The sequence below is a fragment of the Mesocricetus auratus genome, unplaced genomic scaffold (assembly GCF_017639785.1).
Source record: "Mesocricetus auratus isolate SY011 unplaced genomic scaffold, BCM_Maur_2.0 Super-Scaffold_100006, whole genome shotgun sequence".
NCBI classification, from domain to species: Eukaryota; Metazoa; Chordata; class Mammalia; order Rodentia; family Cricetidae; genus Mesocricetus; species Mesocricetus auratus.
In genome coordinates, this window is record NW_024429190.1 from 70,489,856 (window position 1) to 70,624,583 (window position 134,728).

Genomic DNA, 134,728 nt, shown 5'->3' on the forward strand with positions numbered 1-134,728 from the left:
CCTGGAACTCTCTTTGAAGACCAGGCTGGCCTCGAACTCACAGAGGTCTGCTTGCCTCTGCTCCTGAGTGCTGGGACTAAAGTAGTGCGCCACCACCACCTGGCCTCTCTCCATTTTTTAGTTAATTTGGCTAAGGATTTATCAATTGGATTGATTTTCTCCAGGAATCAAGTCTTTGTTACATTGATTCTTTGTGTTGGTTTAATTTTTTAATATTTATACTTCTATTTTGTTTGTTTTTTATCTATTTTATTGATCTTGGCCTTGAGTTTTATTATTTCCTGCCATCTACTTCTTTGGGGTATTATTTCTTTTTGTTCCAGGGCTTTCTGGCGTGCCATTATATTACTAATATGAGAGTGCTCCAACTTTTTTTATGTAGGCACTTAGTGATGTGGACTTGCCTTTAGAGCTGCCTTCATCATGTTTAGGTGTATTGTGTTTTCATTCTCATTCAATTCTAAGGGGGTTTTAATCTCTGTCTTGATCATTGTTCATCCAGTTGTGAGTGGTTCAGGTTCCACAAGTTTGTAAGCCTTCTGTTGTTTCTTTTGTTGACATTCAACTTTAACCCAGAGTGGTCAGATAGGGTACAGGGTGTTACTTCAATTTTTTTTTTATATCTCTTGAGACTTGCTTGTCAAAGTATGTGGTCAATTTTAGAGAAAGTTCCATGAGGTGCTGAGAAGAAGGTATATTCTGTTGTGTTTGGGTGTAATGTTCTTTAAATATCAGTTAGGTCCATTTGTTTATGACATTACTTTGGGTTTGTCTGTTTAGCTTTTGTCTTGATGACCTCTATTGGCAAGAATAGGGTATTGAAGTCATGTGAGGGCAATACATGATTTTGGCTATAGTAAAGTTTCTTTTATGAACTTGAATTTCCTTGAGTTTGGTGCATAAATGTTTAGAATTGCAATATTATCTTGGTGTATTTTTCATTTGACATGTATGTAGTATCTGAATGGAAAAATGAAATAGGAGGAGGACATTACCATTTCTAAAGCATGGAGATTATTTTTGTTGTAGACATAGCAGAAAAATCAGGCAGAGGGAAGAGTCCAGGATGAATATAGCTGGCAGACTAAACTGGACCATCAGAGGAGAGAAGAGGAGGGAGAGCAAGAGATGAACCACTGACCAAGAGAGGTACCTGGGCCAAGAGGCCAAGGGACTGGCATAGACAAAAGAGGCACGTTATATAGGGATCAGGCTGGGGGAAGGGGAGCAGAATCCCACCTCCTGGGAGAGAGAGGTTTAGGGTAGGAGTCAGGATGAGGAGTCCTGGGAGAGTCACAGATACTAGTATGAGAACTGTCCTTGGTTTGAGACCTATCAGTGTCCTTCCCTATCTCTTCTGATTAGTTTTGGTTTGAAGTCTATTTTATCATATATTAAAATGGCTATTGTCTGGAAAAATCAACAAACAAACAAACTAAATATGGCTATACCAACTTGATTCTCGGATCCATTGGTTTGGAATATCCATCCTTTTACCCTATCATGGTATATATCCTTGATGTTAAAGTGCATTTTTTAGATGCAGCAGAAGGATGTTTTTGTATCCAATCTGTTAAGTCCATGTCCTTTTATTGAGAAATTGGTGGTGAGAATTATCAATGACCAGTGTTGAAATTATTTTTTCCTTCCTATTCTGATTTGCTGGTCTGCTATTATTTATTCCTTGTGTTTTCTTGGTTGTGGCTAATTTCTTCAGATTGAAGTCTTCCCCTAATGCTTTCTGTAGACCTACCTAAATTTGTGGTCTACAGAAAGCACTTGAAATTCTACAGTTTACATTTTTTTTTACTGTGGAATGTTTTTCTTTCTCCATTTATTGTGATAAGTTTTGCTGGGTGTAGCAGTTTGGGTAGGCATCTGTGGTCTCATTGAGTTTACAGAACATCTGTCTAGGCCCTCCTGGCTTTTAGAATCTCTAGTGAAAAGTCATGTTATTCTAATGGGTTTGCTTTTATATACTACTTGATCCTTATCCTTTGCAGCCTTTTAATATTCTTTCTTTGTTTGGTATAACTAGTGTTGTAATTATTATGTGTCATGGAGAAATTCTTTCCGGGTCTAGTCTATTTGGTGTTCTATATGCAGTTCCTTCTTTAGGTTAAGGATATCTTCTATGATTTTGTTAGGATTATTTTCTGTGCTTTTTTTTATTCTTTATTTTAATTTTAAATAGCTTGTTTTACATGTCAATCCCAGTTCCCTCTCCCTCCCCTCCTCCCGCACTCCCCTTCCCCCCTCCCTCCCACCCTATTGCCAAATCCTTCCACATAGGGGATATCTAGAGTCTGTCATTTTACTCTTGGTAGGGTCCAGGCACTCCCCCTAAGAGTCCAGGCTGAGAGAGCATCTCTCTTTGTGCTATTGGCACACGAAGACAGTTTGTATACCAGGGATAGACACTGATCCACAGCTCAGGGCTCCATAGGTTGCCCAGGCCTTCTCACTGACACTCACATTTGGGGGGTCCAGATCCATGCTGGCCTCCCCACTGTCGGTCTGGGGTCCAAGAGCTCTCCCCTGTTCAGATCAGCTGTTTCTGCTGGTTTTGCCAGCCCATTCTTTGCCAATTTGCTCATCACTCCTCTCTCTCTGTCACTGGGTTCCTTGGGTTCAATTCAGTGATTAATTGTGTGTTTGCCTCTGCTTCCATCAGTCACAGGATGAAGGCTCCCGGATGGTTATAGACATCAAGTTCATTATCAGGAATGGGCATTCGAGGTGGTCCCTCCACTATTGCTTAGCTTGCCAATTGGTAGGGCGATCTGGCTGCGAGATCTGTCACCCCATTGATCACCAGGGTTGATTCGGCTGATCTGGCTGGCTAGGCGGGTGTCCCCTTCCTCCCTCACCGCTCCATGTGTGTCCCTCCCAAAGCTGTGCGCTCGGTCGAAGAGGACGACCTTCCCCGAATAGAGGAGGACCGGTCTTCGGTCAAGGGTATACGAGTAGCTGCGCTCCCCTGCTAGAACCTCCAAACAAGCTCTCAAGGTCCATTTTCTGTGCTTTTAATCTGGGTTTCTTCTCTTTCCTCTATTCCTACTATTTATACATCTGTTTTTTTTTCAAGCTGTTCTAGATTTCTTGAATGTTTTGTGTCTGGATTTTTTTAGATTTATGATTTTCTTTGACTGAGATATCCATTTCTTCTATCTTGTCTCTTGTATTCTGTTAGTAAGGTTTACCTCTGAGGTTGTTTTTCAACTTGTAAGTTTTCATTTCCAGTTTTACTTCAGTTTTGGTTTTCTTTAGTGATTTCATTTTCACTTTCATATCTTGAACAGTTTTTCTCACTTCATTCTACTGTTCGCGTTTTCATAATATTCATTAATGGATTTATTCTATTCGTATCTTGTAGAAGGTCCTTGAACATATCCATAATAGATACTTTGAAGTCCTTATCTTGGGCTTCATCCAGCTATATTGTACTTCTTAGGGCCTACTGCAGTAGGGTTGCTGAGTTCTGGTGGAGACATAGAGTCCTGGCTGTGGTTTTGTTTTAGTGCTGCTGTCTAAACATCTGGGTTTGGAATGATTGTAATTCGAGATGTTGTCTTTGTTTCTGGTGTTCTCCCTGAATCTTAGGAGAGTGTAGTGGCTATGGGTTGCCTGATAGGGAGGAAACCTGGGTCAGGAAGGAGGAAATCTGGGTCTGCCCAGGGGGTCTACAGATTCGGGGTGGGGGGTAGCTGCAGTTTGTGGGTTACAGGGCTGGCTATGAGACTGGGGAATTTTCAAATTTGCAATGGACGAGAGGAAGAAGAGTATTTGCCTACCAGTATGTTAAGTGGGTTTCCAGGTAGAGTGCCTCAGGGTATCCAAGACTGATGCAAAGGCCTAATAGTCAGTTCTTAGCCACCTAATTGGCTCCTAAAACAAAGTGAATCAATTTGGAAAGAAGCTCTCAGCATGTAAAATAAAATGTTTACTGCACTAAGCACATTATCTGGGCTCTTCTCGCCTTACATAAGTCATCAATGAGCTAACACCAGTCTCTAAGAAGGAAGTGGAGCCACTATAGCGTGTGCTTCAGTTACTTCTTCAACTTTAGCATGGAAAACCAGATTTTTGTTCAAAGTATGTTACAAATGGGATAAGATAATAATATGCTTCTGCGAATGATTGCCTTCAGAGAGTTTATTAGGACTGTGCAGTGTTTTCCAGTGGAGGTACAAACTGTAATAACCAGTCATTCGTGCTGTAAGCTGACAACTCTCTGCCAGCATGTATGTGCTATGTCTCAGGCCCTGTGCTGAGCACAGCAGATGCTGGCTCTGTCTTCCTGGTGCAGAGCAGCATCAGTCAGGGAAGCCTGTGTCCGATTATATAACCAACTTGACTGAGCAGTCTAAATGACTTCAGAGTAAACACAACTTTTTTTTCCAGTAAGTGCTTTCGAGTCTGCTCTGAGGATCTTTCTTGTTACTGGGTTGTGGGACATTTCATGTGATCTTAATCCTAGGCCATCATTTTTGTGTTCCTTTAAGCTATTAAAACAGAATGTGTTTGCTTAATATTCAGTTCCATTTATTTCAAGACTTCAATCATTTACTTGAACAAGGTTCCCCTCCCCTCCCATCCCCTTCCCTCCCCTCCCATCCCATCGCATCCCATGCCATCCCATGAAACTAGATTTGCAGTTTAGGGAAGGATATAGATGGAGTGTGCTTGGATCTTTCATACCACACCCACTCTTCTGTAGATTCACTCCTCCTAGCTCTGACCCAGAACAAAGAAGTCTGGTTGTGAGGTACCCCAGACGATGCTGGCATTTCTTTTCTCTTGCAGTCACAGCAGACACCATACTGGACATGCTATAGGGAGCCAGAATCCCAACATACCTGCTTCCCCAGCTTTGGTGGTCCCTGAAGAACTCAGATACACCTTCTCGTCAGTGCCCCTTCGCCATACTTTCTTGACATTCATGCTACTGAGCCCCATACTAGACCAGCAAGCTTGCCATCCTCAAATCCTGACTATGCTCCATGGTCCCAACCAACCACAGGATTTCCAAGTATGAGCCAGATCTATCTATACTTGGAAACATGATCCACAGTGTCTCTTCTGACACATCTTGACTGGTCTTTCCCCTTCTCCATCAGAAGCAGGTCAGCAAGCCCAGTGGTAGAGAGCATGCCACACCGGGAAAGTCTACAGGCACATTAATCACCAACCGTTCTTCTTGGGTTTCAGGGAGAATGCAACAAGCGTACCCCAACTCTACAAAGAGAAGAGAGGGTATTTGGGGCTGTTCCCCTCAGATGGCCACCTACTGTATCAGCTAATTAAGCAAGGCCCCAGAGCCTGAAAGATGCCTGAGAGCTGAAGAGATGACTCAGCAGTGAAGAGTCTGTACTGTTCTTTCAGGGATTCTAAATTCAGTTCCCAGGGCTGGCATCAGGCAACTGCAGCTCCAGAGCATCTGATGACTGATGACTGCTGTGGGCACCTGTATTCATATGCACATATGCACTGATACACATGGAAACGTAATTTAAAAAGATAAAGTATTAAAAAAAGATATGTAAAGCTGGCAGGCCTCTAAAAATAAGCGTACGACAGGTAAAGTACACATGTATATGGAAGCAGAGAAACGGAGTGTGCATTTTGTTGTATCTATTAAAGCTGAACTCATGACTACCCTATGAGCCAGCAACTATGAGCCTAGGCATATAATACACATACACACACACAAGCATACACACAAATGCACACACAAACACACACACACATGCACACACACACAAGCACACACATTCATATACACACATACACACATGTTCATAATGGCCCAATGCTGAAAAGAAACAGTACAAACGCAGTAGAGGGAATAAACCAATTATGGCACCACAAAGGAATACTTTGCAGCCAAGAGAGAAGCCCTACTTCATGCAGCACAACTGAGTTTCAAAAGAGTATTGACAGTGGAAAGGAGCCAAAATCGGGAAAAATCCGTAATACAGGATGCTACATATAGGAAGCTGAAAGTGGGTAATGCAGACAGATGGCGCCTAGCACCAGCAACTCAGCAGTGACTGCCTTGGGGAGGCGCGTAGCAAGTAGAGAATGGAATGGAAACGTTGCTCTGCTTCGGGCCCGTGCGATTCGCTGAAATTTCATATATAGCCTACACATCCTTGTTTTCTACAAGGATGTCGATTTATACTCCAATAAAGTGTTTACTAAAAACAAAAAGATAAGGTGTTCTTAACATCAAAGGGGAGTAGCTGCTATAGACTCTGTGCCCAAGGAAAACAGTTCCACATGAGCAACAGGCATAATAATGCTGACACATTAGCCAGAGAAGTATAGCTTACAGAGCAAACTGCCAAGTTGTTTTGTTGTTTTCCTGCCACATGTTCAGGAAGTTTATTTTATTAACTGTATAGTTTTCAATTTTAATGTACAAAACTTTAGTTTTTGAGCATATATTTTAAGTTAATTTTTAAAAGTTAGCATAGAAAGTGACAGGCTTCATTATGACATTTTCATACATGTGTCACTATAGTGTGATTTTTTCCCTAATTCTTTCCCAGGCAGTTTTTGTTTGTTTTTAAGATTTCAGTGTGGGGGCTACACACCAGAAGAGGGCATCAGACCCCTAGATCTGTAGTTACAAGGATTTGAAGTGTTGGGAATCAAATGGCGGTTTCTCAAAGAGCAGTCAGTGCTCTTACCCACAAGCCATCTCTTCATCCCAAGCAGACCTTTCTTTGTAAAATGTGTTATCAGAGTGTGTGTGTGTGTGTGTGTGTGCGCGCCCGTGCGTGTGCAACATGTGATGTGCATGTGTGTGCTTTCTCAGCAAGTTTATTATTGGTACACAGAACAACTTCTACGTTTTGTATATTGATTTTGTACTTTACCACTTTTCTGAAACGGTGTGTCAGGTGTAAGGGTTTTCTGGTAGACTCTTTAGTGTTTTCTGTGCAGGACCACATTGCCTGCAAGTGTAGATCCTTTGACTTCTTTTCCTACTTACGCCATGTTTCCCCCTTGTCTTATGTCCCAGTTTAAATTTTAAGCAATACATTCAGCAATAGCAGTAAGGGCAAGGAGTCTTGTATCATTCTCCATTTTAGAGATTTCTTTCATTACCATCCCCCAATGGTTTAATATAAGATAGGTTTGCCATGTATAAATTGTGTTATCTGAGATACGGTCTTATTTTCTTCAGGGGCTTTTGTCTGGGAACAAAAAAGCTGAACTTTGTCAAGGGCCTCTGTTGAGATGACCATCTGATTTCTGTCCTTAAGTCTACTTATGTATCATATTACATTTATTCCTTGAAGCATGAACTTTTGATATGCTAGCTCTATTAGCAAAAGAGTGTCTCAATGTGTTAAACGATAACAATTGTGTATGAAGGTTTTCAGATGCTTCAGAGACAAAGGCGGGGGAGCCCAGTAATAGCTCATTGTGATCATCTGCAGGGAACCAAGGTTGGAAGTTCATGCTGACAGAAGCCGACAGCTCTCATTATTTCAAATCCTATTGAAATTCAGTTTGGTTCCCACGCTGGGGACAAATTTACTTGGCTTTTGTGGTTATACCATCTTTTGTTTAATGCATATCAGTCTATAATATTTGGTTTAAAATACATTTTGTTAACTTTGCAGTTAGGACGCTGAGGAACGGGTTTCATTGTGGTGTTTTTACTTTCATACAGATATCATTATAGTTTGTTCTATCTTGCCTTCTCCACCACCTTCCCCACACCCCTGCAAATAGTTTATAAATGGAGCTACTTTGTAGAACTGACAATAAAACAAATGTTGTTAATAAACACACACACACTTTTGGTGAGGTTAGCTACAGCAATTACTTAAACACTTTCAAACCTTGATTAGGTCACTTAGGTTTGAAACAGTGTAACAGTCATTAATAAGCACAACTGGAGTGCACAGGATATCTTAACTATATTTATGGCATTTAATTTCTCTGGAAAGTATGAAAGACTGTTAGAATTTGGTAAAGGTGCATATACTGATGCTTGTCACAGATGTACTCTGCTAAATCAGAAACATTTTGCAGTAAGAAAATATTGTCTAACCTCATATCTCAATTCAGTAAAGGCTTTTATGCAGTGGCTGAATTGTATCTTTAACCCCAGTGATCTCAGATGCAGGAGCTGCCTTGGAGTACTGGGCAGAGAGTTCTGCATAGTGAATGCTTTTTTTGGTCTTGAACCTATTTTTTAAATATTTAAAAAAATATAATTTTATATATGCGAGTGCTTTGCCTGCATGTATGTCTGTGCACCACGTGTGTACAGTGCCCATGAAGGCCAAAGAAGGCATCTAATCTCTCTGGAACTGGAGTGAGCCACCACGTGGGTGCCAGCAACTGAACCCAGGTCCTCTGGAAGAGCAGCCAGCGCTCTTAAGCATGGAGCCATCTTTCTGGCCCCCTTGAAGTTGACCATGTAAGCTATGGTCAACATAGCTTAGATGACATCCTGGGTCCTAGAGAGTATCTTAAAAATGGTAACAGAGTTCAGCAATGTGGATGGCTATGCATCATGGGACATGGGACACAGGGATGCTTTTGTTACTATTTCTAACCTACAGATCCAGAATCTGAGGATGAGAGAGGGAGGGTAAGTAGATCCAGAATTTGAACTCCGTTTCCGTTTTTTTGTTTTGTTTTGTTTTGTTTTTCAAAATAGGGTTTCTCTGTGGCTTTGGCTCCCTTTCTGATGAACAAGTCCACATATGGCTCTAACAAGATCCAAAGACTTCTGCTAGGTCAGGTTTTTTGTTTTATTGTCCCCCCCCCAATCTTTTGTTTAATGCTTTCTTTCCTTTACCAGACACATATAGTCAGAAAACCAGTGTAGATGAGGGGGTCTCTTCTTCACCATGACCAGTCCTAAGGAACTTCATGTATCTCTCTTCCCTCCCGACCCCTTGAGAGTGGTCATTCTCAAGTAGCTGCAAGGTCTGGCTGCCAATCCTCACTAGCATCACCCTGCTCACAGAAAAGAGGACACGGGATGCCTTAGCCCCTCTTACCAGCCTGCTAGTCCCCACATTCCCTTGAAGAGAGACATCCTCGGAGCCCAGCAGGGACCAGATCTTAGAAAGCAGAGAGAAGACCACGACCAGTGGCTGGTGTGGGCTCCAGGTTCATGCGGGAGAGCCACAGTGTGGTCCCTAAGAGGGTGTCATCCATCCATGCACCAGAACATGCTGAGTAAAACATACCCTGTGAATCAAGGCATTCTGAGAGTGAGAGGATGCTATTAATAGTCACTGTACAGTCACTGGCTGAGCCCGGACAGCTTCAGGCAAGGTGAGACTCCACATAGCAAACCAAGTCCAGCAGACTTCTCAGAGCTGGCCTGCCAGGACAGGGACTTTTATTAAGATTCTCAGGGTGGCCCTATGCTCTATTAGCACCTCCCTGCCCCCCCAGCCCCACCCAGCTGCCAAAGGAGGTTGCTAAGATAGGACATCAGCACACACAGCTGTTGCCCTCAGCAGGCCACTTCGGCAGCTGTGCCCAGCTTCTCCCAGGGTTTGTCCCTCACTGCCCTCTTTATCTTCTGGAACCCAGAGTTCCTTTCCCCCTCTCTTAATCAAATATTTCTAAAAACTCCTGCCTGCAAGGAACATGACTGATTCCAGGAAACCTCGGGTAGAAGATGGGATGATGTTGCCCTCTGCTGTTACCTATGAAGCAATGAGCACCCACATAGCAAGGAAGAGCAGAACACTTAACATTTAGGTGTGTTTAGTGTCTTCCTGTTTAATCTTAACAGTTTTGCAGAGCTCACACTTAAATCCCCCTGATTTATAGGTAAGTACTCAGAGGGGCTGGAAAGTTACTTTACATCACATAGCAAGGAAGTAGCTCCAATTTTAACCTAAATCACTTTTTGTTGTCATTTAGTGTGTGTGTGTGTGTGTGTGTGTGTGTGTGTGTGTGTGTGTATGTGCACGCATGCGCGCATTTGAGCATCAGTTCTCTCCTTCCTGTTTGGTTCCTGGGGATTAGCCCGGGGCCTTCAGGCTTGGCAATAGGCACTTTTACTTGTCTGCTCCAAACTAAAATCTACCTAGGGGCAAAAACTCATGGCCTTTCTTTGAATTGTTCTGAAGGTTTTCTGTAAGTCTTCAAATATTCAAGACGTATTTATTGGACACAGGTTTACACCAGAAACTGAACATGAAGGTAGATTCTTTACTCCAGAGACCTCAGCATATTGTATGTGGTGTGTATGCATCCAGATGAGAGAGGCTGACCATGGTGCGTGTGTTAATGTGATTTCTTTCACTGGTAATGACCTCACACACTCTTGACATCCTTTCCTGCATCCTTTATGAAAACCATCTCCTTCACAGATCCTTGTCTTGCTTTTATCTTGCTAACAGTTTCTTTAGAGCAATCTTCTTGGCTACCTTGTATTACAATCATGGGTTCATCTGTGGATCCCGCTGTCACTCTCACCTGTAAGCTGGGGCTGTCTTGCTTTTTGTCATTTCAATCTTCCATAGCACTCTCCACTAAGAACAGATCACTGAGGCACATGTAGAAACTGGATAGCGACAGTCACCAACTAGTTTCCTTCATGAAATCTGAAGGGTAGAGACAGAGCTCAGCCACAAAGGTCTTGCCTAGAATGAAGTTCTGGGTCTGACTGCCAGCACTGAGGAAACAGTAGGCAACAGGGAACTAGCGACTCTACTAATCATAGATGAGTCAGGGTTTGCTTAAGGATGGCTACTAGAAGTTGGAGTTTCAGGCAGTTATTCTTTTCCAACTGTATCCTTATACTCTGTAAATGATCCATGTTAGACGTCTAATACCCTGGTAGGGGAGGAGGTCTCCAACTCATATCCATACACTGCTCAAAGTGTGAGACACCAAATCATGTGTCTGGGAAGTGGGGAGGTACAGTTTTTCTGGGGACAGCATTCTCCACTTCCAGTAGTGTTTCTGTCCCTTTCACTTCCCCATCCCCCCTTTCCATATTTGCCAGCACTATTGTACCCTAGCACCATCCACCCTCATGCAATTGTCCCTTCAACAGATCCTTCCTGAGGTTTTCTTTTCCAAAATGGCTTCTACTGATCTGGATTCTGCCATGTAATCAGTCTGTTTTTAGGAAAATGTGACTAACCTCCTCACCTCTAATTCTGTTCCAACTCAGCTGTTTTCCCACAGGCCATGTATTAACCCTGTTTAAGCAACTCTTTAAATTCCTGGCATGCTCAGTTAGCAACAGCATTCAAAGCCACACCATCTGTCGGGGAGTTTAAGCCCTGGCTCACAGGGAAGTCATGGAGGAAGCCGTCTAGAAACTCAAGTTTTCACGTGCAGCCAGGCATAAGCTGCACTGCATCTGAATACTCCCTGTAACATACATGAAGGTAAAATTTAACATTGGAATGCAAATGTTCTAACACATGCCTGTTTCCACTCACAACAGCAAAACACTAGCATCAATTTAAATATTAATAAATATAAAATTGAGTAATATTATAGCAAAGCTTCAAAATAGCCTGCTGTTTTGAAATGTATTTAATAACCTGGAGATGTACTCGTATTCATCAGAAAAGACAGCCAATTTTCTACATACATACTTAAAACCATGGTTCTGGTTGGGTCTGGTTTATTTGGGAGTGTGACATTTTATTTCCAATTTTTTCACAATAAAAATAATTTTTAAATGTCTTTAAAATATGGAAAAAGCAGCCAGGCATTTGTGGCATATACCTACCTTTAATCCCAGCACTCAGGAGGCAGAGGCAGGCAGATCTCTGTGAGTTCCAGGCCAGCCTGGACTACAGAGAGAGTCCCAGGACAGCCTCCAAAACAATAGAGAAACCCTGTCTCAAAAAACCAAAAAAAAAAGAAAAAGAAAACATGGAAAAAGAACTTTTAGTATAAAAATCATGTTGAAGGCCAACAAGATAGCTTGGTTAGTAAAGCACTTGCCAGGCAAACCTGGCAACCTGAGTTTGAACCCTGGAACTACCCACCATAAAAGTAGAAGAGAGTCAACTCCAGAGTTGTCCTCTAACCCACGTGCGTGCACTATGGCATGTGTACTTCCACATATACACCGTATAGATACTCAATAACAAAATTAAATTAAAAATCAAGTCTATATATGTATAATAGTAATTAATGTCAACATTCTAGCTCTGCTGTGGGTGCAACATGCTAAAAGCACAATCTACAGCCAACAGGAGGAACAAACCGTTTGATTCCAGTCCTTAGACCCTTTTTTAAATTCCATTGTATATGGTTTCCCTTGTTCTACTATACCAATCATACCACTGTACGTGTGTGTGTGTGTGTGTGTGTGTGTGTGTGTGTGTGTGTGCGCGCGCGTGCCTCACTCCTTTGTTATCTCTCCTCCTTCCCCTGTTTTCCTCCCAGAGTCCCTTCTTAGCACCTCTCTGGGTCACAAAGAGGAGAGTGAGAGAGGAGTGGAACAGAGATGGTGATTCTACCTTTGTCTCTGTTCATCAAGGCTCCTCCTCTAAGGAAAAGAAAAGCCATGGAAGACACAGGGCACCAGTGGTCTGTGAGGACATGGTCGCTGGAGAAAAATGGTTGTGCTATGTTGTTCTGAAAACTTTGTGTATCAATTGCATCGCTCTGGAAAAGGGGCAAAGTCTTGGGGTTGCTTTTTTAAAACCACAACTCAAGGCACTCTCAGTGCTTTGAGCCACATACAGAAAGGACTGGTTTTCAGGATGTGTAGAGTCACTGAGAGCCCACAGGACACAGCATCTGTCTCCACAGACAGCTGAGTATTTCCATGCACAGACTATGGTATCTACTCAGAAGGGCTTCTTTAGTGTGTATTTAGACAGCAGGTGTTCCAAACACTCAGTCCTGGCAGACAGAGAGCCATTTCTGGTCATTCTGTTAGGATGTCAACTAAGGAACATCCTTAAGCAATGGAGAAAATGGGAGGGCCATCACAGGTTGTAGCTAAGGCCATCTGCTGTGACTTAGAATTTGAAAAGGAAGTATAAACTTTAGATGCAAGATATGTGTTTTCTTTTGCTTAGTGTTTGATGGCAGGACAGGAGTATTAGAGATGAGATTTTGGTATGTACAGCAAGGGTATTTGAGAGGTCTTGGTAGGTAGACCTGGCTGGCCTGGAACTCACCTCATAAATCAAAATGGCCTCAAATTTATGGGTGACTCCCATATTTCTCTACCTCTTGGGCATTGAGATAACAGGCATGCACCATCATGCCCAGTTTCTTTGACAAGGTTTCTAATTTATAAGTTCTTGCCCTTGATTATATATAACCATCCTTATTCGTATAACAAACACACACACATACTCCCCTATCTCCTAACTATGAATCAAGCTCCATCTGTAAGGTGGAAGAAGTTGCATCTAAGAAACTGGAAAGCCTAAATCCTAAAAGAGGTGATAAACAGGGTGACAGAGCTTGTGTCTAATAATAAACCTATAGAAACTCCTTAAAAACAATTACAGTGTAATTGGTACACTAGTAATTACTAACAGCAGACCTAGAATGGAGGAGAAAGATACAAGTTTTCAAGTCCTACTGCTCATTCCTGGTTTCATATCTGAACCTAATTTCCTGGCCACAAAGTAGCAAATTCACATATTCAGAACATAAAATCCTTTTTTTCTAAACCCAAACTTTCCAAATTTATCTTAGTTTTATATGTAAATCACTTTTTCACAAAATAAGGGCATAAGAAAAAAATTAATAGGACTATTCTCGGCTTAAATATGTGACACTGACAAAGAGGTTCCCTTCATACACCCACAGAATATTTATAGATATGAAAGTACTAAAAATTTTTTTAAAAATCATGATTTTAGCAGAAATAAGTATTTCAAAGCAGGATACACCAGTCTCTTTCCTCCCCATATGCTTAGCAATTCATTTTCACAATGGTCTCTAGTCTACCAAATGTAGACAAATTATCTTGGCTTTATAGTTACACATTACTAATGAGAAGCAAGCTAATTGTGGAGGAAATATGCTGTGCTTTGGTTCTCAGAATAAAAGAGTACTTAAGTATAATTTTATTTAAAAGTTTGCTATTTTAACTTTGGGACTCATAAAAGGTTATCTATTGTGATTTTATATATGTGGGTTACCAAAAATAAGCGAGTAACAGACAAGATGTAATATTCATGCGACGACTAATGGCCTAATACATTTCATAAATGCAGACACTAAGTATACGGAGTGGGTTCCTTTCTTGTGCTATCATTTACCTGCTGATTTTTTAAAATAATTGTTCTATATTTGTTTTTCTCTTCTCGGCCTCCCCTCTACCTGCTGAATTTGAATCTGCCCCATCATTCCCTAGTTTGGACTGTATCAGCATCTACCTTCTCCAAGCTCCCTTGACAAATGACTTATACGTGGGTTTGGCAGATGCGAAGGCTTCCTGGGTTGCGTGGGTGGTAGAAGATAAAAGGGCAAAGTGATGCAGATGTCTTATTTCTGTCTGGTCATCAACACTCCTCAGCATTTTAATCTGTTATGAGTCTCTATGGAAATTTATGACCACTGCAAAGAAGCTTCCTGGAAGTCAACAGTAACACTGATCTACAGGCATAAATATAAACATCAAGAAAGCCAACAGACAGCAATCCTTTTTGTGTTGGAAATCTTGTACTCTTCAAGTCGCTTTGAAATCCATCAGATATCATTTTAGCCAAATAGTTACCCTACTGTAGTATAGGGAGAATAAAGCAGAACAAATTATTCTGTTTTGCTTTTATTCAACTTTTATGTTCCCTTCCCACTGTACTTCCAGTCTCCAGAAATCACTATTCCATTCCATGTTTTAAATGAAACTGATTTACTAGTTTTCATAAATGAGTGTGAGCATACACTTGTGCATTTCTGTCTTATTTCATTTAAAATAATAGCCTGCAGTTCTGTATATACTGCTGCTAATGATAGGATTTCATTCATTTTATTTTATGGCAGAGTAATATTCTATTGTGAATATATACCACAGTTTCATTATTCATTCATCCACTGTTAGGTATCTGGATGAGTCTCTTTTTTTGGTTACTGTGAATAATTCTTTAATAAGTGTGAAAATATATTTCTGAAAGCAAGGATTGATCAATGTATGCAAGTCAATAAATGTTTAAACCACCACTAAAACAGAGAAAACCACATGATCATCTCAATAAATGCAGAAAACCCTTTGACAAAATCCAACATGCCTTCATGAAAAAGTCTTAAGAGTACATATATATATATATATGAATGAAGCCCATAGCCAACATCATCCTAAGTGGAAAAAAGCTTCAAGTAATCCAATTGAAATCAGATATGAAATGGGGATGTATACTATCTCCTCCTTTTCAACACTGTTCTCAAAATATTAGCTAGAGCAATAAGGCAAGAGAAGAAAAAGCGATACAAATAATGAAAGTCAAACTACCAGCAATTACAAATAATATGATGCTATACATTAGAGATCCCAAAAACAAATTCAACAATGTGGCAAGATACATAATCAACTTGCACAAATCAGTATCTTTAGTTTATACCACCAGCAAACAAACAACAACAAAAAAGGAGGATATTATGGACATGATTCCACTCACAATGGCCTCCAAGAAAATAAGACACCAAGGAATAAACCCAAGGAAGTGACCTCTACAATGAAAACTTTAAAACTCTTAACAGATAGAGAAAGAGATGTTCATGAATTGGTAGAATTAGCTTGTAAAAATGGCTACTTCACCAAAAGCTATTTACAGATTTAATGCAATCCAATCAAAACTGTCCTAAAATTCATATGAAACAGTAACAAAAACCACAAAAATCCTAAGGGCAGAGGGGACACAACAATGCTGGAGGAATTACAATGCCAGATCTTAAGATATATTTAAAGTAATAAAAGCAATATGGTATTGGCATAAAAAGACATATAAACCATTGGAACCAAATTGAAGATTCAAACATGAGGACACAGACTTCATCCCCTTAATATTTGACAAACATGCTAAAAACATATGCTGAAGAAAAAAGAAATCATTGCCAACAAATGCTGCTGGGAAACTGGATGTCCACATGAGAAGAACGGAATTAGACCCAGACGTATTGCCTTGCACAAAAACTAACTCCACATGAATCAAAGACCTAAACCTGAAGCCTGAAACACTGAAACTTCTAGAAAACAGAGTAGTACCCCATAGGATATAGGTATAAGAAAGGACTTCCTGAATAGAACTCCCAAAAATGTGTCTAAAAATTAAGAACAAACGACAAGTGGGACTCCATAAAACTAAAAAGCTTCTACACAGCCAAAGAAACAGTCAACCATGTGAAGAGGAAGCTCATAGGATGGGAGAGAATCTGCCAATTACATATTTGACAGAGGTTTAATATCCAGAATACAAAAAGAACTAAAAAAAAGTAAAATAATTAAAAAAAAAACTGGACCTGGTACCAGAATAGAGTTCTCAAAAGATAGAAAAAAATATGACTATCTAAAAACATCAACTACAACAAAAAACAAAAAACCATCAACCCTAGTAATTAGAGAAATGAAAATAAAACAAGTTTTTATTTCATCTTACCCAAGTAAGAGTGGCAAAAATCAACAAAACAGCCAACAACAAGTGCTAAGGGTTTCTGGGGGAAAAGGGACCCCTTGTTCACTGTTGCTGGGATTACAAACTGGTGTGGCCATTATGGCAAACAGTGTGGATGGAGAATTCTCAAAAGGCTAAAATAAATCTACCATATGACCCAGCTGTCTCCACTCCTTGGCATTTCCCTAGCTCTATTTCCTTTTGTAGACAACTACTCCAACTGTGATGAAATATCTCATTGGGTTTTGATTTGCATTTCCTTAGTTATCTATATTTCCTATTAGCTTTGCAATTGGTGAGACTATGCATTTTTTCATGTATTAGTTGAGTCAATTTGCATGTCTTCCTTTGAGAACTATCTAGTTCTTTAGTCCATTTTTAATTGGTTCTTGAGGGACTTTGAGTTCTTACATATTTTGAATATTCATCTTGTCTGATAACTTGAAAATATTGTCTCATTCTGTACATTGTATTTTTTAAAGGTTTATTTATTTATTATGTGTACAGTATTCTGCCTGCATGTCTGCAGGCCAGAAGAGGGCACCAAATCTCATTACAGATGGCCATGAGCCACCATGTGGTTGCTGGGAATTGAACTCATAACCTTTGGAAGAACAGTCAGTGCTCTTAACCTCTGAGCCATCTCTCCAGCCCCTCTGTACATTGTAGCTTAACTTTAAAAATTTTTATTATGTGTGTGTGTGTGTGCCTGTGGAGGTCAGAGGGCAAGCTAATGGATTCAGTTCTCTCTCCAACTATATGAGGGCGAAGGGATTCAGATTACTAGACATGCATACACAGCAAGCGCCTTTATCCACTGAGCCATCTGAACAGCTTGTTGTTTCCTTATTCTCTAATTTCCCTTACTGTGCAAAGCTTCTTAGTTTGAAAGAACTACATTTGTCTCTTTATTTTGTTGTCTGTGCCTTTGATGTACTCTTTAAAATCACCAAGGCCTACTTTAATGTCGTTAAGTATTTCGCCTGTCAAAAACTATCAACTCAAGTACATAATTGTCGCATTAGCCAGTGTAACTGTGTTGGGTAGCACAGCAAAAGGAACTCTGGAGAACCTTAGGTAACAGTTTACTGAGGAGTCATAATCTGCTTAGCTACTACCAACTATATGCTCACCTGGAAGGATTGGAGAACACTCTTCCGTCAAGTAATCATGCACTGCAGAACAAGGCTCCGGCCAACTCCAGGAGTTGATACAAAACAGCCCCATACAACAGTATTCCCTTGTGAGCTATGCTTGTGCAACTACTACATGACAAATTCATTTTCACAGAAGGGCACATTTCTCAGAAAATATCTCCATCATTAAGTAACAGATGGCTCTGTTAAGTACATCAGCAGGGGGAGCATGTTCACACAAAAGATAATTGTATCCTATTACATAGCAGCACTGAATTATGGTTGTATTAAGGTTTCAACGATTGGATTGTGAGGATGGATGGTAAGTAGTAAAACCAGTCATGTGCGTACAATTATTTGCTTGCTTGCTTGCCTTCACATGAATGCCCCACACCCCTTTCTTCTCAAAGGGTTAAGGACACTTTTTTCATGCTTCTTTACTGCTAACTTCTGATTAGGATCAGTCACTGGAAGACATGGAAGAAAACTAGAGGGGAGGGAAGTTAGGGGATTTTTCTTGTTCTTCAGTGCCTTAGCTTTCATTCCCAGTCAGCTCTGAGTCTTCTCATAAGATTTCAACCCCCAAAGACAGTCCTCCATCTGGCCCACAGCCTCTTCTGGGAAGGTTCTGCCATGGTTCTGGCTGCATGGTTCTAAGAAAACTCAGCTTCTTGGATCTGATAACCCTCTTCCTGATTTCTAGTTTATTGCTTTTAAAAAATGGTAATATTAGAAAAACAAAAACAAAATGGTAATATTGGGACCTGGTGAGGTGGCTCAGCAGTTAAGAGCACTGAGTGCTCTTCCAAAGGACCTGAGTTCAAGTCCTCGCACCCCCATGGTGGCTCACAAACATCTGTAACTCTAGTCCTAGAAAATTCAGCAACCTCCTCTGTGGGCACTGCACATACATAGTGCAGTCACACAGGCAGGCAAAACATACAAGCACATAAATATTTAAAAATGATATCTTCTAAATTTACTTTCACTGTTTGAATTTATTGTTTCCTTTTCCTCTTATGACTCCATGCATTACATAATCCTTAGTGATAATTACTAACCCCTTAGTGTAGACTATCTGCCTGGAGACATCACAAATTCCTATAGTTTACATTGGCCTTTCAACAAGGCCAACTTTTGTTTTGTTTTTTGAGACAGGGTTTCTCTGTGGTTTTGGAGGCTGTCCTGGAACTAGCTCTTGTAGACCAGGCTGGTCTTGAACTCACAAATATCCTCCTGCCTCTGCTTCCCAAGTGATGGAATTAAAGGCATGTGCCACTGCCACTTGGCAGGTCAACATGTTTTTACTGATGTATTCATATAGACACAGTATTGTTTTAATGAGAATGACCCCCATAGGCTCACATATTTGAATGCTTGGTTCACAGTTGGTAGAATCATTTGGGAAGGATCAGGAGGTGTGGCCTTGTTGTTTCAAAGGCCTAGACCATTCCTAGTTAGCTCAACCCATCTCATGTCAATATCAGATGCAAGCACTCAGCTACTGCTCTAGTGTTGTGCTTCTTTGCCTGCTACCCTGCTCCCTGCCATGATGGTCATAGACTCCAACCTTCTGGAACCATGAGCCCCATTTAAATTCTCTTAAAACTTGCATTGGTTATTATGCCTTATCACGGCACTTGACAACTAACTAAAACACAGAGAACTTACATGTCAAATTTACTTGCTTTCTACATAACTTCTTAAAATCCAATGACCTAGGATATGGAACCTCTTTTGCCTTGCAATGGGATAGATTCTGTAGGAAACCAATTTTCAAGATGGAGACTGACATTGAGAACACTTCTGTTACAATTCTTAGGACCAAATTTGTTAACGAAACAATACAGCCTTAAATGTTTACACAGGGAGCTTTGGGGACTTCAGAATTGCCTACACATTCATAAAAGTGAGCTAAGCCTTAACTTCATGTTTTACTAGGCACTGGTTTTAAGTAACCACTCTACAGTGGGTCACAATTTTGAGCAAGGCAGCTCTCCCAACTCACTGAAGGAGCTGACAGCCACCACTTCCTACATTCCCTGAGGAGAGAATTAAATGAGTCTTGAAGAAAATCCAGACTACAACACTGCCTCAGTCACTTGATATGTTGGGTATCAAATATATTATGACAGCCTCCATTATATTAAAGAATTGGGCCACTGCAGCTGAACCACGAATGCCAAAGGTTCTGCAGATTCCATGGCCCAATAAGAAGGCCTCTTGACTATATGAAATCTTGATATGCCTCAGAGGTCTTTCTTTCATTCATGTATGTTTAAGATCAAAACTCTGTTCATCTGGAAGATCAACTGGGTTATTTTGAGAACCAAATGAGCTAACATATGTTAAGCATAACATGTATGGCACAGTGTAAGTTCTTTAACAGTAAACTGTATATTTACCATGATTACCAATAGGGGATAGCAGTATATAAAATAATGCTTTAAAATATGTGGGCCTGTGCTTGACTTCATTAAGAACCTTATCATTTGCTGTTGTAACTGAGTGTTCCCTTAATTTGCTTCAACAGAAAATAGATTTAAATTTTCTATTCAATCAAAATTATAAAAGTTAAACTTTCATGTTACAATTCTCAGGACCAATTTTGTTAAGAAACAATACAGCCTTAAATGTTTGCACAGGGAGCTTTGAGGCCTTCAGAATTGCATACACATTCATAAAAGTAAGCTAAGCTTTAACTCCATGTTTTGCCAGGCACTGGTTGTAACCACTCTACAGTGGTTACTTTAAAACAAAGAAGAAAAAAATAAAATAAAAGCCATCTTTGACCAATGCAGTGCAGGAGGCACTGGTTACCTTCCACATGGTTCCTTAGAAGGTTCCAGGTAGGTTCAAACCTCAGTTGTATATAATTAGCTCAGTAATTCATCTGTGACTTTTTTCTTTCTTTGCTGTGAGCAGTTATCCACTCAAGGTTTCTTTTCAGCACCCCAACTCTGTCATCACGGAGGCAAGTGAATGTGACGCATACACAAACATGAATAGAGCAATTGACACTGTGAGGAATGGTATGTATTATGGATATGGAGTCCACAAGTAAATTCTCTTTCCCATTCCTCTTAAAGACAAATGTTAAGGAGCATTTTATCCAGTTCCTCAGAGTTCAGGTGCTAGAATGTTGTCTTAGTTGTAAAAGTGCTTGCTATACAAGAACAAGGACCTGGGTTTGGATCCCTTGCAAATTGAACTAATTCATGAAGACTTTTGCCTTGACTTTACCAATAAGCCTGTTTTGCCCAGGGCAATAAAATGCACAAATATACAATGAACGATTCTAATGTCCTGTCTTAAGAGCGTCTTAAGGCAGTCACTTTGAAATGTTCAAGACCCATTTCATAAAGGACTTCTTAGAGGCTGTCTGAAATAATGGCTTCAGGGAGGAGCCTCAGGGTCAATCACAAGCTTGTAACAAATCTTTAAATGCCAAGTAAGTAGGCACTAAGCTCTGTAGCCTAGCAATTTCTTTAGATGCCAGCAATCTGTTCCAAGATAATCTAAAGTGTCCTTTCAAGTAAGTACTAAGCTGATTACTTCAATTTCCCCTCTGAAACTGACTCATATACCTGAAAATCATTTTTCAGTTGAATATATCCAGAGTTCTTTGAATTTGTAATTATTTTACAGTATGGCCTCTACTTCCTTTCTTTCCCAGACACTAAGACTTAAAATTTTTTTTATACTGACTAAAACATTTGAGTATCTTCTTGTGCCATAAACAGAGTATTTGGGAAACTATTTCTTGGAGGACAAGAAGCTTACCATCTATCTCCTGGGGTAACTTATCCTCAAAAGTATATAAATACTGAGTGAATTTACTCTGGGCCTTGGTAGGTCTAACCTATCAAGCTTGTTTAGTTCTATTTAACCCAGCTTATTTGTCTGATGTTTGTCACATAGGTCAGACCAATGACACTAAGATCTAGCAGTTGCTTCATATTCATAGTACATTCCTTAAGTTCAGCAGACTTCTGTTCACCATGCACTTCAAGGACATAGCATGAGAAGATACATCTCAGCATAAACATCCATGATCACTAAGGTAAGAAACTGTACATCACATACCATTTTACACATACTTAGGAAGAAACAAGTCCCTTTTGATTTCTTCTGGCCACGTAACTTCAAAATCTATTCTATTAGCCGGGCGTTGGTGGCGCACACCTTTAATCCCAGCACTCGGGAGGCAGAGGCAGGTGGATCTCTGTAAGTTCAAGACCAGCCTGGACTACCAAGGGAGTTCCAGGACAGCCTCCAAAGCCACAGAGAAACCCTGTCTTGAAAAAAAAATCTATTCTATTTGAAATCTGTGTAATTTTCAACAAAAAACAAAAAAGCAAAACAAAAAAATACAAGTATGAATTTGTAATTATCTCAATTACCTTGGTTTCCTACTTTGCTCTAAAAAGAAGTATCCACCTCAAAGCAGGAACTTAGCATTTCGCAAATAATCAAAAACCAAGACAAAAGTATGCAGTTGCAAAATGGCCATTTATTGCCTACAGGGGAAGGAAAAGTGGGAGAGAAGGGGAGAGTACACAGGTGCAAGGAAACAAGCATATATTTAGCCCTATACATCATGTGTGAGCAGTACCCAATCTCCGAAATGGAAAAAAATATTTGTCATCTGACATAATAGTTAAGGTTCTTAAGCACCTCCCTTCTGAGCTGCCACAAGATTTAAAAGGCAGGACTGCTTTGTTTAGTCAATGTTCACATTAATGAAAAAGAATACCACCACCCAACTGTGTCCTTTTTCACACACATCTTCTATAGTGTCTACTATGAAAAACATCTCAGCTGAGCAGTTCAGTCAAGATCCAGACCTTATCAACTGTTTAATAAATAGAAAAATAAAGCAGCTGGTGATTTTATCAGAGAGAATGAGAGTAGAACCATCTTCTCCAGCGATGACAAGAAAGAGTTAAACGTCTAGAATATCACAGAACAGTCTATCAAACATTAATTACTAATAACCTACAATTACATGGCACTTCATTAAATTCTCTAATAAAAAAAATAAAGAGAAAAGCTTAGATTGTAAATGATTACCAGAACACGATGAGTTGGTGCTTGGCTTTTTCTTAGGATAAAAATAAATATACAACTTAAAACAGTATAATTTGCTTAGAATGATATTAATAGAAATTACCATGTATTCATGGGGGAAACTATCAAAACAACCTGTTTAGTTTTATGATCATGTGCTTTGCTTTTAGACCATTTAATAGTTACAAAAACACTATATAGGCCACAGAATAACTCAAGTGTATGCAAAGTAATAAATTAGTCAACTTAATGCCAGGAAATAAAAATAAATAATCCCTTCCCTACTCAAATGGTAAACCGAGTAGAAGGGTAGAAAGTCCACAGAAAATTACTTGGCACTTATACAGTTGAAAGTAAGATACAACTTAATCTCTTGTGAATATAATCAAATATCCTGGCCTTTTTAATGTATACATTTTTTTCTCTTTAAAAAGAAAAAGAAAAAAAAGCGCTACTCCAATTCAGAAACAACGTGGTTAAGCATTTGCCGTCCTTGAAATACTCCAAGTATTCCTATTTAACCCGACACCTCAGCTTCTCCTTGATGAAAGAACTGCTTGCATTTGGACAACTGTATGAATGCCCATAGTGCACTTGTCAGTGCTGCTGGTGTTTAAGAGATCTGCCACTCAACACTGAACAATTCCAGATCCAGTGTGCAGTAACAGCCATCCAAACTCTTGCTCTCAAATGTCGGCAGAGCACCGCTCAGGAATTTCACAGGTAAGGGAATATACTTTTAGTAAATTAAGCATAGAAAAAAGGACAGAGCAGTTTCTGAATAAAGAGCAACCCACACACTGAATCACTTACCGCACTAAGGTTGAAACAGTAGCAGGACACTAAGTCTGTCTGATAAGAAGCAAAGCCATTGTTTGGCACACCAATGCTGAGCCAATATTTTGAGTTCAAGTAACTACACACAGATTAAACAAATGTGGTACACTAAACAACTGACAGCTAAGAAAATATGTCAGTGCTCTAAAATAACGAGCAAGAAAGGATCACTTTTTAAAGAGGGCTACCATAACTCCTATGCTTTGAAAAGTGACATATACATAAACATGGAAATTAAACTCAGGGAACTTGCCAATGAAAATAACCAGTAAGAGGTACCAAATGATAGCTTTTGAAATATTCTGAAAGGCAAATACACATGCTACCATGCCAAGAGGCATATGATTTCTGATGGTATACTTACAATTTCAGCTCAATGTTATTTATTTTATAGGCTGTACCATAAAAAAAAATCAACATTTAATAGGCATGTCCTCAATTCACATCCTTTAAAAGTTATCTTACTAAAAAGTACTTTAGTTTCTCCTTTGGATCCAAGAATAAATCAAGTCTAGCATAAACCAAGTTAAACCAAACTTATGCCAAAAGAAATAATTATTAAAACTTTTCAGGAAGTGCTGTTTCTTCCTACAGGCCCTTAACTGAGACATATCCATGAATGCATTTGCTGAAGTAAGAAGCACACATGTTCTTCCTTATCATCACGCTCAGCAGGTTCCCACCTTTCTTGTTCTTCTTCCCTTCCCACTCTCCTCTTTCTGCGGCTCTTGCTCAGAACACCCAAGGGTGTCAAGTATGAAAGATGCTCTTGACATCCTGTTCTTAGACAGGCTATAACTTTGGTAAATGAGCAGGTTAAAGATGTAGTAGCATTTACTTGTGTTTCAATTTAAATTGGGGAATTGCAGTGCAATTACAGAATTAAAATCATCCAGAGCAATCATAAACATAAATGTTGTCTTCTGTCTACAAACTCAAAACTTCAGTTGAAGTTCCTGATTTAGAAAAATAAGTCTAACTTCTCTACTTAATTTATTTACTTCTAATAGACAAAAAGTCACACAAATATGACACAAACCAAATGGAAATCTTCTAACACATTAGAAAGGTGTTACTTTGGGTTTTATGGTGATAAACAAAAAGCTTACACACATTACAGCTCACATTTCAGTCAAAATGTTGGTTACTCTGAACATGTGACAAAGATTTTGCTTGCTATAGGACCAATACCATAATACAATTCATGTTTTCTGTGACTGACGCTACCAACCAGTTAGTATGCTTTACAAAACTATTAAAAATATTTTAGAAACTAAAACTATAAAAGATGAAAATTTAAATCAATGAGAATGAAGTCAATTTTTATCACGAGGAAATCTACTTTGTTAGAAATGAAGCTCTGTGCTCCGGGCTCCTTCAATGCGTGCACTCCCCCTTCTCTTTGCTATCTGCTACTCAGTGTACAGGCGGGAGCTGTGATTTTTATGATGTCTCAGAAATACAATACAGACTTAAAATTTTACCTATTGACAAGACATACTCAGGAGACAGAGTTTTTAAATGGAGCACAATTTTGTCCATGTTCTAGGTTTAATATGCCACACCCTCAATTTTAACATAATCTGCCACAGATTCAAGCGATATTAGTCTTAGTTTTCAACTTTCTCTCGTCTCAGTGATATATGACTTTAAGACGACCCCCAAAAAGATAAGTAAATTTCATATTTCTACAAACTATAACACTAAAACATAGTGGCTTTTAAAATACATTCACACAGGATGCGTATTAGTAAAATTAAATATCTGCCTATGAATATCAGAAACGTAATTTGAAAATAAAGAGATTCCAACAAGGCAAATGGGAGGGTGGGGAAAGCTGGTCTCAGAACCCATTGTGCCATACCTGACTTTAACATGTGATATTCAAATGAATGTTCACACGCCTTACATCAAATAAATCAAACAAAAATATTCAGCTATGTTGTACAAAATTTTTTTACATAAAACATCATAAATCTTGAACAGATCTACTGTATCTGAATTCTAAAAAGTTGCCTACAGAATGGTGCTGGGATTCTGTTCTCTGCTTGCTTTTAGGCGGCAGTGCTGTTGCTTAAGAGTTGACACCAGGCACAATATTGTAAAACAAAGTCAACAAGCAAGGAGCAGTAAGTGGATTTGAGCCTTTTCCAGATGTCAGTCCTGAGGATGCTGCAATATTCCCCATCAAAGTGTATAAAGCTATGAGGAGGATACTGATGCTTGACAGTGGGTGACTTGACATGCACTTGTATGACTGTTATAATGGCAAACAGTGCAGTTTCCCCTGCCTCAAACAACACCGTTTTAATAAACTTAATACTCCAGTTCTTAAGAAAATTACTAGAAATCATATGTAACAGTTAAAAAATACATAGCACAATCTAAAAATGCCCAAATTTTCTTTTATCATCAGATAAAATATGCAGCAGCCCAATGGCATAAAGCTTATTAACTTATTCTGAGAACTAGAAAGTATATGAGCATATAATTCATTTGAATATATACCATGTCATTCACCCTGTCCTTTGGGCTTCTCACTGCCAAAGTTCCAAATGGCATGCATTTAACAAGACAATGCTGAGGACAGCAGCATTTCTGATCATCTGAACTGGCAGCTCAAAACAAGATACCACTCCTTTTACAAAGGGAACAAAGGGGAAACTGTGTGAAATTTGGGCAAGAGGCTAAAGGGAAACCGTGCACATGAAAATTGGGTTACCATGCCCTAGGTGTGTGCCACCCAAAACAAAACACAATCACCTACTTCAACAGAGCTACTACCAACATTTACGAAAACCACATTAAAATACACAGGATAATGAATGGTTTGAAAGAGTGCATTTGGAAGCAGAGAGACCCAATTACACACCTTCTTGCAACAGAGTGCCTCGATCATACAGAAAATAAACTTAAGCTGTTTACAATGTTTCCCAATTTTTTTATTTTCCCCTCTACATTTAACTATTAAAAAAGATTTTTATTAATAAATGGGCTCCTCTGTGGTTCATATACAATCATAAGTGAACTTTAAATTTCATTTTATACAAACATCTCAAAAAATATCGGGAGTGAAGTATGGTAGGAAATATTGCTCACATGGCTAATTAACATGCGTCTATGAAAGAAGAATGTTCTGTTAGTGCATATACCTCCAGAGCAGAAAACCCACCCAAAACAAAAGATCTAAAATTAAACATACAGTAGCAGATTACAAAAAAAAAGGTAATGTCCACAAAATTAAGTTTTTCATGCTATTCTACTTTCCAGTACTATGCTTCAGATAATCAATTTGCATGGCTAGATGTTGGATGCTTGAGGTATATAAGAAGGGATACCTGAACACTGAGGAAAATCTGTCATCAAGGGTTTCTTCTACTTGTTTATTCAGGTACTTTGACATTTTTGAAAGAATATTTTATTTACATCAAACTTTGCTGAACTACAATGACATTCCAATTACAATAGATGACATCGCCTCCGTCACTAGGCACTTTTAAAAGGGAGTTTAGGCTTTACAGAGCTCTTCTGGATGCAATCCTGTGTGATATTACATCATCCCACCACCCCTCATCCCACTAAAATTACCCTTTGGGGAAATATTATTTTATGTAGCCTGATCAGTAAACTATGGAAGAAATTAGTATAAAATAACCACAGGAAATGTATCATTTAAGACTAATAAAACAGCCTAAGATGTCAGGTTTGAAAGAAGAGACAATTTGTATATGTTTAAAACTAATTAAATAATTTAAATTTGACTTGTACTTTATATATTAGTGAGACACAAATATAGGCTATTTTCTTTTAAAATTTCATTCACATAATGGAAAATTTCTTGTTTATTAAAAATATCACATTTTGATACTAGAAACAGTAAAGTGCATGAAAAGTTTAAAATATAAATTTCAGAAAACTCTTATAGCAGCAAAAAAGCAGAATAAAGAAAAACTTAAAAACACAGACACAACCTTTTCCAATGTTACTGTGCCATAATTAACATCAAGCAGCCAACTAATTTTCTCCCCACAAAAATGGCATTTATGCTCTCTGCCTCTCAAGTCAGATTTTCAAGTGGCCCCTCTGGGCCAGCAACAAAGGGGGGTTGGCTTCCAATACATCTAGAGGCATTAAACTGTGGGAATAAACCAGTAGCTTAATTCAAATCTAGACAGATATGGCAACAAAGATTAAAAGCATATGATGGACATTTGGCAGCTAGAGTCAGAAAAAAAAAATCCAAAGTTTTCAACTACTTCCCCAAATCTGTCCTCTCCTCAAAATCCTCTCTAATGTTACCTCAAAACAAAAAGAAAAAACAAAACAACAAACAAACAAAACAGCCATTTAACTTATTTTGGAAAACACGTGTAATATATGGCTTTTCCATTTTGAAATTTTGATCCGGGGCTTTTCATTCAGCAATCTTCTTTAAACATTAAACTGTAGTGGTAAAGATGATATGGATCATATCTTTTTCCAATACAACCAGACAGCAAAGAAGAGTGAACATGAAAAATACCAGACACTAATTTTGTGGGCATCCTAAAAATACCAAATTCTACTTTCAAGATGTATGGCAGTATATATCTGCTATTTCCTTATAAAATGAACTGGAGAGACAGGCTTAGAGTTAATATTTCTAAAAAGATTACAACTAATAGGCAGACCAAAAAAGGGAAGAAAAAAAAAAAGGAAGGGATCCCTCAAACAAAATAACCAGCATTCGGCCAACAAACTGTCACATACTATGCTTGATTTTTGAGAGCATATTGTGCAATTATTTTCATTTCTCAAATTGTCTTGTTATGGCTAATGACTATATCACATTAAATGTACAAATCAAGCAAATTTAAGTGCTTTGTTAATGTGCAAAGGACTTGGGAGCCAAAAATCAGCTTGTTACGAAGGAAAACAGAAACTCCAAAGTTTTTCCTATAAGGCATGCCATCATTCTATTCAAAGTCTTGTATTTGGAGTTTGTAAAAATCACTTTTTAGAAAAATGATTGGCTTATCTGAAATAATTCCAAAGAATGTATTTGTTTTTAGAGAACAACACTGGTGTTGGACCTCAAATTACTGATTTACCAATTGTGAATGCTGTTTTCTAATGTAATAGGAGGAAAAGAAATTCAATTTTAAAGTATATTAAACTTTTGGATAGAGACAGACAGTAATACTTTGGTTCCAGCCCTAGTGCCAAATGGTATCAATATGCACAAAAAACATACAAAGTCTTATAGCAAACACATAATGAAAGGAACCTGAAGCAGCAGCTTAAGGACGGCCATACTTCACTCCTACATACTTTGATTTACAACTGTACAGGTCCATAGCAACAGATCCCCGTCTTGGCGGGGCTATACTCCACTACCTCCGGTTAGGCAAGTGAACACCATTGACAAGAGGCAGGAGTGGAGGGTGGAGTTCAAGTTGTGTTAACAGTGAGAAGTGGTCTGAAGGGATGTGAGGATGTGGACACCCAGTGATGTTGTTCTCAACCAGCCATTGAGGATCTAAAGGCCCCAGGACACCAAGCACGTTCATATGAGTCTTGGAATAGAAAATGTAGTCAATCACACCCTGGAAAGAGATTAGGGATAATGGGGAGGGGGAAGGAAAATGTTTAGAAAAAGAGAAAAATTCCGTAAAAAGAACAAGCCTAAATTTGGAAAAGCTAAATAACTAAGTAACCTGTATTCCTTGTACCTGTTAATCTGACTATAGATAAAACAAGGCTTTAATATTTAATGGATTATTACATTAAGTAAAGGCAGCTCAATAAAGAAACACAGCATAATACTGAATCATAGTTTTACATTTATACATGAATGCTAACACTAAAAAGTTAAACAGATTTTCTTGGTTTAATAAAATCACACATACACTCAAGCTACTATGTAGTTAACTGTCCAAATTTGCTTAGTTTAAAATACTTAATTTCTCCAAATCCTGGCACTAGAGCGAAGTACCAGTTAGCAGGAACACACACATACATAAAGATACACGTCTTTATATATGACATCTATTTCATATGATTTGATTAGCAGATAGCAAAACTAATGTGCCTCTACTGTCCCAAGCTGTGCATAGATTTCACCTAATCTAATGCTTACACATATCAAGAGAGTTCATACTCAAGTAGAAAGAAATATTCCTACATGTGAAATTCAGTTATCCATTCATTTAATGTAGCAGGGACTTGCTACGTAACCCAGCTAGGCTTAATTCAAGATCCTTCTTCCTCACCCTACCAAGTGCTGGGATTACAGGTATGTGCTACAATGCCTGGGATGCACGAAAGATATGCTAAAGAAGCATTTTTAAGTGATTTTAGACCAATTCAGAAGATCAAGGTAGATAGCTTAAGCTAATATGACAAATTTTGTTTGTTTGTTTAACTTTCATGGACAAGTAAAAAGCAATCTTTCAGAAAGTAATAAAATTTTCTCTTAACTTACTTACAGACCAAGAGAACAGTAACAGCTATCTAATTACTGAACACTTATTTTGAGGAACTTTTATTTACAGTTTTTGGGGGTATGCTGGCAAATGTTTTATACATCATTATAATTATAAAGATATGATTTAAACTATAGAAAACTACATATCACTAAGTATATATGTTTATCTTTCAACTGCAAAAACAGTAATATGCTAGAACTGGTGAATGACAATTTTAATAGTACCATTCTCAACAATGTGAATAAAGTTAAATTAGAAAAGTACATAACCCACAGAAAACACTACAAATCAAGGCTTATTTTCCACAGGAAGTTAGTTCTTAAATATTTTACTGCAAGTCACCATGTATGACTACTTAAAACAATACTAGCTACCAATGAATAGTTATCTAACGGTAAAACTACATTAACTTCCAAGCAGTTTTATTTCTCATTTCGTAACTATGGAAGCTGACAAATATCAACACAGGTCTTTCTTCCTTCTACTTTTGTTTGGAAAGGAGCAAACAAACATCAAAACTGAGAAATGAAGCTGGGCACAGAGGTGCCCACCTTTAATCTTTCATCCCAGCACACAGGAGGCAAAGGCAGGTAGATCTTTATGAGTTTAAAGCCAGGCTGGTCTACACAGTGAGCTACAGGTCATCCAGGGCTACAAAGAGAGACCTGTTTCAAAAAACTAAACAGAAAACAGATAAAAAAGTAAAAGAGTTATTGAAGATGTGAACAAGCCTACTTAATAATTTTCCTTTTGTTACAACTTCTCTAGGTTTTATATACTAAACAACTTTTTACATCTATATGTGTATATTTAGGATAGAACAAGACATACAATTCATTCTGAAAATGACAGAGAGTCAAACAGAGGTAAAGAAAAGAGCTACAAGTAGATGAAATGATCAGAAAAAAAAAGAGTAACCAGAGTCACGGCCATCTGTCTTTCAAGGAGTATCTTGTCCTGAACATGAACAACAGGCTCCCTTATTTTATTTTTTTGGTTTTTACGAGACAGGGTTTCTCTGTATTGTTTTGGAGGCTGTCGGTCCATCCCAGCCTCGAACTCACATAGATCCGCCTGCCTCTGCCTCCTGAGTGCTGGGATTAAAGGCGTGCGCCACCACCACCCGGCTGGGCTCCCTTATTTTTAAGACTTCCTTTTCCTTTTAAAAACTTGTTCCATGGATGACGTGGGAATATTCTAATACAACTACATGGATAAGACCAACATTAAGCACGACCTACAACTCCAACCCTACAAGAAACTTGGGAAAATATAAGAAAAATAGATATTCAAAGAAAAATTTCACAGAATACTATAGTAATTCATTCCAGGTGAGTTTAGCTATATTACGAGCTTAAATTCTTGCTAAGCACAGGTGATGGAAACAGGTAAAGATTAACTGTATCAATATACACCCAAGTGACTGGCACACAGCAAAAAATTTTAGAAATATTGCTATTATCACAACTAATATCTAAAATGTAAAATATGAAAGTTCAAAAAGAATTCAAATGATGTCAATAATAACCACAAAACCTAATAAAAATTCCCTTTTTAGTTGTATTTTTAAACCAGACATTTGAGATTGTGTATGTGTGTGTGTGTGTTTGAATCAGTGATAATTCTTCTTTTATTTCATGTGTATGGATATTTTGCATGCATGTCTGTCTGTTTGTGGAACATTTGAGTGTCTGGTGCTGACAGAAGTCAGAAGATGGCTTCAGGCCCCTCAAAAGACACCAGGTAAGTGCTGGGAATCAAACTCAGATTCTCTGAAAGAGCAGTAGTATAATCTCACCAGTTCTGCAAACACTTAATCATAAGGGTTTATACTCTTCTTTTTTTTACACGCTTTTATTTGAAATAGTTCATATGCCAGCCCAAAGACTGCTACTTACTTTGAAATCAAAGGTGTAATTGGTATAAGGCATCAAGTTATTTTCATAGGCGCTCTTAAGTTGGAAGCCATGGGTTATTCTTCCTTCTGAGCTTCCATTCTTTCCACTACAGCTGAAGTTCATAAGACACTCATTGTACCTTAATTCCTTGAAGTCTTTATGGTTGTCAGCTACTCCTCCATTGCTTAAATATTCCACAACACCTAGCAAAAAAAAAAAAAACAAGAAGAAAAGAAAAGAGGAAGCACTACCTTTTAATATTTAGTAAAGCTGTATTACTAAATCTTACTCTATAGACACACCAGGTTTAGAGTTGGTTAAGTCCTATGAAACTCTTAGCAGGACTTAGGTACTAAGCCCGAGTACCTAAGAAGCAGGAAGGCAGATTGATTTCTGAGTTCCAGGCCAGCTTGGTATACATAGAAAGCTCCAGGCAAGCCAGAGCTGCATAATGAAATCCTATATCAGAAACAAAACAAAACAAAACAAAACAAAACAAGTGTTCTTGCTGCTATTTTGTTTTCTGTTTTTGGTTTGTTTGTTTTTATTTTAAATTAAACACTAGCAATTTCATATAATTCAACCACACTGAAAAGTACTTGCCTATTTCAGAACAAAGTTTTAGGACCATACAGGAATACTGTCGATCTTAGTAGTTTTTGGGTTCGGATGACTTCTAGAACTAGACAGCATTCACCAGCAAAGTCTTGACCGTGTTTTTGTTATATTGCTCTAGACCAGTATCTTCTGGCCCCCATAATCTCATAAGCAGTGACACTATTAGGTGTGGCTTTGTTGGAGTATGGCCCTGTTGGAGGAAGCATGTCATTGGGGGGGGGAGGGGCGCTTGAGGTTTCCTATGCTCAGGATAGTGCCCAGTGTTTCAGTGATTTCCTCTGGCCTGCATATCAAGATGTAGCCAGTATCATGTCTGCCTGCATGCTGTCATGCTCCCCAACCAGGATGATAATGGACTGAACCTCTGAAACTATAAGAAAGCCACCCTAATTAAATGTTTTACTTTATAGAGCTGCCATGGTCATGGTATCTCTGCCCAGCCATAAACCAAAACATACCTCTTTAGCAGTAGTCACAGAAATGAATCGACAACATTAGGGATATAAAAAACGTATGCTTAGAATAAAAAAATCATTTGCAACCAGATATTTCATCTTCAACAATTCAATATTCGGGGTTAATTTGGAAGTACCATCATTTATTTATCTTTAATTATTATTTTCTGTGCATGCAAGTCTGTGTATCACATGCATTCCTGGGTGCCCCCACAGGCCAGAAAAGTTTCTGTCAGGTTTCCTGAAATTAAGATTAGTGATGGTTTTAAGTCACGATGTGGGTACTAAGAATCAAATCACTGCCCTCTGGGAGAACAGTCAGTGCTCTTAACCACTGAGCTGTCTCTCCTGTCCTCCTAGCCCCCCCTCATTACTCATTTTTAGCTAGCACTGAGTCTCAGTCTGACATCTATGAAGAATATTTTGTCTAAGTAACATTATATATCAGAGATTAAAATTGTTAGTGTGTCTAAAAGCCGGGCGTTGGTGGTACACGCCTTTAACCCCAGCGAGGCAGAGGCAGGTGGATCTCTGTAAGTTCCAGGCCAGCCTGGTCTACAGAGTGAGTTCCAGTTGAAAAGAGTAGCAGCTTCAAAACATTTCTACCAAATTAGCAAACTTTTAATTATTAGTTAGCATTAATAGTAAATTCATCTACTAGTGATTAGGAATGATAGCAAAACATGAAGTAAAGTGAGTATTAGTGTTGTGAATCACTCAAAAGGAAATGTAACTTATCTAGCATTTACGATATGCTAGGCGAACAATTTAATGAGGTCAATAAAATGCTTATTCCCCATATTGAATAACATGTACAGCACCTAAGAAACAAAGCCAGGATCCAATCCCGACAGTCTAATTTGAATCAGTGAACTATGCTATGGTAACAATGATACTAATAACTATTATAAATGATTTTAAGAAATCATATGAAATAATACAAGAAAAACTTGCACTTTTAGAGAATTTAAAGAATTATTTTTGTAAAAGACTAAGAAAGAGGGATGTGGGCTGGGGAGACAGCTCAGTAAAGTTATTGCCATATAGGGATTAGAGCCTGAGTCCCAGCTTTGGAACCCATGTGTGGTAGAGAGCTTGCGATACCAACACGATATACAGGTAGACAGATCCCAGGGGTTCATTGGTTAGCCAGCATAGTATACTTAGTGATCCCTAGGCTGGTAGGGACCTCATGTGACAAACAAGGTGGATGGCACCCAAGGAACACCCAAAGTTGACTTCTGGTGAGCATGTGAGCACACATGTACACACATACCACCATGTATACATACACCCCATAATCACATGGGAGGATGGGAGAGACAGAGGAAGGAAAGAAGATGCCAGCTGTCATAAGCATCAAAAACAAGATTTTAGCATTTATTATGAACAAGATTATTTTCTAAGGTTGGTGACTATTTACAAATTCCAAGTATAGGCCCTTAAGTTATTTTATATTCGCTATTGATGGACTATCTTTGACTAGTCTAATCATATCTGGGGACATAATTCAGTGGTAGGTTTGCCTAACATGCAACAATCCTGGGCTTGATCCCTACTGGGGATGTGGATTAAATATTAATAATAATGGTATGTAGTATTTAGAATATGTTTTGCTAATAGTATAAGGGTTATACTCGTTGAGTTTGAAATCCAGGACCTAAAATGGAGAATTCGGTATTAGAAAGATGAAATTAAGACAGAAAGTAGTCCAGTAGAGTAATACATAATCTTACTAGAATATTTGTACATACTACTACTTCTAGTAATAAGTACAGAAAGCTCACCAGAAACTTGCCAGAACTATTACGTGAGACAGCTATCAGTAATGAATGTTCTCTAAAGAGTGCCTTTTTCTGATGAACTCTGTGCCTCAGGAGGTTGACCTTGTATGGATGCAAACCCTTGCCTACCCTTACACTTTCATCTGGACTTGGTTAATGGGCAGTTCTGGCAGATCAGAGCAGAGTGAGAGAGGGATTTATCTTCCCACAGCTCCCTTCTTATTATAATCTGGCAGGCACTGATTGAATCATTCAATTCTAAGCCATCACTTCAATTATTGGCCCTCTTGTATACTTCCAATTTCTGATGACAGTTCCCACCATTTTCCCAGTTAGGAGTAGGAGAGTAGGAGTGGTAAAGTACAAAAGCAATCATTGTTTTACTTAAGACTGAATACTCCTTTGGAATCTGTTTCCTTATTAAATTTTTTTCAATTAGTCACTGCCTCAGTCCTCAAATTCCAACTGACATCTTCCTTAATTTAGAAGAGAAAGAAAGCCCTGTTAGGAGACAGGTAGCCTTTCAACCAAGACTAAAAGCAAAACTGAAAGCAAGTAAAAAATGATGTTGTAAATACCTGAATCTGGCAATGAGTTAAGATCTGCACATAGCACCAGCGGGATGGAATTAGGATCTGCGGTAGGGCTGCCAGGCCTACTTGAGGCTTTCTCCAGAATGTTTTTAACCTCTGAGACAAACATCATGGTCTGAATAAGTTTCACATCAGAATACTCTGGGTCCCAATGCATGTGGGCATTTGCCACTATAAGCAGCTGTTTGTCTGCAGCATGAATAGGCTTCATACCTAAATTTAAACATCATAAAAAAGAAAACGTAAAAAGTTATGTTTATGTTTCTTAAAGAGTAGCACCTTACAAGTTCTCTGAAAAAGATACATTGCTACTTCTTTACTCTTTTCTATAGATTCATAATGATTTTTATCTTGAACTTATCTGAGAAGCTAAAGGGTAATTCTGGAAATCGCAATGTGTTAGTTATTCATCATGGTTAGGTTAACAAATGGTAGCCTGGTCTACTATGTATTTCTATTACAACCTTTATGAGCTTAAGGTAGTTTTACACTTTACAAACAGACTCTATGGTTCACAGAACTGAAAATATTTAGTATCAATAATTATAATACATGTTTATACTAGAAATTATTTCATAATATAATGAATATTTGGGTTACTGTACTTCATCTGCTGAGTTCTTAGCTTAAAGCAAACAAGCTACATATTTTCATTTAAAATGATGTGTGTGTATGTGTATCGAAGCATGGGGTCGGTACATGAATATAGTGCCTGTAGAGACCAGGACAAGGGCATTTGATCTCTTATATCTGAAACTAAAGATGGTTGTGAGCCACCCAATGTAGATGTTGGGAACCAAATCCCAGTCCTCTGGAAAAACAATGCATGCTCTTAACTGCTAAGCCACCTCTCCAGTACTAGGCAAGCACTTTTAAGTGCCTTTTATTTAATTAGCATAGCAATCTAGTGAGAGATGTTTCCAGTTAAATTAATCAATACTTAATTTCTTGCCACTGCACAATACACTATCTGTGTTGCATTTCAGTAGCTTAATAGTGAAAGGTCAGTAGGAAAAATCAGTAAAATTTTATGAACCTACAGAAAATGAAATAAGGGAACAAATTTGCTCCTGAACTAAATCCTCAAAGTTTATTTTTTATCTTAGTCAAGTCAGGGTTTCTTTTTGTAGCCCTTGCTGTCCTGGAACTCACTATGTAGACCAGGCTGGCCTCAAACTCAGAGATTGGGCTACCTCTGCCTCCCAAGTGCTGGGGTTAATTAAAGGCATGCAACCACCTCAGCTAATCCCAAACAGAGTTAATTTTAAAATGGAAACTGTGGAACTAGATGGAGGCTCAGAGGTAAAGAGCACTTGCTGCTCTTGAAGAGGACCAGAATTTGGTTTCTATCACGGACATCAGACTGCTCACAACTGCCTCCAACTCTACTTCCATAGATCCAACACCCCTTCTGGCTTCCATGTGTACCAGGCATGTATATTGTGCACAAATTCAGCCACGACCCTCAAAACAAAAATCAGAAAATTATGTGCTCTCAAAATTTCGGATACTTTCATCTTTGACCTGCTTTTACTATGAATTACTTTGTGTGAACTCAGGCTAGTCAGCCACTTAATGTTTTGGATACTCGAGTAATTTGGAAAAAGATAATTCAGCTATACATATTCTTTTTTCCCCTAAAAACATCAACATAGTACTTTTCAAAAGGTGGACATAGTAATTAATAATATTAAATACAAAATTGTGAAAAGAAAACTTAATAGGTGCTGGCAGAAAGATGACCCTAAAACAGTCAAGGCATAAAATTCAGTATTAATGGTATAATGTCACTTAACATAAATCTATATGCATATATTCCAGATGTTTGGATTCATAAAAAGAAGTGAGTAGGAGATATTTCTAGAGTGTGACTGACACAGGAACTTCTTGCTTTTTAAATTTATATACCTGTGGACTATTGAAATATCAGTTAACATGCAAACCTAAGTTTTCTCTGAAATTTCCTTAAGAATATCTCAGATTTTTCTACTGAAATATAAACTCTAAAGAAAAAGGCCCAATTTCTAAGTCTGATAATTAGGTAAAATTATTCTTTCTTCCAATCTTATTATATTTAATTTTCTTCAACATTGAGAAAATAAATTAATAAAGTAACCTGCTACATGAAGAAATAATTTACAATTTTTTTCTAAGCTATCTCCTTTTCCTAGAAGTTTTAGTGTCATTTATGGCCATAAGTGAATGTTTACTATGTTAAATATAGTGTCATTTATGGCCATGAGTGAATGTTTACTATGTTAAATGTTAAAAAATGTGTCCCCAAAAAACTACTCGCCAAATTCCCTTCTAGAAAGATAAGGGATATATTTTAGGAAGTAAAAGTATGCAATATATAACTTAGAATTACTCTTCTATAAATTAAAAAGGGGTAAAACTTCAAAAGAGGATATTTCTATAAAAGCAGAAAAAAAATACACCAGAAGAAGAAAGTGATGGAAAAAGACATAAAAATATTGGAGGCTAAAAAAGAAACGTGAAATCTCACATTAAAGGCTGACTTTGTTTAATGACAGATAAACTGAAGAGCTGTAGAAAAAGAAAGAAATTTAAAAATATGTATAATCTCAATAATTCAAACTATTACTCAAGACAGCCTTTTCTTTCACAGGCAGCACACAGAGAGAAGTGCACTGATGTGGTCTGATCACCTTGTTTTTGCCTGAAACATTAATAAGTAATAAAGTGCTCTGAGGTAGGCAGGAGAGAGGTTAACAAAAGATCTTGATAATGCCAAGCACACAATGGATATCATACTCTCAGGGAAGTTATGAATAATCTTAAAACCCTGGAAAGTACCACATAGATAAAAGATGTTGTTCTCACCCTGAAAAGACTTGAAATTTAGCAAAGAAATTAAAGAAAACAAGCCAACTACTTCATATTAAAAACAAAAGGTTCACATTCACAAGAAAGGACTAAATTATGGTAACTTCTAATTCCGCCTGACTAAAACATCCCCATTTCAAAGATCTTTTTCAATTAATGGTATGTTAAAAAGACAGGTATTACCTTGTAAATAAAAATATAAAAACTATAGAATGTCAGGAAATCACAAGAAATATAACTTAGGAAATTTGCACTGTTTTCTTGTCCATCTCCATTAACAATTCTCAAAAGACAAGAAAACAATCTTGTAATTGTAAGGTTCTCTTCTCTTGTTTTGAGATAAGGAAATCTGGAATGGTGTTCAATACTATTTAAATGGCACTCACCTGTTCCAAAGAGTTCCTTGTGAACCTCTAATACCACAGCAACGCCAATGTTATCTTTTGTCATCACTCTGTTCAGCATTGCTTCGGATCCATCTGAATTCGCCATTGCTACCTGGTTAAATTCCACTGTATGCTTCTGCACCAATGTAAATCTAAAGAGCACACATATTTAGATGACTTATAGTTATACTGTCATGCTGAGACATTAAAAGTGGATTGGACAAAAGTACAGACACTTGATAATCTCTGTTGTTTTCTAGCTATAAATGGTCATGTGATATAATTCTGGAAATAAGAAGTATGATTTTTATAAACACTTTAGGGAGGCTACATCTAGCAAAGATGAAAATATATATCCCCTTTTATGTCTTTTTCCCTTTTAGCTAGTACTTAAAGGACTACTAACCAAATGTTTTGTAAAAGATGGGGAAGCAGCTGACTCTATTTCTAGACTGCTAGATGTATTTTGAATATCCATTTACTTAAGCTATTGTTCAGATTGCCTGACATTTAGAGGTGCACGCAATCTTAACTGAGTCACCAACTTAAAGAGAAAGAATAAAGTCTATCTGCCTCATTTGCAAGATTTTTAATACTGTATAAAGATAATTGTCAAGAAAATTGTCAAGAAAAATGCAGAAATATAACCTTTTTCCCAGTTAAAAATTATGACATTTTTATTAGTTTTCTTTTTACTGAAAGACTTTAATTATGTGTAAGTGTTCAGAAAAATACATTGTGTTATTAGAAGAAATGGCTCTCTGTGATGATGGTTTCATAACAATATCACTTTTGCCAGTTGTTGGTGGCGCACACCTTTAATCCCAGCACTCAAAAATGCAGAGGCAGGTGGATCTCTGTGACTGAGATCATCCTGGTCTACAGAGTGAGTGTCAGGACAGGCTCCAAACCAATACAGAGAAACCATCTCGAAAAAAAACAAAACAAAACAACAATATCGCTTTATATTCTTCCTAGCTTTGAAAATTGAACCACAAACATCCCTTAATAGAATACTGACTAAAAAGCTTACAAATACCACAGGATATCATGCTGGATGAAATAATACTCTTCCCACCAACTTCTTGTTCCAATTCTGAATATCTCAGATGTGCTTAGAATAAGTCAAGTGTTAAGGGTCTGATCATGTCACCTATTTCAAACTCAAAAGTCCTTAAAGAAAGCAGTTTACACCCTGAACTTGTAAAAAAGATAGTCCTTCAGCTGAAAAGTCTACCAATATGAAGAATGAAGTTATGAGCATTTCAAGTAAAAGGGGAAGATCCCAAGACAGCAAATGGCTTTGCAAAAAAAGAAAAAGAATACAAGAGTATGAAATGGTATTGGACACTAAATAAACATGGGCAGCTAAGTAGTTTAATGGTAAAGAGCACTTGCTAATTGAGTTCGGTTCCCAATATGCACATCAGACACAATACAACCAATACTTAACTCTAGTTCCAGGGGATTGGCTTCCATGGGCACTTAACATACGTAACATATACACACATCAATAAAAGTAAGAGGCAGGTGTGGTGCCACACATCTTTAATTCCAGCTCTAGGCAGAGACAGATTAGTATCTCTAAGTTCAAAGCTAGCCTGATCTACACAGTCAGTTCCAGGCCAGCCAATGCTACATAGTGAAACTGAGTCTCTAAATAACTAACATTATCTTTGTATATTTTACACTAACTTAACACAATCACTTATGTTCTTTCCCAGGCACCATATACCAAGTATGTTCCCTGGGGCTTTTACTTCCTGTCGTGCAGAATGAAATGCAGGAAACATTTTGAAATACAGCATTCTTCCTCTATGCTATTGGAAATTTTTTTTTTACTAACATGCATTGTTTTTATAGTTACTTTCCAGTTTTAATTCAAGCTAATATTTTTTTGGTAAAGTATAAAGTCTTAAGCCTGCCATTTTTTTTAGTATTTAAAATTCACTTGGTATCTATATTCTGGTTGGTGTACTCTGCTTTATAAACTTCATTCTTTATGTCATAAGAATTTTTCTGTATGTTCCCTTGTTGAAAATTTTAAGCAAAAGCTCAAATGGGTACAAAAAAAGAAACATAATCAAGAATGATATGACTAAAAAACCAAAACAATATTAAAAAATATATCTGAGAAAGATTACGATGACTGTCTCATATACAGGACATGTTCAAAACAAGTCTTCAAACAAGTAACAATTTCTCAGCAGTATGAAGTCTAAAAGGATTGTGCTAGTTGCTGTGTGGTTACATTAAAGCTAGAGAGACAACATGAACACCAACTGCGAGCAACTAAAACAATAGGACTTAAATCTTCCCCAAATTTATTTGTAAGTAAAAAGAACATAGAACACCATCAAGAAGACAGTATGAACCAGGGAGATGGCTCTGTGTGGTAAAGGCCTGATAATCCACACCATAGAAGAAGGAGAGAATGTACTCCCTCCTGCAAGCTGCCTCCTGCCTTCTACACATAGGTCATTGGTACATGTATTGACATCAACCACCCTCATGCAAAAGATGAGGAGGAGGAGAAAGGGGAGAAGCAAAGTATGGTATCAAAAGTTAATATCTTCCTTTCTGCACTATTTCACTGTAAATATATAAAAGATGACCATGAGTCTCATCAATCATTAGCATGTAAGAAAACTAACTTAATAAATGCAAACTAGACTAGAAATAAATATGGAAGAAAAATAGGCAAATACCATTCTGTGTTTGTATAGCTTTTAATGCTTTTCTTTTTTGTGTGTGTGTTTTTGAGATAGGTTCTCTCTTTGTAGCCTTGCCTGGAACTTACTATGTAGACCAGGCTGGTCTCAAACTAACAGAAATTTACCAGTCTCTGCCTCCTGCATGTTGAGAACTCTTGAAGACCCTTCTACACTCTTTATCAATTTAAGCCACATAATAAACCTTGGATAGTAGATAAACAGCTTTTATTAACTTACATTTGAAAAGTAGAACTTTGGCATGAAGCCATTTTACATCAACTTTACAATAGTCTAAACATGTATTGTTTTTATGTGTACATGTGTGTCCTATGTGAGTTTATATGTGCCAGTGCACAGTGTCTGTAGAGGTCAGAGGGCATCAATCCTCTGGAACTGGTGGTTGTGAGCTGTTTAACATGGGAACTAGGAAACAAACCAGGACCTCTCAGAGAGAGGCACTCATAAGAGCCTCTCCAGCCCCAAATTTAATTGGTGGCAAATTAGCACTGGAGGCCAGAGATCAAGGCCTCGTTTCAAAAAATTAAAATCACAGACTAATAGATACAATCAAAGTAATCAATAACCCAGAGGCCAATGAAAATACTTTAAAAATGTGTAACAGTTTGGAGTGGCACTACAACTTCTAAATGCCTTTTCTTTTTCAAAGAACAAAACTGTATTTAATACAAAAAGAAAATGCAAGTACCTGGCCTTTCCTAGATAAAATCTAGAGGTTAGCTCATTTGGAAAAATTTTGCCTTTGAACTGAATTTGACATATATTACCAGTGCTCACAGAAAAATTTCCTTGAAGCATTGTTCTTTAAAAAATGTGGTAACAGTAAAATGTCTTATAGCACCAAGCTGCTTTCCCACCGATGCTTTCCTTCCTCTCCCTCCTCCACCACTCTAGCCCTCTCCTACACTGTCTCGACAAAAAAAAAAAAAATCTCACAGTACTAATGGACTTTACAGGACATTTCAATACAGTTACTGACCCTCAATATACAGAGAGAGTTGTCTTACACATTGAAACGGATGAATTTGTTCCTGATTACACAGAATTAACATTTTATTGTAACTTAAAGCTAACGAGCAAACCAGCAAACACCGAGACATACATCTTCCAGGATTTTACTGAGAAGTTACTGAATATTTTGCAACCTAAGCTAATAAGTAAATAGAAAATTAACTACTCCATGCCAAGGTCGACTGTGTCTCTGCCTTTCCTCTTTCTAGAATTCTTCTGCCTGGCTACTGGCCAATCAGCATTTTATTAAACCAATATGAGTGACAAATCTTTACAATGAACAAGAGCATTATCCCATATCAAATCTGTACTTAATACAGTTCTACACACCCACACCCACACGCACACACACACACCATTTATAACATGTTTTCCTACTATAGGTCCCATTTGACATAAAAAAGCAAAACTCATTTCTGGCATGTGATCAATCAAAATTTGATTTTATGTTATCTTTATTAAAAACAAATGATGTTTCTTTGATGAGGCCTAAAAGGTATTGTCAAATCTTAAGGTCCCAATAAGCTTTGACAAATTAAAACTAGGTGGGATTACAGTGGCTCAATAGTCAGCAACCACCTTCCATCTTAAAAAGAAATCACTAGACTATTTCATTGTATTCTGATTCTCTACATGTCTATAATCTGTGTCCTACTTTCTAACAAAAATACTTCATACTTTTATTATATGGGTTAAGTATTTTGATAAAAATTACCATCTACATTGAAAATGCATATGGAGTCAAAATACTCTTCTGCAACTATTACTTTTTGTAGCAAGGACAACAAAGTCCAGAGACAGATACTGGGATTCAAGCTGAAGATGAAAAGCCAAAACAGCCAGTCACTATTCCTATCTCTACATCAGACTAAAAGGGTGAGCCTGTCTCTATCAATCCTTAAGACTCCTAGACTGCATTTCTCTCGTCTCCTCCCACCTTATATTCCTCTCTAGTGCTTGGATTTAAGGCGTGAGCTCGGTTTCTCTTTTAGATTGATTCACTCTCAACATAAGCCCAAGGTGGCCTTGAACTCAGAGACCCATCTACCTTTGTTTCCTGAATGTTGGGATTAAAGGTGTGACCACCACTGCCCATTCTCTATAGCTAACTGGCTAACTAGTGGCTTAGGTCTTAACTGCATTCTGATCTTTGGATAAGCTTTATTTATTAGATTACAAACAATATATTACTACAACTTTTACTTTGTTCATTTTGTAAACATAAAAATGTTTCTTACAAGGTAAGAGATCTGAAAGGACGAATAAATTACTCAATATTATATAGCCAAATTAAATAGTAAAGTCACGATTTCCTAGCCTTTGCACTAGTACACCTCTTCCATGAAGGAGGAAGAAAAGCAAGGTCCCTGAATCCTCACCTGCCCCAGACAAACAACTACAGTCAATTAAGAGATAATAAGAGCAGGCGAAACAGTATTCCCCAAGGATGAGCCCCCTAAATGGTTATCTTATAACAAATGGTCAGTCCTGAGGTCATACATATATAATCAACACTGAACAGACTCAGCAGGTTATATTTAAATACTTATGTGCCTACATGTGTACACATATGCACACATATTTAATAGTAAAAAAGAAAAAGAGGCGAGAAGTTTGAGAAGACTAGGGAAGGGGGAAGACATAGGAGGAGTTGGAGGAAATGATGTAAATTTTAATAATAAAAATACTGGGGCATCTCACTGCCAGTGAGTCTGGGAAACAGAACCTTCATCCAGAAACTGACAGAAGCAGAAGCAGACACCCACAGCTAAACACTGAACTGAACTCCTGGAATCCAGTGACAGAGAGGGAAGACTGATGAGCAAAGGAGTTAAGACTGGGCTGGTTTAACCCAGAGAACAGTTGACCTGAACAAGGGGGAGCTCTTGGACCCCAGATTGATGACTGTGAGAAAAGCATGGGACTGACCCAGACCTCCTGAATGTGGTTGTCAGTGAGGAGGCCTAGGTAATCCATGGGGCCTTGGGTAGTATTTATCCCTGGCATACAAATGGACTTTGGCTGCCCATCCCACAATGAGGGATGCTCTCTCAACTTGGACTCTTGGGGGAGGGCCTAGGCCCTGTCCTGGATGAAATGACAGACTCTGAAGATCTACCATGGAGGCCTCACCCTCCTGGGGATGGGAGTGGAGACTGAAACAAAAAGCCTAAATAATGAACTGTTATAGAAGTTGATGGTGTGAACTATAAAGGGCAACACCTCATGTAGCATTATTCATGAAACCTGTCTGCCTGTGTCTTGATTCCATTATCTATTAAAATAAAAATGAGAAAATGGTTACCTACCCACCTGACTCACTTTAAAATTTAAACAAGACAATACATATAAATAATCAGAAAAGGATTTATATCTAGTAAAATACAATTTGCAAAAAATAATAAAGAACTGCCTATATTCTGGCATTAAATATAGTTCTACACTCATCTAAAATGACATCATGTTTATTAAAAATTCATGGAAAAGACAAGAAATTGGGTACATACAAATGATAAGTGGTCCAAATGTCTTTCAAGTTCATTGATTTTGTTCACATAAAACAGCATATATGATGGAAACATATACTTTCTGGAAAAAAACCTGCCTGATTTTGTCATAATGGAGATTAAGCAGGGAAATACTAGGAAACAGGCATAAACATGTATACAGCTATCTTGTATATAGGTAACTGTCAATGAATCAAGTCAAAGTATTAACTATGGAATTCAATCTATCTAACTTCCACACACTTTCCTTTTTACTAACTGGTGTTAGTCCCCATTTCCCTAAGTCCTACACTTCGCTTCTCTTCTCTCCTTATCCATGTAACTATAGCTTTCATATATATAAGAAATCATATTACATTTGATATTCTACATTCCTATCTTTTACTACTGTATCTTAAGTTCTAGTGACGTAAGTAATTATTCTTAGCACAGACTTATCACAAAAAGGTTAAATAAGCATTTAGTAAATATATTATTAAATAGATGTTTGAAGTATTAGTGGAAAATAATAAAGGCCGGGCGTTGGTGGCCTTTAATCCCAGCACTCGGGAGGCAGAGGCAGGCGGATCTCTGTGAGTTCGAGACCAGCCTAGACTACCAAGGGAGTTCCAGGACAGCCTCCAAAGCCACAGAGAAACCCTGTCTCGAAAAACCAAAAAAAAAAAAAAAAAAAAAAAAAAGAAAATAATAAAAAGGTTCATCATACGAATGAAATCTACATCACTTATTGTTTTTAGAAGGTACTAATTCCACTTTACATACAACTAATATTTTAATTTGTGGAAATATTTTAAATTGTATCTTGGAATCTGTCTTAAATTTTTAGAGTAATCTGCTAAAAAAATAAAAAGATACAATAAATGTTTTCATTTTCAGTATAACTCCTAAGAAAGTCTTAATATCTATAACACTTGTAATTTCTCACTTTACCTTTTTAGAGCCATACTAAAAACTACTATAAATGTGGGAAAGTTTAAAGTCATTAAGTTTATGTCACTGTACTTTGTTTTCCTGACTTACTTTTCCGTTTTGAAGAATATTGCACAACCATCCACATGTTTTCTTTCCTGCTCAGACATAATTTTGGCACGTGACTTTGGAGAAAAAAATCCATCATATCCACGATCCTTTAATGCTGGCAGAAATAGAGTAAAGTATTGCTCTGTTTCCACTTCCTAAGATGAAAGAAAATTATTATATACATGACAGAGTTATTAAGACCAAACGTGTTCTGCATGAATAAGGGGTGATTAAGAAAAAGCACTTCATGTAACATATCATGCAGCTATCTTATTGTGTCATTAGCATGTGGTATGACATGTGCAGGATTTTAAACATGAAGGCACAAGAAAGATGACATGACTTTCTCATGTTCACAGTACTAGTTAACAACAGCGGTAGGATTATATTTCAGCTCTTCTGACTTCTAAATTAGACTTCACTCCAATATAGTACACTTCAGGACTAGCAATTAAACAAAGCTTATATGATAGGTTACTTGGTAGTAAATATTAAATAATTCATATAAAGAGAAAAGAGATTAATGTCCTTACTATTTAATAAGGACATTTAATCTTTAAAGATTTTTTTATTTATGTTTCAGGTAATATAAAACACAAAAGAAAGAAAACTACCAAACTTTCATTTTCAAAAATTGTTTCCTTGTTTATCTTTTTTGAGAAAAGGTCTCACTATGTATCCATGACTAGGGCCTACTATGTATGTAAAATAAAACAAAAACAAAAGCAAGTCATCAGTTGTCTTCCCAGGATATAGTGAAAATGTGTAAAGTAGCACAATAATTTTAAAACATCTTTAGGAAATGGCAACTATTTGAGGTGGTGGCAATGAACAAGCTTGACTTAGCCATTCCACACAGTACCATATTTAATAAATGTAGTTATTTGTCAATTTCAAAATTCCAGAACATTTACTATGCTTTGAAATTAATAAAATTACTAAAAATCTACTCAAATATTTTGGGCTAATTATTAACTAAATTGTTGAAAAGGATTTTAAATTTCAAAATAATATATGTTTCTTCTTCAGTTAAAGTCAATTAAGTATAGTGTTATTAAGTAGTAGACTTTAAAGTCTTCCTCTCCAATTCAAGGCTATATAATTTGTACAACTGGGTCCATCTTCAAAATGGTCCACCTACGAAGAGATCTGAGCCCTTAACAAGTCCTTATAGGAATTGAAAGAGATTTTTAAATTATTTTTGAGAAATCAAATAGATATAAAAATGTATTAATATAGATCTGCATAAATGTACTGAACAAAAAAGAAAATTAGGGAAGTCTAAATTTTAAAAGTAGTTTATATATAAAGTAAGAAAAATTTATGATTCATTGTTCAATTTTTTTTAAATGTTTAACTTTAAGGAACATCTTTGGGAAAGCTTTTTTCTGACTTCAACTCTAAATAAAATTTATATTCCTGAAAGACTAGTAATCTTTTTGGATTTTTCTCTATCAGTAATTCCAACAAATTGTTCATGGGGAACTTGTTAGGATGGGTAATACGCAAGATTAATTTCGGAAAATAGTAAATGTGCATGTGTGTCCTCGTCGGCAATATAGTTACACTGTGGAAATCTCTCTTTAATTTTTATTAAAATTATCATTATTTTTTGTTAAAGGAAAGGAATTATTCGTTTTGAGTTTTGCTTTGAACACAGGCTATCTCCCAGAGAATGTAAACACAATTTAATTTCTATAGAGTTACCTGAAGACTAATGATATCTGCGTCCCAGTTAACAATTTCTTCCATAATTCCCTTTTTTCTGTATTCCCAGTTTAATGCCCAGGACGGGCAATAGCCATATAGCTGCCGGGTAGCGTATTTATCACATAACACATTGTAACACATAACCGTGAATGATGCTAAGAAGCAGAAAAAGAAAAAGACAACAGGAGGAAATTAGGCAACTTTCTGTTAATAAGTATCAAGAATATACCTGCATAAGCACACAAATACAGTTCACATATCATTATGGCAAAATGCCCAAAGTAAATTCTGATAAAGTAGTTTTGTTTGTTTCACTTGGAATGTAGTATTTCTCAGAGGTGCCTTAAACATTCATCTTTTAAGTTAAAGACTATTTCACTTAAAGTGTTACCTGATGATTTCACTGAAGTACATTAAACCAAAGTTTATTTAATAGTCTGGATTTAAATGTCCAGATTCAAAATTTGAAGAAAATTTAATAAATTCAAAATTTGAAAATCAGAGTATTGTTTGCATGTGATTTACTGAGAAAAGAATTTAGTTTAATTAAAACAAAAGCAAACTTTCATTTCTTACATTTAAAGGTTTCTAATTTCATTACTTCTTATCAAAATACTGACAGTTAATATTCTGGGGCTCTATTATTACTTCCACTAATCTGAGACAAAAAAAAAAAAGAGAATCATTTTTGCCAATGTAATGTTCATTTCTGAAATAAAATTATCATTTTGTAAGATTCTGACTAACTTATAAAAAAAAACTATAAGCAAAATAATAGTCTAGATGCCCTCACTACTCCAAAGTATGCTCTAAGGTCCAGCAGCATCAATGATCACCTGGATGCTTAGAAACCCACAATTTCTGGCCACTAAATATCTGTGAAACAGAACAGGAACTAAATTTAACAAACTCCTGAATTGACTCAAATTAACATGCATATTAAACTATAAAAGGCCTAATTTTCCTCAATAATTCCCCATCTTGGGTACCCATTAGAATTACTTTGTAGAGGTAAAAAAAAATCATCATCAACAAAAACTGATACTAAGTTTAGAACTCTTTACTAAGTCAGAGCTTGAGATTCTTGGATGCATATTTTCAAAATGGAAAGCACTTGGTAAACCTACATGGTTGAAAACCACCTATTTAATAAATTTGTAAGAAATTCAAGATGAAGTAACATCTGCTGAAGTTGGATACAGTTTCAATAGTAGGAAAGGCAGTAAAGTATCTGGGTCATGGCCACTCTTTATACTGAAGGCCAAGTTTCGGTTGGAGTTATTTATATCCTCTGTATTTACTTTGGAAATGACCCAGAATCATTCCTAAGCCACTACATTATGAAGTGAAGCACTCTGAGTTTACCATATTCTGCCTCTCCAGATTTGGAATACCATTTTGAAGTGTAAAAGAAATAAGGCAGATTGTTACTGACTTTGTTCATATCCAAGACTTTATGAAATAAGATTTTCCTAGATAAGTCTACCAGTTATACTTTATCTAACAAACACTAAATCCTGTATCAATGCCATGTTTACAAGTTTTAAATGGAAGTGAAAATTAATTAAGCTATTACAATTTATATTTCATTTCTTTCTTTTTTTCTTGTTGATTTTTCGAGACAGGGTTTCTCTGTATTGTTTTGGAGCCTATCCTGGATCTCGCTCTGTAGACGAGGCTGGCCTCAAACTCACAGAGATCCATCTGCCTCTGCCTCCCGAAATGCCCGGCTCCTATACTCCATTTCTATCTGTAAGATTTTTTACTAACTGGTCTTGATTACTACAGTTAATGATTATAACTCTGTGATTGTAAATCGCTTTTAACTACCCTGAGTTATTATACACATCTCTCTATTCAGCAGAAGAAAAGGGTATTTTTCAATGTTGATACTTAGAATCTACTCAAGCAATACCAACAACACACACTAAGAACAATCTTTACTAGTTTTTCATCACAGCTAGCCCTATGAATACATTACTGTAAGAATTTACTAACTAGTTAATATTTAGCTCTATGTATTGTCTTTGTTTGTACTAAAAATATAGCTGTGCAATAGAAGCTTTTCTTCTAAATTAAGTTCATTAAAGAGCTCAAAAATTATGCTCATTCTTAATATATAAAACTCATTTTATTTTTTAAATAGTATGTGCTCATCATACAAAATAATGGGTTTCATACATCAGATATTTTGTTCATATTCACCCCACATTTGACTGCCCCCACCCTGCACTGCATCCTCTTCTGTGAGGTTCTCTTCTTCCTCCTACATAGCTCCCTACCCTTCTATATGATGTCCTTTGTGAATGTTTTCTTCTTAAATAAAAGACAAAGAATGAAGTATTTGTATTTCAGCATTTGGTTTAACTTCACTTAACACAAGATGAAAATCTAACCAAGGGAGACTTCCATAAAGAAATGCTGTCTTTAGAGTAGGAAGGACAAAAGTCACACTAGAGAAATTCAATTATAAAATAAATCCACCTAATCCAAGACATTCTAGAAAATGTAAGTGTTTCTTTTACTCAGATCATTTAATATGTATCATGCTAAAACAAAGTGTCATTTGTGGTAATTTTGAAACAATGACTACTAACAGATTGATGTTGTTTTTCTACAGTGTGGTGACTATAACACAAACTGTACTGCACAGAATTATTTTTCAGCATCATTGAAATACAAAGAGAAGCCAGGCAGTGGTGGTGCATGCCTTTAATCCCAGCACTCGGGAGGCAGAGGCAGGCGGATCTGTGAGTTCGAGGCCAGGCTGGACCGATAGCCTCCAAAACAATACAGAGAAACCCTGTCTCGTAAAAAAAAAAAACAAAAAAAATACAAAGAGAGCCATGAAGAAGTTACACATTCCACATAATACTAAAGTATTTTAAACCTTTTAATAAACAATAATTCACAATATTAAAAAATATTTTATGTGTATGCATGAGTTCCTGTACATATGTGATTCACATGCAACCTTGGTACGTGAGGAGACAGAAGGGAGAACGAGATATCCTGGAACTGGAAATATAGACGGTTGTGAGATGCCCTGTAGACTCCAGAAATTGAACCCAGGTATTCTTCAAGACCAGCAATACTCCGAACACTACTGATGTTCTCTCTAGTCCCTTCACAGCTTATTTTAAGTACAATTTCCAAACCTTTAACATACAGTAAAAAGTCCTACAAAAAATATTAAGTCACTACTGGTCTGTACAAAAACATAATGGTTTAAATTTCAATCTTGACATTTCCACTAAGCTAACAAACATTTAAGTATCAACAGTATTCATTTCAAGAAAGATAAAATAAGAAATTCAAATTTTTTCAGAAGTTCATTATTGTTCATTTTTCTTAAATTGTCTAAGGCCTCTCAGAAGCTGCAGCACAAGGAATAATTTTCTAGCCCAGTGCACCAATGTAAAATAAAAGATGTTTAACTTGTACAATAAGACTATCTTAGTGTTGTTTTTTTAAAGTCTATCAATACTTTGAAACCTATCTACACCCTGGTGCATAAAATGAAAGTCTATTAATCACAAATCTCAAATAAATATTTATTTTCAAAACCAAAGATGGGAAAGCCTACCTGATGGCAGAATTTGGTCTCGTTCTTTTAATGTAATCCATGGCCTCGGAGGAAGCTGCTCTGGATGAACTGAAAAAAAATTTTTTTAAACATCAAATAATTCTGTATATCTATAAAATCAGTATCATTTACTTTCTAATACCAAATCAATCTATTTACTATTTGGCTATAATGGCCCATAAAAGGATTTAAAAAATCAAATCCTAGAATTTAATTAAGACTTTAAGATTACAAAATACTTAAGAGAATTGGTGAATAAAAGTTCCTATGGCATGTGCCTGAATAAATTCATCCCCATCCTTGCAACCTATGTAAAAAGCCTTATCCTCTTGCATATGTAATCCCAGCACTGTATAAGACAGAAGGAGGCCAGAGAATTGGCTAGAAGCTCAAAGTCCAGCTACCATGTAGTATGTTGCACAGTGGCAGAAACAAGTGAGGTGAAAGAAATCCTCTGAGAATTGTCCTCTGACCTCTTCAAGTATCAAGACACATCAAACACAAACACAAAAAAAGAAAGTAATTTAGTTAACTTTCTAAAAACAGCTATGCAGAGAACATAAACTAGTATCAGGGGCTGGAGAGATGGCTCAGAGGTTAAGAGCACTTACTACTCTTCCAGGGGACCTGAGTTCAATTCCCAGCAACCACATGGTGGCTCACAACCATCTGCAATGAGATCTGGCACCCTCTTTTGGCATGCAAATATGAATGCAGGCAGAATACTGTATATATAATAAATAAATACATCTTCAAAAAAAACAACTAGCATCAGAAAGGGACATTAAGAAACTCATTAATGGGCTGGGAAGTAGTGGTGCATGTTTTTAATCCCAGTACTCAGGAAGTAGAGGCAGGTAGATCTTCAGGCCAGCCTGGTCTACAGAGCAAGTTTCAGGACAGGCTCTATAACTACTGAGAAACCCTGTCTTGAAAAACCAAAAGAAACTCAAATGGTATTTCTGAATGTGTGATTTTATGAAAAGTGCCTTAAATTTAAAGCCTTAAACAAAAATTTAATTACATAGGTATACCGGCTATAGTGACTTAGCTTTGTTCCAATCTGCAAAATCAAAGCTATGTGGAAAATTTAACATTCTGGTAAATCTTAAAACAGAAAAAGAAAATGGATGTACAAAAAAAAATTAGATTTCCTAATGAGGGTTTCACTACCCATTCTTTCTTCCACTGCTTTATAATGTCAGTACAATTCAAGAGCAGCTAGCGCAACCTCTTCAAAGCCAAGGACACAATGCTAAGAGTAGTTGAGGTACTCCACTGTCACTTTAAGGTAATGTCCTATCCCAAAGTTCTCAAAAGATCTCCATAATTTACCCTAAACTTGCAATCATCTTGGACTCCAAGAAAATATAGCCCTCTAAAATCACACGGCCTCCAAGACAAAGACAATTATTTATGATGCTGTGCTATATACCTGAAATAGGACCATTTTCCGAGAAGCAACCTATACACTCAAGTAGTAAGAACTTTTTAAGCCCACCTTGTTGAACCAGAACTGAGACTACTAAGACGACACAGTGTACAAATTACAAAAGACAAAAATCATTGACTTTTAGAAGGGAGGGAGGGAGGGAGGGAGGGAGGGAGGCTGGGAGGGAGGGAGGGAGAAGGGGGAGGGAGGGAGAAGGGGGGAGGGAGGGAGGGAGGGAGGGAGGGAGGAAGGGAGGGCGGGGGGGAGAAAGAGAGAGACTTTTAAAATGAGAAAATATGCTAGGCACTGGTGACTCATGTCCTTAATCCCAGCATTTGGAAGGCAGAGGCAGGGGGATTTCTGTGAGTTTGAGACCAGCCTGGCCTAGAGAGTGAGTTCCAGCAGAGCCAGGGATAACAGGGAACCCGTCACAAAAAATAAAAGAAAAAGAAAGAAATCTACACCAAGATAGATTCTAACTAAACTTCTGAAGTTTTTCAGAAACATCAAAGTCCTAACAGATTACCTATAGAAAAACACCAATTTAAATTACACTGGAAGCCTAAGGAAGCTACATGAAAAGAACTGCCAAGTGAAAATTACATATGCAGCAAAATTATCCTTTGGAAATCAAGGAGTCAGGCATGAGTGCATGCATGTAGTCCTAAACACCGCAAACTACTGTGAGCCTGAGATTAGTAGAGGAAGATCGTGAGGAAATAAAGGTTGAGTTATGTAATGGAAAACTAGAAAAATTGATCACTTAACACTTAGAGAATGGCCACTGCTAAAGAAGCTCTCAAAACAGAAAGCAAAATATAAGGGAAGGAAAAATAACATCAAAAAGAAGAAATGAATAAAATTAGGAGCATTAACATTACCCATTTCATTTTCACTTCTTAAATTGTATTTGATGGTCAAAGAAAAAATTATAAATATTATGGTATGAAGTATGGCTACCTAGACTTTAGTTAAAGTAAGTTAAAAGTCACAATAAGCCGGGCGGTGGTGGCGCACGCCTTTAATCCTAGCACTCGGGAGACAGAGGCAGGCGGATCTCTGTGAGTTCGAGGCCAGGCTGGACCAAAAGCCTCCAAAACAATACAGAGAAACCCTGTCTTGTAAAAACCAAAAAAAAAAAAAAGTCACAATAAAATTTTAGTGGGGTGGGGGGCTGGAGAGATGGCTCAGAGGTTAAGAGCACTGATTATTCTTCCAGAGGTCCTGAGTTCAATTCCCAGCAACCACATGGTGGCTTACAAGCATCTGTAAAGAGATCTGGTGCCCTCCACTGGCCTGTAGGCAGAAGACTGTATACAGCACAATAAATAAATAAAATATTTAAAAAAAATTTTTAGTGGGGTGAATACAAAGTATGACTCAACTATTCAACATATCCTTCAAATACAATATAGAATATTAAATAACTTTTCAAAAAGCAAGAATGGCTATGTTAATATCTAATAAAGAAGTTACCAGGACAAAAAAAAATAGAACATAGAGGGTTATTACATAATGAAATGATCAAACCATTAAACTATATCTAACAACCCTACACATGTATGTCACAATCAACAGAGCTAAAATTCCATAAACGGGCTGCAAATACAGCGCAGCAGTTACAATTATTTAGTGCACTTGCACAGAAAACTGAGTTCAGTTCCTGAAACCCAAACAATATGTCACAACCATCTGTAAGTCTAGTTTCAGGGTATCAGATGCCCTCTTCTAGCCTCCTCAAGCACCAGGCATGCTCATAGTACACATATATACATGCAGGCAAACTCTGAATCATACACATAAAATAGAAATAAAGCTTGAAAAATATAGCAGAAGCAAAAGCTGACAGATGAACAAGGAGATAAACAAATGCATAATTACAGCTCAGGATTTTAAACTCCTCCATGTTTTCATTTGATAGGATTACCAGATAGGAAATTAGAAAAAATAAGAGGAATTTTGAGTACCAACAACCAACATGTTCTTTTTTTACATTTTTATACTGTTCACCAATTATATAATATGAAGGCTTTTCAACAGTCCATGGAATACACACTATGACCTTTGACAACCAATGCCTTGGATCATAGATAAATTAACATTTTTCTAAAAACTAGGGTAAGCCTTAAGTATGTTATCTGATTGTTCCTATACATAATTAAACAAGAAATCAACAAAACAGGAAAACTACCACACTTGTATATTAAGCAATACACTTCTAAATACTTCACTGATCAAAGATGAAATCACCAAAAATATAAAATACATTGATCTGGTTGAAAATGAAAAGTAACACAGACATACTTATGTTAAAAGAGGAAAGATTTTCATTATAATTTAAGTTACTACCTCTGAAAAAAATAAATCTAAACCAAGCAGAGGAAACAGTAAGTTAGAAAGACACAAAAAAGATTAAGAATGAAACTGCATGCTTAACACACAGAATTAAATATTTGAAATAATAGGAAACAGGCAAATGCAATTTTAGCTGTCTAATGAATAACGAATAAAATCAAAGTGGTTATTAAATATACATTTATCATACAGAAATAAGCCAACAAACATAAACTCTTAGATATAAAATTCTGAATCAAACAACTACACAGGCATATTCAGAGTGCACACTTAACACCTAAAAAATTAAGAATGTGCTAGCTCACGTTTTAAAATTTTTAATAAAAGAGTATGTTCTCTAACCACAGAACCATAGAATTAAGCTAAAAATCTAGTTTGAACTCTCGTGGAAATTAAGAAATAAAATTCTAAGCAATTCACAGGGTAAACAGGGATAATAATAGTAAAAGCTGAGGGGTTGGGGAGATGGCCCAGTGGTTAACAGCACTGGCAGCTCTTCTAGGACTGAGGTTCAATTCCCAGAACCAACATGGCAGATCACAACTGTCATGTAACTCCAGTTCCAGGGGGTCTGATGCCAATGCACATAAAAGATTAAATAAATTTTTAAAAAAGGTTTTAAAAATGTGCCGAATTGGGTAATAATAAAAATAATACAAATGGAAGTCCATGGAACACATTTAAAAGCTATACTGAGAGACATAAATGGGTATTATTGACCCAGATTTCATGTTGTTAGAAAAAGAACAGCAAATAAAACACAAAAAAGCAGAACTGAAGAAATAAAGTTAAGAAATTAATGAAACATGAAACAAACGTGTAATAAAGGGGATCAATAAAGCCAAAAATTAGGTTTTACTCCCCCTAGAAAAAAACTGACAAATATCCAGGAGCAAGACTATCTACAAAGTAAACTAAAACAGCAAATATTAGTATCTCACATAGAAAAATTATCATTATATATCCTATGGACATTAAATACGACATAAAAACATATTCCAAACTCCTTTGTGAAAAAGGATTGAAGAGTTATATAAAATGTGATCATTTTCAGATAACACTACTTTCAAAAGCAAAGAAATAATTAGTTAAGAAAATTAAACCATTAACCAATTGGTGGCCAGTGCCAGCATGTATGTCTCAGATGGTAACTGCCATGTGTAGGAGTGAACCCCACAAAGCTATCCGCCCATGAGGGCGGGGACATGTAAACTGACACAGGTAGATATAAAAGGAAGTGAAAGGAAAAGGAACCTCCCTTTTCTCCTGGAAGCCAGCCACGCTTCTAACTCCTGGTTTGTGCGACTCTCTCTCTCTGGTAAATAAATATATTGTTTTCCATATAGCATCGAATATCTTTGATATCTGGTGTCAGCCATGTTTCTAGATAGAGAGATGGTTCAGCAGCTAAGAACATTTATTTCTCTTGCAGAGAACCAAGTTCTGATTCCCAGTACCCCAGCAGCTCACAAACATCTGTAAATCCAATTCTAGGGGACCCAATGGCTTCTTCTGACCTCTGCAGGCACTGCAAACAGGTAGTACAAATACATACATAAAGGCAAATACACATAAATTAAAGCAGTAGTATTAAACTTCTTGCAAAGAAACTTCAGACCTAGATATATATAACAACAACAAAACTCTCCCAAATACAATTCTCAACAAACTTCATGAAATCACTATATTCTCATAAAATAAAACTTGACAACAATGAAGAAAAGAGTTGCTGGCAATTCTAACTCAAACATAAATGCAAACAACTCTAAGAAAAGTATTAATAAATTAAACCTAGTGATATAAAAATAATTAAAATACTTTGCAATCTACTTGATTTGTATCCAGGGAATACAAATATGGCATAATATATAAAAAGCACCTAAAGTTAAATAAAAAACTACGGCACAATGGATAATATGTGAATTCAGTGGTGATGCACACCTTTAATTACAGCACTCAGGAGACAGAGGCAAGCAGATCTCTGAGTTTAAAGCCAGCCTGATAATATATAGAGAGTTCTAGGACAGTCAGGACTACACAGAGAAACCTTGTCCCGAAAAACAAAAAAATTAGTAAATAAATAAGTGTATCTCAGTCAAGTATCAGGATTAAAAAAAAATAACATCAACTCAATAAAAAAACCAAGTAGAAAAGTCTTAATAAAGCTTATCTATATAAAAGTTAAAATGAGTATCATACTTAATTCTAGATTATTAAAAGTTAAGTCATATTTGACAGTGATAATCAGTATCACCACTTTCAATTAGCTTTTTCCTGGGTAGTCTTTGCAAATACTATAAATGAAGAAAAAGAAATAAAATGTATAAGCATTAGGAAAAAATAATGAAATCGTAACTGTTGGCAGATAAACACTGCACAAAACTGAAATAAAAATTTATTAGTAATAAAAAGCAAGCTCATCAAACTATCAAATAGTCTAACAAGGAATATTTTACCAACTTTCAAGTAATGTGACTGAGTATTAAAAAGTGTGTGTGTGTAAATTCCACAAATCAGCAATGAGTATTAAAACACCAAGCTTTACTGAACTATAAAAACAAAATAAAGTCAAAATTAGAAAATAGAATTCAAAGCTAAAATTCTAGAAGGCCCCAATTAATGAAGTAAAAAAAAAAAAAAAACATGGTATGGTCCACACGTCAATTCTTCCAAAGTATTCTCTAGATTCAATATAATCCTAAACACTACATTCCTTAAAAAGTGATTTTATGATTTTATGTGTGGCGGTGTTTTGCCTGCATGTATGTCTATGCACCACCACATGTGTGCCTGGTGCCACAGAAGAAAGATGTCAGATCCCCTGGAACTGCAGCTGCAGGAAGTTGTGAGCTTTCATGTGGGTGCTGGAAATTGAACCTGAGTCCTCTGGAAGAGCAACCAGTGCTTTCAATAGCTGAGTCACCACTCCAGCACCTATCACTGCATTGTGAAAATGGTTAACAAAAACAAAAACCAAAAAACAAAAAACAAATCCACAGACTCAAATATAATCACATCAAGGGGGAAGTTTTCCTCTATACTACTATCACCACACTGTTAGGTTACCTAAAAACTAGGAGAACAGAAAGGCTGAAAACCATTGCATACACATTGGCATTTCATTGTTTTGGTTTGGTTTTTTTTTTTTAGTTAAAAAAAAAATTGGAATTATCACCACCTCTGGCTCTTAAAACTTTTTCACTAAGGATCCTCTTCTGTAGACATCCGAGAATCTCAGGGGAGGGTTATGATAGAGACACTCCTCTCAGGACTGAGTGTCCAAGTCTCGTGCTCTCTGCACATTATCTATCTACAGGTCTCCAGACACAATGGGACTGATGGTATACATAGGAACTCACAGACACTGTAGAAGCACACACAGGACAATCCACATGGGTTCAAACCATTCTTAATTTCTCACTTAAAAGATTCTGAAAATAATTTTGTCTTCAATCATTCAAATTCAAGTCACTTTGAGCAAAAAGTACTTTAATATTAACTGTTTTTCCTTTTTATTAGAAATCTTATATTCTGTATATTATCTTTGGTGATAAAGCTCATTTTAAGAGTATAGCTGAAATATTAACAATGACCTCTATGAGGAAACTCACAATTTCTTTAGCTCTGTTTACAAATTATATAGGGGTAAGAGAAATGGTTCAGTGGATAAAGGGCAGAAAAGTGACTACAGAAAGCTATCCTCTGACCTCTCACTTCACATGTGTGCTATAGCACAAATGACCTCCTCCAACCTTTCCATGTGTGCTATAGTACACATGGCCCTACACACAACAAATAAAACTTTTTGATAGGTGTAGAAAGTATAGGCCTTCAATTTCAGCATCTGGGAGATTCAAACAAGTGGATATTTGAGTTCTACACCAGCTAAGGCTATAGTGAAACCCGTGAAATATAAATAAATAAATTTTTGTGAAGGAGCCAGGAAGACAGCTCAGTGAGACTCTGTCAAATAGCTAAATATTGTGTGTGCAGACCAGGAAGATGGCTCAATATGTAAGAGTGCATGTTCTATAAGTATGAAGGCCTAAATTCAAACCCCCAGAACGACATAAAAAGTGGGGCATTATCTGTAAACACTAGTAATAGGGGGCAAAGGTAGGCATATCCCAAGAGTCTGTTGGCCAGCCAGCCACACTGAAAAAATCATCTCTGGTACAGTGATTGACCCTGTTTCCAGATAATCAATAAAGGGGAAGTAATAAAGATAACTCACCAAACATGTATACACATAGGCATTCATAACCATACACTCATGTTCCTGAAGCACACATATACATTAAACAACACATATACACACAACCAAAATATGTATTTTTAGAAAGACATTACTTGAAGAAACGGTATGTAAATTAAATATAATCTATCACACTTATACCCACACTTTGAATGCTTAAGCAAGCCAATAAAAGGATATAATATACAGAATAGCCTTCTTATGTAAGAAAAATGTGCATATGGAATACAACCAATTCATTGCCCTGTAATTCTGAAGACTGCCTGCAAATTTTCTACAAATGTACAAGTCCAACTACAGACAAGCCTTTATTTATAATGAAACTATGTTTCAATTAGACCCATAGACTAAATCAAAAGAGTATTTAAACACTCAACCTGCATCATGCCTTAGCCTAGGCTATCTAAACATAGATAGAATACTTCAGTTATCTTATAGTTGGGAAAATTACCTACAGAAAGCCAATTGTATAATAAAGTACTGACTATCTCATTAAATTTACTGAACACTATACTAAAAGTGACAGAATTATTTCATGGGTAAACATTTACAAAAAGTCAAAAACACCTTGTTGAGGCACTATTTTTTCCCTCAATAGATGTTTTTATTTAAATTAGAAACATGAATGCTTCACATGTCAATCCCAGCTCCCTCTCCCATCCCTCCTCCCTTGTCCCTCCACAAGCTCCCCCATCCCCCTACCCAATCCCCACATCATTCCCCAGGGAGGGTGAGGCTCTCCTTGGGGGGGATGTTGAGGCACTATTGATAACAATCTTTTCCATCTTTTCCATTAAAAAGATGTAAACAGGGTTGCAGGTCATCTTACCAAATTTAGGTCAGTAGTAACTACTTATCTTAGTGATTAAGAGTAAGACAATCATCAAGTTCACAGCCTTGTAATTACTAGCCATTTCTACCTCAATGTGTACCTATGAAACAGAAATATCCTGGGGATGGAGAGATGGTTTTGCAGTTAAAAGCACTTGCTGCTCTTCCAAATGACCTAAGTTTTGTGTCTAGCATTTAATAACAGATAGCTCACAACTACAATCAACTCCAGGGAATCTGACATCCTATTCTGGCCTCCTTTGACACCTCCCAATATGTGGCATATATAATGATCTCATTATTTAATTCCAATGCTCAGGAGACACACGCAGAGGCAAATGGATCTCTTGGGAATTTGAGGTCAGCTTGATCTACATTATGACCAGACTAGCCAGGGCTACATAGTAAGCCTCTATAGCGGTCTCAGCTTAGTAGTAGTAGTAGTAGTAGCAGTAACAGTAATAATACTAATAATAATCATTTTAAAGTGTAAAACTTCCTATAAGAAGTGTAACTAAGCCTTATCACATTGTTTGGTAAACTGAAACTACTCATACACTGAAAAAAAAGTCCTACCAGCATAAGGCAAAAATTCTAAATCTACAGCAGAAAGCTATTTGTAATATATCAGCTGATAACATCTCGAGTTCCCTGCTTTGCCATTAACAGTTATCTGCAAGGAGCTGGGCAGTAGTGGCATATGTCTTTAATTCCAGCACTCAGGAGGCATAGACAGGTGGATCTCTTTGTGTTCGAGGCCAGCCTGATCTACAAAATAAGTTCCTGGGCAGGTTCCAAAAGCTACAAAGAAACCCTGTCTCGAAACACCCTCCTCCCCTGCTTGAAGGAAGGAAGGGAGAGAGGGAGGGAGGGAGGGAGGGAGGGAGGGAGGGAGGGAGGAAGGAAGGAAGGAAGGAAGGAAGGAAGGAAGGAAGGAAGGAAGGAAGGAAGGAAGGAAGGAAAAGAGTTACCTGCAAGATTGTCAAGCATGAAGTTCAGTAGCTTTCGGGTTCCATCTGGGTCCTGGTATAAGCTCATAATATCCTGTGATAAAGGATTGCCTTAAACAGAAAACAAAAGTAAAAACATGACAATTACAATTTCAGGCTCTACATTACAGAACAACATACTTATTTCCTAAACTGAATTTTACTGTTTTATTAGTGACACACATCTAAAGAAATTATAATGAATATTAAGAAAATACTTCAGATAGCCATAAATAGTAACTTCAAGGGTTATTTCCACATTTTATTATATGAGCCTAAAATCTGAACTTGTCAAAAAGAAATACAGGTATGTACATAAATATAATATTACCTTTAAAGTCAGACTGCTAGCCAAAACATAAAAATTCTATTTAAGAAAAAAATGAATGTTAACATAAAAGAGAGGTCTCACACCAGTGAGATACCTGGGGTAAAGCTGCTTGCTGCCAAACCTAATAACCTGAGTTTTATCCCCAGGAACCACATGGTAGAAGGAAAAACAATTCTTACAACAGTATTGTCCTGTGACTAAAACATGTGCCTCCCTTGCACACAAATAAATGTAAAATAAAAACAAATTGTTTTAAATAAGAGGTCTCCTCAGAATGTTTGTATTAACATATTACATGAGGAGAATGCAAATATTTCAAGCAAGAAGAAAATCTGCTGCCAAAATAACTTAATGGAAATGTAGAAGGAAAATTCTGATGTTATCTGATGAAAAATGCCTTCAGTATTAAGAAAAGAGATGTATCTAAACACAAGCTACCAGTAAAAGATTGTATATATCCTTAATAAATGAAGGAAGCATTGATACAATTATCTAGCATTCAGACCCAGAAAATCAACCCATCAAAGGTCTAGACATGGAGTTCCAAATTGTTAAACTATCAGTATTCATTTACTCATCAAAATGCAGTATTTAAAAAATAACGACCATGTTAGGAGAATGTATAGCTCCTGGAAATTGCATCTATTACTGAAGTGTAAAATGATGTGACTATGCCGTAAGTCTGGCAGTTTTCAGTTAACTTTGAAGGGTAAAAGGAAAAGGGGTGTTGGAAATGCTCTAGACCTTCATCTGAGCGCTGTTCTTACAGGCTGAGTGCTGTTTCCAAGCATATAGTCAGTCAAGCTGTTCTTAAATATTAGGGTACTTTATGTCATTATAACTTAAGTACCACAGAAGGAAAACTTTGTCAGACATACTGAAAACTCAGTAAAGAGGGAAATAGATTCAAGAAAATTACTTTTAAAAAAAAGCATGAATGGATCTCAAAGTTCTGAATATTAAATAGAGATAAAATTTAAAATGAGAGTTTATACATTAGAGTTCTAAAAAAAGTGATTAGAACTATGGTTTCTGCTCCAAAATGTAAAATGACTGAAAGCTACCATTCCTATCTTAACAACCATCAATTGGTAATTCAAACTATTGCTGAGTATGTCCTCCACAAATCCTGCCTGGTCCTAAAATCTATTTTCTCCACATCATAGTTTTATTAAGGCTTCACAGATCTGGAAGAAAAAATACATTCCTCATTGTGCCCCTCTAGTTTTCAATAATGGTGGGAAAATATTCAATTGAGGACCTTAAACCCTGGTACCAACTGACAAGCTTCTTCTCCCTTCATATTTATAATTATACAACAAGTGTGCCTTCATAGTAACTGCTGCTGAAAAAAAACCTTGGGCCTCAGACCTTCCTTCAATGAGTCTGGGCAAACACAAAGACAGAAGAGACAAGATAAGGACATTTGAAGCAGTTTAGCCTTTGATACAACAAATAAAGAAAGCAATAAACAAACAAACTTAACCCTATACAGAAAGACAGGAGGGTGGCCAATCTATAAATAGGAAAAAGATTATAAAGTAGTGGAAGCCAGTTTTTAAAAATTGACATAAAGGGCAGGGGGGGGGTCCACATTTTATGTAAAAGAGGTAAGAATCAAGCAAAAGAAGTCAGGAAGTACAGGAGAAGGACTATGGAAGATGAAGATTAAAAAGAGCAAAGTAAAATTATGTATAGATGTGAAAGACCTCCTCTGAAGGCAGTCTCGGAGAAAACTGTCAGCTCCTCCCCTACCCCCTTCTTCACCCTTGGTCCCTGTCCCAGCTCCAGATCATCATCTACTCCTAGATGATGCAGTTCTCATAGAAATATTACAAGGGGAAAACTACAAGTAACAAGTTTTGTAAAGTTAATTTAAATTTGCTAATAGGTTTTCATGTTCAGGATAAATAATTTTTCAACCCTGTTGATAAGGTGACTTTCACATTAAGACAGCTGTTGCATGCCAATTTTTTATGTGTGTGTACAATTGGTTGAGTATCTAATATGCACCAGGTTCAGTAACTAAACACTTCTTTTTATAAGTTGGTCCTGTGGCTGAGGACTTTGGCCAAGCCTAGCTAGTCACTGGCCCATTGTGTCCCTCTGTCTCTGTTCTTGCCCGCCTATACACAGGGGTCTTCTCTTGCTGCCCTAAACACATGGCATGCTGGGCAAAAGTCTCCCCGCCATGTGCCATGGTATAGAGCATGCTGCAGCAGGGTCTCCTATCCCTGAGCATGCAGTGAGGCAGCTGCTCTGTTCTCCAACTGCTCCTGCAGCCCTCACAGCTGAGCCTGCTCCGTCCTCACCTGCCTGCCTTTGAGGTGTGCAGGATGTGAGGATGGGGTCTCTCTCTCTTTCTGTCTCTCTGCCCCATGCACATGGCGTGCTGGCAAAGGAGCCATCTGCCAGCTTTTCCCTCCACCAGAGCTCCCTGCTCAAACACACAGGGCTGGAGCAGGTAAGCCATTTGGCCAGATCCGGTCTTTCCACAGAAACTAAATGGCTTTAAAGTTATAACTACAAGAGAAAAAAAATGTAAGCTGTTTACTATGATGTTTCATTTCTACAAATGCTAAATTTTAAAAATTAATCTCTCAAAAATTATGTATGCTTTTTTTTGTTAAAAAGTTCTATCTGTATTTTCTGTCATAATCTAAGTTTTATTCAAGTTTTTATTCAGATTTAAAATGTTAATGCTTTTATACACAGGAATACTAAGTTTTATAATTTAACAGTCACCCAGATAATAATGGTTTTAAAGGCCTAAATAAAAACATTAAGGGATTTCAGAAGTTTTTAAAATGTTTTCAATTTATAAGGTTATAAGATATTTATACTGTTAAAATGTTTAAAGCTAGACCTAACAATATATAGTTCTAGTTTTATAAAGGTTAATAAAGTTTATACTTTCAACAGTTAAGCTTAAGGCAGACAAACCTCTAATACTTCAGAGATCTGCAGAACATGGAATTTAAAATATTAATTTAAAAGTTTATAATATCAGACAGACTTCCAGATCCTAACAGTGACCCAAAGTCTCCAAAGAAGATTACAAGGCACCCTGGTCCCTACACCTGGATTGTGTTGACTCTGACCAGTGAGCAAGATGCTCAAAGGTGACACCTGCTGCTGCCAGGACCTGGCCCAGAATGTGGACAAAGCTGCTGGACACTGGAAAATTGATTGCACCCCTTTTGCCGAGACAAAACAAGGTCAGTCTTTTCCATGTCCCTCTTCCACAGAGAGAAAGAAAACTCACCTTACAGGCCTGGTAGAGATTGATGCTGTTCCTGATACTTGTGCCTCCAGTGCTAATAGAGGAGACTTGGGTATGGCTGTATATGGACTGGTACCTGGCACTTTTTAATAGATTCAAAGACTGTATAAAATTTATCCTTCTCGGATCTCTAAAAGTATTAATTGTTGTCAGCTTGGCATTAGGCAGTCAAATCCACAAGACTATAGTCAGGTTGATAACTCGTTTTATTTATGTAAAAATCAAGCCTTAATATGTCTCAATAAGGATCAAAGGATGTAAATACTTGTTCAGTCATAAGCTCAAGGTTTTCAAGTTTATTTTGGTTGTCATCTAAGTATAAATATAAAGGGCTTTTCATCATGCCATAGATACCTCTGTCCAATTCATACTTGGCTCCCTGGACAGAAGACAAATGTACACTACTAGCCCAAATCTATAGTTTCTGCTAGGACAAAATACAGATACCCAGATATCTGCTTTTTCTACAATGTAGATTTCAGTACCAATTGATAATGCTACTGTACCTATAACCTTTATGTCCTTTTGTATAACAAAATTTATATAGGCTTCAGAGGATCAAAAGTCATACAGCTTGGATCCACTTCTCACAGGTCAAAGAGGACTCCAGATAAGTACAGCCAGTTATCCCACCTGTCTGTTCCCGAGAATGAGATTTTCTCTCCTGGTCATGGGATTCCTGACCTTCCTGATCACTAATACTATGGGTCTAAGGAGTTCCAATTAAATACATAAGTTTTAACTTCTGTTCGCAGTTTTAAACATGTCTTAAACAGGTTTCCACTTCTGGCAAACACATCTGAACATCAGTTGCTGACCATAGCCTGCTCCTAAAGACTGCGAGCCCTAGACTTGCTGTGGATGTGAACCAGTTCAGCTGATGTGGACACCCCCTGTCTCTTCAACACAGTCTGCCAATCAGCTGCTCCTGGATAGATACCTCATTGCCTAAATTCCCTTTTTGCTTTTGACTTGCATTTCAGCCTTCTTGGGTCCCCTAACTTCGTCCCAAAGTCAGCAAGAAGTAGCATGGAAAGGAATACATCGCCCTCTTTCCCCTGGTTGAGATGCAAAGTCAAAAGAAAAAAAAAATTCCCTTACATAGAAAACAGTATAAGAGGGAGAGACATATGTGCCACTCTCAAAGAGGAATGTTGTTTTTATGCAGACAAGACTGGGGTAGTAACCAAAACTCTGGATAAACTCAAGGAGAGGCTCACTGTTCGTCAGAAAAAAATTTAAATCCCAACAATACTGGTATGAGGGTTGGTTTAACAAATCCCCCTGGTTCGCTACACTAGTCTCTACTCTTATGGGCCTCCTAACCTTTGGGCCCTACATTCACCAACAATAATTCAAGCCTTAGTCCTAACTCAACAATACCATGCCCTCAAACAGATGGAACCATAAGTAAACCTTAAGTAGAGAGGGCTGGACAATAGGTAAAAGATTCTACCTATGCACAAGAACAAGGGGGGAATGAAAGACCCCTACCCAGGGCCCCCTTAGGAAAAGAAAAGCAAGGCCAGGCCGTTGCCTAATGAAAGAAACCCAGACCAGGTGTCTCACCCTCAAAACAGGATGTCTGTGATCACTATAGCAGTCATGGGACCCGGATAATAATTGCTGAAGCGTGCTGGGAACTTTCATATGACAATACTAGAAAACCTAGTCCTTGGCAACTACCATGGCCCCCAATTGTGTCTGATCACTATAGCAATCATGGGACCCGGATAATAATTACTGAAGCGTGCTGGGAACTTTCATATGACAATACCAGGACACCTAGTCCTTGGCAACTACCCTTGCCCCCAGTTGTGTCTATGATCACCATAGTAGTCATGGGATCAGGATAATAATTGCTGAAGTATGCCTGGGTCTTTCATAAAGTAATACCAGGAAACTTAGTCCGTGGGAACTACCCCTGCCCCCAAGATGAGCCAATGAAATGCCTGTTACTTATGTAACCATTGAAACTCTATAAATATTGTACTCCCTGAAAGCCCGGTATGCTCTGCACCCGAGTTGCAGTAGCATCCGCAGGCGCCTGTGTACTCAATAAATCACCTCTTGCATTTGCAGCCAGTGGTCTGGCCCCGGTTCTTGGGCAGAGGGTTCGGTTCAGTGCCCGGCGCTTTGATGCTGAGGTTTTTCAGATGAAAACACCGTAATCAAACCCTTAACTTTGCATACTTGAGAAAAAATTAATGAGTGAGTTGATACACGATGCGCAATATATATATATAGAAACTCACTGAAAGATATCACTGAACAAAGTGCACTGCAGTACAAATTACACCGTGACAATGACAAAGACCTTAAAAATAGACTGGATAAAAGGATCAAATACACCAGAATATGATAACAATGGTGGCATCTTTGAAAAGCTAAAAAACAACAATATATTTCCAAAGGGTCATATAAATTATATGGGAGATTTCCAATTTTCTTCACTGTTGTAAAATATTCTTTTACACTGTGTGAAGATATGTCACTAGATTCATTTGATTTTAGCTAAACAGCCAATAGCTGGGAAGGAGGTATATTTGAGACTTGTGAACAGAAAGGAGAAGAGGAGATAAATCTAGGTGTGGGAGAGACACAGAGAAGAAACAGGAGATGCAAGATAGAAGAGAGGTAAAGAGCCATAAGACAAAACATAGATTAATATAAATGGGTTGATTTAAGTTATAACAGGTAGCCTAAGCTACAGGATGAACTTTCATAGTAAGTTTCTGTGTAGTCATTTATGTGTGTAGTGATTTATGGGGGGGGATGTGGAAAAAGGCCTGCTACACTACTTGTAGTGATATGTTACTTGTAATCTAACAAATAAAGCTTGCCTGAAGATCAGAATGCAGAGCTTAGTCACTAGTTAACACCACACCTAAGTAACTAGATAAGCCACACATCTAAACCACTAGGCAATGAAGGTCACACCTTTAATCCCAGCACTCGGGAGATAGAAGCAGATGGATCTCTGAGTTCAAGGCCGGAGCTCAATGAAATCTCAGTGCAATCTGAGGTTTTGGTGGAGAGCATTGCAGTCTGCAGTCAACTCTGAGAACTTAGCCTTGGTAGAGGTGAGAACTCTCCAGTTTTCCAGAAGCCACTTTGCTTCTCGATCTTCAGCTTTAACCCCAATATCTGTCTCTGGGTTTTTATTACTTGTGCTACAACTACTTTTCATTTACCAACAGAAAAAAGTGGACTCTCCCCCCCCCCAAAAGAAGATGTAAAAAGCTTTACAACTTTACCTAAGTATTTATGTAGCATCAGTCAAAACCAAGGGAAAAACAAAGACAAAAAAAACCTGGCTAGAAGCAAAAAGAAGTGAACAACTGCTTTTGAGAAATGGATAATTTCCTTTAATGGCAGTAATTATAAGCACTCATAGAAGAAATATATTAAAAAAGTAATCAAAAGGGGCAGAGCAAGGGTCTTCAAATCTGTGACTTCATAAACACAACAATAAAACTGATAAAAATTAAAGTGGTTCTACTATCAACTAAGATCTGTAAAATGGCTACTACATCTATGCTGAAGATTCAGAAGACTGATTAATATGTGACTGAGATGACAGAATGTTACAAATTGAGAGAGAAAATTATCCTAGGCTATCTTTAATCCCCTTTCAGAGTTATTGTCAACCCCTCTATTAGATTTAACATGGTTGTGAATATTTGTTTGGAGTTTTTTGTTTTGTTTTGCTTTTTTGAGACAGAGTTTCTCTTTGGCTTTGGAGGCTGGCCTGGAACTAGCTCTTGTAGACCAGACTGGTCTTGAACTCACAGAGATCAGCCTGCCTCTGCCTCCTGAGTGCTGGGATTAAAGGCATGAGCCACTACCGCCTGGCTGGTGGTTGTGACTATTAAGTAAAACTTTTGGGATTAACAATTACAAGCAGACAATCAGCCCTAAAGTTAAGAATAAGATAACACCCCACTTAGCTGATGGACCTCTATCAATGTATTTGTTAAATATATTGATGTATGGCTTCCTTTTGCTCTATAACTATGTAAGTTCATATGCTCTCCTGTACCATGGAACATGGTCATGGCAAACTGAACATTCATATTTGGCTCAGAATCAACTGTCTTATTTTATCTAGACACAAGAGTAATAAATTAATTATGTACTCCATAATGACATTCAATAAGCAATGACATATGTGATAGTGGTGTCCTAAGATTACAATGGAGCTGAAAACATTTTATGACCATGCAACATTACTGTCTTCATCTCATCGAAGAATGATGTATTCATTATTTATGTACTTGTAGTGATGTTGGTGTTAAACAAGTCAGTATTGCCAGCTGCATAAGATTATAGGATATGAGTATATAATTTTTAATGACAATAAAAACTATTACTTGTTCATAGATTACATTGTACTAGAATATATTACTCCTACACATTGCAAAATACATGCCTGTTACATCACAGCAACTTCACCATCTCATATTTACCATATTCTTTGACTGTAATAAGAGATGAGATAGGGTTCCTAACCTTACCATCTAACTTTACCATACATTCTATGATAGTTACGCAAAGATGAAGTTGGCTAAAAAGCATATTTTTAAGAATATACTCCTGTCCTTAAGCAATACATTACTCTGAGATCTTGAAAAAAAAATTACCAAATGGCTCCAGGACCCAGAGAGAATTCATTTAAAGGAAAATTTTTTTCACTAAGGAAAATGATGTTTAAAGTTTTTACTTCTGATCCCATACTGCCAGAGCAGTCCAGCTGGAGTTCTTTCAGCTTTACCTCATAAAGACTAGTCATTATCTAGTCTGCATGGTGTTTTTCTGGCTGCTGTCCATAGTTGAAGTATCTCCTCCCCACACTGCCCACATGCTCAAGTAAGAGGGTAATAGAGTGTAGAAAATTATTAATGGCTAATTACTGGCAAAGTTTAACTTTGTAGGAGTGGGAGAGATGTTGGAGGTAGAATAAACAATAGGCTAAACAAATGAAAATCTTGAGATTGAATTTCTTGGGGGGGAGGGGTTGAAAAGCTCCTGCAGTTTAAAAGACCATCCACATGCAAAGGGCTATCCACGGGAAGACTGAAACAGCTTGTTTCACCACTAATGTGGTGATATACTGTTTATAGTCTAATTAAGCCAATGAGGATCAAAATCAAAGTTAATCACACTCGCCAGCCATAGATTTGGGTGGTAGTGGCACACACTTTTAATCCCAGGATTCAGCAGATAAAGGTAGATATCTGTGAGTTCAAGGCCACCCAGGACTATATTAGAGTGAATCAGTCTAAAAGAGAGTGAGAGTTCACACCTTTAATCCCAGCCCTAGAGTAGCATATAAAAGGAGTCCAGTGTCACAGGCCGCATTCTGAGATTTAGTCTCCAGCCACAGTCAGGAGAGGAAGCACTCTGAGGTTTGGTGGAGAGCTTGTGGAGACAGGATCATCCCTTTTGGACTGAGTTAGAAGTAAGAGCTAGTGGCTGGCTGCTTTGCTTTTCTGATCTTCAGCCTGAACCCCAATATCAACCTCTGGGTTTTTATTTTTTGTTACACCTTGACCTTGAAACTATGCCCAGGCAGGAAACAAAGCTATCAGACAGTTATAAAGTTCCAGCTTAGTAATAAAGTGTATTCCAAACAGAATCACAAAGCAAAGCTGGCATTAAGGAAAATCTCAGACCCTGAGTAAAGACTTCAGTGGCCAGAATACAAAATTACTTCTGAAAATTCACTAAAACGAAAAGAATAACTGTAAAATTATAAGTAACACTAACACATAATTAGAGTACAAGGTAAAATTCTGATTTCTGAACTGTCATGTTTATTTAAAGGTCTAGCTCTATCCAAAAAAAATCCTATAAAAGATACTAAGAAATAATATATTATGAGACAAGCTAAGGGAGGAAAAAGTAACAGATAATGGATTTACAAATGAAGTTACTTATAATATCAACACTCTGACCTTAAGGGTTCAACTTAACAACTGTTAAGCTTTAGTACAGTTCAAAAGCAGTATGTGTTTAGAAGAAACCACATTTCAATTGTAAACTACCTTGAAAAGTCAGGCATGTAATCCCTGAATTTAGGAGGATTACAATCTCAAGGCCATCATGAGTTAAACAATGAGAAACTGTCTCAAAATCAAATACTGAAGGACAGTTTCAAATTGATTTCTTTTTACCACCTGAAAAATGTCTGAAAAAACTGCAGAAAGAAAAATACGAGAAAAGAATGAACAACAATAACAACAAAATTCCAGAATAGCTCAACAACAATCTTGACAGCTACAAGCAAAGGACCAAAGGTGAGGACATATGAGATTACACAATATAAAAATTCAAAGTAAGAAAAAGCAATGATGAAGGCCATCTGAGACGGATACCAAGAATAGCAACATGATAGGAGTTCCAAAAAGACAGAATTAAAAAAGAACTAGTGGCCAAAACCATCTCAAATTTAATGGAAACAAATAGCACACATATCAATCAAGCTTACCAAATTCCAAGTGGGATGACAAAATGCAAGAGGTGTAAAAACCATAAGAAATTTCAAAAGAGGCAGGAAAAGTAAGGTATCATAGGCACATACTCAGCTGGCTTACTAGCTGAAATGCCTACAAGAAACTCACCTTACCATACAAATACATTTAAAGTAGGCTTCATGTCTGCACTCGTGTGTGCACACAGTACCATGCGGAAATTGCTCGATCCAGAGCCATTTGAGAGCTTCACCTCTCAACTCATCAGAACTGAGGCAGCAACTTATTCCATAAGCACTCTTTTTCTTACTGTCTACAATCATATAATCTCTGCTCCTGCATATATGACTTGTGACAGTTTTGCTTGTAATTGCTCAGTTAGATATTAGGACTGTTTTTTTATATTCCTCTACTCACTTTACTGTAAGCTTCAGTCACATCTTGCACACTTCTCTTCATATTCCTACATCTTCTCTTCCTTACACCGTTTTTTAATCTTCCACAGCTTTAACAATCTCAAAATCTATGGATCCTAACACCAATGCCCTCACATCCAAGCTACTTTACCCACCTCAATTTTGTTTTCTTTTCCAAGTCTAGTATTTATTTAATCCTTATCCTTAATCATCCTACTTCCTACTTCTCTCCAACTCCTTATTTTATTATCTAAGAATATGAGCATTCTCTACACCATCCTTAGTTGTTCATCCTCCAATAGCTACTAAAGCTATTAAGTGACTAATATAACACCTGTACAGTGGTATTCAAGAAGCTGTGGCTGCTCTAGCAGTTACTGTCCCATACAGAGTTTATACCAGGCACCCCAAGCACCTGGACTGAGGAACTACACACAACTCTACCACATTCAAGTCCTACATGAATACTATGAATACATCAACTGAAAGAATAAAAACAAATAAAATCAAGTAAAGTAATGCCAGATGCATAAATAAAAGGGGTAACATAACTTCTTGAAATTACGATCCTACAGTAATGGCATCTAGTGATAATAAGTGAGATGAAAACCCAGAGACCTTAACAGGATTGTTATGTGTTGAAAAAAGTTAAAGACGAAATAAGTTACTCATTGAGAACACAAGGAAATAAGTCAGCATGAGATACAAAATAATTTAGCAGCTTAAAAAAGAAATAAACTGGCCGGGCGGTGTTAATCCCAGCACTCGGGAGGCAGGCGGATCTCTGTGAGTTCGAGGCCAGGCTGGACCGAAAGCCTCCAAAACAATACAGAGAAACCCTGTCTCGAAAAACCAAAAAAAAAAAAAAAAAAAAAAAAGAAAAAGAAAAAGAAAAAGGAAAAAAGAAAAGAAATAAACTGAAATGCTGGATACTAAAAACATACTAAGTTAAATAAAAAGTTCTTGAATGCTCTCAATCAACAGCACAGATGAAGGAGACAAAAAGAAAAGTAGAAGAACTAGAGCAATCAGGCAGGGACAAAGCTAAAACAGTAACAGAAGTACCAGTGGGACTAACACATACATGAAATTCTGAAATGGCCAAATCTATACATGGTAGGTACAGAAGAAAGAAGAGAACACAGTTCATTCTAAATGCATAGAAAACATTTTTTAAATAATGTTTAGGAAAGAGAAGCAAGGTCAAGGAACTAGAATAATCAAACAAGGATAAAGACAAAGAACATACCAATGGGAATTAATTCCAAGGTGTATGTAGTACTCTGAAAAGACCAAATCTACAGAGAATGAACACAGAAGACTCTTAAAGGCACAGAAAATGCTGTTAAAGAAATCATGATGAAAGATGTCCCAGAATTAGGAAAAGAAGTATCAATTCAAATACAGGAGACATTTTAGATACCAATCAAGGAAGAAAAAAAAAATAACAGAAAAGAAAAATCCCTTGATTGTAAATAAAACACCAAACATAAAATTTGAAAACAGTAAAAGAGAAATCCAAGTCACACACAAGTCCCTCAAAATGAAAGTAGATTACTCAGCTGAAAATTTACAACCCAGATGGCCTAGACAGATGTATCTCAAGTTCTGAAAGAAAACTGCCAACCCAGATTAATACAGGTATACTAATAAAGCTATCTGTCATAATTAAGGAAAAATTAAAACTTTATGCAATAATAGTAATAATAATAAAGGCTAAAAGAAATTTTGACAACTAAGCCAGCTCTACAGAAAACACAAGGAATCCCTAAGATTGAGGAGAAAAATTTATGAGGCCATAGGAAATAAATAACGCTAGAATGATAATTAAGCAAAAGAAGAAGAGGGGTAAAAACCAAACACTACAAAATCAACAAAGTAACAGGAATCAATACATACCTTTTAAGATTAATTGTGATTATTAATGGTCTCTGAAACTGCTAGAAAAAAAAGTAGGGAGTACACGTCAAGATATAGGTATAGGTAAGATCATCCTGAATAGGACTCCAGTCGCTCAGGAATAATCAACAAACCAGAGCTCATAAAATTAAAAAGATTCGTACAGCAAATGAAACTGCCAATCAAGTGAAAAGGTAGCTTCAGAATGAGAAAATCTTTGCCAGCTATCTATTATATATCCAACACGGGATTAGCATTTAGACTATACAAAGAATTCAAGTAGTTAACATTAAAGAAACTGAAAAAAAAAAAAAAAAGACCGTGGACCTAAACAGAGTTCTCAAAGAAAAAAATACAAATGACTGGCAAATATTTTTAAGTGTTCAACACCACCAGAGATCAGGATAATGTAAATTAAAACTACTTTGAGAGTCCATCTCACCCCAGTCATAATGGCTATGGTCAATAAAACAAACACCAACAAATGCAGGCAAGAGTGTGGGGAAAGGGGAATTCTTATTGTTAGTGAGTCTGTAAACTAGTGTAACCACTATGGAAATCAGTGAAGTGGTTTCTCAAAAGCTGAAAAAAGATTTACAATAAGATCAAGATACACCACTCCTGAGCATATACCCAAAGGACTCCATAGGCTCTTACAGAAATATACCCATATTTATGTTCATTGTTGCCCTAGTCCACAACAGCTAGTTAATAAATGCCCATCAACTGATAAATGACTAATGAAAATGTGAAACATGATGGAATTTTATTCAGCTGGAAAGAGAAATGAAATTATAGAATTTGCAGGGAAATGTTTGGAACTGGAATACACAGTTAAGTGGGATAACCCAGCAAGACCAAGGCCACATGTTCCTTCTCACATATGGATCTTAGTTGTGTATTTTTAGAGTTGTATATCTAAACTGGACTGTCTGTAATGGTCAGGAAGCTAGAAAGTGCTCATGAGAGGTAGAAGGGAAGATATTAAGGGGTGAAGAGACAGAATACATGTGATGAGGCTTTAAGTGGGGATAGGGAAGGGGTGCTGAGAGGTAGGTTAAGCAAAACTAAGGTTGTATGGAAAGTCCTTATGGAAATCCACTACTTTGTAAGCTTACTAAAAATTTCAAAAGAAAAGTTTGAATACAGGTATTGCTTGGGTGAACAATGCTTTCCCCCAAAAGATAGGAATTATTAAAATAAACCCCCAGTGCCAGGCATGGGATAAACTGTTGGGAGCGGGTAGCTAAAGGCCCCAAAACAACACACGCTACTGCCATTGCTTTTGGTTCCCACCATAACTACATGCATTAACACAAAGCATTGTGTTTGCAGAACAAAGAAATCAATCTGGAACTAGCCTTGAAAACATTATCCCCGATGGCTTGTATTCAGAATGCTGGAAGATGCTATTCAGGCCACTAAAGGAGAAAAATCATTAGTCAACAGTGTACCCAGAATGCTGTAATACCTACTTGCCAGGCAAAATGTGCCCACTGTTACAATAGGAAAACATGAAGATTATGGGGTTACCAACTGCTTTTTGATTGAATCTGAGGTCTGCTCTACAGGAGGAAATTCATGCCAGGTACTGTAAACCTTGGCCAAATATTACTGCTGCTTTGTTAAGTGGGCATTTTATCAAATTGCCTTCTATGTATTTTTGTTTATGCTCATATATTAGTGCTGCTTGCAGCTTTGACAGAAATGTTCTTCATGATGTGGGCAATGGTTTGTTATGCAGAATCATAACTAGTTAAAGGGCTAACACATTACTGTTGAGTGCTCAGGCTTCAATGGGACATCGACATCAACCCTCTGATCCCCAAGGCTCAGCAAAACAGAATTGAAGACGGAAAGAAACAGCTGGAAGAAAGGGAGGAGTGCAGTGAAATGCTGTTATCTGAACATGACATGGCTGTCACACTTAGGAACTAAGTATAACTATGTTTACCTACATAAGACCTACACAAAATCAAGTCAACAGTCAGCATTCCAGCAAGTAGGCACTAATTGGATACAGTGGATCCCCATCCCACAAGAAAGGGACAGGACATGAATGTAGGAGAAAGATACACTAAGTCTAAAAAGAGAGGGAGAGGGGAGCTGAGAGCAAATATAATCAATTGTATACATGTATGACAACTGTCAAAAGTAAATCTTTTCTTTTTTAATTAAAGTACTACAGGAATTATATGAATACATAAAAATTAAATAACATGATATCCAAACCTTTTTCTACAGGGAAGTTTCTGTAGCTGCTTATATAGGTAACTAAATAGGTCAAAGCAATCACAGTGTGGCTACCATGTAACTGTTCTCCAGGTAAAACATAACTAGCTTTATGCAGCTTGCTACAGTATTTGCTACTTGCTTGAAACATACTGAACCCTAGCCAGGATTACTCAATTGTATAAATAAAGTACTGGGGGTGAGAGCTGATATTCCATGGAAATAGAGCCCAGGAGCTATATTTATAATAGAATTTATGTAAAAAAAAAAAAAAGAATACAAAAGAAAGCAAGATCATTATACAAAAAGGTCAAGAATATGCAATAATTGTAAAATGCACACAAATCCAATACCAAACTTTGCTTCCCATGTTTACCAAAGGACAGAATAGTCAGAGAGACAACAGAAACATGAGGGTCCAAGTACACTGTAGACACACATTTATAGGACATTTCACTATAGTGTAGAATATACACTCTGCTCATCAGCACACAGAACATCCACCAGGACAGACTATAATGTATCAGATGCAAAAACACTTCTCAACAAATTTGAAACATACAAAATTGCATATTTTCTCTGACCATATGAATTTTTTAAGACATTTCACTCCTTCAACTGCTTAAGGAAAAAGGTAAAAGGCAGGAAGAGCTTTAACTTTCTTTTCTAAAAGTTCCTGGTCCTTCTGTATATGATCACTTGAACAGAAAATGTAACTAAATGAAAACTATTGAGGACAGTTTGAACATTCCTACTGAAAATGAGAACTCAGAAATGCAGCTGGGAATGATAGCACATACCTATAATCCTAGCGCCTGAGAGTTTGAGACTATCATTTCTAGCTACACCCAAGGCATCTCAAAAGAAAAAAAAAAAAAAGGAGGGGGGAGTACAATGCTACAAAACTATACTATTACTGTCAGACTATGTATATAGTGTGCAAAAAACATCAATGAATTATACCCTCAAAATACCTTGTTACACCTTTATAAATGCTGAAAACTCAAAAGAGAAGCAAAACAACCACTACTTCACTCTAGTAAGAGGGATGTCTCCATAGGCAAGAACAAAGCTAACTTATACTTACTTGGTGAAGTATAGCTAACAACTGACTAACAGATTAGATACATGAAAAGATTATTTTTAACTTATTAAGTCAAATTATTTCCTATAATTAGCACAAAGTTCAATATTATTTTTCTTTTATCTAGACTGACAATCCTGACCTTTTGATCAGAGAAGAGATCTTAATGAATTTGTGTTAGTAGAAAAAAATGTCACTACGATGAAGACCAGCCAAAGAGTACTTTTGCTTTGGCTTTTTGTTTTGCTTTTTTGGTATTGTTGAAGATCAAACCCAGGACCTTATACAAGGCAGGCAAGCAATTCACTACTAAGTTGTATATTCAGCCCTAGAAACGCTAGTTTTAAGACTTAATACTTTAGTAAAATAAAGGACAGTAAAATTAACAAATAATCAGAATAATTCATTCAGCTGGTAATATAGCATAAATTTTTAGGAATGTGTAAGACAAGATGTGAAAAAAATGAGTCATGTTAAAGCATTCAATGCTAGTATTTGCTATGTCAAGAATGTTGTTTCGCTCAAAGGGTAAGTCTGCTAGGTTCAATTTTAAATTGCTAAATTTATCACTAATGAGCTTTCAATCATTATTACCAGAATGTAGAAAACAGGTGTTCTGAAAGTTCCAAACAAAAGAATTATTCTCATTAAAGATAATTATAAATAGGGGAGAAAGTATTAATTCCTCAATTCATGAACCTAAGCTTATAAAAATGATAAACGGTCCACAAGTTTTCAATCAAGAGGTACAGGCTTGCCCCATCAACCTACTTCTTGCTAGATGATTGTTTTAACTATGTAAGACTTAGCATACAGAAAATAAACTGGTGGCTCACATCTGTAATCCCAGCATGGGGTGGGGGGGTGATTTAATACAGAGTGAATATGGAGAGTTCAAGGCTGGTCTGGGCTAGAGTATAATATCTTACCTCCAAAACAAGAGGAGAGAGAAATGAGGAGGAGTAAAAGGAAGTGGGGAGCAAAGTGGATGGCAGAAGATAAAAAAAATTTTTTTTGGTTTTTCGAGACAGGGTTTTCTCTGTATTGTTTTGGAGGCTGTCGGTCCAGCCTGGCCTCGAACTCACAGAGATCCGCCTGCCTCTGCCTCCCGAGTGCTGGGATTAAAGGCGTGCGCCACCAGCGCCCGGCGAAGATAAAATATTTTGACCACTACATTTCTAATGCCTTTAGCTAATCCCTCTCACATTCTCAAAATCATAACAAAACTGACCTATACTTTTAACAAAACCATCTTTAAAAAGGCATTATAGCAGTTCGATAGTATTAACATTATCTTCTTTTTAAGTCACTCACCTGTTAAACCTAGAGTTTGTAGCTGGAAGAGCCGGCCAAGTTCATAAGGCAAAACCCGTAAATAATTGTCATTTAAAAGCAATTCCCTGTTTAAAAAAAATTTTAAAGGTTTCAGTACAATATAATATGCTTTATTAATACCATATTTGTCATTCTTAGCTTTCTTCTAACACATCATGAGTGATGTTTACATTCAAGGCATTTTTTCATGTTTTAATCCCCAAATGCTGAATACTATTAAAGTGCTACTACAATTATGAAATATCTCTATGATTTACTAATTTGGTAGTACAGATTAAATTCAGAGGTATATGAACTGCACATCAATCTCAGGCTAAATAAAGTTTTTTTTCATCTACAATATCTAGTAGATGCCAATCAGAGTGACAGATGTTATTAGTATCCAAAAGCTGTAAGAACTTGAGCCACGTTTAATTCAAAGAAGTTTTTGGGTTTTTTGTTTTGCTTTGTTTTGTTATAAGACAGGGTTTTCTATATATAGAGTTGGCTGTAGACCAGGCTAGCCTCAAACTCATAGAGATCCACAAGACTCTGCCTTCCAAGTGCTGGGATTAAAGGCATGTGCTTCTACCCAGCATGAAGAGAGTAAATTTTTAACAAATTTAAGGATTAAGCTAAAATTAGTAGCCAATTGCCTATGTCATCTATTATAAATAGTCATGCCAAAATACTGAGAAAAAAATAAAAACAAAAAGAGAAATACATGACAAGGCAGTATATTGCAGAAGCTAATAATTAAGTAGAAACATGAGGAAAGGGCCGGCAAGATTTTGGCTTAGTATGCACAGACATTTGTTGCAAGACATCTGACACAAGACCCACAGACAGGAGAGAATAGACTCCCACAAAGTTTCCCTCTGACCTCCACATGTAAGCTGCTGACAGGTGCAAACTCACACACATAAGCAAACATGTTATTAAAAAAAAAGGAGATGGGCTGCAGAACTAAATAGAGAGTTTTCAATAGAGGAGTCTAAAATGGCTGAGAGGCACTTGAGAAAGTGCTCAACATCCTTAGCCATCCGGGAAATGCAAATCAAAACAACTCTCAGATACCATCTCACCCCTGTCAGAATGGCTAAAATCAAAAACACCAATGACAATTTATGCTGGAGAGGATGTGGTGAAAGGGGGACACTCCTCCATTGCTGGTGGGAGTGCCAACTGGTTCAGCCACTTTGGAAATCAGTGTGGAGATTCCTCAGAAAAATGGGAATAAACCTACCACAAGACCCAGCAACTCCACTCTTAGGCATATATCCAAAAGATGCCCATTCATACAACAAAGAGGTCTGTTCCACTATGTTCATAGCAGCTTTATTTGTAATTGCCAGAACGTGGAAGCAACCTAGATGTCCCTCACCTGAAGAGTGGATAGAGAAAATGTGGTATATCTACACAATGGAGTACTATTCAGCAGAAAAAAATAATGGAATCATGAGATTCGCAGGCAAATGGATGACACTAGAAGAAACCATCCTGAGTGAGGTAACCCAGTCACAAAAAGAGAAACATGGCATGTACTCTCTCATATATGGATTTTAGACATAGATCTGGGGAGTGCCAGCCTACAATCCTATGGCCAGAGAGTCTGGGAAACAGAAACTTTATTTAGTGGCTGATCGAAGAAGAGGCAGACTCCCTTGGTTAAGTACTGAGCTGAACTCAAGAAAGCCAGTAACAGAGAGGGAGGACTGATGATCAAAGGGATTAAGACTGGGCTGGTTTAACCCCCAGAAACAGCTGACCAGACAAAGGTTAACTCTTGAATCCCAGGCATTAGCCTGGGAAGCCAGCATGGGACTGATCAAGACCCCCTGAATCTGGGTGTCAGTGAAGAGGCCTAGGGAATCTATTGAGCCTTGGGCAGCAGATCAGTACCCATCCCAAGTATACACACGGACTTTGGACTTCAATAGAACAATGTGAGGTACACTCTCACCCAGAACTCTTGGGAAAGGGTCTAGGCCCTGCCCTATATGAAATGACACACTATGGACACCCCCATGGAGGGCCTCACCCTCCCTGGAGAAATGAGAGGATAACGGGGGGGGAGGGCACGGGAGGAAGGGAGGGAATGGGAGAGGGACCTGGAACTGACTTGTGAAGCAACCTTGATTCTTATCTAAATTTAAACTGGAAAATTAAAAAAAAAAGATATGAAAAACAAAATGTACTCTGGTGAACAATCACTAATATAGAATATATTTACTAAAACACAAAACAAACGATAGGAACAGATCAATAAAGACAAACACAGAAGAGAGACAACACAGATAAATCTAAGTTTGTAACTGAAAATTTGAACAAATTATGAAAAAAATACCTTCATTAGTAAAGGACAAAAAAATAAGCATTCATAAAACCATTTGGGGGATGGTAAAAGAACAAATAAATAACACAATAGTTATTAATTTTAGACATATAAGAGCAACTTTTAAAAAATTATTGCTACTATAATCAATAAATAAATACACACATACACCAAAAACAAAACAAAACAAAACCGCATTACTCAAAAGTAATTCTTGTTTTGCAAAAAGTTAATTAAGATACTGAAATGTTTTCTCCTAAAGGAAGTCCTGCCGGTGTAGTGGCACACGCCTATAGTCCCCAGATATAAGAGGCTAGAACAGAGCTGCTGCAAACTGAAGCCAGTTGGGGCACCACAGCAAGACCCTGCTTCAAGAACGAAGTCTTAAAGACTCTTGAACTATAAACCCATTTCAATCAAGTTGCATCAAAGAATTATAACATAAAATATAAACATAGTTTCTAACAAATTTGTTTCTAAAATTTTCATTTATAAGCAAGTCATATTTTCTGAAGTATTCTGATTAGTCTTATCAGACTTCACTCTAAGTAAGATTTTTAACCTCCCCTGCCTCAAAGTCTGTCAAGAAACAAGTAGCAAGAACTTACAATGCAAAGAAAAAGAATTGCCGGGCGGTGGTGGCACACACCTTTAATCCCAGCACTCGGGAGGCAGAGGCAGGCGGATATCTGTGAGTTCGAGGCCGGGCTGGACCGATAGCCTCCAAAACAATACAGAGAAACCCTGTCTCGTAAAACCAAAATAAATAAATAAATAAGAATTATTAAATGGAGGCCAACTCATGCACTGTACTTAAGACCAATCCTGTCTTTTGATCTTCACGGAAATGGAAATGGAAACCCCACCATTAAATAACATCCATAACTTTCTTATTTAGTAAATTTGTAATTTTATATAATGAATCATGTCTTTAAGTTTCCTCACCTGAGAGACACCATGTTTCCTAGTTCTGCTGGTAAACTTCTGAGTTTATTGGATGACAGATCCAGGTAAACCAGATTATGAAGCTTGGCAATATCAGGTGGAATGCGAGCAAGGTTATTGTCATTTAGGTGCAGCGCTGTCAAGTGTGTCAATGACCAAAGTGATGTACTTAAGCTCCGCACTCTACCTAAAAGGCAAAACACTAAAGCATAAACTCTAGACCCAAACCATACCCAGTTTATTTGGTACTGGGAATTGATCCTAAACCAAAGCTTTATGAATACCAGGCAAGTACTCTAAGAGCTGAGAGACATCCCAGGCCTGTTTATAATTATTAGAAAGCATAATTTATGTAAGGATTAAATATTTTATAAAAGCAAAGCAATAGTTTTTAAGATTTGTTTTGCTTTTAGGTGAGTATATAAGTGTTTGTGTGGGTATGTGCCGAGGGGAACAGGCCACTTGTAAGCCACCTGATGTTGGTGTTGGGAACCAAACTTTTGTCCTTTAGAAGAGCAGTATGTGCTCTTAATTAGCTGAGCCATCTCTCCAGACCCATAAAGTAACTTTTATTTATAGCTATCACTTTCCAAAAAGATTTAGATGAGAGATGGCAATATAATTCAGAGAATAAAACTCTCAAAGGGAAAATTAAACATACATACATACAGACATACATACATACATTCATACATGCTCAATGTTTATTTCTATTCAGGGTTCTTTCTACCACAGACTTCCCTTATTCAAACACTAAGAGTCAACTAGGATTTTACATTTTAGTACAAAAACAAAGTATTCAATGACGAGGCTATGAGTAAAAGAGAAACTTCTATTAACTTGGACTTAACACTCCATTCTCAATAGGGAGATTCTGCCCCTCAAAGGACTTACGCATTTTGGGTTGCTACAACTAAATAAATACTCTGGGTATTTTACTGGGTAAAAGCCAACTTTTGGCTTCTTCGTCATCATCTTCTTCTTCTTCTTTTTTTTTTTCTTTTGAGATAGGGTTTCTCTGTAGCTTTGGAGTGTGTCCTGGCACTTGCTCTGTAAACCAGGCTGGCCTTACACTCACAGAGATCCACCTGCCTCTGTCTCCCAAGTGCTGGGATTCTATAAAGGTGTGCACCACCACCACCAGGCTAACTTTTGGCTGCTTGTATGTACTTCTTGTAAGTACTTATATATGTACTTGGGGTTCTTACATGTACCTTGCTTAAAGTCCCTAACATTAGAGTCTTATAGTCCATGGTATATTTATCACAAGTAAGAAGCCAACACTGATACAGTAATAGTAACTAAACTCAGGCTTTATTCAGAATTTACTAGTTTTTACTTTTTTTTGTTTTTTAATTCAATTCAAGATGTTTTAATTATCGTGTCTCTTTAATCCTTCTCTTAAGGTACTTTTTGATGTTGTTTTTCACAATCTTATTAACTCTGAAGTATATCAGTTGGGTATTTTATACAATGTCCTTCAGTTTTCATTTGATGTTTTTTCTCATTTTCAGACTGGTTTATAGGTATTTCAAATCACAGTTTATTTCAACAAGTTCTGAATGTGTCCCAGTACAGCTAGCAGGTATAGTTACACAGACGGAGTTCAGGGCTCCTTCTTTGCCACCACTCAGATAATAGAAGGATAGCAAAGGTTTTAATTTGCAAAAAAAAAATTTACTCTGGAAAAGTCAACAGTTATTATATCATAGGACCTAATAATTTTACTCAGAAACTGAATTCTGAGTATCTTTAACTGTAGATGGTTATCCTTGCTCGAGACAATCTCACAAAAAAGGGAAAATATCTAGAAAGATTAAAGAAACATTGATTGCCTCAGGATTCTATATTTCCAATTAGTTCATTCAGTTAAACGACAGCAAAGAACCTATAAATACAGCAATACTCTTGCCAATTGTTGCTATATATCCCACATAAAATGTTTTAGATTCCACTCACCCGAGATTTCTAATTCTGCCCAGTGAGATTTTTTCCCATTGGCTACCTCCTCTGCTGACATGATGGTATAAATTCTGCGAGGATCTGGAGGATCATATTTTTCCTTTGGCATCCCTATTAGTCTGCGGAAAAGAACATATCAATAATTATTATAGTCAGAGCCAGCAAGATGGCTCAGGCAGTTATAGTGCCTATTGCATAATCTTAATAAGAGTTCAAGCCCAGAAACCCATGATGGAAGATCACCAAAACTTTGTAAAGTTGTCATCTAACATCTCTCCACACACTGCTTTTTTTTCAAGTTATTATTTTAATTATTTGAGGAAAGTAGTCATTTGGGGAAGAGAAAGATCAATTAGATAAATAATCAAATAAAAGTTAAATTAAAAATAATATAGTTATCAAATAAGAAAATTTTTTTCTCTCCTTTTTCCTACCACTTCCCTGTCTGCTGCCTGCTAATCTAAGAATCTGGCTGCAGATGAACCTCTCCATCCTAAAAAGGTACAAGAATCTCCCTCCTCTGCCAAGTGGGCTCTGATTCTCGTCAGAGACCCCACCACACTTCTCTGGTGCTGTGGCCTGAACTCACCTCAAAGCCTCCACTATGCTGTTAACCCTGTCCATGGCATTGATAATGCATCTGAGAAATGCATTACTACCACCCCTCACGCCCAGTAATCTGACTTGGTGTACTCTTTAACCAAAGCACCAAGCTAGTTAAATCATTTTATACTACATATTTTCACTTGAAGAAAAATACTACAATAGTCTAGGCTTTTGGAGAAACTCTTTAACAGATGCCCAAAGCAAAATGCAAATAAGCAGCCACACTAGACTGCAGAGAACACTGTTGCTCCAATTTCTTCCCCTGTGCTAAGATGCACTGCTTTCCTAGAAAAGCTGATCTTACAACTAGTTTCCTTAATGCAACTTGTCTAATAGTCCTGTTATTCTATCGCTCCATCTGAGTAATGCTCAGCTATTTCCTATCTAAGACTAACAGCACATGATTTTCCCCTTGAAACTGGAATTGATTTAGACAATGCTCAAGACCTATTCTATGTTTGTAGAAGAAGTAGGATCCTCTTTCCTGCTGATCATACACAGGGAAGGATAAAGCCCAGATAGTTCCACATAGCCATTCAACTACAAGGAAAGCTGACCTCATAAGAAGGTCTAGAAAACAGACAAATAAAAGGCAAATTTCTCAATAAATCACACATGCAACACCCACACACAGTATGCTTTCCTTACTACAACAAGCTGAGTTTTGTCTTCTGTTACTTGCCATCAACACATCCTAATCAGGTAAACGCTATCTTGATTTGCCCAAGTTGGTTATAATTTATACCTATTGTTCTAAGGTAATTATTGTCACTCCCTTTTACTCTCAAAAGTACTTAACTAGATAAATTACAGAGCCATGACAACTAAAACAAAAATCATGCTATTGTCTTCATAATCACAGCACAATCATCAATGGGGACTAAATCAATCACAAAACCACTTCAAATGTGCTAAGCCCTGAAAATAACTTTATTCAAGGGGTCCAATACAAGATTTACTGCTTTGAGAGCAGAAAATAAAATCCACTTCAGAAAATATATAATTAAAAAAAGAAAGCATCTTCAACAAATTGTGTTGGCAAAACTTGATGTCAACATATAGCATAATGCAAATAGATCCACAACTATCCCCAAGTACAAAACTCAAGTCCAAATGCATCAAAAGCCTCAACATAAACCCAGCTACACTGAACCTTACAGAGCACAAAGTGGGGAAGTAGCCTTGAACACATTGGCACAGGAGACCACTTCCTAAATAGAACACCAGTAGCATAGACACTAAAAGCAATAATTAATAAATGGGACCTCCTGAAAGTGAAAGTTTATGCAAGGCAAAGGACACCATCAACAAGACCAAACGACTCCCTACAGAATGGGGAAAAAACCTTCACCAACCCCACATATGACATAGGACTGAGCTCCAAAATATATAAAGAACTCAAGAAACTAGACATCAAATACCAAATAATCCAATTAAAAAATGGGGTACAGATCTAAACAGAGAGTTCTCATCAGAAGAATCTCAAATGGCTGAATGATACCTAAGGAATTGCTCAACATCCTTAGCCATCAGAGAAATGCAAATCAAAATGACTCTGAGATAACATCTTACTCCAGTCAAAATGACTAAAATAAAAAACACTGATGATAGCTTATGCTGGAGAGGATGCGGAGTAAGGGAAACACTCCTCCATTGCTGGTGGAAGTGCAAATTTGTACAACCACTTTGGAAATCAGTATGGTGGTTTCTCAGAAAACTGGCAGTCTACCTCAAGAACCACCAACACCACTCTTGGGCATATACTCAAAGGATGCATATTCATACCACAAGGACATCTGCTCAACTATGTTCATAGCAGCATTATTCATAATAGCCAGTACCTGGAAATAACCTAGATGTTCCTCAAAGAACTAATAAAGAAAATGTGGTACATTAACACAATGGAGTACAACTAGGCAGTAAAAAACAATGACATCTTGAAATCTGCATGCAAATGGATGGAACTAGGAAAAAACACCCTGAATCTGAGGTAACCCAGACCCAGAAAGACAAACACGGCATGTACCCACTCATAAGTGGATATCAGACAAAAAACAAAGGATAACCAGCATATAATTCACCACCCCAAAGAAGCTAGATAACAAGGAGAACCCTAAGAGAGAAATACATGCATTCCCCTGGGAAGGGGAAATAGACAAGATCTCCTGAGAAATTTGGGAGCATGGGGAAGAGAGGAGAGAAGATGGGGAGAGGAAGGGGAGAAGGGGGGGAGAACACAAAGGAGTGGGATGGTTGAGATAGAGAAAGGACAAAGAGGGGGCACAAGGAAAGAGATATCTTGAGCAAGAAACCTGGCACTAGGGGAATTCCCAGAATCCACAAGAATGACCCTAAGCATCAGGGTAGAGGATATAGAAACTGGCCTTCCCCTGTAATCATCAAAGAACCTTTATCCATCAACTGATGGAAGCAGATGCAGAGATCCACAGTTAAGCACGGGGCTGAGTTCCCAGAGTCCAGTTGAAGAGAGGGAGGAGACATAGCCTGAGCAAAGGTGTCAAGAACAGTTTGGGGAAACCCATAGAAACAGCTGACCTGAGCTAGTGGGAGCTCACTGACTCCAGACTGACAGCAGGACAACCTGCACAGGACCAAACTAGGCCCTCTGAATGTGGGTGACAGAAGTGTGGCTTGGGAAGTCTGTGGGGTCACTGGTAGTGGGACCAGGATTTCTCCCTAGTAGTTAAACTGACTTTTTGGAGCCCATTCTCTTTGGAGAAATGCCTTGCTCAGCCGGAGGCCCTTGGTCCTGCCTCAAAGTAAGGTGCCAGAGTTTGTTGACTCTCCATGGGAAGTCTTACCCTCTCTGAGGAGTGGATGGGGATGGAGAGGTAGGAAGGAAGGGGTAGCAGGAGGAGGGAAGGGAGTGGTAACTAGGATTGGTATACAAAAGGAGAAAAGATTGTTTTTAAAAGAAATTATATAAAAAAGCTGCTTAGTATCTGTTTGTGGGAGCTGAGCTGAGACAATATCCATCATCACAATTAAGGAAGTTTTCAAACGTTAGAAGAAAAAAATGGTAGAAAAAATCCACTTTAGATCAAACAATAGCAAATTTCAAAGCCACGTGTGTCCAATTAAGTATCTACATATTATCCTCTCAAATTGCATAGATATAGTTGATTTAACTTTTTATTTTGTTAGTGACCTGGCACTCGCCATGTAAGATTTCTACCCCTAGGCTATATCCTCAGCTTTACTGTTAGTTCTTTGCTCAATTTTCTTTGTTCTTTCTCACATGTGCCCTTAAACCAAGTATCCAAATCTGTCGTTATTTCTAAGAAACAGTATTCCAAGAGTTACTTCCAGGAGGTGTAAAATTTGCTGCATATCAAAAATAAAGCATGGTAGTATTCCATCGTGTACAAAGAAATCAAAGCTAGTTTATAAGAACACAATCAAAATTTCTCATGTCAGTTTTCCCTCTACTTAAAGGAGGGCAAGTTCTCATTGGATATGTGTCCCCAGTCTATAAATTGACTCTTCAATTCTAATCTCATCATATTATGTTACTTGGAGTTACGTTAAAGTAGAAAAAAATCCTTCTGGTCAAAAGAACGAATTTCTGGCCTAGGTGGAGACCTAATATTTTAGTTGGGCCAAGTCAATCACCTGGCCAAGGGTCACACCTACAAAGGCTCAACTTAAGCCATGCTAAAGAAATAAATAGATGCAATAAAATTTCCTTTAATGAAATACTATACTCTTCCTTCCCAGAACTCCTGCTCCCTACCCCTTGCAGTCAATATAAGCCACCACAAGGTTTGGCGAGTCTGCCTGGGGCCTCAGTTAGAAAGGCACAACTCTTCCATTTTCCTTTCTTTCTCTTTCCTTTGAATGCGGCCCAGAATGCAAATATGCTTTTCTGATTTTTGGATTTCCTTACTTTTTTCCTAAAGCTTCCCTCCCCATCATGTGTCTGTTCGGCATGTGTCTAACCTCCATGGCATGTTTTTTTTTCCCCCTTCCCTTTTCCAGCTGAGGATTTACAGTTTGCCTACCTTGGGATGTGATTCTCTTTAAACTCTAATAAAACTGCCCTCGAGCTTCCACTTAAGTTCATTCCTAAATTATTTTATTTATGACACCAAGAACTCAAAGGGGGCTCCTGTTGTTCTCTATATCATCTGGCAACCCAGGTGGAAGCCCAAAAACCTATTAATAATAATAAACCCTATTTTTCCATAAATGTTGTATAGTTAATTATAAAGCACAAAGAATATAATCATATAAATCAAGAAAAACTTGATTTCAACCACATTTGGCTTATTTTAAATGTGTCTCAAAGTTTTCAGAAAATGAAAGTTTTATTTTCTATATAACACATGGGAATCCCGTGGGCATTTTTTCATTTTAAGATTATGTAAGAGAGGCCAGGTGGACCTGCGAGTTGGAGGCCAGCTACAGAACAAATGCCAGGACAGGCGCCAAAGCTACATGGAGAAATCCTGTCTCGAAAAACCAAACAAAATTTATATAACAGTAAGTATTAAGCAAAGCACACATGATATGTCTATTATGTATCAACCACATAATACATAATCCTTATCCACAGTAAGGATGGATGAAAAGCATGTTTGCATGTTTCATTTATGTATCATTTTTATAAAACTTAACAGGAAGGGGATATAATTAATGACATTCAGTTTATTGGTTAGATTTTTTTTTAACGAGCTTTACACACACTAGATAGTGTCATCTGAAAAGAGGACACCTCAGCTGAGAAAATACCTCTGGTTGGTTTTTGTGAACTTGACAGAAACCTAGACATATCTAGGATGAGGAAATCTTAATTGAGATTTAAAATGCCTCCTTATTAAGACTGTCCTATAAGCTTGGAGGTCATTTTCTTAATAATAATTGATGTAGGAAGGTCCAACCCACTGTGAGCAGTTCTTTCTTAAGAGAGCTGATTACTAACAAGTTATGCACACAGAAAAGCATCCCACTAAATCCACTGCTGGTACAATCTGGAAAACGGGCAAACACATTCTTCAGAAATAGTAACATCTCTGCTTCTATAAACAAAGTCAACCATAAATTATATTCAGACACCATACAGACATTTGGCCCAACATGTTTATTAAACAGAGAAGAACGAACCAAAAATCTGAAAAACCCGAACCAAAAACAAACAAAAAACCCAATTCATACAAAATCCTCGTTTTCCTTCCAATTTCAGGCTTTGTCTCAGATCATATATAAAATCAATGACTTAATACTTCACAAAATTTTGTTTAGATAAACAATTACCTATGGTAGGTGTAGTAACACATGCCTTTAATCTCAGCACTCAGGAAGCAGAAGCAGATGAATGTCTGTATATTCAAAGCTATCCTGTGCTATATACCGAGTTCTAGGTCAGGCAGGACCACATAATAAAACCCTGCCTTAAAACAAAACAACAATCACTTATATAAATGAAAAAAAAATTTAAAAAACTAATTTAAGTTACTATTTGTTTTGATTCCTAGAAAGCAGTTATAAAAACCAAAAGTTTAACTAGTAAATCCTTTTCATTATGCATAACCTTTTATCACTTTAGTTTTCTGATAAAATACTTTAAATTAAACCTTGAATAAAAAATTGTAAAAATATGAAAGTCTAAAAATAATCTGTAATAATTGTCCCATATTTTTGATATGAACCAAATTATACAATGTTCCAGTGTTAGATGAAAACAATAATATATAAACATTACTTTTCTAAGAACCAAAGTATAGAACATGGGAAAGCATTATCTAAATCTGTGAGTCTCCACTACAAACAGTAGAATGAAAAATTTCCATAACCAAAATGTTCAGAATAACTTCAAACAGCACAAAGGAAAATGTTCCATATCTTATTCTGAAAGGATCCAAAGGAAAGGTAGATTCAATGCTGACTCACAACCATCCAAAACAGCACTAAACAATAAGATCAAACCTTTGGGGGAAAGAGGTCATGATTAATTTATCACCAAAATATCCATTCTACTCATACAAACCACTATCAAAAGGTAGTGCTTTGGCCTGGCGTTGGTGGCGCACGCCTTTAATCCCAGCACTAGGGAGGCAGAGGCAGGCGGATCTCTGTGAGTTCGAGGCAAGGCTGGACCTCCAAAACAGAGAAACCCTGTCTCGTAAAAACCAAAAAAAAAAAAAAAAAAAAAAGTAGTGCTTTGTACTGAATGAACAAGGGTTAAAAGGAAGAGGTAATAACTTTAAAATAGTTCCTAAAATAAATGGTTAAAAGAATAAACAACTTGAGAACTTACAAAAGCTCTCAGTGAAGAATGTTCCCATGCTATGACCCAAACTAAAAACAAAATCTGGGCACTGAAAGAGAAACCTGTATTTTATTAGGAAAAAACAAATGTATTTGCTCATTTCCTACAAACGTCCCAGAATCTTTCTCAATTTCTTTCTTTCTTTTTTTTTTTTTTTTTTTTTGGGTAGGTAGATACTCCACAAAAAACAAAACACACAAAATATGTTCTTCCCATTTTAGTCCTAGAGTATAAATGCCCCCATAACATACTCATTAAAGGTCACAGAGGAGCAAATATCTAGTTCTGCTACATATAAAAACACCCTCTAGTTCCATTAGCTAGACCATGCAAAATAGTAACAATATACACATATAACATGCTAGGAATAACAGGTAGCTATAGAGTCAAAGAATGGTACTTGTTATCAATTTTTGAAACTTAATTACACATAATCCATATCCACTATTACAACTGAGAAAATGCTACATTTTTTTCTTAAACTTTATTTTTGTTAGTTTTGACAAAAAGGCATAAAAATGTAACATTTTAGAAACATTTAGATAAAACCCATGACAGAGCTGTTTTCTTTGTACTAAAACTTTTTTTTTTTTTTTTTGGAGACAAGGGTTTCTTTGTATTGTTTTGGAGGCTGTCCTGGAACTTGCTTGTATAACAGGCTGGCTTGAACTCACAGAGATTTTCCTGCCTCTGCCTCCCAAGTGCTGGGATTAAAGGCGTGCACCACCAACGCCCAGCTGTACTAAAACATTTTTTAAAAATCAAAACCAGGGCTGTCTAAGAGACTCCCAAAACTTGCAGGCTACTGCTACTGTCCTTGGTAACTCCAGGAAGGCAGAAGATAAAGTCCCTACTGTTGAAGGCACCATGTACTTCAGAAACAGGGCCCATATACCCAGAGTTGGAACCACCTGTGTTGGGGAAGTCCTGTTATTTGCCTGCTATTTGTTAATAAAGCACTGTCTGGCCAATAGGAATCTAGATAGGAGGGACTAGGAGTCCAGGAGAACTCTGGGAAGGAGAAATACAAGAGAGTCAACATGTAACGCCATGGGGGTAGGAAGCCCGGAACCATTCTCCGGTAAGAGAAATACTTAGATTAACAATTATGGGGTAAATACTTAAGTCAAAGCTAGCCAGTAAGAAACAAGCAAGGCCAACAGCTTCATAATTAATACAGCGTCTTGTGTGTTATTTGGGGACTACAATGTGGGAGAGCCCAGGCAACCAGCGGGTGATATACCAAAGCTGCTAGCAAGATAAAGCTTCTCTTAACACACCTGAATGTCCACTTCCAGTGGAGTAGCTTTCATAGTACCAAAAGGCGCCATGCAAGCTTCTACCCAGTTATGATGCCTATGAACTATGTCAATGACCTGGTACTGAAAATCTAACTTCTCAGTGCTAGTGAAATTATGGTTCCTAGGGAAGAATCTACAATTACCAATCTACTAAACCAGCATAATCCCTAATAACCAACAAAGTTATCCTTATACCCACAGATAAGTACAGTCTCCAGCCCCCACCAAGGAAACTTCTTGCAACAGAAACCACTGCAGAAAAACACAATTAATCAATATGCGGAATTTTGCAGCTCAGTATCAATGGATTCATCTACAAGACACTCCCACACCTAAGGCTCAGATAACAATGCAGAAGAGATGATAGAATGACTGTAAGCATCAGAGGATCAGAGACTTGGCTGTAAAACTGTGTAGTAACATCAGAAACTATAATTGTTGGTCTCACCAATGTGACTGCCCAAATATGAACTAAAAAAGATACCAACAAACATGCCAAACTAGACTAAGCCCATAAGTCCTCAACTGTACACAAAGAACTACACCGAGTAAAACTGGGAGCAGGAGAGGCGGCCTCCCCAGGAAAGATTACACCCATTGGTTGTCCAGTGCCAAATAGTCAGCCATGAAAACATACAAGTGATACTATGTAAACCAAACAGATTATGTTTAGGAATATGTATGTATATAAAAATACATATATTATGCAATAATAATTCATGAAAAAAGAGGCAATGAATCTGAAAGAGAATGGGGGAAGGACTGAAGGGAAAGGGGGAAATGTAATTAAATTACAATCTCAAAAATAAATAAAATTTAAAACCTTACTGTCTTGGAACTATGACAAATATAAACATCCTTCTATTTCCTGTTTCTTTACAAAATACTTTTTAATTCTCCACAAAGGAAATATAAAACTTTTTTTAAAAAAATCAATGTAATATAATAATGTATATAAATATCATAAAGTAACTATTGAGAACTAAATCTGAATTGAGTAATTATTAAATCAGGTAGATGATTGTAAGTACATTACAAACACAATAAAAATTACCTAAATTTTTGTATATGCTACACTCTATGTATACTACACAGCTTAATTTAGCCCATATCCTATTAAATTGTGACTATTGAAAAATGTTTGTGGCTTAATTACTAAATGAAGATTTTTTTTTCAATCAGTACTAATCCCAAATGACTTTCCTAGTTTTGAAAGCTGAGGATCACATGAAACTCCCTCTTATCTTCTGGACCAAATTTCAAGTAGGACAAAGAAAGATGGGGTTTATGACTTAGAAGGAGAAGAAAACATGGTAAATGCCCAGTACATGTCTAAATAGCCTGATCTGTATGTACTCTCATGTTTCATTTCACTAAAACTATGAATTACATATTAACTATCAATTTACAGATAAGGAAATTGAGATACAGAAAAGCTGTGAAACATCCAATACTCCACAGATCATGAGTAAGCAGAATTTCTTTTAAGTCCCCCAACACAGTGCACTATTCTTGCAATACCAGGTCTATACATGTAAAGAATGTATAGCATGTTCCTATTCTATCTACTTCAAAAAGTACATATATTGTTCTTGAAGAGATAAATATATCAGAGAGCAAATTGGTAAGAACAAATACTACACCTGATCTTGGCCAAAAGCCCAAGAGGCAATTAATTGGAATTTAAACAATAAGTGCTAGAGATATGGTTCAGGAATAATACTTGCCTAGCCTACAATTTGATCCTTAACATAGGTAAAAAAAACAAACTCACAACTATGAAACAAAAGTTAAGTCTAACTATACAACCTAAGCTCTGACTAAGTCATGCCAAGTTTAGTTCTGTACATTCCTAGAAAAATAAACAGAATAAGAATTTTACAGACTTAGTGTACAGAACTTTTCAGCAAGGCAAATACCATTAGAATTATTACAAATGAGTCAGGTTTGGTGACACACACATTTAATTCTAGTATTCAGGAGGCAGAGGCAGACAGACCTCTGAGTCCAAGGGTTTCAGTTAAGCCAAGCTTATATGGTAAGACCCTGTCTTTAAAAAAAAAAAGTTTAATATTGATAAAGCAAAGAAAAAGGTCAAAAGACAAAAGACAACTCCAGAAACTATAAAAAGTCTCTAGATAAGGGGCAGTACAGAAGAATCCAAAAAAAAAAATCACTAGCCAAAACAACTATTTTAAAACATATGTGACAGTTCTCAGAATGGCAATGATTAATAACATGAATAAGTGTTTGGAGAAACAGCATCTTTTTTTCAATTGGTGATTTTTTTTTTCAGTGTTGTGAACAGAACTCCAGACCTCATGCATGCTAAGTGTCAATCACTCTACCACAGAGCTATGTGTTTTCAGTTCCTAACCCCCTGGTAGCAAAATTTTACACATTTCTAAGGAGTAATCCAACAATATTTAACCAATTATATAATTATTTAATTCTGCAAGTCCACTTGTAGAAACTTATCCTTTAAAAAAAAGTATTCAAGGGCTGGAGAAATGGCTTAGATGTTAAGAGCACAGGTAGTTCTTCCAGAGGTCCTGAGTTCAATTCCTAACAACCACATGGTGACTCAAGCATCTGTAATGAGATCTGGTGACCTCTTCTGTCGTACAGACATACATGCAAGTAGAACATTGTATGTATAATAAATAAATAAATCTTAAATTTAAAAAAAAGCATTCAATATGGGAGCTTCGGAGGTGACTGAAAAGAAAGCTTGCTAGAAAAGCACAAGGGTCTGAGTTCAGGGCCAGCACCTATGTGGGCTCTAGAAGTGTGACATCCCAACACTCTGACCTCCACATACATCAACTGAGTATCCCCAGACAAAAGCATTCAAAGACATTTTATACATTTTCACTTTGTTTTGATAACCATCAAAAAAATCTATAACTCAATTATCAGCTATCAGGAGACTGACTAAATCAATAAAGTAGATTAAAGTGAAGCCACTAAAAATCATGACTTTTAGAAACATAAAAATATCAATTACTCACAAACTCAAAAAGAGAATTACCGTATTTATTACCCAGCAATTTCATTCTTAGTTATATACTCTAGAAGAATTAAAACGATACCCCAACAAAAATCTAGACACTAATATTACAGCAAAATTATTCAGAATAGCCAAGAATATCCCTGTACAAACAAGGGCATTTTATTTAACCATAACAAAGAACGAAGACTAGGCATGTAGCTCAGTTGTACAAAGATTGCCCAGTAAATACAAAGTCCTGGATTTGACCCCCAGTACTGCATAAACTAAGTATAGTCATACACATATCTGTACTGGCTCAAACTGAGTATAGTTATACACATGTCTGTACTGGCAATACATGGAAAGTGGGGGCAGGAGGATACAGTTTGAGTTATCCTTGGCTACATCCTATACAACATTCATGGCATCTTGGAAACTAGCTTGTAACAGGAGACCCTGCTTCAAAGTAAAAAAAAAAAAAAAAAAAAAGTATTATTACATGTTATCAAACGGCTTATTCTTGAAGCACTCATTATGCTAAATGAAAGAAGCCTGACAGAAAAGGCCATGTATATGACTTTGCTTTCATTAAATGACTAGAACAGACAATCCATAAAACCCTAAATACTAATCCCAGCACTCAGGAGGCAGATGCAGACAGTTCTCTCTAAGTTTGAAAGCTGGTTCAAAACAAAGCTTCCCCCCCCCAACAACAAGAACAACCAGAAAGTAGTGTACCTGCAAGCACAAAGGGGAATTAGAGCTGATATTTGATGGATATGCTATACATAGATGATAAAGGGGATATACTAAAATCATTGAGGTACACTTTAAAGTAGGAATTTAGGGTTTGTAATGTGGCACACAAATTTTTAATGCTACAAGAATGTGAAAGCATAAAATATTCCTGTGGATAAAAAAAATCAAGGTGATGTATTTTAATTAAGAAACAGCATATACAATATGATTCTACTTTTATTTATATGTAAAATGTGTGGATATGTAAAATATTGCTCAGAAATAATTCTATATACTACACTAACAGTCTTAATTATTATGAGATTAAAATAATGAGGACTTATTATCCCCTTTAATATCAATTAGTTTTTCTTTTTAAAAGAGCACATATTACTTTCAAAAAGACAAAAAGTAATACCATTTGTAAAGAAAAGTAAGTAACTTAGACAAAAAACACAAACTGGCGAGAACCCAGTAGATTGTTAACCTGGGGTCCATGGGTATCAGGGAATCTGTGAATTTGTATAGGAAGAAATTGTATCAGTTTTCATATAGACCTAGACAACCTACATAGTGGTGATAGTGGCAATTATGACTTTTGGCAAAAACAGAACTTAATGTTCATTTCACAATATAATTATTACAAAAAAAATCTCAGAATATTTTCACTACTTTACAATTATGGTCGTCATTAGACTCACTGCTAGATCTTACTTAAATACACTAATTTTTATATCACATATTTATTTTATTTTGGTATTTCAATGTATAGTTTTATTTCATTAGGGATTTTTAGGAAAAGAGATCATTTTGTTTTACTTTTTAAGACAGGTGTCATGTATCACAGAGTATCCCTTAACTCACTAAGTAGCCAGGGAATCTAGAACTTCTGATTCTCTTGCCTCCATCTCCAAAGTACTGGGATTACAAGTATGTGCCACTACATCCAACTGTATGTGATAACAGGACAGAACCAAGAAAGGGTAAGTTATGCTAAGGTGCACTCACTCTACCAAATGAGTTAAACACTCAGCCAAACAGGTTCTTTTACAATCCAATTCATTTTTTAAATTTACCTTCAATTATTACACAAAAGAACCACAGTCTTCTCCAGGTTACCAACTGTATTCTCAGAACCCAGCAAAAGTTAAGAACCTATCAAGTCTGAAGGACAGGAAGTCAATACTGAATATAATCAGTCAAGAACTAAGAAGGGTCGAAATTCAGGAAACAATGCCAATCATTTCAGCAGAGATCACACCAACCTATTTCTCTAACATTGCTTTTTTCTTTTAAAGATGAGAATTCACTATATAGCCCTGGCTGGCCTGAATGGAACTCAGTGTATTAATTAGGCTGGGTTCAAACTCAGAGATCTAGATGTTCTGCTTCTCAAATGCTGAGATTAAAGGCTTGTGTCACCACGTACACAAAATTCTTAATTCCCTTCCCCAAACTAACTTTCAGCATATTCTCATTTGCTCTGCGTTTTCTCCTTCATATAACCAATGTGCCTTGGAAGCTTTCTTTTTTCATCCCAACATGAATCTATTTTATAAGTACCTTAAGAATTCATACACTGTTTTGATTATATCTACACCACCACTTTAAACCTACTTCTTTTTTTTTTTTGGTTTTTCGAGACAGGGTTTCTCTGTGACTTTGGAGGCTGTCCTGGAACTCACTCTGTAGACCAGGCTAGCCTGGAACTCACAGAGATCCGCCTGCCTCTGCCTCCCGAGTGCTGGGATTAAAGGCGTGCGACACCAACGCCCAGCTTAAACCTACTTCTTGACTTAACCATTTGTATTTTAATTCTAAATCTTAAAAGAAATTTCTCACTTCAACAGATTCCTCTTGTCTACCAGATTAATATTTTAACTTAAAATTTTAATTTCCAGATAATTTCCACACATGTGTAGTATACTTAGATCATTTCTACTCTCTCCACCCCAACTCCTCCCATGTCCAACTCCTCCATTCATGTACCCTCAAGTCCCTCCCAAATTCAAAACTTATCACTTACATCATTTAGTGTTGCTCATATGAACATGTGTTTCAGGCTGATCACTTGGAATTGGTTATCAAAGGACTTGTCACTGGATAAAGCTTACTCTCCCTCTCTGAGCCAGAGCACCCCAAGCCCCGCATGCAGGAAGGGATATTGTAAGATTAACCTATCCACACTGGCATGTCGAATGGTATTGTCATTATGCAGGTCTTGTTTAGGCAACCATATTGTTGAGATTTCATGGTTCAACTTCCCTGTCATATCTTTGCAGCAGGCAATCTGGTTCTCTGGCTCTTATCTTTCTGACCCCTCTTCCACGATTTTCCCTGAGCCTTAGGTTTAGGGGTTGCATTGAAGATGTGCCAAATGGGGTTAGGCATTTCACAGTCAGTTATTTTTTGCATTATGATCATCTGTGGCTCTCTGCAGTGGGCCTCCATCTGTTGCAAAAACAAGCTTCTTTGTTGAAGGATGAAAGCTACACCTACCAGACTGAACTGGTACTCAGGCTGCTCTATCAAGGAAGGCCTTCTTCAAATGTCCAGGTTAGTGGGTTTGGTTTTTTGTTGTTGTTGTTTTGGGTTTTTGTTTGTTTGCTTGTTTGTTTTTGTTTGATTTTTTGAGACAAGGTTTCTCTGTGTAACAGCACTGGCTGTCCTGGAACTCACTCTATAGACCAGGCTGGCCTATAACTCACAAAGATCCACCTGCTTCTGCCTTTTGAGTGCTGTGATTAAAGGCATGTGCCACCAATGCCGGGTCCAGGTGAGTATTCTTAAAAAAAAATTTCAGAAATCAGGTGTTCACCTATCCTAAGACCCAGGTTCCATCCCTACCAGTTTCAAAAAGAGTAAACTTTAAACTTCTATCAACCTGCTCAAAACCATCCAATGGTTCCCAACGTCTTTAATAGTATAAATAAGAAATTTTGGAGCTACACAGTATCTACCAATAAAAGTAAGAGTGGTTAACTAATGAATTCTTCTAAAATAAAGTCATATTACAACTTACAATTTGTTGTCAGTAAAAGACTTCAATTTGTGTATTTTAAAAATACTTCTGCTTTACAGTTGACATCTATGTCAATGACATAAAGACAAAACTAATATCCCTTATGTTGGCACAGTTCTCACTCAGAATCATGCTTTAATTTGCCCTATTAACTTCGTGTTTCTATTCAAGTCATGGAAGTTAACCAGAAGTTAAACTGGTTTTCCAAAAACGTAACATCTATAACTATATATCTGTTCATGTAATTTCCACTGCTTACAATGGCACTTACAGATTTAATACACATTTCCTAAGTTCTTACTATACATGATCCCTATTATGCTTTAAATACTTGATCCTTAAGGATAATGTATACATCATCTGTACTCTTCTAAATGACATACTCTAGAAGGAAAGTCAAGACATAAACCAGGTAATTATAACACCCTATGACGAATTTTATCAAAGAGGAACACAGAAGATTCTAAAAGCACAAAAGAAAAGTCATAAAGCAAAGCCTGTAAGTGTCAGATACAGTTTCCCAGATTAAGTAGTCACCTGAGGTGAATTATTAAAGACGTCAGTAAAAGGTATTGTAGGCACATTTAAAGCACAGATCAAACTGTAAGTCACTCACTGTGGCTAAGCTAGGGAATATTTGGGAGGAAAGAGTAATAAATAATAAAACTAGAGAGGTAAGCAAAGGAAAGATCTTGATAGGCCTTCCTTATAATGCTATGAAATGTGCATCTTATTCTGGGAGACTAGGCAACAGGAAAACATCCTGGAAGGCACAAATGTTAGGAATTCAACAACCTAATTGTCCATCTTTCACTTAACATGTGACCTTCATGAAATCTGTTAGATTTCACAATTCTCAAATATACAACAGGAATTAATATCAATTTCACCAATACTATAGTAAGAAATGATTATTTCATTTAAATCTAGTATAGAGATAGTAAACTGTTTACACCCTTACTTAATGGTAATTTTTATTTATCTTTGTTTTTTGGGACAGGGTTTCTCCGTGTAACCCTGGCTGTCCTGAAATTGATTCCGCAGGCCAGGCTGGCCTGGAACTCAAGATATTTACCTGCCTCTGCCTCCTGAGTACTGAGATTAAAGGCATACACTACCACCACCCAGCTAATTTTTATACCTCTAAGTAATAATTAAACAAAAGTTTTAGCTGGATATGTGTAGGAGTGAACCCCACAAAGCTACCCGCCCAACAGGGCGGGGTCAAGGTAGAGATAAAAGGTAGTGAAAGGAAAAGGGGTCTCTCTCTTTTTTCTCCTGGAAGCCAGCCACGCTTCTAACTCCTGGTATGTGCGACTCTCTCTCTCCCTGATAAATAAATATATTGTTTTTCCCTATATAGCCTCGATTATCGCTATAGATATGGTGGCTCACATCCATAATTCCAATACTAGATAGACTGAGGTAGAAGTATCTTAAGTTATAGGCTAGCCTAGGCTTTAAAGTAAAATCTTGCCTCAAATGAAATATGAAATATGAAAATTTATGACAACAAAAATAGATTATGCAACAAAGATATTACGTGACCCACAAAATCAAAATATTTACATCTTTACTGAAAGTTTATTGACTCAATCTAGCACATAGTGTATAACTAGAACATACTATTATTATAACTGAAACGTTTTAAGTATGAAATAGAAGATACAATGAAATTTACAAAAATCTGTCTGATGATAAAGGAACAAAAGGAATGTCAGAAAATAATTTTAAAAAATGTTGCTCTAACCTATTTTCTTGCTTTCCTTTCATTTCATCATAAGTGGGGGGAAACATTTCTACCTCTGTTTACTCATCCCTGTAAGTTAAAACCTATTATGTACTCTGTAACAGTACTAAATGTTACTATCAGATAAATACTTACTTGTTTGCTATAACCAGACTTAAATGGCCTATTCATGGAAAAATAAGCACCCTGGAGTCAAACATGTCCCACTGTAATCAGGAATGTTAAATAACTTGCAGGTTTATGAATAGTAAGCTGCAATAGCTAGCATATACTGAAATTATAGCTGTTATTGCAGATCCATTAGGTATCATCCTAAACATTGAAAATCAATCATTTAATCATTATTCAACTGTGAGGTAAGTGCTATTACTATCTTCTTATCACAGGTGAAGAAACCGAAACACAGAGAAACTAGATGAATTTCTGACAGCTACAACATGGAAGGTTGAAGGTTTGAATTCTTAAGAATCATACTGTCTATGTTATAGTATTTTCAGAAAGATTAGTTTAGATTGCAAGTATAAATAAAGGCTATGGGGATGAATTTTTCAGTTCTTGGTACTTAGTAATCTAAAGTATTAGTTCTATTCCACAGTAAAGACTTGATCCAAGGGGGGGGGGGGTAGGCTGACTATTTTTAAACTTGGTGGTAGGACACAGATAGCATGCTCAGCACCATAGGTTCAACTTCAACATCACATATCCTTATTATACACAAAACACTGTACTTTAAATGTCTTAATTTCCTAGAACCCTAAGTTCAATAGCTTATAGCCATTAAAAATTAATATATATGCACTAATTGGTTAGGTATGGGTTTACTGGTTTTGTTCTCCCATTTTAAGATTGTGTTCTTTAAAAACGGGGTCTTTCTATACTAGCAGAAACTTATGTTGACACTCTCTTGCCATAGTCCTACAAGTGCTGAAGTCACCAAGCCCAGTTTAGTGGTTTGAATAAGAATGGCCCCCATAGGCTAATGTATTTGAGTGTTTGTTTCTCAGACTGTTTGGGAAGGGCTAGGGGTGTGGCCTTGTTGGAGGAGGTGTGTTGAGGCTTCAAACCATCCCCAGTTGGTGTTCTCTCTCTACCTCCAACTTGCAGATCAGCAAGCTCCCAGCTACTGCTCCAGTGCCGTGCCTGCCTGTCTGTCTGATATTATGCTCCCTGCCATGATGGTTATAGACTCTTCCTTGATAAATATAAGCAAGCCCTCAATTAAACACTTTCTCTTTTAAGTAGCCTTGAACATAGTGTTTCTTCACAGTAATCAAATAGCAAACTAAGATACCCAGTTAGATAACACTTTTCCTGCTCCGAAGTCTTCAAACCTGAAACAATTTTACAGTTTCAAGGTTTATTCTTATGGTTTGAATCTGGAGTGCCCTCTTCAGGCTCTGCATTAAAGGCTTGGTTAGCAGCTAATGGGCTCCAGAGAGGTAGATGCATCATTAGTGCTTTCAACTTATCGGTAGAGTAATCTACTAACAGACTCATGATTTGATGGCATTACTGGGAGGGAAATAGTAGAAATTACAAATAGCCCAAGTGAAGGAAGTGGGTCACTGAGGGCATGCCTTGTAAGAATATGTCTTGTCCCCATCCCATCCCTGCTTTCTAGATACCATAAAGTGAACAGCTTTTCTCTCTCTGCCTTGGCATGGTCCAAAAATTACAGCGCCAGCAAACTATGTACTGAAACCTTTGAAATTAATAAGCTAAAATAAATCTTCCCTCCTTTGTTTCACTTGGTTGTTTTGTCATAGTAACAAAAAGTGCCTAGCAGTTTCCATTCTGTACAGAAATCACTATTTTTTCATAAATTTACACATAGATGTTGCATTAAATATGAACCTACAGCATAAACACTGTAGGTTATTTAGGAGATTTTTGTTCTATTAACATGATTAGGAAGTAACAGACATATAGGCACAGGTCTCCATAAGCTTTGCAAAGTCTCTTACATTTTTCATTCTCTTTAGACTAGGTATATTAACTGGTACGGAATAGGTCCTTGAACAAGGCTTTTAATTTTCAAGATGCAAAACATTAGAAATATTTACCATGAGGAAGCTAACCAAACTACTCAAAAATTGACCTCAGAGGGGAGGAAGGCAAAATGAGGGAGAAGGAAGAGTGGACAGAGAAGGAGAAAAGAAGGAATAAAAAGAGAAAAGGAGTGAGGAAGGGAGGAAAGGGAAAGGAGAACCGAGAACCATAACCAAGATAAAGCATACTCAGAGATACATAGCCAAGTTCTTGGAGGGAAAATAAGTAAAAATGAGTCAGGGCAACGAAAGACTACACTAAGATTAAATTAAAATTGAAGTTGTCCAGAGATAAAATCTATTTCATGTGCAATTAGTAAAGCAAAGATGTAGTATTTTCATTGTGAAACATGGAACATGGGTTAATAATTACATTTTTGTTGTTATTGCTGGATTGACTCACATATATTATTATAGATTACAAAATTAAAAGGAAACAACATGTCAAGGTTCCCCTAAATGTTTCTTTAAAGTATAAAATAGTAAAAGAATTTTTAAAAGAAAAAGTTCTGTGAAATTAAAGCCCAGAAACTGAAATTCAGAGTTCTGGCTCACAGATCCAACTGCTTTCAAAATACAAGAAACAAATCAAACAGCCAGAACCCAGTAAACCACAATGACTATCAATTATTGCACAGTAAAGAACATGCCTACCAAATGCAACCAAATTTGAAAGTTCTCATAAAACTGCAAAGCTTCAAATACTTGGTAAAATTCACTTGCCATTCAAGCTTTCCACAGAGCGTGTTCCCTGTTTACTTGGGGCTCTTCCCTCCCTTTCCTACTATTTTCCCTCAAATTTTACTTTGAAGATGGAAAGCAATTCTCAAGTATTATAATTCACCTTTTAGATATAATATTACAAGTAAGTTCAATCATGTAAACTAATGCCCTAAAGCCCTTTGTAGCAAAGATAAACTGTCTTTATCCAGGGCTATTTCTCACATTCATTATATTTAAATAATGTTATATGACAAATTCTTGTCAATGAAATTTGGGGAATTGTCCCCTTCAGTTCTTAAGAAATGTTCTGTGAGACAGAAACAAAATCCCAAGAGTCCATGAATGGAGGAGTCACAAAATATAAGGTGCTCCAAATAGGTCACCACAGAGAAGATAATCATGATAACCAGGACATGCAAACTTCTGCATGATAAGGCACTAAAAGTGTGTGGTAAAGTTATTTCCATAATTGGCATTAGCAGTAAAGACAGAAATTCCTAAATATTTTAATCCCTCTTAATGAAAGGTGTTTATAATGAACATTCTAGAAAGACTGCTTACAGCTCCTTTAGATAACAGTACATCTCAAAATCTAAAAAATATTCCACCTTGACTTTGTTATAATTTCTTTAAACAAAAAGGATGAGTATTTCCACTGCTAAAAATAAACTATCCAAATACTTGGCTTTTGTTTGTTTGGAGTAGAGGGGCTGCCTTTTTTGTTTTGGGAGAGCGGTGGTTTGGTTTGGTTTGGTTTAGCTGACAGAGTCTCAATATGAGGCTGGGACTGACCTAACTACAGGGTTCTGCCTCTGCCTCTGCCTCACAAGGGCTGGGATTACAGGCCTGTACCAGCAAGCTGAAGAAGAGGATGTGGAGAAATAGGAATCCCTACTTACTGCTGATGGGAGTGTAAACTAGTACAGCCAGTACAGACTACCTCGAAAAGTTAAAAACAGCACTACCTACCATATGACCCAGCTTTATCACCCCTGTATATACAATCAAGACTTTATATCCTATGACAGTGATAAACATGCACACTCATATTTACTGATGCTATATTCATGATAGCAAGGAAATGGAATCAGTCTAGATGCCATGATAACAAGGAAAATGGAATCAGCCTAGATGCCCATAATGAAAATGTGGTATACATACACAATGAAATTTTACTCAGCTGTAAAGAAAAATTAAACTTGCAAGGAAATGGGTAGCCTGGAAAGCATTATATTAAGCCAACTGACTCAAATGCAGAAAGACAAAATGTTCTGTCTTCATATGTATATAAGTGGGAATAAATGTAGGTAAAACCTACAATACTAGGATGGATTTCAAGAAAGAGTAAAGCCGGGCAGTGGTGGCGCACGCCTTTAATCCCAGCACTCGGGAGGCAGAGGCAGGTGGATCTCTGTGAGTTCGAGGCCAGGCTGGACTGATAGCCTCCAAAAGAATACAGAGAAACCCTGTCTCATAAAAACCAAAAAAAAAAAAAAAAGAAAGAAAGAGTAAAGAGATTATGAGGAGGTAGGGGAAGGGCAAAAGGACATATGATATAAAACCAGACGGAGATGTAGGATAGAAACAAAGAGGGTTAAAGGGTAGGAGAGATAAGATGGAACTCAAAACAATTTTTTTTGAAAATGCCACAGTGAATACCTAACACTCTGTATGCTAAATTTTCAGAGAAATCAAAATATATTTTGCCTTCTAACAGTCATCTCTATAAACACACATGTATGTATGTGCATGTATGTAATTTTTCACTGGTTGTTTATATATTAAAACTTTCACTGGATATTTTGAAATTTGAGAAAATATCCTAGGATCATTGCTGTTAAAACAAAGAAAATCTAACTAGGGAAACATGTTTTTAAGGATAATATTTTTAATTTTTAACTGTAAGGTCTGTATATAGTGCACATGTATATAGGTGCCCTCTGAAGCCAGAAGACTATGAGACCCCACAGAGCTGGCATTCAGTTAGTTGTCAGCTGCCTGACATGGGTGCTAAGAGCCCAACTCTGGTCCTTTGTGAGAGTATTATGCTCTCTCAATGACTCAACCACCTCTCCAATCTCAAAGCTGGTATTTTTAATGAGACATCAACTGAGCTCTCAATGGCATTATTCCCACATTCCCACAGCTGTCTTTATCCCATCCCCAAAAAGGAAATGAGGGGAAAAAAACAAAAACCTCTTAAATTAAAACCAAGAGAAATGGCAACTGCCTATAACTGCAGTAGGGAGGCAGAGACAGGAGAATGCTAAGTATGAGGTAAGCCTACACCACAGGGCAAGCCTCTCAAATTTTAAAAAGCAAGTAATCTTAAAAATTGTCTTTCTTTTCCACTTCACAGAGGGCTACTCTCTTAGCCTAGACGCACTGGGCAGGGTCTAGGCCCTGCTCCAAAAGATATGACAACTTTGAGGATCCCCCCATGGGAGGCCTCACCCTTCCAGGGAGCAGAAAGGGGATAGGGGGGACAGAGAGAAGGGGAGAGAGCTGGGAATGACATGTAAAACAAGCTTGTTTCTAATTTAAATTTTAAAAATTATCATTCTTTTAACTTCTCCTACCTTTGCTTTATACACCTCACCATTATGGTTTTCCAAAATCACAAATTAAAATTAAATTTAAAAAACTTAAAATTCAATGAATAATGCCTTTATTACTCTCTGCAAAACAATGAAAATAGCAAATTATCATAAGATGGTAGGAAAGCTTTGCTTCCACTAAGAAAGCTACTCCTAAAGGTTTTATTTACCAAAATCAGTCAACATAAACTATAAGAATTAAATAGCACTTTTATGACAACTCTTTGTAACTGTACATAAATTCTAGTTCTTTGATCCATTTTAATGTTTGATGTATTCAAACAGGTACAGAACTTAGAATCCCCAGGGGATATGTTACAAAATTCCTAAGTAATGAAACTAAGAGACTACTCAAAAACAATAAATATATCAAATACAGCTATTTTTTATAAACTCATATACATCGACTTTATTTCTAGGAAAAGTACATCTCACACGCTTACAAATACTTTATGTATTTCAAAGGCCTCTGAAATACTTGTTTTGCCCTTCAGTGCAGGAAACCAAACCCAGGGCTTCATACATGCAAGCTAAGTTGTACACAAAGCTACATCCCCAGCTGTATTTTCTTGATCTCTAACTCAGTTAAGCAATATTGTGTATTTGTACTTAAAAACGGTTTTCGACACTTATAATCAGAGCTGTCCGTAGCAAGCAGTACTAAAATAAAGCACCCACTGTGTGCCAAACATGTTTTCTCATCCTATTCTCATAACCTTACTGAAAAGATACCATCATCTTGATCCAGGTAAGAAAACAAATGTACAAACTCTAGATATTCTAATGAGAAAGAGAACATGAGAATGAATACACATTACACGGCCGTGGTTCTAACAGGTCTGTAAAAGTCCTTCTTCCGCCGTGCTGCACACATGAGGCTATTCTTCAGATACTGACTAGAAAACAGCTTTTTACCTCTCCTTCCCCCGCTCCTCACCTTCTCAGCGAATGACCTGCTGTTTCTTTGTGAGACCCGGTTCAGGAAAGGGCAGTCTCCGGCCCTCCACTGACCACAGCCTAAAAGCATCAAATCTGTTTTGTGACTCCACCCAGTCGAGGTCTAGCTGTGTGGGCTAACTAAATACAACTGTAAAGACAGTAAGGTAAATCGGGAAATGAAGAAGGCAGAGTGCCATGTATACACAGTTCTGAAAACGCACGGAGTCTACTGGCGGGTTTACCTTAATGTCCGCCTTGGGCTTTGGTTCTTCTAAAAGAGCTTTCCAGGAGCACAGACGCTGCTGGGTCTAGGTTTGGGAGACTTGAGGAAAATACGTTCGGTTGTACATGGCTATGGTGATGGACAACCGAGCAGCAGTAAGGCTAAACCGCGCTGTTCCGCGCTGCCACTGTGTACAAACGGCTCAGCTCAAGCCCGAGCACAATCCTGCTCAACAGTCTAAGCTACATACGCTGCCTGGGCTAACATGACAGCTCCGGTAACTTCCTCTTCCTCGCTGACCTCCTCCTCGGTTCCATGTGTCCACGCCTTTCCCTCTAGGAGGCAGGGCAGAAGCAATTTCAAATTCACAAAACCCATCCGATCCCACCAGCACCACAGGCCAAGAAGGCCACTTTCCCTTCCTGCCTCTGCCTTTCCTGGCGATCTTCCTAAAGGGTTGGGGGGGAAAATCTTACCAACGACAAAGTAATCTGCAACAACAACAACAACAAAGACCGTATTTACTCAGCCTCTCCTCGCACAGCCTTAGAGGGAGGGCGTAAAGAGGAGCTCTCAACAGCGCGTCTTCCGAGATTTACTGTTTTGATTCACTTTCCCTCGGGTTCCCACCGCCTGCCCGAGGAAGGCCTGCAGTCAGAACGCCAAAATATGCCTCCGTCTCCCCTGGGGAGCCGCGGAGGCGGCACAGGCGACCGCCACCCGCGTGTCCCGCCCCCGACCCTCACCTGGCCAGGCCCGGGGCAGCGCCCAGGGCCCGCGCGAGCACGGCGTCCCGGGAGCGTCCGGGGAGGCCGGCGGGCGAGCGGCGGGCGGGCGCGAAGACGGTTAGGCCGCGCTGCAGGCCGGCGCGCTTCCTGCCGCGGCCCCGGCCTCGGCAAGCGCGGCCCGAGCCCCCGCCGCCAGCTCGGCCGCCGCCGTGGGGGCCGCACTCCCTCCCGCGTCCGCGACGTGGGGCCCCGCCGAGCAGCTCTCACCTGCGAGGCTCCCGAGCCCCGGTCTCCGAAGCGGGAGGACCACGCCGCTCAGGGGTCCCCCGACGCCGGCCGGGCCCCCTCCCCACACGCACACGGCCGGGAACCCGCGCCCCCCGAGGCGACGCGGGCCGGCTCCCGCCGCCCGACACACGCGCGCACACACACACGCACACACACACACACGCACACCCACTCGCCGCGGGGCCGCCTCCCGCTCGCCCGCCAAAGTCCCAACTCACACACACACCCACACACGTTCGTCCCTCGCCCACCTCACTTCCCCCGGGGGGCCGCGCTCGCCCTCGCTCCACTCCGGGTCCCACTCCGAAGCACGGGAAACACTCTACCTCATTCTCCTCGGCGGGCCCAGAAGGAGCGACAGCAGCCATTTCCCCGCGGCAGGGGAAACACACACACACACACACAAACACGCGCGCCCGCGCGCGCACCAGGCCCCCACAGATGCGCCCCTCCAGACCTCAGACGCAAACACAAACACCCACGCCCGCCCGCCCGCCCGCTCGCCCCCAAGGGCCCGCGACGGCGGGAGGCCCGGCCCCGGAAGGCGAGCGCGCAGGGCCGGGAGAGCCCAGGCCCGCGCCCCCTCCTCACCTGCATTCAGCGCGCCAGGGTCCGGGCGGTGGCGGCGGCGGCGGCGGCGGGGCGGCTGCTGCTGGGGCTGCGGCGGCGGGGGAGGCGGCGGCGGCGGTGGCGGCGGGGCTGAGGGCAGTAAAGACATGCAGGCAGCCCGCCGGGGGGAGAGGCACCGGCCGGAGGGGACGCGGGGCGGGCGGGCCGGGCCGGGCCGCCTGAGGAACCACCGAGGCGGCGGAGGGCGGCCGAAGGGAGCGAAGAGCAGACGGGTCGGGAGGGGGCGGGGAGAGGGGAACGCGGGCCGCGCCGCGCCGGGCTGGGGCGACGACGACCGGGGCGCGCAGGACGAGAGGGCCCGCGGCCGCCGGAGACGGGGGCGAGCCGCTGGGGCGAGAGCCTCGCGGAGCCGGGCCTTGGCCTTCTCCTGCGCCGAGGCTGCCGCCGCTGCGGGGATTTGCTGCCGAGCCGGGTTGCTTGCCGAGGCCGGGGCCGAACCGAGAGGGAGGAGAGAGAGGAGAGACGCGAGCTTTCGGCGCCTTCGCTCTAATTCACACACGCTCACACCCCCGAGGGCCGGGGGAGAGGAGTCCGGGCGCTATCGCTTTAGAGATTAATAACAAGGTGCAGAGAGTGCGAGGAGGAGGAGGAGGAGAGATGATTGACGTGGAGGGGCTGGCGGGACTCAGTCACTCCCCAGCGCCGAGGGGTGGGGTGAGAGAAGGAAGGGGGCGGGGCTCCGGCGCCGCGCGGCGGGAGGTGCGCGTGCGCGCGGGGCGGCCAAGCCCCTGGCTCACTTCCTTCCTCGCCCGCGCTGGTGTTTTGAGAAAGGAAAAAAAAAAAAGAAAGATTTCTCCCGGATTAGGTTGAGCCGAGAAGACTTGTGAGGTTATCAGAACCTACGTGCTTACGGGCGTGCGGGAAGACACGCGGGCCCTTTGCGCGGACCCCGCACTGTTCCCTGATGCCGGCCCCACGCAGGCCGCCAGCAGAGCCCAGGGCTTTCTAGCTGGTTTAGGAGACGTCAGGTGAGGTGAGGAGACCCAGAGGACTAGTCTTCTCACACCCTCAGTGGGGTTCTTTTCCTTCTTCTTCTTTTTTAACAGGTAGCGCGTGTGAGTTGCGTGGCGGGAGGTGAATTTCAAAACCTCTGACGCTCTGCGATAACCCCGTCCTATTTTTAAGTCCTCCCTTCTCGCGATAAAATTGTATTTTGGCAGTTTGCGGCAGTTACGGAATGAAAACATTCAAGTGTAAACCAGAAATATTATTGGTTGCCGCGTGAATGGAGCCTGCTATTTTCGGTTCGGAGGGATTTATTTTTGCCACTTGAAGGTTTTTCCACCAACAGACCGAGAAACAAATTGCAATGTTCCTGAAGGCAGAACGCTTGCTGCCTTGGGTTTGCACTTAGGCTCGGCTCCCTCTGTGTTAGGTGTTTGCCGAGGTTGGTCCAGAGGCTATTACACCGTTCAACATAGTTTAGCCTCAAAAATATGTTGTCTTTGGCCCACTATAGGCACCGTATTTGGTTGCAGTTTTATCTCGGGCCCAGTTAGGGAATGTTTAAAGCCTTTATCTCCGGCGAGGGGAGAAAGGGATGTGATTAAAATGCAAATCATTTATGAAAAACTAAACTGCACTTTCATCTTGTCACCAGGAAGTGTGAATGAGTGAAAAGCCCCTCTGGGCTAAAAAGACCTACAAGCTACTTATTTTTCCATCCTGGCTAGATTTCTATTTCCCTTGCTAGCAACAGCTTCCCCCCCCCACACACACACACACATACACAACACATTTGATAAAAGGTGTTAAAATGGCCTTAATTCTGGAAGAAGTCTATTCAATCCCAACTATTTTCGTTTATACTGACAATAATTAGTACTCTTTAGCTTTGTAAACAGCAAAGCGTAACAAGTGACTTCAGGGGGCCAGGACTGTGAAACTGCCATCCCTACACCTTATTTACCATCAAATTTCTTGTCACAGACTTCCCCAAAATAGAAATACATAGCAAATGTTGAAAAGGATACACAAATAGTTCAGACTTTTAAGTCAGATAAATGTGATGCTCACATGTCCCACCCGTCTTCAGACACACCTCTAGATAAATTTCTAGCTCACACGCAGTAAGCAAGCGTACATACCAGGTGCCTTATGTTCTCTCATAGCGCCGGAGAGCCAGTCAAGCATCTACAGTCCCTATGCCTGTGTTCTTCACAGTCCTTGCAGGGGAAGCTGACACATAAACAGGAAGTTCTCAGAGAATGGGCCAAAAATGAAAGGTGACACAGATTAGTTAACAATGCCTAGAAGGACAGATGGAAAGCACTGACATTTTTACCTCAGCCATCTGACACTACCCACCACCATCAGCTGCCTAACAGTAGAAACAGAACGGGGAGAAGAGAGAGGGCCATTGTGGGTATTTAAAAAGCACTCAAACGATGAGGTTTGCTGGTCTTGAGGCTCAGGTGTACCTAGGGAAATGTTCGCCGTTGGTGTCTTAAGTTTAAATAGTATTTCACAATCATTGGGGAGGGGGTAATTGTACATTCAGAAATTAGAAGCTTTTATAAGAAGCTCCATTGGAGGTGAGGGCTGGAGAGATGGCTCAGTGACTAAGTGCTCTTTCAGAGGACTTGTTTGGTACCCAGCACCTACATGGAGGCTTACAACCACCTGTAACTGCAGTTCTAGGGGATCTGATATCCTCTTCAGACTTCCTTGGGCACCAGACACACAAACATACATTTGGGCAAAACACTCATATACATGAAAGTCAATAAATAATATTTAAAAAGCTCAGTTGAATCCAGGCCGTGTTCAAATAATCTCTACTCACAGAGGTATTTTCTGTATGATAGCAAGTATATTGACTCTCTACCAACAAAGTAAAGCACACATACCCCACCCTTGGCATGTTGGGAACTATACCCAGGAATTTAACAAGTGCTGTATTACTGAGTACTAGTGAACCACATCTGGACAGTTTCTGTATGTTTGGTTAGTACAATCTGGGGAGTTTGTCACTTTGTTTGAGAGAGTCTCACAATACTGCCCAGGCTATCCTTCAGCTATCCTCCTGCCTCCTGAGTGCTCAGATTACAGGCTTCCACCATCATACTGGTTTTCCTGACCATTTTTACAGGTCAGTTTTATAGAACAGAGATGGTGGCGCATGCTTATAAACCCAGAACTCACGAGGCAGAGGCAGGAGGATTGCTGTAAGTTCAAGACAAAGGGCAGCCTGGCCAACATTCTTGGCCTACCATGCCTACAGAGTGAGATCCTGGCTCAAGAAAAGGAGACTTGCAGGCTGTTTTTCATATTTTGCCTTTTTAAAATTATAAATTAGAATAAAATAGAAAATGCCTGTCTTGGCACTTGGGAATGGAGCTGTAATAAAACGGGAGTACAGATAGATCTTTCTTTGGCATACTGAGTGCTGGTGGTATCTCATTTGTTTTTAATTTGTATTTCCTTGATGACTACTCACCTTTATAGTGTTGGATATACTAATTTTCTAGACCCGATCATTATACAATATACACGTTTAGAGAAATATATTCTGTAAATAAGTACAATTATGTGTCAATAAAAATTAAAAGAAAAACTGTCCTTTGTAAAGAGGCAATTTGGAACTGGAGACATGGCTCAGTCATTAAGAGCCCTGTCAGTTCGTACCACGCACCTCAGGCATTTGCTAACTTCCTGTAACTCAGGCTCCAGGATCTACAACACCCTCTTCTGACTTCCAAGGGCACCTGTGCTCTGACACACACACACACACACACACACACACACACACACACATTAAATGTTAAAAATAAATGAAAAGGTAAAGGAGTAGCTTATCCACTTGAAGATAGGGAGATCCCTGGAACTCACTGGCCTGCCTTACGTGCTTAGTAGGTGCCAAGCCAGTAAGATACTCTGTCTCAAAAATATAAACACAAAACAAGCAAAAAAGAAAACACAGTGGTTATAACGTCAGGAACAACAGTTGAAGTTGTCTTCTGGCCTCCACACACACTCACATGCCCACTTATATATGAACATGTCATGTAATAATGCACACAAGGGGCTGGAGAGATGGATCAGCAGTTAAGAGCACTGGCTGCTCTTCCAGAGGACCTGGGTTCAAATCCCAGCACCCACATGGCAGCTCACACCTCTCTGTAAACCCCAGTTCCAGGGAATCTGATACCCTCACAAAGACATACATGCAGCTAATATACTAATGTACATAAAATAAAAATAAATTATAAAAAGTAAATGCACACAAATACATATTAAGATTTTTTTAACTTCCCAGACATCCTCACTGGATCTCCAAATTATATTTCAGTGAAGCGACATCGTCTCTATTTCACGGAACTGCATTTTCTCTGCTCTTGTTAATGATGCCCGTCTCTCTCTCCCTCTCCTTTCTCTAGTTTTTATATTTCTTTTTAGTTGTTTTTATTTTGGTTGATGTTTGTTCATGTGTGTGCATTTCCTACATGCTCTGATGTGTACATGTCTGACACCACGCATGTGTGCATTTGGAAGCCCCAGGGCAACCTCAGCCTCCCGTGTCACTTCTCAATAGGTATGAACCCAATTTGCTTGTTTGGTGGTTTTGGAGGGTTGGTTTTTAGGGAGTCTTGTGTTAGTGTTTGGTTGGTTGGGCTGAGTTTTTTGACCTGGAGCTCACCAAGTAGGCTAAACTAACAGACTAGCAAGCCCTAGAGATACACCTATATCCTATCCTGGAGCTGGGATTGCAAAAATTCAAGACCACACCTGAATTATTTTTTTATGGAGGTTTTGTTTTTCATGCAACATAGCCTGATTATAGTTTTCCCTTCCTCCGCTCCTTCCAGCTCCTCCCCTATACCTGACATTTTAAATATGGGCTCTAGGGGTTGTTGATTTGAAATAGAATTTAGTGTAACCCGGGTTGGCCTTGAACTTGCTATGCAGTAAGGATGACCTCGAACCTCTGATCATCCTGCTTCCAAGTGCTTTGTTTATAGTACTGGGCCCCCAGTTGCTAAGCATCAAACTGAGATTTTGTGTGTGCTAAGCAAGCACTCTACCCACTGAGCTATATCCCAAGCCCCTGTTGTTGTCATTGTTGTATGCTGGTTTGCTTTTGAGCAAGATCTCATGTTATAGTTCATGATGACCTGCCTTTATGGCCAGGCTAGCTTGGAAATTGTGGCAATTTTCTATTATCTCCCAAGGGCTCAGGCTGCAGGCAAGATGAGCTGTTTCTCAATTTTCTTTTTCTTTTTTGTTTTGTTTTACGAGACAGGGTTTCTCTGTATTGTTTTGAGGTCCAGCCCGGCCTCGAACTCACAGAGATCCGCCTGCCTCTGCCTCCTGAGTGCTGGGATTAAAGGTGTGCACCACCACCGCCCGGCCTCAATTTTCTTGAAGGTTTCGACTGCCATTGGTGTGCACATGCAAGAGTGGCGACTTCCTCAGTGTTTCTGCCCTTCTCCTCGCCCATCAGCTCTTTCCATTGCCCTTCCCTTTGTTCCTTTCTCCAGATTGATTGTGGATATCACCGAGAATTGCTCTACTACTTTGGTGCATTAGTTACTTTTCTTGTCGTTATGATGAAATATCTGACAAGCATCATCTTAAGGGAAGAAGGGTTTATTCTGACTTAGGGCGACAGAAGAGAGGGAAGCCAGTTGCGTTGCATCCAGTCAGGGAGCACAGAGTGAAGGAAGTAGGGCTGAGCTTTAATATCTCGTGGCTTCCCCCAGTGATCCATTCCATGCAGTGAAGCTCCACCATCTAAAGGTTCCAAAGCTTGGTGACACCAGCAGGGCACCAAGTGTTCAAATGCACAAGTCTAAAGGACATTTCACATTCAAATCACAACACTTTTTTTTTTTTTGACTTTTTGAGACAGGGTTTCTCTATGTAACAATCCTGGCCGTCCTGAAACTCACTTTGTAGATCAGACTGGCCTCGAACTCACAGAGATCTGCCTGCCTCTGCTTCCCAAGTGCTGGGATCAAAGGTGTGTGCCAATGCCCGGCTCAAATCACAACTCTTAATAGACGAATATGTTTCACTATTGTTACTATTGTAGCATATATGTCATCCACCAGAAAACGGTAAGCAAAGTTCTTATGTCCTCCATAGCCATTTTCTTTATAGACTACCTATGTCAAGCCCTTGATTACTGAGTGTTTAGATTCTGCACCTCGATCCCGTCAATATCATCAGCACCCTCCTAGTACTTCCCTATATCCTACGATTTTTCTAGCCAGACCAACATTACCACCAAAATAAATACTTCAGCATTTTTGTTTCTTATTTTTCACGACAAGGTAACTTAGACTGTCCTGGAACTCCCTGTGTAGCTCAGTCCAGGCTAGCCTCAAACTCATGATCCTCTGTCTTCTGCCTGCTTTTTACAGAGTGGTACCACATCTAGCCCATGTCGTCTTAATTTACTAGGAATTATCTGCTAGTAAAACAAATCAGAGATAACAGTTCTTTTCTCTCACATGAGAGAAGTCTGCCAGTGGTCAGTACAGGGACCATCATGGCCTACAGGACCATGTTATCTTTACAGCATGACCTCTCTCCTGTTTCATAGTCCAACACCTCTGTCAGGCAGGGCCCACCCCACATAGCTATGCAGTTCCCTGCAAATGCCACTGATCTGGGATGTGAGCTAGGGATGCTCACACTCAGAGGAGGGATGCTCACTCATCCACAAGGATGGCGGCATCTTCTGTTCAGAGACAGGAAAAGATGTGGTTGTTGGAGTTCTCACTCTCTGATTAATTTTCTTGACAACGCAAAATTATCTTCACCTGTAATCCCTTTCCTGTAAGGTCTGCTTAAAATACTTGCTTAGGTTTTATTAGCCATAAACTTAATGAAAAGTCACTAATTAGCTGAAAAAGAAGCTGAGAAACTGTGTTCAAAACATTGCTACCATAAGTAAACCACTGGGCAGTATAGACAGGACCCCTCACTTCAGTGGCTTGGGGGTCCAGAGAAGTAAAGATAGTGTGTTTAGTTTTGTAACCAAAACTTCAGTGCTGGCAAAGCAGGTATACTATTATGTTTATCTAAGTTAAAGTGAGGCATTTTAATCAAAACTTTCATGATCTGTTTTTAGAAGTTCATAATTAATTACTCCCTTTTCTGCTTTGTTGCTTTATCTCTCTGAAAGGTCAGTAGAGCTTGTTTATGGCATCCTCAAGACCATCTATATTTAGATTCTGAGATGTCCAATAGAAGGATTCCCCTGTCTCTGTAAATTTTAAAAAGAAAAACTGTTTCTTCTAAAGAGGAAGGTCCTTTTCTTGTCCCAAATAACGTTGAACTTTCAGGAGTGTGTGTATATTATGCTTGTAACTTTCTCTAAGCCAGTAACTGTACAGGGTTCCCCACCTCCTTTCCAGAATGGTTATAACCTAGACTCCCAACATTTGTAAATTTAGCACACTTCTCTGTCACTCTCCCTAGTTTATCCAAATTTGTTACACATGTCCCGGCTTTCCCAGTCTGGTTTTTGGTTGACATTGTTCTTGGCTTCCACTATTCAGCCTTCCATTTCCACACTATCACACTTTCAGTCACCTGCCCCAGCATTCCCTGCAGCCTTCCTTGATGCTATCACAACTGGCTACATCCTCGTTCCCCTTTGAAAACCAACAATGTGCTGAGGAATGGTACTCTGACATGTAAACTAGGTATGGCTGGCACCAAATGATTTTAGAAAAGGATATATTTGAATACAGACTTTTGACTCTCCATACAGTCTTGGAGAAACTGCTTCATTTCATCTGAAACACAGAATGTCCAATTTCAGGGCCACAGCATTTCCTATGCTATGAAGAGAACATTTCTCATGCTATGAACTAGCTACACCACTACACTGAGGCCCAGGTGGGGAATCCTTCTTATGAGAATGAAGAAAACTGGGTTAGCTGATTTATGGCATCATGTAGAAGAAGCTGGAATGGAATAAGCAAAGTTCGTCAATAAACAGCTGCAGGAAGGAGAGACAATGCCAGGCCTTCCCCACATGATGAGAGGTGCTTCCTCCAGATAAAAGATCTCTAGAACTCTGTTCCATCCATTCTCCAATTCAGGATCCCACAGAGGGTCTTGTTAATAAGGCTCTTAGGTCTAACTTTGTTTACGCTCCCCTTTTTTACAGCCCTTATTGAAGGAACAATCACGCCCAACAATGCCAAACTTCTGCTTTGTTTGAATACCTAGACAAATATATTAGCATTTGTTTTGATCCATCATCTCCTTTGTTTTCTGGAAACTATGTGTTATAGCTAAAGGTTTACTGAATTAAAATTAAAATTTTTGCTACACTGCATCACAGGTGTGTTCTGTACTTCATTTTATCTAATTAAATATTTAAAAAATCTGGCTTAGCCACAACAAATGAATTTGAATCCCTGCTTGTGTGATGATGCTTCACTCCCACGCCAGAAATCAGCTTCAATGACTTGTGCATGTAGGGGCTTAAAGTGCAAAATTAAGTATTGGTTTACCTTCAGGGACCTTATGTGTTATGAAAGAAGCCTTGACCTGGGCTGGTGTCAACTTAATGGTAGAACATATGCTTCACATGATCAAGGCCCTGGGTTCTATCCTTACCACCAGCAAAGAAGGAAATGGGGGAGGAACAGGGAAAATGGAGGAAAGAGGAAGGAACCAAATATTAATACACCTGTGTCAAATAAATTAGGAAAACTTCCAACAGTTGACCTTTAAAATTATCTTGGGGGGGGGGTTGGGACAGGGTTTCTCTGTGTAGCCTGGGCTGTCTTGGAACTCACTCTGTAGACCAGGCTGGCCTCAAACTCACAGAGATCTGCCTGCCTCTGCCTCCTGAGTGCTGTGAGGTCAAAGGTGTGCACCACAAATGCCCAGCCTAAAATGATCTTAATCAAAGAAACTATGTTCTTTCTGTGTTGGGTTCTTTCAGAATTGTATTCTACTTCTTGGTTTAGCTTTTCTATATTGCTAGTCTATTCCCCTAAGAGACCCAGGAAAGAACAATATTTCTAATACCACAAATTTTCTAACTTCTTCCAGTTAGTTTTCCATATATAATAACACATTTTCTATATCTCTATTTGCTGTTCCAAATTTCAATATTTGAGCTGAATGAACAACCACACATTTTTCTCATGTTTATGCAATGTAGCTAATTTTTGCTATGAAGAGGGACCCTGTATTTTACTTTAGTTCTAAAATGACTCATGCTAATCACACATTCTAATTTATGTTCTCTGGTTAACCTTCTCAGTTCCTTCTTTTTGTCAACATGAAATTACAAGTTAGAATCCCTTCACATGATGTGACTTGGGAGAATCAGTACACAAAGCCCCTTTCCCCTTTACATGCTATCATGCCTGAAAATACAGCCCAGAAACTTTCATTCGAAGATAAAAGACTTCTGAAATACCCCACATTACCTGAATTAGTCAGTTACCACAACTGCTATGCTAAACATCCTTTACCAAGAGATTGCCAATGTGTAGAGAGGGAGAGTCATTCGTAAAAATAAAAGCAGGACACGTTACCCACTGCATTATCTTATTCTCAGAAACAGAATACTCTTTAGTTCAATAAGAAAATTATTTTTGTTTTTGTTGTTGTCTGTGACTTTAGCTTAGTACCATAGTACTTGTCCAAAAATGCACAAGGCCCTGGGCTGGATCCTAAGACCTACATCAAAATAGGTGTTTTAATTAAGTCTTACTAAAACATGTTTAGTTTTGTTTTTCCCGGTGTTTTCCCAAATGTATGTCCCGGCTAATCTTCATTGCCTTCTAGACTGGACTTTGATTCGCCTGTGTCACACACAGGAGTGCCTGTGAGGGACAGTTAACTGAGGGGAACCCCAGCATGAATTTGGTAAGCACCACTCCATAAGCTGGGATCTTGCACAGAGTAAAACGGGAAGCAGAAGGAAGCCAGCCAAACAAACACCTACATTCCCTTTTCTCTACTTAAGTAGCATGCTCAGCTGTGAGCTTCTGCCATCCCTTCCCCTCCAAGCACTCTCAAACTGTGAGCCTTCTTTCCTTTCCGTAACTCGCTTCTTCTGGGTTTTGTTTGTTGTTTGTTTTTGTCGTTTGTTTGCTTAGGATGGTCATAAGTTTATTTGTGGATTTTTCCTTTTATTGAAAATAGATTTTTTTCATACAATATGTTCTGACTATGGTTCCCCCTCCCCCTACTCCTCCCAGTCCCTTCCCATGGTCCTTCCCTTCTGGGGAGCCCTTTAAGTAAGAAGTCACATGTTGCTGGAATAGTTTGAATCAGGAATGTCACCTACAAGCTCATGTTTTCAGTAGTAGGTCCCCATATTGAAGTCCAGGACAGTTTTGAAGGCTGCAGAGCCATTAGGAGGTGAAACTTAGCTGACAGGAGTAGGTCTCTAGGGTGATTTTTGAGGGTAATACCTCCTCAGATCCAAGGTCTCGACCTGCTGGTCTACCATGAAGTGAACCCATGCTGCACCATGACCCCAGCTGCTTTCAACATGTCTTCTCACAACAAATGGACTGAAATCACAAGGCAAAATAAACCTTTTCTCCCTTGTTCTTGTGGTCAAGGCAACAGTGATTCTAAGGTAACTAATCTATAGTGTAAATCTCTGGGTCTTTACATTGAGTTCTAAGGGACTACTGGCAGGTAGATGGTTGCTAGATGGGAAGGATATCATTTTATTCAGTGGTTAGCCACTGATAAATTATCCATGCTTCAGTAAATAACCCCACCCATGCTCATCCAAGCAACTCTAAACTCAGCCTCTCTCTCTCTCTCTCTCTCTCTCTCTCTCTCTCTCTCTCTCTCTCTCTCTCTCTCTCTCTCTCTCTCTCTCTCTCATGCACACCCAGGCACACACGCACACGCACACACGCATGCGCACACACACCAGTACCAAGCATGAAAGCAGGAGGGGCCCAGGAAGAGGCCTCTTTAGGCCTTAATAGTCTGTGAAATACTGTAAAAGGAGTGTAGATTCTTTTGGTGTGTGTCTGTTTGTACATCCGTGTGTTTGCATGTTTGAGAATGGGCTAATACTGTGAAATTTCCTTTTTCCATTCTGTGTTACAGTGTTAATGGAATGTGATGCCATCAAGTATAATGCTAGATCACTTGAGACCCAGCATTCTCATTTAATAGTATTTTGTAATCTTTCTTTATTATCCTAACCTGTTCTGACCTGGCATGCATAAATCACATGTTTTGTGTACATAAATAATTTCTTTTAAAATAATATGTCTTAGTTACAAGCTGTATGGTAATTAAGAGAAAAATAATTTATCATTAAATACTATGATTAAATGCTCAGACTTGACTATAGTGGATGCCAAAATAAAGACGTTAGAACTTGTATCTACCTGTAGCTTTAATGTGAATCCCATGACTATAACAGCAGAACAGCTAATATAGAGGCGTGGTAGGCCATAAAAGTGACATGATGTTTCTAAAATGGTGAATTACTTTTGGTAAAATTCCAGGCAAAACAATTATATTTTTTCTTAGTTACATAATAGCTGTGTTTCTATAAAAAGACTGTATTAACCTTCCTTGAAATTCCAAGTTCTTTATCGTAAAATAGAGTTTGTTCTACGTTTGGACCATTGTAAACATGCTTTTCCTGTTTGTCCAGAGGGACTTTTCCCCCTAGTGCTAGGAATTGAACCCATGGTCTCACATATCCTAGGCAACTGGTTTAACACTAAGCTAAACCATCAGCCTTTGATGGCAAGTGCTGGTGACCCGCAGGGCATGTCACTTTTCATTGTGACATTTAAAGGTCATGCATGATGCATCTGGTCATATGTAGTACTTTCCTGAGAATTTCTGGATCTTCACTTATCTCAAATATTGTTTCCTATGACAGCTCCCTCTTCTGAATGTGGTATCTAAAATCCTTCCTTATCAATTCTCAGTGACCATACTTGTAAGTAGAGATATACAGGTTACAAGCTGTTAATACAGAAACCATTTTAAAGATCACCTAGCCTAATAACATTCCTGTTGTTTAATATGGCATTACGGGTTACCAACTCATTAGATATTTACCAAATTTAGCACCATTTCCTTAAATTGTGGAATGATAACAATAGACACCATTTGTAAGAGCTCACAGTTTCCGAGGTATTGAATCTGTGTTTCCTATTTGACCTTTACCAACACCACATAAGGGAAGTATTGATATTTCTCCTCAAAGATGTCAGGCAACTTTCTTCTGGGAATCCAAGACCCAAACCAGGTCATTGTGCTGTTAGAATTCATATGCTTTGCCACTACAATATATTGCCGAATATAATCTTAGAGGAGCCAGGCTCCTTCTCTCTGTAAACACCTTCCCCTTTTGATCCCCGTAGAACAATCCTTGTCTGGAAGCGTGGGAAGCTGTTCCCCACCTCTTCTTCCTCCACACTTTTAAGCTCTGTGCTGTATTTGGATCTGCTACAATTGGTTTTAATTAATGTCCCTACCCTCAGGCTATCTCTGAATGAATGACTCAATATAACTAGCAAATTCAATTTCTAAAGGAGCTTGAGAATTTTAAACCTGCACCAACATGCCTAGGGAGTATACTGTTTCATATTCATCATCTCATTTTCATCATCAGTTGTTTGCTTTTTAAGCTACTAGATGGCTGTATCTCAAAATATTTTCTCATTATTAGAACCCCCCCCCGCTTTGTCTCCCTCTCTCCCTCCCCTTTCTCTCTCTCTTACTAGAAGGGAAACAGTTTGAGAACAGGGAGTATATATTGCTTTCTTTCTTTTGCAGTGTATTGTAATGCTTGTATATAACAAATTCATAGTAACTATTCGTTGACTGGTTTCCATGAAGCCCAGTTCATTGTAACAGGCACAAAAATTATAACCATGTTTAGATGAACAGTCTCTGGTATAGTTTGAATCTATAAAGTGTTCCAGAAGCTCAAATGTAAAAACCTGGCTCCAGCCTACTCCCATTTAGGAGATGCTGGACAATGTAAGAAATGGGGCGCAGTGGGAGGTTTCCAGGACACTGAGTACATGTTGTCAAAGGGGATGTGGGAAGGGGTGAAGTTGACTGGTAAATGCCCTAAGTGCAGCAATCTCCAGCACACAACGCAAATGCAAAAACAAATCAACAAGAATAACCAAACAACAAAAAGAGGAGGAAGTATGGGGTAGGAGGAACACCCGGAGGAGGAAGAGGAAGAAAGGGACTGTGGGACACCGGCTCTTCCTCTTTCTCTCCTTTGGTCTGCTACATGCCCCTGTCATAGGCCCAAACCAACAGGGACAAGCGACCATGGACTGAAGCTCCAAAGTGAGGAGCCCAGCCATCACTTGTTCTTTATAAGCTCACTGTCTTGGGCCACAGGGGACGGTGACTAGCAGACTCACTCACATCTCTGTGTTTTCATTTCCACACTTACAGAATGTGCATAATACTTTCTACTTTATGGAACTGTGAGGATTCCATAAGCTGGTTCTTATAAGAATTGCTGAGATCACACCAACACACACAGGATCACACCAACACACACACAGGAGGTATTTCAGAAGACTGGGGAGTTTCTTTTCTTTCATCCTTTCCATGTAACCCTCTTGTATCTCTGAGTACAGCCAGTTTAAATACGATTTGTCTTCCCAACCTCCAACTCATGCTGAGTTAATCCTTATACATTTATGGTAGTCTTCTTAAGATGGTGAAAATTTGATCTGACCATTGTGCTTAGGGGTGGGACCTTTGGAAAGTGAATAGGTTAAATCTGGATATTAGGGTGCAACTCCCATTACTGAACTCTGTGATTTGTTTGTTTGCTTGTTTGTTTGTTTGTTTTGGAGACAGAACTATGGTTCATGGTAGAGAACTAATTTTCCCACTTACTCCATTACTGTACATGTACATGTCTCCAAAGGCATTTCAGCTCATTGTGTTATGATGCAGTTATCATGAAGCAAGTAGAGTTTTGTCTGAAGGACTATATCTCCCTTTATATTTCAAGTGGAAGAGGTAGTCTTCAGATAGAAAAGCTTTACTGAATGAGCCAAAACTGATAGGGTGTGAGATCTGATATCCAAAGGCCAAGGAATCCAAATGTTTGGAAATATATCATTAAGTAATTTTGTTAAAGATTACTCCCTCGTCCACCACACTATGCCAAACAGGAAGCCAAGAAGTAAGGATATAGGTATGTTTATAAAACACTATGCCAAACAGGAAGCCAAGAAGTAAGGATATAGGTATGTTTATAGTTTTTAGCTGCCCTCCCCCATATACCCCCTCCTGTAATCTTTTTTTTTCTTTTTTTGTTTTTTACGAGACAGGGTTTCTCTGTATTGTTTTGGAGGCTATCGGTCCAGCCCGGCCTCGAACTCACAGAGATCCGCCTGCCTCTGCCTCCCGAGTGCTGGGATTAAAGGCGTGTGCCACCACTGCCCAGCCCCTCCTGTAATCTTATACTGTAGTAGTGCATGTACTTTGCAAAACTGTAAAACTTCAGCACAGATTCTGCAAATGTATATTATTATTTAGGCTTATTTTCTAGAGAGAGAGACATCTCAAGATGAAGCTCACTCTATCCCAGGTTTGCCTTGAACTTATGATCCTACTGTTTCATTTAAGACAGAACTACAGGTGCACACTAGTACACCACCATGCTGAGGGTCTTTTGTTTGTTTTTTTGTTTTCAAATCTCATTGTATTGCCTAAACTGGCCTCAAATTCCTAGGCTCAAGCAACCAACCCTCTTTTTTAAGCCTTTTAAGTCACCGGAATGACAGGTACCCCACACTGTTCTCTGGTATTTCCCTTTTTGTAATCTTCAATTCTCTTCTTTATTTGTGGTGCTGCAGCTGAAACTCTGGGTCTGGGACATGCTAAGTACATGCCCTACTATACTGTACCTCTAGCTTTCCACCCCTCAAGTCTTTTAATTAGTCTGCAGGCAGGATCTCACTGTGTTACACAGACACAGCTCAGACTCCTGAGCTCAGGCAATCCTCCTGACCCAGCCTCACAAGCACTAGTATCACAGTGACTTATAGACTACTTTTCTGCTCCTATTGCTGGGATAAAATGCCTTGACAAAAGCAGCTTAAAGGAGAGGGGGCTTGTTTGTCTGGGCTCACATTTCAGCAGCCCACCTCATCATGGCAGAGAAGCCAAGGAGACGGAGTTTCTACAGTCACATGCAAGAGATCAGTGAACTCTGCTCAGCACCCTTTCTCCAGTTAACCGGTTCGGAATCCCAGCCAGGGAGTGGTGCCACTACAGCAGGTTGATCTTTCTCCCTCAATTAATGCAATGCTTCGCTCACAGGCATTCCCAGAGACCTGTGTCCCAGAGCACCCGAGATCAATGGTTCTCAACCTGAGGATCATGACCCCATTGGAGGGATCAAATACCCATTCTCAAGGCCATCCGCAAACAGATATTTACATTATGATTCAGAACAGTAGCAAAATTACAGTTATAAAGTAGCAATGAAAATAATCTTATGGTTGGGGGGTTACCCCAACACAAGGAACTGTATTAAACTGTTCACAGCATTAGGAAGGTTGAGAGCCACTGTTGTAGAACATTAAAGATGAGTTGTATTTGCTTATGCTGTGGAATATTTATGTAATGATGCAAAGATGTGTTGCATTCTTTTATGCTGCATTTGTTTAACTCTGTAAAGCTGTGTTATTTTGCCTGTCTAATCACCTGATTGGATTAATAGAAAGCTGGAATGGTCAGTAGCAAGGCAGGAGACAGGACAGGTGGGGCTGGCTGGCAGAGAGAATAAATAAGAGGAGAAACCTTGGCGAGAGAGATGGAGGAGTGAGAGAAGGAGGAGGACTCCAGAGGCCAACCACCCAGCTAAACAGCAAGTCATGGAGTAAGAAGTAGAGAAAGGTATATAGGATAAAGATAAGAGCCCAGAGGCAAAAGGTAGATGTAATAATTTAAGAAAAACTGGCTAGAAACAAGCCAAGCTAAGGCCAGGTGTTCATAAGAATAAGCTTCTGTGTGTGTGGTTTGTTTGGGAGCTTGGTGGTAGACTAAAGAGCCAAAAGATTGAAGAGAAAAAACCACCAACACAAACCACTGCTCTAGATCCTGTCATGTTTACAATTAACATCCAGCATCAGCCCACTTCTCCCCTAGTCTTTAGTAACTTTTAACTGTAATTTTGGAAACCAGGAGAAAGTCATTTATCCATGAGTCTTGATCCAGAATATCTCTTTCCCCTGTAAGTTGGTTTTAATACCATCTCATTTAGAGACCGTACTGGGAAGGAACGCCAGGGAAAATGACAGGACCTTGTGGTACAGTTGTTTCCCAAACATCAGGAAATTCTCACACTATACTTGGAATGTATGGGTTACATTTTTATAAAGAAAACGGACTTGTTGCTTTGTCCCCAGAGCCCTTCCTACCTTGGCGCTCACAAAGAATTTTGGATAACTAAAGGAGCCAGTGTGTAATTGTAAAGCTTTACCTTTGGCCTTTTAGCTGTATGAACTACAATGCAGGTCACTTTTAGTCACGTTCAACTCAACACCCACAGAGTACCTTTGTGAGTTAAGAACTGAGTTGGCTGCTCTGGAAGACACAAAGATGATAAGGATATGGCAGCTGGCTTGAAGGAGCTAAATACTAGTTGACAGACACTGACACAGATGTAGACACTGACATAGACAGCTCTTTCCTGTGTGACCTCGATGTCAGAGTGTCTGGGCTTAACAACTTTGTCTGCCTTTGGAGCATTTTTTTTCAGATTCTTCTCTGTCTTAAGAACACTTGTGGTTTTGGTACCTCATCTTCCTTGCCTGATTTACTCCCTTGACATCCTTCTTACATTCTTTTTTGTCAACTATTCTTATTACAGTAATAGTTTTTTTCTTCTTCTTTTAGATGAGTGTTGAGTGCATCCTTTCTGGCAGGAGAAGAGGCTTCCCTGGAGGCTTTCCTTTGATTACCTGTTTTTCATTTTCTTTCAAGGTTTTCTGTACTTCAGGATGGCTATTCTGTACTTTTAAAAGATAGAATCTTTGAATCTTTAGATTTCCCTTCTCTCTTTCTCCTTCTTTTCCTTCTCCCCCTCTTCCTCCTTTCTCTCTTTCCTTCCTCTCCCTCTCATTTCATCACTAAGGATTGAACCCAAGACATCCCACATATTAAGCATGAGCTTTATCACTGAAAGATACTCCCGGCCAACTCTCAGAATATATTAATAGCAAACACTTTATAAGTAAAGATGAAGGTCTCTCCTACATATTGGTGTTGGGTTTTTGGCTTTGAAATGTGTTACAGAAGACGGTTAAGATTTGGGGGGGGGTTTACGAGACAGGGTTTCTCTGTATTGTTTTGGAGGCTGTCAGTCCAGCCCAGCCTCGAACTCACAGAGATCCGCCTGCCTCTGCCTCCGGAGTGCTGGGATTAAAGGCGTGTGCCACCACTGCCCGGCAACGGTTAAGATTATTAAGGAGAGAGCTATGCATATGTCTTGTAGACAATATATATATATATATATATATATATATATATATATATATTCTCATTAAAACCACAGGGGACAACAGTTACTTCAAATCTGAACCACATAGCAAAAGGCCAATAAGTTGAATTAAAGCAAAAAGGGAAGTGCCATTCTAAATATCTCGTTATCATGGTATAAAAATGAATTGTACCAGGCTTTTTCTTTTGGGCCACCACCCAGCTCCCAAATCATGACAAGGAGACTTGTACTTATGAGTGTTCAGGGTTGCTTAGGCTTGTTTCTGGCTAGCTCTTTTAACTTAAATTCACCAGTTTATCTACCTTTGACCTCAGGCTTTTTACCTTTTCTATCTCTGTTTGTCTTAATTTCCTGCTGTCTCTTGTCTGGCTGGCTGGAGGCTACCAGGCTTCTGGCCCTGGGTGTGTCCCTTTCTTTTTCCTCATTTTCTTCTTCTTTCATTCCTCTCTCTTCCTATTCATTCTCTCTGCCTGCCAGGCCCACCTATCCTTTCTCTGCCTAGCTATTGGCCACTCAGCTTTTTATTAGATCAATCAGGTACCTTGGGCAAGCAAGGTAAAACAAATGTAACACCTTTACATAATTAAACAATTTACAGAAATCAATGTAACAGGCCTCTACAGAGTTAAATATTTCATAACATAAGCAAATGTAGCACATCTTTACATAGTTAAAATAATATTCCACAACAATGAATGAAATAGTAGTATGAATTTTAAAAATTAATTTATTACTCTATTTCTTATTTTGTATGATGCTTTACAATTTATGAAATGCTTTTATATTCCATCAGCTCAGTTGATATTCACAACAATATTTCTTCATAATCTTGTGTCTGTCATTTTTAGTGGAAAACTTAGAGGTGACTGGGAATGGACCCGAGTGATAGATTATATGATTAGCAAGTATGAGGCCCTGGGTTCAATCCCTAGTGCCCCTCCCACATAAATAGAGGTGCCAAATGAAGGCTCCAAATTCATAAAATCTGTTTGTATATGGCAGATTTGGTTCCAAAATCAAACATTCTTACTTTTAGGACATTAATCTTCTGTTTTTTCATGTGGTATGTTATTTCTTCAAGTCATTTATATTTACATTTAGATATTGGGTGTGCCCAATTAAAAGATGTGTGGCAGCACACACCTAAAGTATCAACATTGGGCAGGGTGGGGGGTGAGACAGGAAAATTACAGTGAGCTCAAGTTTAGCCTCAGTTTCACAGTGAGTTCCAGAAGTGTAACAAAACATGACCTAAAATTAAACAAACACACAAACAAAAAATGAAATAAGATAAAATAAAAATTTATTTATTTGAAATATTTGTACCACAATTTCTACTCTAGAAATACTTTTCACTAAACCTTTGTGTAGAAAATTAATATAAATTATTTCTATGGTAATCAGACCTAAACTTTCCACAATATAGAATTCAAACCTTACCAACTATTACTCTAGACAGTACAACATAAAACATAGGAACTAAGGAAAACCATAATGTGACATCTAGATCTAAATAATAGTATTAGAGCCAAAGACATTCGCTTCAAATGTTGATCAGTGAGCAGTTAAATTGTCCATGCCAATGACAATACCAAAACGAAAGCATTGGAGAGTTAAGGGAAGGTATCAATTGTACACACATGCCCCCCCACACACATGTTCTCATATACGCACATACTGTACCCAGGGTCTGGCACATGCTAGGCAAAGTACCCCACAAGTATAGTATACTTTCTAATTTTAAGTATATTATATTTTCTAATTTTAAGCCAGGGTCTTACTAAAGTATCTAGACTAAAGTCCGCCTGTCTCAGCCTTCCAAGATTACAGGGATATGTCACCATGCCTGGCTTACCTAAGTCACAGTTTTATAGGATAAGATATTTGTCTCAGCCAAACAACAAATGATAGTTTGACAATTTGTTCCCTTCCTTCCCCTTCACCCCCTTCACCCTCTTTTTCCCCTCCCCCTCCGTTTTCCCCTCTCCCCTCCCCCCTACCTCTCCTCTCTCTTCCCCTCCCCTCTCTTCCCCTTCACTCCCCTTCCTGTGTGTGCGTATATGCACTGCTGGGAATTAAACCCAGGACCTCACACACGCCAGTCAAATACTCTCCCACTGAGTTTCCTTCCCATTCCTCCCAACTTTCTTGAACTCTAGGTGGATATGTATCATTAGATTAGTTTTCAAACTAAAGTATTAGATGGAAATTACAAAGTAAAAGTGAAAGACTCATGGTGCATTATTTCCAAATGTCTTCAGTAGCTGCACATATTGTCTAAGTTACAGAGACGGCTGACAATCAGAATGCATCTTGCTGCCTTCTGTATTGATAAACTGCAAACCAGCTAATGGCAAAGAAAAATATAAAATCTATTCTTTACTATTACTTGCACATAAGAGCAGTCTCCAAACAAAAATATTTTAATGAAAACCCATTATTCATTTGTTTTCCTTTCTTAGGCAAGACCTCACTGCTTATTCTAATCTGGCATCAGCCCACAGCTAAGGAAGCTCAGTTCCACAAGTACTTGTGTTATTGGCATGCACCACCATGCCTGTTTCAATTTTTTTAGTTTTTGGCATGTGGATGTGTGTATGCATGTTTGCATGTATGGTCACATGTGTATGTACATGTATATGTGTGAAAATGGAAACCCAAAGTTGAGTGAGTGTGTGTATGTGTGTGTGTGTGTGTGTGCATGTTAATATGTATGTGAGGCATGTGTCACATGTACATGTGGAGGCCTGAGGTTGACATTGATGTTTTCCTTGATTATTCTCCATTTTATTTATCAAGGCAGGATCTCTCAAATTGAACCTAGAGCTCACCAACTGACTAGTGTAGCTAGCCAGATTTCTCCAGGGATCCCATCTCTGCCTCCCTAGTATCAGTGTTACAAGTGGTTGCCACACCTACCCATCTTTCTTGTGAGTTCCGAGATCTGAACTCCAGTCCTCACATTTGTACGACAAGCACTCTACCCACTGAACTGTCTTCCCAGCCTTCCAAAATCATATTTAATAGGGCCTTCCTTATATCTTAGGTGCTTTTTAACTGAGTTTATCCTTCCAAGAGCATGACATTGTCAACATCAGGGTTAGAAAATCAGCAAGTCTCTTAGGATATGGATTAGGGGGCTAAGAGATAGCTCAGTGAATCAGAACATGTACTACTCTCCCAGAAGACCTCAGTTCGATCCCCACATTCATGTGAGGTAGCTTCCAAGCACCCAGAACTTCAACTTCAGGGGAATCGAATGCCTCTGGCTTTCACATGCACCTGCACTCAAAAATAATAAAATAATTTCCAAAGACACGGGTCGAAATATCAGTGGTCTCTTATTTCTATTATAATGCATTCCCACAGCATCAATTTCAGGCTAAGATGTGATCATTCAAAGACATGTCAGTCAGTCCCCTTTTAGAGAACAGGGCATGTTGTCCAAGGTGATGATCAATGGGACAGGCTCTTCTCCTACTCCTAGATGTTTGTGCTATTACTGTTTTCTTTCTGGTAGCTGACAGTCTTTTGATGTAGAACCTCTTAGGAGTAGTTTGTATGGTGAATTTACAATACTTTTCTCAGAAAAGAGAGTAATTGTTCATCTTACCTTTGATGTTTCTTGTACATTACTCTATTTTTCTGTTCTCTTGAGCAATTTCTTGGAAACCACAAAGATTATTAAGCATCTAATCATGCTGAATTTAATATATTTTTCTTAAAATTTCTTCTAAAGTTTTTATTTTATTTTCTTGGAGAGATTATACTTGCTCCTAGAATTTTTTCTTCCTGGACATGTTCTCTCCTGGATACAGACCCATGGGGCCCTGGCTGATTCTCTCTGCCTAAACAGCTGTGTGGATAGGGAAATGTCTCTTTACCTCTCAGCCTAAAATGTAAAGTTCAACTGTAGTGTCCTCTCATATAATTTGTTTTTTAATAGAAAGCAATATTCAAAATAATCACCAGTGGAATAAGTGTTAGCATTTGTTGACATGCACGCCACGCTAGACTTTCAAGTAGCTCCTCTCACATCAATAGCGTGAATGGACTGGATGGGAACGGGGATTACTGAAGGCCTTCCTGTTGGAAATATCCAACATTTGGTATATGAAGTCCAAGTCTAGTGATTATTAACAAGGTGATATAAAGCAATACAAAGAGTGGTAACTAAACTTCAATTGTGACAGTTTTGATGTTTCCTTAACTCTTCTTTTATGGACTTACCTACTACTGCAGTACTGTAGAGAATGGCAGATTATACAACAATTGGAAGAAGAGGAAACTGGTGGTAATCTTTGATTATCTTAAGGTTCTCTGCTGTGCCCTTGCATGGCTCTGGAGATTGGTATCACCATGGTGGTAAGGGACACACAGACGGAAACACAGATGGACACACAGATGCACACAAGCTAGGATCTAGTGGTTGCAACACTAGGAAGCACAGCATGTTTGTTGTAGAGTTGAATAGTTCTTGATCAACTGAACGGGAAGGTTGGATTATTACACATAGCTGAACAAGGAGTCAGGTGGAGCTAATCTCAGTCAGAGCAGGCTCTGTTGGGAAGAAGCCTTCAGGCTCTAAACATGGGTGTGTATGGTAGGGGAATGCAGGGTATGTTCTGCGCACAGAGTCAACATCTGCCTTCAGACCAGACGGATACTTTTTATCCCACTGAGCCTCACCAGGGGAAGCTTAGCCCATGGAGCTAAGGCATTGGTCTTTGAAATGGCCATGCCCCTGTTGGGTGGTACACATTCACTCAGGACTTCACTCACTCACCGTGGCTCTCTTGGGCTCTCAGGAGTTATGAAAGGATGGACTGTCAGAACTAGGAGGACTTAGAAAAATTCCACTTTCTTGGATCATTTAGTGTATGGAGGGAAAAACTCTGAACACAAAAACATATCAAAAGAATTGCTTCTGTGGGAAGGGAGGTTACTGGGAGGAAACATCCATTTTTTTTCTTTACACTCTTTGGGATTTTAGTATTACTTTTGTTATGCAATAAGCAAAATTCAAAGTAGTCCTGAGCCAGGCAGTGGTGGCACATGCCTTAATCCCAGCACTTGGGATGCAGAGGCAGGCGGATCTCTGTGAGTTTGAGGCCGGGCTGGTCTGACAGCCTCCAAAACAATACAGAGAAACCCTGTCTCGTAAAAACAAACAAACAAAAAAAGTAGTCTTGTTATCCAGATACTTTTGGTACTGGATGTGATTCTCAGACTGAAGAAAGAAATAGTCTTGGGGACTAAGAATGTAGCTCAATTTCAGAGTTGATGCTAAGGCCCTGGGTTACATCCCTAGTGCCATGAAAAAAATTATTCTCTATTTTCTAAAGCAGCTCTTCAACTTGGTTTAGATTCATAAGCATTTGGCAGAAAATCATTTTCATTTTCATTTTTCTTCTTGACTGGTACAGCCAAAGATGTAAGCCTAAATTTTTTAAGTGAGAAACTATATTTGCATGCATTGTAGATGATCAATAAATGCTTGTTGAGTGAGTGACTCTGCCTGACTTCTTCTAGTTGGAAAGCACAAGAAGACAGACCTAAGAGAAAAGGATATAAGTTTGTGGTCCAAGGTCTCCCTGCTAGGTAAACTAAATTATATATGTATGTCTCCAAAATGTGTCTTACAAAAATTCCCCACTTATTGTTTTAGTTAGGATTTCTACTACTGTGATGAAACACCATCACCAAAGTAACTTGAAGAGAAAAAGGTTTATTTGACTTACATGTCACAGTGCATTTCAGGAAACCAAAGCAAGAACTCAAAGAGGGCAGGAACCTGTTGATAGGAGCTGATGCAGAGGCCGAGGACTGGTGTTGCTCACTGGCTTGCTCCTCGGGACTTGCTAACTCTGCTCTCTTATAGAATCCAAGACCACCAGCCCTCGAATAGCACCCCCACAATGGGCTGGGCCCTCCTGCATCAGTCAGTAATAAAAAAATGTACTACAGACTTGCCTACAGCTCCGTGTTATAAAGGCATCTTCTCAGTTGAACCTCCCTCTCTCCAATGACTCTAGTTTTTATCAAGTTGACATAAAACTAGCCGGCACAGTTACATTTAAGGATTAGTTTGTGTGATGACATGTGATTAAGCAAATAAATTAAATATAACATTTCAGTTTCTAAAGAAATGATTGAACGCAGCATTTTACATTGACAAATCCTGGGCCTTTAAGTGTTAGGCAAGTACTCTACCACAGACAGAGCTGTACCCAGCCTGACAAAGCTCTTTCATATTATTCAATTAGTTATTTCTCATAACATCTCTGGGGCTAGCATCGGAATTCAAAGAGAATACTTAAGTGAGTAGATAGAAGAACAAATGTTTTGCTTAGGATCTCAAAGGCAAAGAATGACAACGATGGTTTTAATACACACTAAATCCATCTCCCAAGGCTTGCCTTTGGTTCTCTGAGCCCTGCCTTGTTAGGTAGACCTAGAATCTTTCTCTTTTTGTCTTCTTCAAAAACATTTCTCCTCTGAGGCAATTAATAAGTGGGGTTTTGCTTCTGGTAAATGTTTGGCAAGAAAAGACGACAAGGTTAAGTCAGATGAGAAATGTCAGCTTGAGAGTCCAATGTGGTAGTGCGTGCTTGTATTCCTAATACTCAGGATGCAGGTCAGGAGGATGGCCATGAGTTCAAGGCCAGCCTGGTTGGCTGGTCAACATAGTGAGTTCCTGGCCAGCCAGAGCTATGCAGCAAGGGCCTTCTCCCTTGAAAGAAAGCGGAAAAGGAAGAAAGGGAAGAGGGAGGAAGAAAGTGAAGAGGGAGGGAGGAAATGAAGGAGGGAGGGAAGGGTCATACTGCAGGCATGGGTTAGTATCTTAGTCTACAACTGTCTATAGTAAATGTTTTGATTACTGTGACTGGCTTCCTGATCCTTAAATGTACAAATTAACAATTAACATTTTTTCTCTAATGCCAAGAGATAATTTCATCCTCATTCTGTTCTGTGCCTGGCAAGAGCAAGAGTGGGGGGGGGGGAGATTAAGAAGGAGAAAATAAAGTTTAAATGGATCTACCATACTCTGATATAACTTAGATTTTTTTTTTTTACTGAATTTCCCACATTTTAAAATTGAGGAAGCTTTGAAAGGGAAAATTAAGCTTCTGGCACTTTGCCAACTATTTGCTAAATTTGTTTTCTTTCTCTTAGTACATGTTTTATTCAGTCCCTCCCCCTAGTTTTTGTTTGTCTTTGGGGTTTTAGAATTAAACTAGATTGCAGTGGGAGGAATTTATTTCTTGTTTGTGTGCTAAAACGAGCCTGCCTAGCCCCAACACAGGCGCACAGCTCATGTGATGCTCACATGAGCCTTTATTGTGTTTCTTTGGCTTTAGATATGTACCTCCTTTGCTCTTTGAAGAGCAGTTTTCCCTCTCATGAACTGTGTATTTACATTACAAACTGTTCTCAAAGCTACAAATTTCTTTTGTAGTGCATAATGGTTAGAACACTGTCTATCCTTGGTGGTTGCAGCTTTGCTGACCCCTCTCCGAGGAGAAGCCATCCCTAGAACTGTTTGGCTGACACCACCATTGAGTTACAGCTTTAGACTAAAAGTCACAAAATCTCTCTTGTTTCACATTGTGTGTAGTACATCAGTGTTTTTTAATTATTTCTGATTTTTTCCTATTCTTAATTCTTATTCTTAGCTTTATTTACTTCTTTATACTGAATGTTTTCTGGCATCATGTTTCAATTTAAAAATAAACACTGATAAATGTATATTATTATTCTCGCTTTAATTCCATACTAAAAGATGAATATATTTCAGGCATTACAAACATCCATTTGTGACATTCTTTTAATCCATGGAACAAATCTTCTGGATAAAATTATACAGACCTGTCATTCTATTTAATGATAGTAAACTTAAGTAATGAAAAACCTTACCTTCTGTATTTACACGCGCTTTGAAAATATCAGAAATCCACTTAGAGCCGGGGAGATAGTTCAGTTGGTGGGATACTTACCTTGCAAGCTTGAAGACCTATATCCACATTTTTAAAAAAGGCCAGGCAAGGTGGTGCCCCGTTGTAACTCCAGATCTGGGTAGGTAAAGACAGGCAAATTCCTGGAGTTTCCTGGCCAGCAAGCCAAGATTAATCAGTGAGTTCCAGGCAAGGAGAGGCCCTGTCTCAAAAAACAAGGTGGGACTGGAAAGATGGCTTCCAGCAAAGGTGTAAACTGCCAAGTCTTATAACCTGAGTTTGTTTCTCAGAACCCCAAGGACGGAAAGAGAGAATTGAGTCCCAAAAGTTGTTGTCCAATCACCATGTGTGTGCTATGACAAATGTGTATGCTCGCCCCTCATACACACAAAATCAGAGTGTAATAAAAAATGTCAACAAAACAAGATGGACAGCTCCTAAGGAATAGTTAAGTTATCTGAGGTTGACCTCTGAACCTCAATCTCTGTCTCTCTCTCTCTCTCTATGTGTGTGTGTGTGTCTTTGTCTCTCTGTCTGTTACTCACTCACTCTCTCCCTACCTCTACATGTACACACCTGACACATATCCACATGCATCATACATATACACATAAACAGAGATGTACATACAAAATCTACTCAGAAATACTAAACTATATTCCCCTCTCAGACAGTTGTAACTAGAAGGGAAGAACATTGAAATGTTTTTATTTAAACATTATGACAACATTGAAATGTTTTGCTGAGTTTCTAATATAAAGTAGCTAATAACATCACCACTGTGTAAATGGTAACAGCACATTTTGGACGTTTCGCTGGGAAAGAACTGCATAGAAGTCTTTTGCACTATTACATTGTCGTTTTTGTTGTTGTTGTTGTTTTGTTTTGTTTTTGTTTTTTTGGTTGGTGGGCGGGTTGGTTGTTTTCATTTTTTTAAGGGAAGCGGCAGATGTCACTAAATTTTATGGGATCCCAGGGAGCGCTATGGTAAACTATTACTGTTTCCCCTTCATCTCGATCGAAACCCATCAATCTTCAAAGCCT

General features: G+C 38.4%; 1 protein-coding gene and 1 pseudogene across 5 annotated transcripts; both read right to left on the bottom strand.

The window, feature by feature from the left end:
• Positions 1-22,227: 22,227 nt before the first annotated feature.
• On the bottom strand, positions 22,228-110,399 carry Cnot6l (CCR4-NOT transcription complex subunit 6 like). 5 transcript variants are annotated; one of them, XM_040747446.1, is made up of 12 exons: positions 110,353-110,399; positions 83,389-83,510; positions 81,430-81,616; positions 78,150-78,235; positions 61,100-61,189; positions 51,256-51,324; positions 47,667-47,824; positions 45,960-46,114; positions 38,690-38,841; positions 35,442-35,669; positions 32,007-32,209; positions 22,228-29,226 (listed from the first exon to the last, which is right to left on the bottom strand). In XM_040747446.1, the coding sequence occupies exons 2-12, from the start codon at positions 83,498-83,500 to the stop codon at positions 29,014-29,016; spliced, it is 1,653 nt and encodes a 550-aa protein (XP_040603380.1). In that variant the 5' UTR covers positions 83,501-83,510; positions 110,353-110,399; the 3' UTR covers positions 22,228-29,013. The 5 variants fall into 5 exon arrangements, with proteins under 5 accessions (XP_040603380.1, XP_040603382.1, XP_040603379.1 ...); XM_040747448.1 differs by lacking the exon at positions 110,353-110,399 and adding an exon at positions 108,227-108,319; XM_040747445.1 differs by lacking the exon at positions 110,353-110,399 and adding an exon at positions 107,962-108,067.
• Positions 93,084-93,260, bottom strand: LOC121141053 (annotated as a pseudogene).
• Positions 110,400-134,728: the final 24,329 nt, after the last annotated feature.

Coding starts and splice junctions, on each gene's coding strand:
- Cnot6l (XM_040747445.1), bottom strand. Junction 61,190..78,149: donor ACAAACTCTAGGTTTAACAG/GTGAGTGACTTA, acceptor TTTCTGTTTAAG/GCAATCCTTTATCACAGGAT. Junction 35,670..38,689: donor CAAGGAACTCTTTGGAACAG/GTGAGTGCCATT, acceptor GTTTAAATTTAG/GTATGAAGCCTATTCATGCT.